We start from the raw sequence: 143342 nt of genomic DNA, 5'->3' as shown, positions 1-143342 counted from the left end.
TCAGAAAACCAACAGAAGCAATAGTAAGATTTTCCCCTAGAGAAAATTGATAAAAAAAAAAAGAAGAAGCTATAAAACAAACATAAAAACGGCAAGTTACAGCCAAAGATCGAATCTTGAAAGGTAAATAACGACTTATAACTGGGAATAAACCAGAAAAAACTAGTGTGTAATTGTGTAAATGTGTCAGACTGGATCATAAGCGATGAAAAAGACGAAGGCGGAGAGTCTTCAAAGCATACCTCAGAGCTGGGAAGAGATGGAAGAAAGAGAGTGGCACGATCAGGTAATGTACAGTGAAATCATTTTCTTAGGGAAAATATATTTTATTCTATTATTTGAGACAATAATATAATATAATATAACTCGTGTATTTGATACGAATTCGCTTGCTTTTTTCGCCACATTTTTTAAAACCATATTGATGCCCTGGATGTGGAAATCGAATTCAATTCATTCTTGCAATATTTCATACATTTTGAAGAAACGTATAGAATATATTTTCTCAATTTAATCACCATTGTTCCAAATTGAATTGATCAAATTGTAACAGTACAATAAAAGGAGAATAAATGTCATTTGACTGATTGTTTAGCCGTCTCACAATAGAAAAAAAATACAAGCATGCAACCTTCAAATTTGAAAATTTAAATGGGACACATACAGCTTGTTTGGAGGAGTTGTAAAAAGCTGATTTAAGATCCATTAACAACCATTATTGAACGGTAACAACTGTTTATTGAGCTGATCATTTTCACATATAAATAATGGCCACAGGTTGGGGGAAAAACAACCAAATCATCACCAAATTCCTGCAATTTCCGAGCATCAAAGTATGTTATATTTCAAACGAAAAATGTTGTGGGAATTATGATATTTCAGTGGCATCTTGACTTTATGTCATCTCAAAACTTTGCAAACAACCAAGTTCGAGGCAATCCAGCAGCTTTTGTGTTCGACTTTCTAGTTAAATCTCCCTCATTTTGGAAGATAATAATCAAGTAAGTGAATTTTGGTATTTATATTCTTTTTATGAGCTTATATATATATGTGTGTTTTAAAATAATGTTGTTCTTGAAAACTCAATCGTACACTGCTCGTTTCACGTCATTTGATTCGTATATATTTCGTTCCGCATGATTCCTCTATTATGCTATGAAGTTTTGAAAACGCATTGTCAGGATACAAATTAAAGTGGTAAGGAAATTTTCGGAACACGATATGATAAGACTTTGTTACGAATTCTATTTGTCTCATGTCTTGATTCATATTGCGATATGTTATATGAAATTTTATCTTTGAACTCATATTACATGTATATTTCGATATTCTTGTGTACGATTAGTCCTCACATACTAAGGGGGGGTGTATTCAATATAGGAGAATTATTGACTTTTAATGGATTTTGTAGATTTTAAAAGTTTAGATCTATTCAATTAAGACTTTTGTATACTCTATTGAAGTCTAGTGATATTCAAAATAGACTTTCATAGAGTTTTAAAAAGTCAAGTGGTATTCAATTTTGACTCTTTAAAACTCTATAAAAGTCTAGAGGTATTCAAATTTTCAACAGACTTTTAATAACTTCATGAAATTCATTAATATACAAACATTAAAGCCTAAAGTATAACTATAAATTGTCAAAAATTGTATTAGGTTCAACCCAAATATTTGGATTGATTTTTAAAACTTCTAACTCGTAAACAAGCTATTTATTTTTCCCTCTGTCGCTTCACATCACATCGTTTCTTATCTTCTCATCTATCTCTATCACTCTCTCAAATTTTTCAAAATGTGTCTATATATATAGTTTCATATTTCCTTTCAAATTTTTCATTTTTTGGCTGATTGTCCATTTAATAATTTTTTATTTTAATATCATAGAAATTTTGAATTCTAGAATTTATTTTGTGATTTTTAATTTATGGTTTATACAAATTAATGTAATATTCAATAATAACAAAAGATGACCCAAAAAAATACCGTTTAATTCTTAATAATTGAATAATCTCGCAAAAACCATGATTTTTTAAATTCTGTTTAGCATTTTCAATTAATATGTAAGTTATGATATTTTTATACAAAATTGTATCCACACAATGATAAATAATATTCTTTTCACATGTATATTATCAATTTAAAAACAAGGTTACATATTAATCAATTGATGTATTTTTAAAAATTTACAAACATGCGTACAACCCACATATGTACACATGTAAGTATTAAATTATTTTACTTTAAATAAGTAATTTTATTTATTAATATAAATGTAGGATCGAGTGCTTACCGCTTTACCAATAGCTATAACTAGTGGTAATGGTGCAACTCAAATCTTTTAAACCGCACAACACCACAAGCACCACGATTCGATCACTCTACCAAGCAGGGACACCCAACAATCTCCCTCCCAATAATTGCACTCCTTGCAATCAATGGGAATCGAACCCGTGACCTTGGCTCTGATACCAATTGTAGGATCGAGTGCTTACCGCTTTACCAATAGCTATAACTAGTGGTAATGGTGCAACTCAAATCTTTTAAACCGCACAGCACCACAAGCACCACGGTTCGATCACTCTACCAAGCAGGGACAATTATTGCACCCAACAATAAATATTGAAAAATTATTTCAAACTGAATATGTTATATATGTCAAATAATTATTAGTTCAAAGTAAAAAATAATATGGCATAATTAAGTACAAAATTTATAAAATCCTATAAAAAAATTTCACAAAAGTTTATAAAAATCTTACAAAAAAGTCTACATGAATCCACATAAATTTTTTTATAAATCTGCGAGATTCTATAAAAGTCAATAAAAATCTTGCAAAAAAGTCTACATGAATCAACATAAATCTGTTTATAAATCTGTGATATATTATAAAAGTCAATAAAAATCTATCAAATCCATAAAAGTCTATCTTTGAAAAATTCATTAAAAGTCATCAAAACTCTGGATTGAATACACCTCACTAAGTGTTTGTCCAAACACTCACCCCTTACTTCCCTCTCAGATAAGAGCGAGGAAAATGATGAACAACACATATGTTGGGGTTGGTGATCAAGTTCGAGACATGAAGTTCAAGCATCAATTTTAGTTTTATTTTCCTTTACGCTATCGCTTTTGATTTTGTGTTATGTACTGTAAATACAGTCATGGTTTATGTAAGAGTATGGCTTTTAGTTATTTTATGTACTACATGGCTTGTACTACATGACACTGGACGTTCCACGGGCCCTCATAAGGACCTAGATTGAGGTCCCTAGACCGAACTAAGAGAGCGACCAAAGTAGTCGTTGTTCGAGAAAAAAAGGCCGGGCAGCCGATTGATCGGGATGAAAGGTTGGACTCGGGGATTCAAATCTCGAATTTGTTAGCAATTATTAGCTACGACTGAGCCAGTGGGAGTTGGGGCCCACTGTATGGGCCACCATTCTTCACGATCATTTAACACATCGATCAAGGCACATATAGTCTAGGGCCGACTGTATGGGCTACCTTATCTGGAAATCATTAGCATAACTGCTAGCTCACGTCTAGCCTAGGGCCAACATGATAAGAGTAGAGACGAAGCATGGCCAGACATCTAATCGCATGAGCTTTCCTGACGCAACAGTTGAGGTCATCATTTTTTTTTTATAAATACTCTGGTTTGCTCGATCATTTTCATTCAGTTCATATCATAACTTGTGTGTACTTATGTAGGTTGGGTTTTCTCTTTTTCGTGAGCCCAATTGTAACTTAAACGTCGGAATGGTCATGTCGGAAAAATCTTCTGACGTCCAGTTCATGAGATTGTTGTTTATGCGTGTAGGAGTTCAACTTTAGGAGCTCGTTATTTGAAGCTTGGTCACAATCGTCTTGGTCATATCCGCGAAAAGGCGAAGGATCTCAGCTCGAGAACTCCGCGCTAACTCCACCGAGATTAGCCGAGCAACAATGGTATCATCCTCAACTTGGTATCTTGTTAATTTCTATGTGATAATCACAACTATTTCTTCTAAATTTAATGTACGAGTCATTGCATCACTTTCACAGGAATAATCTAATAAATGAATTGCACTCATTTTGTCTAACCCAAATCCTTTCATTTATTTAGATTTCACCCCAAAAAAAATTTTTTTGTTGAGGGGGAGATTGTTAAAATTAGATCTAGAATCCAAAATCCATCCTAAATTGAGTATTGATGTCACACCGGCTACAATTTATCGTTCATCAAGATCTTCTTGATTATTGTGTATATCTAAGACAAAAAGGCAATAGTGATTTGGCATATATGTTAAAAAACGGGAAATTGACTTTCAGTCTTCAGCCGTTGATTTTTTTTGTGTTCAGTCCTTGGGTACTTTTTTAGTACCACATTTTCATATGAAGTGTACCACATTTCCACATGAAGTGTATCACATTTTGTATGACATAGTACCACAATTTTGTGGGTAGAGAGTGAACCCAAAGAAATATTTTGATTGAAAATTTTTCACCAATTTCCCTTTAAAGAAATTCCACAATCAATTTTTTTTTTAAAAAAGTTCTTTTCTTAAAAAAAATGTAATGTTTGGTTACAAAACACATTTTTAAAAACTATTTTTTTAGAAATTGAAATTTATGGTTTTTTGGATTTGAAAAGCACTTTTAATTCTTTTTAAAATTTAAAACAAAAACATTTTTTCGCCTCTATCCAAACATAAAAAACGTTTTTGTTTTTGTCTTATTTAAATACTTTCTAAAATTATAATTTCTGCATTCAATCTCACTCGATATTGAGACTATTTGTACAAGTTTCAGGCTTGGGTACTAAGAAGTAGGCCTCAACAAACGGGCCCAAGTTCTGAATACTGCTATCTAAATTTTAAAATTAAATCTTTAAAAAAAATTAACATTTTATATTTTTAGCATATCACACACATTAAATTTTCATATTATAACCTGAATTACCCCTCATTAAAAGTACAAATTTCTCCTTATTTTCTTTAAGTAGGGTATGAACGAACTGAGCTCGAGTCAATATTTTTCAATTGAGTTCAAATCAATCATCTAATAAATTTATAATTTATTTTGAACTCGAGTATATAAATTCAAGGTAAAAACTCATATGAGACGGTCTTACGGGTCGTATTTTGTGCCATGAAAAATTATTAATTTTTATGCTAAGAGTGTTATTTTTTATTATGAATATCAGTAGAGTTGACATGTCTTACAGATAAAGATCCGTGAGACCATCTAACAAGAGACCTAATTTAAATTTAAATAAATAAAGATGTATCAAGGAGTTCCAATTCACACTAGAGTGAGTCTCATGTGAGACAGTCTCACGGATCTTAATCTGTGAGACAGGTCAACCTTACCCATATTCACAATAAAAAGTAATACTCCTAGCATAAAAAGTAATACTTTTTTATGGACGATCTAAATTATAGATCCGTCTCACAAATACGATCCGTGAGACCGTCTCACACAAGTTTTTGTCTTCACACTATAGTGGTTATCTCATGAATCCAGGCCACTTACTAGTAAAACTGCTCTGGCACTGTTCCGAAGCCTTGATTCTGAAGTTTTTGTAAAAAGTCTAACAAAAGGTTCAATAATATTCTTTGCATGAGAAAGTTGAAAAGAAAAGACAGTAATAATAAGTTAGCATCAAGTTGTGTTTTTTTTTATGTTGATCCAATTATTATTTTAAAGTATATACTTACATTACCATCGAGTCAGGATTAAATTATGATAATTTTGTTCGATAACATGCGAGTTGTTACGAAACAAATTTTGTGTAAATCACACTTGAATATAAATACATTGGAGCACAACATACTTGGAATTGGCTCTATAAATTTTGAGTCGAAGCTATTTTGATGTTTGAAAACAAATATGATATTTCTTTTCTGAAAAATTTATGATGACTAATTTCTGTAAAGTAAATAGGAATAAAATAGTAGCTTTAGCTAGTGGAGGAATAGAATATCGGACCCCATCCCATAGTGGGCGACATCGTACCTTAAACTCAAAGCTTCAAAATATTCACGAGGTTAATTAATTAAAATCATATGGTATGATGATACATTTTCGCCATCCCATGAACAAAATTGGTTGATTTCTAATGATCAAGAATCATGTATCCACCTACTAGTTGTCTTGCAAATGCAACATATAAATATATATAACGATAAAGATTAAAAAAATATCTACTCTTTGAACTGAAACAAATCAGAATTATCAATTTTCTACGATTTGTAAACGATAAAATATTTTCAGGCGTGGAAAAGTTAATGTTCAAGTTCAGCTTTATTTTGCATGAAATTTTGAAAACAAAATGATATTTAGAAAAAAAAAATGAAAAATTATATAGAATACGTACTGGAGGAGGAAATATATGGGTGCATATAGTAGAAAAGGGTAAAGAGTATGTCTCTTGTGAGACGGTCTCACGAATCTTTATATGTGAGACGGGTCAACTCTATCGATATTCACAATAAAAAGTAATATTCTTAGCATAAAAAATAATATTTTTTCATGGATGACCCAAATAAAAGATTTGTCTCATAAAATACGACCCGTGAGACCATCTCACACAAGTTTTTGCCTATGATAATAGGTATTCTTGGAAAGTTAATTATTTAAATAGGTTGTTAATATTGCATTAATGTCATTATCTGTATTTCATTCATGTATTAATAAAATGAAATGTATTTAAGTCAAATGTTTGTTTTAAAGAGTTCATGTCCTATCAAAGTAGTGTTTGCAAATGCTTAAAAAAAGTGATCATGAAAAGAAAAGAATTCTCAATCTTTTTTTAAAATATTTACAAATACTACCTAAATAGTAAATATATCCAAAGAGCAAATAACAGAACAAAATAATTTGATAAGCATTCATGGAGACAATGTAAACTGTAATTGTTAAAAGCAGTGAAGTACTTTTAGAAAAGCAGAAATTTTGGCTTCATTGGTAAGAAAGAATAAGTAGCCCCACAATTCAAACTTAATTATCAAATAACTAATGATGTTAGTGTTTGTATAGATACAATGCTCATGTATAATAACATCAATTATCTGCTATACTTGTCCAAAAATCAGAAATTTTATTGGTAACTAAGTTTTTTGATCCGAGATTTCTAGGAACAAACAAGCGTGTTAGAATAAAATTATCGTAATTTTTGGTGATAACAAATAGTTGTTGGTTGATAAGTGGATGATTTTTTAGTTGATGGATGTGCTGAACTAACTTGGTAAGTGATTGTAAGCCCTAAAATCATGTTGGAATGTTATACAGGGTTGTTGGAAGAACTTGTTGGATGCTATTTATCTTTTATCAGCTGCTATCATATCAAATTGGAAGAAATTCCAGCTGATCTATCTTAAGGCTTATCAAATTACTCTATCAAGCAGCCTTTATCTTTGATGATGAACTTCGAACAATATTTGAGGAAAAATACGTAGAATGCTTAAAGTTCAAAGGTTTTTTTTTCAGGATCATTTAATGACATTAATACCTGCTATTTATAGGAGAGGAATGGGTAGTTACCTCGATTCCCGCGTCACCTACTAAGTCGGTTTACCATACTAGCTTCTGATGACTTCTCGGACACTCCAAACCCAAGTTGCTCTGGCGGATTAGATTGCCTGTAATGATTACACTCGAGTGTGGCTCATTTATCGAGGTAGCGCTATTCTCGAGGTTGCCCAAGTGGGTATCCAACCGAGAACATTACCTGGACAGGTGAGAAGCACCCGGCCAACTCTATGAGGACCCGGGCTACTGGTAAAGGACTGCGGATGAAGCCATCACACCCGGGAAGGGAAAACTTACCCGGGCATTCACAAAACTACCCAGTACCCCGGTTTGTACACATGGGTTTCAGATGAACAAACCCATATCCTTATAGGGGTATCACCACCATACAACCTGCTGACTTTATCATCGGAGTGGCTACGTCGGAAACCCCTCCGGCGCCCATTCACGAGTTCTTTTCATTGTTTGCAGGTGTCGTTCAAGCCATTGTTTTCGCTCAAAATTCCCAAAACATTAAAAATTGTTGATTTGATCCGATTGGAGCTCCTTACCCGGCTCGCCCATTTAAAGAGGATCTCATCATTGGCGCCGTCTGTGGGAAATTGAGCTCAAGACGTAGATATGGTTTCCATTCAAAAATAAGCCCAACTCTGCTTGGCAAACATACAAGTCCGACCAGCTCGACACTCAGATCTTATATGTGGATTTTATATAGGCTCAAAGTTCAGCAGCTATCCCGGATTGAGGTGGAAGATCATTTGTTGTGCACTTAGCAGCATACAGCTATATTAGTCAACTAATATAGCTCAACCAGAGAAGTTTCACACTACCAAAAATGAATTCGGATTCAGTATTTCCAGGTTAGTGATTTGGTTTTTAATAAAACTAATACAGCAGGAGAAACAAAATCTATTAAGTCCGGGAGACACGAGGCCCCGGCACATTCTTATTAAGCCCGGGAGGTATGAGGCCCCGGCACATTCTTGAAATTCCAGGGCTCCGTACCCTGGCTCGGGGCTCCGTACCTCGACCATTCATGAAGGCCAGGACTCCGCACCCTGGTTATCTATTAAGTCCAGAGATCTGTACCCTGGCTCGGGGCTCCGTACCTCGACCATTCATGAAGGCCAAGTCTCCGCGCCTTGGTTATTTATAAGCCCAGGGTTCTCAAACCTGGCTCGGGGCTCCGTACCTCGACCATTCCCAAGTCCCGGGACATGCTCCCCGGCCCAAGGCTCCGTACCTTGGTTCTAAAAAGCCCAGGGCACTACACCCTGGCTCGGGGCCACACACCTCGACCATTCTCAAGTCCCGGGACATGCTCCCCGGCCCAAGGCTCCGTACCTTGGTTCTAAAAAGCCCAGGGCACTACACCCTGGCTCGGGGCCACACACCTCGACTATTCCCAAGTCTCGGGACATGCTCCCCGGCCCAAGGCTCCGTACCTTGGTTCTAAAAAGCCCAGGGCACTACACCCTGGCTCGGGGCCACACACCTCGACCATTCCCAAGTCCCGGGACATGCTCCCCGGCCCAAGACTCCGTACCTTGGTTCTAAAAAGCCCAAGGAGTTACACCCGGGCTCAAGACTCCGTATTTAGCAAGGTTCGCGTTCTTTAATTTCCTATCGAATATAAAATATTTGGTCCGCTAGAGATCAAGATATTGCGCAAGGAAAAGTGATTTTTATAGCCAAAGCCCGGGGGCAAGAATTACACAAGGAAGTATGGAAATCTAAAGAAACAATCTTAAACTAAAAATACTACAGCAGACTATTCCCCAGTCTTTTCAGGAGCCTTTTTAGTCTCCTTGTCTGCATCATCATCCTTGGGAAGGGAGTCAATGGCTCGATCTATGTCTGGAAAGCCCTCCTTGTCTGCCAGAATCAAGCTCTCCTCTTCAAATTGCTCCCGGCATTTCGCAAAGCCAACTTTGAAGTAGTTATACGATCTATCTTCAACAGCCGCTTGGAAATCCGAGGATTGGAGGAAGACAGTCTTCCATTCCTCATGAGTGAGCTGGAAAAGCTTGAGTTTATCTTCAGCAGCCACAACCCGGTGTTGTTGAAGAGTGGTTTCTTCTTCAAGAAATCGAGCTCGGGATTCCGGAAAAGCAATTTGCCTTTGAGAGGCTTCTTCTCAAGCAAAACTCTCATCTCGAGCACGTTGAGTTGAAGCCAATTGTTGATTGGCTCTTTCCAAAGAAGCAAGGAGCCCGGCAACTTTCTCCTCGTGCAGCTTCTCGGCCCTGGCGATCTCCCCTCGGAGCTGGTCATGAACTTCTTGAGACGCCCGAGCCTGTCTATTCGTCCTGGTGGCCACTGCCGCCACTTCCTCAAAGGCCGAGACCATCATTTGAGCCGCCTGGATAGAGACAAAAGTCAGGAAAAATAGGTCGGTATCAATATTAAGCTGTAAGACGAAGAGCTTACCGAGAGAAGCCGGTTTGATCCTTCCGAAAATCTGTTAGTGGCAGGGATGCTCTTCAAGAATATTGCTTCAGTGGGGCTGAGTATTTGCTTGAAGCGTTTAGCACCACTAACAGTAGCTCCCTCGAAAAAAATATTGTTGGAAGGGAGCTCGGAGGTTGAGGCCCCAGTAGTTTGGGGGGGCGGCCGGGGTTGTGCAGGTGGGGAAGTGCAGGGATCACCCTCAGATGGGCCTTACAGAACAACCAGCTCGGGCTCCGCCGTGGCTTTTCTTTTTCTTTGACTGAGAGGGGCGAGATCTTCAGCATCCTCTACAGTCTCAGCCATTGCCCGAGAAGTATCTTCCCGGTGAAGATCTTCCCCAGTAACTGCCACTCCTCGAGACACCTCCTCGGCAGCACGTTTCTTTTCTGCTTCGGTGGCTGCACGGCGCGCCGCAAGCTCCTGTTCCCGGGCGATTTTCTCAGCTGCTCGTCTTTTAGCAAAAGCTGCTTGCATCTCGGAATTGTCTGGACAAAAAGGAATAATGTTAAATAAATCAAGGAGGGAACAAGGAAGGAGGCGGCAGGAAAGAAGGGCGAATTACCGGGTTGAGAGCCCGAGCCTGCCACCTCATCAATAATGTGATCTTCGGGATCCTCAGCCCGGGGACTCAACCCATACACGGTCAGATTATCATCAGAAATTAGTGTGGAAGATGAGTATCTGCGCCCCTCCACCAAATCTTGGCTCACAATGAAGGGTTCTTCGAATTTGTAAGTGCCGGGGAGGGAAGGTTGTGTAGGCAGAGAGGAGAGAAAACCGGTCAAGCAGGGAAGATCTCCCGGGAGTCGAATAAAAAAGTATCTTCCTTTCCACCCTTTTTGAGAAGAGGGTATATCATCAAGGAAGCGAGTATTGTGCCGGGCAGTCAGGGAAAATGCATTGTCCCCGAAACGGCAAGAAAAGTAATAGTGAAGGATGAGGGGGTTAATAAGAAAATTGTTCATATTAAAGAGGACATAAGTGGCAGCCATTATTCTAAAAGAATTAGGGTGGAATTGGTTAACTGGTACGCCAAAAAATTTGGCAACTGCAATGTAAAAGGGGTGAATCGGAAACCTAAGACCATTCTTAATTTGGTCCCGGAAGAAAGTAGTATACCCTAGAGGGGGGTTTTTTGCCCTGTCAGAGGACTCGGGTATTAGGATAGAAAGATTGGAAGGAATGTTACCCAAGGTCCTAAGTTCCTCATCCGCTCCTGAGCGTAGGGTGCTACTCAAAGAGGAGAACCAGGGAATTCCCAGGGCCTCGGTGGGAGGAGGGCCCATGGCCCGAGCTTTACCCTTACCTTTCTTCTGGGCAAGAGCTCGGGAGTGACTAGGAAGGAGGGGTTTAGAGGAAGATGGTATGATTGGAGAGGCTACTGGTTTCTTAGCGGGTTGGGTGATAGAGCGACGGGGTGGGGGAGATTGAGAAGCATCGGAGCGTAACGCAGCAGATTCGTCGCTAGGCGAGCCTCGCGCGTTGGCCCTCGACGTGGAAGATGTAGAATTAGACATTTTGAAAGAAGAGTACTTACGAGTAAATAAGAGAGACAGTGGGGAGGTTGCCGGAGGAAAATGGTTGTACACGCCGGAGAAGTAGAAAAAACCAAGCGCAAGAGTTCCGCTGAAATTTGAATTCAATAGTGATTTTGGCAAAAGAGTATACCACTATTTATTTAGGGAGGGGCTTGATCTCTACCGTTGATTTGCATCTAAACGGGTGGTCGAGATAACCCTCGGGAATCGGATAGTACGTGAAGGGACACGCGCAATCATTAAAGTGTCAGGCCTACTGTTCCTCGGAATACGAAACGTTACTGACCGTTGGAATAGAGTAACACGTGTCATTATGATGTTGTGTGGATAGGCCGGGAGGTTTTGAATACCTCGGTGGGTTTGTTTCGTAGCTCGGGAAGCCTAAAGACCCGGGATGGTGATTTCTAGGACCGGGTAGTTCGATACCCCGGTATGTTGTTACAAATTCAAAGATTTGACTAGCTCGGGAGTATGTTCTAAGTGCAGGAGATACCAGATCCGGGGACCATATTTTCACCAAATATGTCACAAGTGTAATTTCAGTCTTAAAGATTGGGTTATCCTAATTTATGGTACGTCTGTTATTTCAGTTCGCATTAATTTGTACAGGATTTGTTTGCAACAGAATAACGAGGCAGGAAAAATCAATAAAACTTCCATTACATACGATAACGACGAAGAGTTATGGGATCCATTATATCAGATACAGAATCCTGCCACTCCGTTCTTTGTACTCGAGTAGGGGCGAGACGATTGCGGTAGGTATAGTCCAGGTCATAAACCTTGCCCCGCACGGCCATGACCTTCGCCCATATGCGTTGTTCAATTCTTCTCTTCAGCTCCTCCACATGAGGACGCATTTCCGGAGTCACCAGGACATGTGTACTGCTGCAGGCACTGGAGCCACTTGAGCTCGACATTTTGGATTAAGGTTCATTTTGCATCTGTATCCTCTTATTTATAGGCAAGCAAGGAAATCCAAGAGCCTCAGCCAGTCGAAGCGTCTCCTTTATTATTCAAATTCAAAAGTTGATCGAAACCATCGAATCTGGACAGGTGGACGATCAGGACGCCCCTCGTAAATTGCGCTGGGCAGACGAAAGGGTCTGACGGTTATCAAAACATCAAATCTGATGTACCTCGGAATACAAACGTTTTCGTTTGGCAGGAATTTAATAAATCGCATATCATTATGACACCACGTCAGCAGACCAGAGGATTCTTGGTCCTGGCTTATTCCTTTTCCCGGACTACAAATTCGGGACTCGGGCATATTGATTGATGGGGCGGGATTTCAAAAACTCAAGCATTTGGTTTTTAAGTCTGAGGAGTATTAGTCATGTTAACCTTCGTTATTTACTTATTGTTAATTTGGTTTTGACGTTCTACCAAATACATGCAATAACAAAGCGAAAAAGATATTTTTAAAAGAAGTGAGCAGAGAGTACATGAAGATGTTCTTTTTCAACAAACATCTTCCATTTGTGCAACCAGCCACTGAGATTCCCGGTAGCGGTCTTGCCAAAGCTATCTGACCCGGATATATCCTCCAGGATCTTCAGCTCCCTTTGTAGCATTAATGCGTAGACACCATGGTGAGTAAAGATGTCCACGTACTCCGCAACACCGAGGCGTCGGCGATATTTCCGCATAAGAGCCACGTTCTCAGGAGTAGGAACCCCCTCTACATACTGAGAGGATTCCAGCTTGTGTAATTTTTCCCAGAAGTGAAGTATTTTGTGAAAGACTTCGTCCTCCATAGTCGTTTTTCTTCTCTCTATTGCAGATGCCATGAGCTCTTCAGCCATATCCGGAACTTTCGAATTGCTTGAACCTGCCATTGCACTGATGAGACGGAAGAATAAGCAAGGTCATTATTTATAGGGAAGAGAATTAATCTCCGCCCTCGATTCAAATCTAATCGGACGATCATATGACGCCTAGGAAATCGTGCGTACAAGTGAAGAGACGTGTGCGGTTATCGAGGGAACAGACTCATCATTACCTTGGAAAGCGAGTAATTTTCAGTAAAATCCTCGTTAATGTATACGTAATGATGTGTTCGATCGATTCTCTCGAGAATAGTAATTATCAGATTTTGAGGAGTCGGGGGTATGAGATACAAGACGCTTAGAAAGTTCCCTCACTCGGTATTTATTCACACTTGCAATCCGGGAGAGAGCAGGAAAGATTGAATCGGGACAGCGAGTCAAGCTCTAGCCCGACTATTTTAGGGATGGGTGGTGATACCCCTATAAAGATATGGGTTTGTTCATCTGAAACCCATGTATACAAACTGGGGTACTGGTTAGTTTTGTGAATGCCCGGGTAAGTTTTCCCTTCCCGGGTGTGATGGCTTCATCCGCAGTCCTTTACCAGTAGCCCGGGTCCTCATAGAGTTGGCCGGGTGCTTCTCACCTCTCCAGGGAATGTTCTCGGTTGGATACCCACTTGGGCAACCTCGAGAATAGCGCTACCTCGATAAATGAGCCACACTCGAGTGTAATCATTACAGGCAATTTAATCCGCCAGAGCAACTTGGGTTTGGAGTGTCCGAGAAGTCATCAGAAGCTAGTATGGTAAACCGACTTAGTAGGTGACGCGGGAATCGAGGTAACTACCCATTCCTCTCCTATAAATAGCAGGTATTAATGTCATTAAATGATCCTGAAAAAAAAACCTTTGAACTTTAAGCATTCTACGTATTTTTCCTCAAATATTGTTCGAAGTTCATCATCATACAACCTGCTGACTTTATCATCGGAGTGGCTACGTCGGAAACCCCTCCGGCGCCCATTCACGAGTTCTTTTCATTGTTTGCAGGTGTCGTTCAAGCCATTGTCTTCGCTCAAAATTCCCAAAACATTAAAAATTGTTGATTTGATCCGATTGGAGCTCCTTACCCGGCTCGCCCATTTCAAGAGGATCTCATCAATCTTTATAACGTGTCAAACTGCATCTTCAACTCGCGTTATCAAGTTGTATCGATCAACAATAGACAAATACGGGTTTTACATCAGTTGAGCTATACTTAGAATTCAAACAAGGATGTTCTCCAAAAAAGACAAAGTCTATTGTAGTTTTCTCTCTCATCGAACACAATTTATTTGTCCTAGGCTGTCGAATTTAGCTAGCTTCCTAGAGCATTTATTGTCGCATTATAGATTTGGAAAGAAGACAAGGATACGTCACATTTTCTGCATGCATTCCAGCAGATAATACTATTGAAGACCCTATAAAAAATTTTAACATTGAAGATGTGTATTTAAGGGGAAAAATAATCTGAAATCACTACTGAACCACTGGATAACAATTTGAATCTTTGCATCTCTTTTGAAAATTAAGCATTCAAATTTCTAGACAGATAGATTGAATTTGTGTTGAGTTTTTAGGATTATCAGTGACTTGAGTTTGACTAGTTGAAGCGGATTTGTACAAACTATTTTATTAACCAAAATTTCTAGTGAAATACTTCTTGATAAATATGGAAGAAGAAGAGACGCAGAAAGATTGATTCAAACTTTTATGAACACACTCTTGTCTAGTTAATTTCTGCTGATTATTGCTTAAACCTAGCTGCTTCCGAATTTAGCTGTTAAATCTAGCTACCTCAGTAAAATTGTTCACTGAGTACAACAAGCTCTTTCCGCTCTTAGAAAACATTCTTTCTAGGTATCTGCTGCACACAGCTTGATTGAGAATTAAATTCAGTTGCTAACCAAGCTCAGCTCAAGTCGGTTGCTAACAAAGGTGAGCTACAATTGGGTAGACTACAATCGATGTTTGTGTAACCCTCACAATTCAGGTTTAAGTTAACCAAGGGAAATCTTCGTGAAATTTTAGAGTAAACTCATTTGTTCATTTAAAACCATATCTTAAGTATTCCTATTGATCAACTTAATTATTTTTTGAATAAACCAATTTCGGTTTAATTAGCACACTGAATCATGAGTTGGTCTCTTATGGAACTGTCTCACGGATCTTAATCTGTGAGACAGATCAACTCTAACAATATTCACAATAAAAAGTAATACTCTTAGCATAAAAAATAATATTTTTTCATGGATGACCCAAATTAGAGATCTGTCTCACAAAATACGACATGTGAAACTGTCTCACACAAATTTTTGCTTGAATTATTTTTAACGTTTAAGCAACATTGTATCGTAATTGCAAGGATAGAAACTAATTATGTATGCCATAACCTTTAGTTTCCATTAGGTACAGCATTATGATTTTGGCTCATAAATAACCTAATATTAATATAGTAATGTCTATGCTAGATTTTTTTGGTATTTTTCATGTAAGCAGATGTGTGAATCGTGTAGCACGTAGTCTCGCTCATTTTGTCTTCTCTGACCCTTCACTTTTGTGTTGGGTTGATACTTTGTACCCATCATGACTGATGGATGTAGCTTCTTTGGATTTATCTAATGATTAAGTCTTTTTCTCCTAAAAAAAAGTGTGATAGACTGTTAAGATCATCAATTTGACTAAACATATAATATTCCTGCACATATGAGAGGGAAAAAGCCCGATTTAGAACCCATATGTGAGAACTTGAATTTCCAGCAGTAGTTAGCATTTTGCAGCAGATGCAAAAGTTCAACAGAAGTTAGCAATTCCAGCAGTAACTTATATTTCAGAAGCTAGTATTTTTCCAGCAGATAGAATCCAGTAGCAGAAGAACAGTAGCACGAGATTCCAGCAGACAACTATTGATTCTGCTTATGACTTGTAACTAAAACATTTAACATGAGATAAAGGCTGTTAATGGCACATAATGACATATTATGGCCATTAATTGGGAGGCTAACAGTCAAAATTTTGCCTATAAATAACACCCTCAAATCACTGAATTGGTGTTACACAAATCTTGAGTTAACACTTGAAATTCGAGCTAGGAGAGTGTCTTTTTCGAGCAAGAAAATCCAGTAGCGAGAACAAACCAATCTTCAGATTTCAACCGAAAATCCCTAGAAAATTAAGGTAAGTGAGCTTATGTATAAAAATCTTGAAAACTGTTTGATGACTTTTGTTTTGAAGCAAAGTATATGTATTTTTGAATTCTGATATCTGATTTTTGAAACACTGAAACCCAGTGAACTAATGGTAGGAATATATATTTTGAACATTACTGAATTCTGATTACTGATTACTGGCCTCACCCCTCAGAAGAGAGAACATATAGGGGACTGATATCAGTTTAGCCATGAAATTCACAAGCGTGCTAAGTGTTTACTTGTTAAATTTCTGATTTCTGTTCTGAATACTGATTTCTGTTCCGAAAATAAGAGTTTTTGTATATTATTTGTATTACTGTTTCTGTTGAAAATGACTTACTGAGTGACAACCATATCACTCACCCACCATACCCATCTCAGATAAGAACGAGGAAGAATGGTTAGAATAAGAAGAACAACACCAGTTTTGAGGCTGATGAAGAAGACTGTTGTTGTTAAATTCTAAGTTATGTTTCCGCTGTATCTGTTAAGACATTGTTATGTCCGGTTTTACATTTTCGCTTTAAAGCATTAGTATTTTAGTTTGTATCAGACATTGAAATATTCAGTATTTATGAATAAAAAAACTGATTTCTGAATATTGTAATTCCGAGGCTTGTTGTTTTCGAATGTAAATTTGAGAGCAACGACGGTGTCAACCAACCCCGTCCCTGGGGCGTGACACCATCTATGCAAAACCAAAGGAAAAATTTTCTGAAGATAAAATTAAATATGAGAAATTGGGTACTGATATTTAATCTCTCTGACTAAAAAAATGAAATATTATAATATCTTACTCAAAGTCCAACTTTTTATCATATACGGATGAAGAATGAGTCGTAGACCAGTAAATAAATAAAATATCAAAAGTAAATATTTTATATGGCCTCGCACATAGATATAGATATTGTTAATAATATCGATATAATGTCCAAATATTAACATACGATTAAGAAAATTAAACTGGTGCACTTCTCCTGATGCTGTTTGCCCGAGTTGTTGCATGAACAGGCAAACTTTTTGAATAAAATTCGAAATCACAATTTGGCAATTCAAACAGATCCGAACTTGAATCAGTATCTCCACCATCATCACAATCACTGAATTTCCTGAACTCTTTTTCTTCCGATGTGTACTGATCATCAATCCAATCCATGCCAGACTTCTTGTTGTTAATCCAGGGGACATCTGTGCACTTTTTCTCGGAACGAAGCTCATTCTGCAAAGAGTTTGGCTTCAAATTCCCATCATCTTTACGCTTCTGACGCTCAAACAAATCCCTGAATCCGACTTCTTTGAAAGGTTTTGTGGGAGTGGCTAGCATAAGACCGGAACTCAAGAAAAAATTCCTGGATTTAGAATCGACATTTTTAGCTTTAGCATTGATCTGAAAATGGCAAACGCTGCGTCTTCTTTCCCTTCTTTCACCTGGGATTTCTTTTTCTTCAAAATATTTCGGGCCGACGGAGTGGGATTTGCGCTTCTTCGATCTCGTTTGATTGAACAGTGAATTCAAGAAACTAGCAAGCTTACCGCCTGGAGAACTTGGCTGCCTGTATTTCTTGTATTCCTTCGCTTTATGTGAATCTTTTGCTTGTTCTTGTGGAGTACTTATCTCGTGCTGCATTATCGAATCGAGGCTCATTCTTGCAGCCCTCTGAACTTGATGCTGCTTTCCTTCGTCGATGACTTCCTGCGAAAAATCTGCATCATTGTTGAAGTTCCCTGGAATTTGATCATCAACAACACAGGAGAAATACCGAGCTGCCTCGAACACGTCGAGCTCCCCGGAATCGTTCCTCCAGTTGAATGAGTACTTGTACATGTTATTAGGACTTGTGGCATACATGGTTTCAGATTTATTGGGAAAATTTTGGGATATATCTGTTGAATATGCAATAATATTTTAGTAGTTCGTTTTGCTTAAAGGGGTGTTTTGTTAGGCGATGTATATAAAGAAATGGGAAATGCCTGAAATGATTGACAATAATGGTCTTTTTTTTTTAAAAAAAAAATATCTCGATCTTGGGCTCTCTCGAGGCTTTTTTCGGTCCTGGGTTCCCTCTGGAACATTTTCCCTCACGGGCTTTCCCATGCGTCATTACTCATAGGATTTTCCACACCAGGATGGTGGGTGGTACCTCCTCAAGTCTCGAACCCATGACCTCCTGGCATAAGTACATAGTTCAAAGAGACTTGATACCAGAATTGCTTTGCAATGATCTATATGTCCAGGAGGTCTTGGGTTCGAATTCTGGGAAGGTAAAAGCTCTAGTGTTTGGGTTGGAGAAGTTCTATGAGTAATGACGCATAAGAAAGTCCGAGAGAAAAAAGAGCCCAGTAGGAACCCAAGATGGGACAAGGCCCCCAAGGGAGCCCAATATCGGGATAACCCAAAGAAAAAGAAAAAAAATCCTCCAAATTTCTATCAATTGCACTTTGATGATTCTATATTTGACTCTAGTTAGGATGTACCACATTAAAAATAAGATGAAAATTGTCCAAAAAAGAAAAACAAAGACATTTGACGAAGACTGAAATTTGACAATATAAAAGATCGAAATCGAAAAAAGACAAATAATATTTCTTCCTTGATGATTCTACCCAAAATAGTTCTCCTTCAGTCATGATTCACTCTTAATGATTATCCGAAAAATAATGACAAGAAGATGGGAATAAAAATGTTGAAGGGCTCCTGGATTTTCTCGGCGGAGCTCTTCTGTCATTCAAATCAGGGACTGTGTAAGGCTGAAGGCTGAAATAAAAAATGAATTGACAAAATATGGAGGTTAGGACTTTGACATTACCATGAAACACGGTCTACAGTTGAGCTAATACACCATCGCTAAATTGTAGGACGACAACAGTAAGACTAAGGTGTCTTATTGAAGATGTTGGGAGATAACGATGTAGATATCCTAAGTATACATATGAACGAATGTTTGTCGTTTTATCCAAATATATAGTTGGTGGTAACGGTCCAACCCCAATATTTTAAATTATACAACATCTGAGCATCATGGTTCGATCGGTCTCCTGAGATAATTATTGCAATCCAAAACCCTTCTCCCAAAATTATACTCATGATGTGTTCTGGACCTGTGAATTTGGCTATGATACAAATTGTTTGATCGAGTGTTTGTTGTTTTATTAAAATTGTAGAACAACTCAAACATCATGAATCGATCACTGTTCTAGAAAAAAAACAATTATTATACTTCAATATTATCATTAGTTTTCCTTGGATACTCATCATGTAATATGGAGAGGCTATTCTGGTGGGGGATCAACTTTTAATTGGTTGGAGATGCAAGTTTGAAAAATATGTGCAGGCTACATTGATCTTTTCCCATGAAAAGAATTAATTTGGTTTTGGTTGAGAAAACAATTTCAAATGGTTTTATTGGATATCATTTTGGCCTCTCTCTGCAGAATATGACCAAATCCAAATGGACAACTTGAAATTTCACTTTTTTGAATGGCAAAACGATATGGATAGAAATTTTAACTTAAAATTAAATTGTAAAATACTTGTCAAATATTATCCATAAGATATGATGTCATTTTTTTATAGTCTATTTAATCAACCAGATCAAGCGGCACAACGTCAGTAGCTTGACGCACGAGAATTTCTCAACAGATCACCCATCTCAGTACTACTATATTCATGCACGCTTAACCTAACATTCTCCTAAGAAGAAGGAGACTTAAACTCATCCGATACTTATTGTTAGGATTAAACACTTAGTACTAGGTCAAAAGCTACATTTATTAACCAACACAAAACTTTATGTCTTAGTATACCTACTTAGGTGTTAATAAATCAGGTTGTTAGGCCCATGAGTTCGGAGATGTACGTGTCTATTTGTTGATCTTGTTCATATCTTTTAGACATCGGTCTTATCTCCAACGAAGGCAATATTACACATTAAGATATACCATCATTTTACGGTCTGTATAGCTAACCAGATCAAGAGGCACAACGTTAGCAGCTTGACACAAGAGAACTTCCCAAGAGATCGTTCATCTCAGTATTATTCTCACTCGTATACGCCTAACCCAACAAATATATATTTGGCACAATGAAAAATAAAAATGTAGTATTATATTTTGGACTAATAGAGTATTAAGCATTCCTGAATGGACTCAGCTTTCAATTTTCCCCCAGGATTTCCACTGCAACCACAAAAGTTTCCCAACAAATTTCCGAAATTTTGTGGGGAAAAATTAAAATTCATCCACCCAAATTTGTCTATAAAAGTTTTTACAAGTAAACCAATTTTTTTAAGCATGCGTGTTAATATATGTGTGTGTACATACATACATGCATATTTCATCTTCAAAAAGTATTGGTAATTTTTTAAAAATCAAAATCAAAATCAAAATTTCTTATAAAATTTAGTAGCTTATGTGTAACTTATTGACGATTATATATATAAACCGATCAGATCTGCTGTCTGTTTATTGGGTACATATGAACTTAAAATTTTTATTCTATAATATACATTGCTTATGTATTTAATATTTATTAATCAAACTTATAAATCACTCATATTAATTTTTGTAACAGGACAATTATGGATAAGTGGCAATGGATCCAATCTTTCACCAGTCGGAGATGCTACGTCGGAAACACCTGTCGTCTATAATTAATCGATCAATGTTAACTTAATCTTCGACGAAGCCCCTTCGAATATCCAAATATCTACCAGTATAAATTTAACAGGCCAATATTTATGGATTGGTGCTCGTGAATGGGTCTTTTTCTCCTCCAAATCTAATCTATAACATGTCTGGTTGCTTTCTTTTACAACGCTCCAAGAATTTAAAGTAGTCCCTTTCGGCACTGTGTTTCTGAGTCCCACATCTCTTGCCTTGTAACGTCACAGCATTGATATTGAACACACACAGGATATTTCTTCTAGTCTAGTAGTATACATGTATTTTAAGTTTTGGAGATATTTTGACGTTCAAAAATATCTATTTCTTGGATAAGATATCTATCTGTAGGCTGATCAAGATTTCGGTTAAACCGAATTAACCGACCGAACCGAGCCAATTCAGAATTTCGGTTTGGTTATTCGGAATTTCGGTTTTCTAATTAAAAACAATTCGGTTATATCGGCTAATTCGATTCGGTTACAGTTTTCAAAATTTTGAAATCGGTTAACCGAATTAACCGATATAATAAATACTATTTTTTAATCAATTTTTATATATTTTTTAATTTTTAAAATCAATCTTAATTCTAATATATAGTCTCATTCTCACTTCTCTAACTGAATTTCTCGTTTTCATTTCTGTATTATCCACTCTTGACTTCATCCGCCGTCAAGAAAAAGTACATATATAATTAAAGTTATATCACAAATTTTTTTTTATAAATAAAATGGTTGACCGAATTAACCGATTTTAATTCGGTTTCGTTTTCATATTTTGTTTTTTTTAAAAAACTTCTATTGTGATTTGTGAAACTGGAAAAGAAGGAATCCCACCCCCAAAAAAAAGAAGACCAATTTAGATATGTGTTCGATTAAAGATACTTGTTTTGTCTATTCCAAGAAGAAAAAAAAAAGAAGATATTTGTTTGAGTATGAGGACCTAATATCTCAATTGGGTCAATATGGAGTGCCAGTGCCACCGAAAAAGGTACTGTCTCCGGACATAATCCAACACTGGTCATATTTGGATGGACATAGTGAGTTTTTCCGACCTAATCTCGATTTTTTTTTACTTTGATCAATTCATTATATCAAATGGAAAAAATAAATAGGTCTCTTGTGAGACGGTCTCACGAATCTTTATCTGTGAGACGAGTCAATCTTACCGATATTCACAATAAAAAGTAATACTATTAACATAAAAAGTAATATTTTTTCATAGATGATCCGTCTCACAAAATACAACTCGTGAAATCTTCTCACACAAATTTTTGCCATGATAAAATAACGTGCTCATTTATGATCGTTGATCTATCCTTGAAGTATTATTAAAGAAATTCCTCGAGGATAGGGTCGAAGTAATTGAAAATCATGTACCTGACATACAAAATTTCACTTAAATTTTCAAATAAAATTTTAATTGAACAAAAATAAAATATAAAAAAAATCAAATTGCACCTTTTCATCTAGACCTAATTGAGATTGGACAATGACCAACTTAATAAATACAAAATATCAAATTGTTACTTGTGTTTCCCGGAGGCGTGGCATGTTACATTCCAAACAGGGAGTGAAATAATATCATCTACATGCTTAAATTTGTCATGTCCTTTTCTGGATTATCTACCCAAGCCCTACCTTATCACAATAAAAGGGAATGGCTCGTCACTCAGTTTTCTAGAAAATAGAGGGATTATGGGACCAGTTTCTTGTTTTAGAATCAAAGAAAAAATAATTAGAACCTCCAAGCAATAAAAAATGGTAAATTTATATGTAATTGGAGTAAGTTTCATGTGTAACTGTCTCACAAATCTGTATCCATGAGACGATTCGATCCCAACATTGAAAAATAATACTTTTGCCAGAAAAATAATACTTTTCACTCACATGGACATATATTACATACATAGTAAAGACTTCTTTGGAGGTAATAGTGGGTTATTGCCCACTAGAAAATTCCTAGCTCAACTAGTTAGCGCAGTTATAGATTTAAACATGGTGTGCAATTTATAAGGTTTTTAAAAATCCATTAAAATTATAACTTGAAATCAAATACTAGAATTATGTTTAATGTTCTTTCCATTTGACGGATAAAACTGACTCTTCGAAGAGATTTTCAATCGCAAATTTATAAAATCTATTGTCAAGTAGCATCTTATGTCAAGTAGGTACGGATTCTATTATATATAACAATATCGGTTCCAATCCGCTATAATTTTATCTAGCTATCTCCGATTTCCAGTCATTTTCATTAAGATTATGAATTACTAAAATAGATGTACTAAATTAATAAAACGTAATATGTAATTAAATAAATTAAGTTGAAAATATTAAGTTATTAGATAAAGAATATGAACAAGTATATTAACCGATTTAAACCGAAGTTCGGAAGTATTTATCCTCGTTGAAAGGAATTAAATTCCTTGATATAGTTTCTTTTTTAATATCTCTAATGTTTTGTCTTTCTAGACTTGAGAATAATCTCTAATTTATGATGTGATCTCTTGTAGATTTGGTATTCGATATGAGAGTCATAATATCTTTAATATATTGAATCTTAATATCTTTAAGATATGAGATCCTTATTCTTTAAGGAGTTTTTTTCTAATAAAACTCTATGTGTGCTTTAATAGGAAAGCAGGGCGAAAAAGGATAGTGAGAGAGACGAAGGAGTTCGAAGAGTTTTTCGAGATCGAAGCCATCTCGTGCTATTGTTAACGTGTTGCTGGGAAGTGTTGACACCATATGAAGACAACACCTATTCACTGTGTTGATTAGTGTGTTGAATTTTTTAAGACCATTTACTTCTCAGTTGATGCATCCTATGTATTTTGGTTATACGGTTTGGTAGTGGTTTCGGATGCAATTTGTTACTCGCCTTTTAAGGGAGTTGTTTTATTCTTTCACTAGTATTGGTTTTTGTAAACTTACAAGTTTTCCTAGTGAATTATTTTTGCCCTGAGGCACCGCACAAGTATTTGATACTTGTGCATAATTTATATCTCGTCACTCGTATTATTATTATAATTCAAGTTGTGTGTTAACTTCTTAAACTGAAACTTCCGCTGCATGTTGTCGTGGGTGTTACAACATCTACGTACAACACCTACTTTCTGATACATACAGCAATCACCCTCATCACACTCACACTGTGGGAACAGAACTTTCAATTGGTATCAGAGCCTCCACTTGACGCTACTAAGTGAGATCCTGTTTTGTTTTGTTTTCACAGAAAAAATGAAAGCATCAACAAACACTGTTTTTAGACCTCCCGTGTTGGATGGTTCAAACTATGCTTTGTGGAAAGTAAAGATAAGGGTCTTTATAAAATCTATTGAAGAAAGAGCTTGGCTGCGTGTATTTGATGGTTGGAGCCCACCAAAGATCGAGGATGCTGATGGAGACTCTCGGCTCAAACCCAAAAGTACATGGACAATTGATGAAGTGCAAACTTCAAATTTTAATTCCAAGGCTCTCAATGCTATATTTTCATCAGTTGACACAAGGATGTTTAACCTAATCACCAATTGTGTCTGTGCTAAAGAAGCGTGGGATATACTTCAGACACATTGAGAAGGATCTGAGAGCGTGCGTAAAACTAGGCTAAGGATGGTGACATCAAAATTTGAAAGCTTGAGGATGGAGGACAAGGAGTCTATTCTTGAGTACGATAGCCGGTTGAGACAACTTTCTAATGAAGCTCACAGTCTTGGAGATCCCATGCCCAATAAAAGATTGGTGAACAGAGTCTTAAGATCTCTCCCCGAGAGATTTAATGTCAAAGTGTGTGCAATTGAAGAATCTAAAGACACTTCAAAAATCAATCTGAATGAATTAATGAGTTCTCTCAGAAACTTTGAGATGAACCTCGATTTACAAAGGAAGGATAAATGGAAAACAATAGCCCTTGAAGCCTCAGCCGAATCTTATGATGAAATCCTTCAAATATCAAAAGAGGTGGAAAAGTCTGATTTAGGTGAAGAATCGATCTCTCTGTTTACTAAGAAATTCGGTGATTACTTGAAGACCATGAAAGAGAAGAAGAAAAGTGGGCAGAAATCTGTGCTACCCAACATCACCACTTCTGCAAAAGCTCAAAAGTTTACTCCTATGGAAGGACAGTTTCGACCAAAAACCGAAGTGCAAATCCAATCAAATGTCAGAAACCTGGATTCAGTGCAATGTAGAGAGTGTTCGGGATATGGACACTATGCCAATGAGTGTGCCAATCGACTTAGGAAAAACAAAGGCATGACTGTCACCCTGAGTGATGAAGAGTCTGATGATGATCAAGGATCAAATGAATCTGAAAATCACACATCATTATCTGCTGTGATCAAGGAGAAAGGCTCAATGCAAATCAATCCTTTGGGTGTTGCCACAGGTGTTGCAATACCTAGCCGCAACACCTCTTCGAATTCAGTATGTCTTCATTCTACAACCCTTGCGGAGTCAAGTCAGTCTGAAACTCAAGAGGTAGATGATGATGAAGTCACTCTAGAAAGTGTGCAGACGATGTACGTAGAACTATATGAAGACTGGATCAAAAGAACTAAAGGAAATGCAATTCTCTCCAAAGAGAACGCTGAGCTAAAGTCACAAATATTACGACTTGAAGTAATCTTAAGAAAGAAAGATCTGGAATTATGCAAATTCAAAGAGGAACTTGGAGAAGCAACTCAGATTCTTGCCAAGATGAATTCAAGTTCATCCAAACTTGATTCACTTTTGATGATTGGACAGAATGACAAAGCTAGACTTGGTTATCCGAATAGTCTGTTCGAAATTGGAGAATCTTCCAATACTGAGAGAAAACCAACTGTTTTTGTCAAAGGAAGTGTTGAAACCTCGAATGCTACACACACTGAAAAAGGTGCTCCATCAAAAGGGCAAATATCTACCAAGAAGTCCAAATCCAGAAAACGCCACTTTATCTGCCACTATTGTTTTAGACCTGGTCATATCAAACCCTACTGCTTTAAACTGAGAGATGATTACAAGAGATGGGAATCTGAACAGGTGTTGCCACAGGTGTTGTATAACACCCGATGCAACACTGCCAACAAAAAACCGACGGTAAAAAGGGTTTGGATACCAAAGGCTAAGATTCAATGTTCCGTTATTTATACTTCATTAAAGACTAACATTGCAGGAATATGGTACTTTGACAGTGGCTGTTCACGCCACATGACAGGTTCTAAAGACCATTTGATTGACTATGTTGAACTAAGGAGTGGTCATGTGACGTATGGTGGAGGTGCTAAAGGAAGAATTGCTGGCAAAGGAACCTTGAATGTTGATGGACTGCCTAATCTACACAATGTGATTTATGTCGAAGGGCTTAACTCAAACTTAATAAGCATAAGTCAACTTTGTGATGACGGTTTGCATGTTAAATTTGATAAAGACAATTGTGATGTGTTTGATAATGCTAATACTCGTATTTTGACAGGAACAAGGTCTGCTGACAATTGCTATCAACTTGGAGAAAACTTAGTATGCAATCATTCTAAGGTGAGTGAATTAAACCTGTGACATCAAAAATTGGGACATGCAAACTTCAAGACATTAAAGAATCTTGGTAAGCACGATGCTGTGAGAGGTATGCCTAATTTATCCTCTGGAATTCCGTATGTTTGTGGTGCATGTCAAAAGGGTAAGCAAACACGTGTTCCCCATCAAGTGTTGCAACACTTTGGGACAACACGGTGTCTTGAACTCTAGCACATGGATCTTATGGGTCCAATGGAAGTGGAAAGCCTTGGAGGTAAGAAGTATTCATGTGTTTGTGTGGATGATTTCTCTCGCTTTACTTGGGTAAGATTTCTTAGAGAAAAATCCGATACATTTGATGTTTTTAAGAAATTACATGCTAAGATTACTAATCTACATAATCCGAGGGTTGGTAAGATAAGGACCGACCATGGTAAAGAATTTGAAAACTCACACTTTATATCATTTTGTGAAAAGAGAGGGATAACTCATGAATTTTCGGCCCCTAAGACTCCTCAACAAAATGGAATAGCCGAAAGGAAGAATATGACACTGCAAGAAATGGCTAGGGTCATGTTAAGTTCAAAGAATATTTCAAAGAGATTTTGGGCCGATTCCTTAAACACAGCATGTCATATTTCAAATCGTGTGTACTTAAGGAGTGGTTCTACTATGACATCCTATGAAATCATCATGGGAAAGAGGCCGAACCTTAAGTATTTTCATGTTTTTGGGTGTGTATGTTATGTTTTGAATGACTGAGACCATCTTGCAAAGTTTGACTCTAAAAGTGACAAATGTTTATTCCTTGGTTATTCATCTAATAGTCGTGCATATCGTGTGTATAATCTGAGAACAAAAACGACTATGGAATCTATTAACGTTGTTTTTGATGATCTTGCAAATCTAACGGGAAAAACAATCGAGGATGATATTGATGGGCTGCTGAACGAAAGTGAAACACTGCCTAACACAGATGTTGCACCCGGTGTTGTAACACCGGAGACAACACCTGCACTGGCAGAATCAAATGATGAACTAGGAAAGTATACTGAGAATGATGACGGTGTAACCAATGAAGAGATTGATATTCCCAGTAAGATTCAGAAAAATCACCCATCATCTCAGATCATTGGAGAAACTTTTGGAGGAATGCAAACTAGAAGAAAGGAGAAGGTAGACTATCGGAAAATGATGGGACTAGTATGCATGACTTCCGCATACTCTCAAGTAAGTCACTCTTGTTTTGTTTCACTCATTGAACCCAAAAATATAAATGAAGTCTTAAAAGATGAATTTTGGGTTGATGCAATGCATGAGGAACTTGAACAATTTGTTAGGAATGATGTGTGGGATTTGGTTCCCAGACCTAATAATGTGAATGTTATTGGAACCAAATAGATTTTTAAAAACAAAACTGATGAATCTGGAATTGTTGTGAGAAACAATGCAAGGCTAGTTGCTCAAGGGTATACTCAAATTGAAGGAATTGATTTTGATGAGACATTTGCACCTGTTGCCCGGATTGAATCGGTTAGTCTTTTACTTGCTATTGCTTGTCACATGGACATAAAATTATATCAAATGTATGTGAAAAGTGCCTTTTTGAATGACATCTTGAAAGAAGAAGCTTTTGTAAGCCAACCTAAATGATTTGAAGATCCACATCACCCGGACCATGTCTACAAGTTGAAGAAGGCACTTTATGGACTTAAACAAGCTCCAAGAGCATGGTATGGTAGGCTTACTGAATATCTACTTGACTTAGGCTTCAAACGAGGTGAGGTTGATAAAACTTTTTTAATTCAAAAATCGAAGCATGATATTCTTGTGTGTCAAATTTATGTGGATGACATCATTTTTGGTGCTTCTTCTCAAAAGCATGTTGATGAATTTGTTAAATGCATGTCTACCACATTTGAAATGAGCATGGTAGGAGAATTAAGTTTCTTTCTTGGATTGCAAATTAAACAAATGCATGATGGTATCTTTCTATGTCAATCCAAGTATGCCAAGAATTTGGTGAAAAAATTTTCTACCGAGAACACTAAACACATGAAAACACCAATGGGGTCGACTGAAAAATTGTCCAAAGACGATGTTGTGGCAGGTGTTGACAACACCCAGTATCGCAGCATCATAGGCAGTCTTCTTTACTTAAGTGCAATTCGTCCCGACATCATGTTTAGTGTATGTTTGTGTGCTAGGTACCAGGCTGATCCTAAAGTCACTCATTTAAAGGCTGTCAAAAGAATTTTGCGATATATATCTGGAACAGTTGACTTAGGTTTGTGGTACACCAAAGAAACAAACACCAATTTAGTGGGCTTTAGTGATGCTGACTGGGCTGGAAACTTAGATGATAGGAAAAGTACCACGGGTGAGTGTTTTTATCTTGGTAACAATTTGGTGTCATGGTATAGTAGAAAGCAAAATTGTGTGTCCTTGTCCACTGCTGAATCTGAGTATGTTGCAGCTGCTAGTTGCTGCTCACAACTTCTGTGGATGAATCAAATGATTAAAGATTATGGATTCAACAGTGACACTTTAATTGTATACTGCGACAATTCAAGTGCAATTGATATTTCAAAAAATCCAGTGCAACACTCTCGAATGAAACACATTGACATTAGACATCATTTTATTCGAGATTTGGTTGAAAATGGTATGATTCGAATGGAATTTGTTGTAACTGATAACTAACTGGCTGATATCTTTACAAAACCATTGGATCTTGAGAGATTTTCCAATCTTAGGAAGTCTCTCAGCTTGTGCACACAATGATCACTCACGGATGTTGCCCTCGATGTTACAACACCTGTGGACAACACTCAGCATGCATGTGCATTTTATTTTTAGGATGCTAGACATATTTCATACATCTTGTTTTGTGTGAAGCCTGTACAAGTGAAGGATACTGAATGGTGCGCTCTCAGTTGTGAATCAAACTTTCTATCAAAATTCTCTAAAGTATGGAGTGTGCTCAATCTAAGTCGTAAAGCTGTTGAGGATGTTCGTGTACTACATGATCTTATCCAATGTAGACAATGACCTAGAATATTCTTGAGCAATAAGGTGAAAAATAGAAAAGAAGAGAAGAATTTGAAAAAAAAAATGGAACAAAAACATTGTTTAGAAGAAAATGAAAAAAGCTACCTAGAGGAGTCCAATGAAGACCGTTCTTCTAGTGTGGGAGCTACCACTTCTAAGTCAAAATCCAGATGGAAAAAGCTACCTAGAGGAGTCCCATGAAGACCGTTCCTCTAGAGTGGGAGCTACCATGTCTGAAATAAAAATGTTCAAGAAAGTTTGAGTCCAACTTGTGAGTGTTGCCAAGAGGTGTTGTCAACACCTAACTACAGACTAATCACAGTTTGATCACATGCGTGAGTATTTCATTTTTTATCATATTTCAGGCATAAATTTAAGTCATTCATACTACTGCTTTGTGAATTCATCATGTCCAGTGGGCTACCATCTTTTAATTCATGAAATTCGAAAAATAACCTAACCAACTTAATTTTGAAATACCTTGATATCTAACGGTTAGTGGGGTTAATTCGAAGTGGCGTTTCATCCTGCCTGATCTTCCTGAAAGAATGATTACACTGGTTCAGAAAGTTACCGTTGGGTGAGAGTAAAAACTGATTTGGAAAGGGGCTGCAGTCACGGCTCGAAAGAATGTTACCGTTGGAGGGGCGTCCTTAAATAATTAGGAATAGATGATGAATAACTTTACTATTTAGTATTTTCCCGCACGTTCTAAAATTTCACCTGCTCTCACTATTCATTTTTTTCGGAAATTATCTTTGCCTTCGCGATTTCCTGTGTTCCTCGATCCACACTACCTTTTTTTGTTCTCTATTTCACAGATGGCTGGCTTCGATCCTCACGACATTAGGAGTGAAATGGCTGCAAGCATGGGTGAAAAATCACCTGACCCAACACCCACAGCTGCAACCAATGTTAAAAGGTTGGAAATTATGGGTGTACCAGAAGAACCAATCCCGCTGGAAATGATCGCTCCTGGTGAACCTGGGAACAAAATCAATGTCGAGGATCCCCCAAATTTTGAGGCCGTGAATAGAGCCTTTCCCCCTGCTCCTATGCGCCGAAGGTCAAAAAGACAAGCAGGGTTTGACCCTGACTTTGTCCCTACTAAGAAGCCAAGGGCATCCACCTTCTCAAATATTCTGGACCCTGATTTCTCATTTGGAGATGACTCCAATGATGATGATTTTGAGTTGGTGGCTCGCCCCAAACCAACTGCTGCTGCTAGGGAATCTGGTTCTACTTCTGGTAGTCAAAAGCCAAACTCCATCACGGATTCTCATGAAGCTGCAGAAGAACAATCTCCTGGTGAACCTGAAGATGATGAACAATCTTTGGCAGAGTTTCTTGCTCAGCTCAAAGAAGATAAGGCCGCCCGAAAACAAATGGCTAAGGAGGATGAACCTGACTCAGAAATGATGAAGGAATTCGAGCAAAACCGGCCTGGTGCCTCTGATGACTCCTCCTCATCGTCTGTATCTGACTTTGAATCTGAGGAACAAGGTGATGATGCATCTGAGGACATTGACTCTGAAGCTAGCGAGTCTTCTGAAGATGCTGCTGCTGACGCTGCTGTCGGTGTTGAGGTGGATGTTGACAACACCGAGCACAACACTGACTCTGCTGATTATGATCTCAGTAAGTCCTTCTCCCCGAAGTTTTATTCTGAAGAGGCCTTGGCATTATGGCCCCTTTTTATTCATCGTGAGTTGATTGAGGAGAAAAACATTGATTTTGATGCGTATGGGAAACATAATTTGATTGAGTTCTTGAAGAACCGAAGGCTGTTCTCCACTGTCACCACTGTACTGCCCTACTGCCGTCGAGCTGTGTTGGAAATTTATTGCAATCTTTTGAGGAGTGTGGGAGATAAGGACTCGGTGAAATATGGCAGAGTGTTCGTACGTGAGCGACTTTACAAATTCACACCGTCAGTGATCAATGCATTCTACGACACTCCCGATATTGAAGAGGTGGAAGAAGATCTTGACATACATGCTATAACCTTTGTACTTACTGGAGGTGTGATCCAAGTATTCCCTGATCATCCCAAGAAGTTGAGCGCTGCCAACCTCACCTCCTTCTTCTCTGTGCTACACAAAACTTCCATCTGGAACTGGACACCGACTACCAACTCGACTACGGTGACTCGATCTCAGGCCCTGGTGCTATTTTCTATTGGCACAGGCCGTGCCTTCAACTTGGGGAAGCTGGTGTTCCAGACAGTCTTGCAATATGCTGAAGGAGACTTCAAGCAAACCAAGCTTCCTTACCCTTCCCTCATTTATGGAATTATGGAATCTAAAGGATTCATCACGGATATAGATGAAGAACTCTGTCCTGTCGGAGGAACTCTGAAGATTTCTCCTGTCTATTTTAAGGGCAACAGAAAGATCGATCTGCCCTGGCTAAGTTCGAGTGTTGCTTCGGATGTTGGCCACACTGGTGCCACAACATCTGAGCCTCTGCCGGACACTTCTAGTCTTCCCCCTACACCTCCTGCTGGTTATGTTACGCTATCTCTCTCTTACATTCAAGCTCAGATTGCGTATGGTCGCCAACAGATTGCTAATGCCAAGAAGACCATTGAACATTATGAAAATCAAGTGGCAGATTATGAGCTTTTACTTGCTGCTAGCATCCATTCTGGACAAAAAAGGGGAGTAGATGATACAGCTGGAACCAGTGGAGCCAAAATAGATGATGCTAATAGCAGTAATGATGGATAAATGAGATTTTGAGTGTTTTTTTGTCTCTCTTGATGGTTCTAGTCCTTCTTACTTTAGTTGTCCTTTTATTTTCTCTAATCTTTGTTCCTCTTGATTAATGAAATGAACTGTTTCGGTGTTATGATCTGAATGTTGCAACATCTAACATACAACACCTGTGATATTTTTCATTAGGGGAAGGCTTAACAGCAGAATTCTGGGGGAGACAACTAAGTTGGCTGAGTCACTGATTTGCTAACTCAGGGGGAGTTGAGCTGTATAACCATGTTGGGGTGTTTTGTCCAGAAAGGCAAAAAGGGGGATATTGAAAATAATTAAATTCCTTGATATAGTTTCCTTTTTAATATCTCTAATGTTTTGCCTTTCTAGACTTGAGAATAATCTCTAATTTATGATGTGATCTCTTGTAGATTTGGTATTCGATATGAGAGTCATAATATCTTTAATATATGGAATCTTAATATCTTTAAGATATGAGATCCTTATTCTTTAAGGAGTTATTTTCTAATAAAACTCTATGTGTGCTTTAATAGGAAAATAGGGCGAAAAAGGATAGTGAGAGAGACGAAGGAGTTCGAAGAGTTTTTCGAGATCGAAGCCATCTCATGCTATTGTTAACGTGTTGCTGGGAAGTGTTGACACCATATGAAGACAACACCTATTCACTGTGTTGATTAGTGTGGAATTTTTGAAGACCATTTACTTCTCAGTTGATGAATCCTATGTATTTTGGTTATACGGTTTGTTAGTGATTTAGGATGCAATTTGTTACTCTCCTTTTAAGGGAGTTGTTTTATTCTTTCACTAGTATTGGTTTTTGTAAACTTACAAGTTTTCCTAGTGAATTATTTTTGCCCTGAGGCACCGCACAAGTATTTGATACTTGTGCATAATTTATATCTCGTCACTCGTATTATTATTATAATTCAAGTTGTGTGTTAACTTTTTAACTGAAACTTCCGCTGCATGTTGTCGTGGGTGTTACAACATCTACGTACAACACCTATTTTCTGATACATACAACAATCACCCTCATCACACTCACACTGTGAGAACAGAACTTTCACTCATAACCTAATATAATTAAATCACATGTATTTCTCACATATTAATGAAAATTGATTTAATATGTGATGAAAATTAATGGAAATTTCTGCTACAACTAGCTTTGTTTCTGAATTCGAGTAAGACATGACGTCGATTTAACATTCATATCACCACGGGCGGAACCATGTGTTGCTCCGCCCGGGCGATAGCCCGAGTGACTTTTTTTTTCCGATATTTTTTATATATAAAATTTTATCTTATTTTTTGGTAGTCCGGAGCTCCATTTGTCAATATTAGCTCAACTATGGTTTAGAAAAATCTAGTCCGTGTATAAATGAAAACCTGACTCCGTCACTGCATATAACTGACCCCTTACATCCATTCTTGATAAAAGTGAATGAAGTCGTAGAGCAGGAACAAACGAGTTAGGGGGATGTATCGGCCAAGACATTTTACTATACCACTGCTGCTGTTGGTTTGTTATTTCTACTACTGTATTTCATATTGACGGGAACATCTGAGAACATTTTCCGTCTTGAGTTTTTAACCTTGTAGAAACTTGATCAATAGAGCTTCATTTCCTACTTGTGTATGAGAGTGGGTCAGCAGTACCCTTATCTCAGTCCATCGCTTTTCTTATGAGTTCATAGCCAGCAAAATTCATGGCACCAAGTGGAGCAACCCAGAAGAACCGAGGAATGGCTCCTTTGAATAATCCAAGAGGCCCTTCATGACGTAAGATGGAGAACAACACGACGGAGAATGCTGCAGATCTGCCCTCAGAAGCAGTCATCATCCTCGTCTTTATTACATCAAAAGGAGTCGTCGACACAGCAGTAAACCCACCAGACAAAGCTCCAACAACAACTGTTTCCCATGGTTGTAGCTCCCGTCCAAGAAGCTTCTGAGCAGCCTGAAATAGTGCAAGGAATCATATTAATGCACTTTCTAAAACCACTTTTACCACTCGGATCAATTGAAACCATTTAAATGCCGCTTCTATAGGTGACATTTTATGGCCTAGTAGTACGGTCCTGCGTCGGTCTCAGTTTTTAATAAAGATATCCCAGAAGGAGACTAAACTCATCGGCATGCCGGGATTGATTTCCCAACCAGATAGGAAACCGAATCAAGGAACTGACTTTGAAACAGTTTAAAGAGCTCCCAATACTCTTTGAAAAGCTTCTAAAGTAAATAGGAGCTGCCATTAAAAGCGATCAGCTACAGAATATAAATTGGAAATAATGCAAACTACAAAGAGGGAAAGCTGTAGCTGTACCGTACCTTCTTGGATTCATCATAAATGCTTGAGCCGGCAACATAGAATGGAATCTCTCGGCATAAGGTCATCCCAGTTCCACGGAAAAAACCCCTGAGACCATTTTGCCGCCAAGTTCCGACAATAGCTTCTCCCACATTGTCATATAGACCAACTTGCAACCTTTGCTTCAACACTTCACATGGAATCCTCATTACTGTTCCAAGAAATGTGCTGCAGAATGATGACATAGATTGAACCTAAACACCATCCTCGTAATAAGAAACTGTCAACGTATGGTAGGAAATTCAATGTAAGAAGCAGTATTTACAAACTAATGTAATTTTTTATAAAAAATGTTTATAGCATTCTTAAAATAACTGTAGTTCACCGACCAACTTATGTAAAAATGACTCAACTAATAAGTAAGCTCTTCAAACCAAATTAAAAAAAATAAATAAGTTCATATAATTTCTTGGCATGACTAGAACTTAGCTAGCAATTCACGATGAAGGATATTCAACATAAATAGGATATTTAAATAAGTATGAAGTAAAATCTTGATCCCCATAAGGCGGCACACAGGTACAATGGCTTTGAGGGCACTATGTAATTTTCCCAACAAGCTAGAAAACATATTCAAAAGCATCTTTCTTAGCTAGATTCTGGAAATAAGCAAACGATCATATATACGATTAATGAAGACTATTTATATGGAGGAAAAGTATTAACACGCACATACATCACCAAAATTGTTACCTGTATTTCTGGAAGTGTCGGCGCAAATTTTATTAAAACACACTTGCTTGCTTCGCAGATTCCAGTTCGCAATCCATGGCTGCAATAAGTATTCATATCATCCAGAAAAGAGATTCTATCATTAACAGTAAAAGAGATGACAGATAGTCAAAATATACCTTGAAAATTGCCCTAAAATAGCTGGAATTGACCCCTTATATAATCCCTGGATTCCAAGTTGAGGAACCATCGATAAAATTTCTGAGAAGCTAAGGGTTGAAGCTTGGACCTGTGTCTGAGAAACCAATTGAGAGCAGTCAAATTGCCTCGTGAAAAATGAAATTACACTTACGAAAAAATTAAAATGCGCCTATTTTTCATGTTCGATAATTTAATCATTAGCTTTATCGAATTAATATCAATCTCTATACAATTACAACAAACCACCAAATGACGAACCAAAGTTGCAATCCCCCTTAAAGCGAGAGCACTAGATGCTTGAGTCATTTTATGGAACAATACATATTACAAATCATAAAAAACCTGATTGGGTCGAGAATCCTAGAGAAATCACTCTGCCAAAAGCAAACACAACAACAACTTTACTCTACTCCAAGGTTGTCTGTCCTTCAATATTTTAACATAACTCTGGAAGTTGAATCCGAGGGCAATTAACTTCAGAAAAAAGAAATTTCTGACCCCACGTTGAAGAAGCAGACAATCTATTATTTGCAATCAATTCCCAAAACATTTTGCCAAATCACGATCAAAATCAAGTTTATTAGGAATTCCAAGACTTTCATGGCAGTTATGTGCAGTTTGTGTATCTGTCAATGAGCCTTCGCATTTAATTTGAATACTGATCACAATTTTTTTCTAACGTTCATCAGTTTGATAAGAATTACAGGACTGAAGCTCATGCAACTATTAGAGGACCGAATCAATTTTTTCTCATAAACAATATATATCATATCTAGATTGGATTAATGTGCGATTTTACATTGCTAACACCTAATAACAAGAAAAAGACCAAACAGATTTGTACATACATTTATTATCAAATTTTCTAAAATTTACCTTAATCGTGTCAATGGGGTGCATTATAGCGGCAGATAATGAACAAGATATTCCTCCAGCCAACGCTGATTTAAAAACACTATCAGCAGGTATTTCCACATTCGGAGAAACAGCACCCACGTTAGCAGCTTCAGACAAAATCCTTCTGCATGCAATGTAGAATTCAGTGACGTTTACTAAATGCCACCAAAAGTTGGTAAAATGATACCAATTTATGCTGTGTCTCAGGTTAAGATTTTTGTACAACTTTTGTCTTAGACAAACATTTCATTCATACTCAGTTATTTTTCTCTTTTATTTAATCACTGTCCATGATTTCAAGTATAGATGACTTTTAGCAATGAACAATTTTAGTATTGAGTTCCAGTAAAGACAAGGGATGATGAACAAACCGAAAGTCATCTCACACAAGTTCAGTGTAGATGATCAAGCTAAAATTTATGCTTAGAAAATGCTATTCGATTCCAGTAAGCTAATTCTATTGGCTAAGTAGTTAGCAAAGAGAAATTTGATTTAGACACTGAACCAGCAAAAAGGCTAAACTATAAGGATGTTACCCCTCTCAACACAGTGTCATGATTATCAGACCAAATGAATTCAGCAGAGATAATTGACAGAGTACATATAGAAGCCAAATATCGTAACTTTTGATGTAAATTTATTGTTGCAATTACGTTCTAGGTACAAAAGCGAATAAGCAACTCTGTCTCACACATATTTGTGACGTTGCTCAAGTAATCTTGTGTGATTCATAGATTAGAGCAGATACTTTATCTTGAGCACTATCCATTGGTATTACCATCGAACCAGAAGTGTAGTGGACAATATTTGCTAGTTTTATTGACCAATCGAGTTCACTAAATCTGGAAGTGATTTAGACCTCAGAATTTAGTGCAGACAAAGACTAATTTGTGGATTCGTTCTAGTTGGAAGAAGAGAGGACGTAGAAAGATCACACCACTTTCGAATATCTTTAAAATCACTACCCTCTTTACCTTTTCATTTAAGATATTTGAGTTTAACATTCTGCATTCTGTACTTTCAAACGTAATTTTAAAACTTCTAATCAGTTCTCTGAAATTTATTTTGACTAATTCCACATAGTTTTAAATATAGTACTCATTCCAACTTCTCAGTGTTCAGTTTAATTTAAATATTTCAAGAACTAGAACTATTGTAGCTATACTTTGTGCATAGAAGGAGGAAGTAGAGGAAAATTCTTTTAAAATGTAACAAGTTCATGAAAACAGTATATTTAACCCCGCACTTTGCACTGTTTTCTTCTTTTTGCCGATCCTAACACTGTATCAAAGGCAAGTGTAATGGAACAGAGTCAAATGACAGATAACCTATTGTTACACTGAACACATAACAAATTGGCAATTATATCTACCCAATGTTCTCCCAAAATTATAATTCTTCCATTTCTAAGTTCGAAAATCTAATAATTGCTGACATCACAGTCAGACCAAGGGATAAAAATACACAAAATCAGGAAAACAAAAATTATTCAAACTACAACTTTCAGGAAAAAATCTATATCCAGCTATGAAATTCATAAATAAATGCCAGGTTAAAAAAAATACTTCCAAGTTCTATAAGTTTCATGACAATAATTTTATCCTGTTTAATTACTTGAGTGATGTAAACAGAAAAGAAGAGAGATTAAAAGGAAATGCTGCTAACAAGGAAACTCAAGATATGAGACTTCTCTTAAAATGTGCCAGTAAAAAACTGCACAACAAACTTCAAACTTATTGGAAATACATCTAAAAAATTCAAGTACCAACATAAATTCCAATGGCTCTCAAGTTTCCATCACAAATAACTTACATGCAACCTAAAACTAAGCGGGAATTTGATCTAACGTTAGCATTCACTGCATGTGTGGTAGAACAGGAAAGGAAATTGGTTTACCGTGAGTCTTTTTGAAGCCGTTTTGATGGCAGCAAGTAACTCCTTAAATGATACATAAATTCACTATCATGACTCTTAGGCAATCTATGCTTTCTGATAGCAACTTCAAGACATTGAAAAGAAACTTGCCCATCATCATGTCTGTCCAATTCCTGAAAAAGCTTCTTTCCTGCAGAAAGAAGATTTAACTTATATTTCCCAACTAAACTAATAAAGTACACAATATCGAGAAAGAAGTTAATCCGTTAATGAAGTATCCAACTTTAATGTGTAATGCGGTAATGTGCAGACATGGACCACGCTGAACCGGCAAATCCACACCTGATTTAAATGCAGTCTTTGTCGTGGTCATCGTGGCCGAACAAGCAGTGAACCAGCACCAAGGTAAACAAGCTAAGGATTTACACGTGTTCTATAAAAATGAGATGAGTCCTAGGACTTCGATTTTTGGAAGGCATGTAACATTGACAATGAGTCAGTCTTTGATAGAAGGCCAAGATTTATGACCAATTGATAGCATATCAGTTAACATTGTCAAGCAATTCCGATCAGATAAATTAGTATTGAAGTGGAAAACACACCTTCAGCCTCTGTATATCTGAAGAAAGCCTGGACTATTAACAGTTTCTTCTTGTCAGGATGATCTTCTTTCAACGATCTCCTTATGGAAGGCAGAAGTCTGGATAATTCTGTCGGTGATATGGTGGATAGAACTGGTTCGAAACCTTCTTTATTAGACAAAGGAACATCAAGTAACTCCTGATCCAACTTCTGAGTCGAATCGGCTTCACTGCCATTATGGTCAGCAGCACTATTAATCCCTTCATCCTTCGTGTCATTCACCGAAGGAACCAAAATAACACTCTGTGGCACACCTTTCAGTCGCCCAAACTTCAGGTTACTCGAAAATCCATTTATACAGACGCTCCTCTACCACCTGAAATACGCGAGAAGAAATGATCATTAACAGCTGCAGCAGAAGCTTCATAATCAGTGTTCTAAGAACCATTATCCTCAACCAAGACATCAGACGTTTGTAAATTGCAAATGGATCAGCTGGTCAAACACACACGCTATTAAGCATTCAAATGGAAAACATTTACCTTTAACCATCAATTTCTTCTCCCTAATTTCACTTTTCCTATCCTGGATTGGATTATGAGAGAAGCTAAAAAAACCGTCAATCAGAACTGACCATGCCATTTCAAAGTGCAGAACATTCCCATTCAAATTCCTGCCTACTTTCCAATCATTATTGCCTCCACACCTCTCTTTCAAAATCTCAACTCCGTCTGCACCAACACTAGCATTACTAAGTAAATCATTTCCACAATTTCTTGCAAACAGTCCAGTGAATATTTCCACGGGAAAGTTTGCATTTTTCTTTACATCACCATTAACCGCTACATGATGATCGATACTTGAACCGGCACTGCAGTGTCTCCTCACAAGCTCGATAGCAGTGTCATCGGCACAAATATTTAAACAGCCATTCCTGGGAACCCCAAAAACGCAATTCTCAAAATTCTTTGCTATCTTTCGAAAATTCGATTCTAGAGGCGAAACCACATTCTTGACTGCCTGAACACAATTCAAAAAGCGATCCAATCGTTCATTTCCAGACCCCTCCATCACTCAAAAGTCAAAACCTTGCTCAAATAACCAAGAATGCGAAATCGCAAAAGTACATAAACAAATCAGCTCGTTGTTAATTCCAACTCAGGACTCAGAAATCGATGAAGTCAGACGGTCATGCGTAAATCTTTACCGCGTATAATATAAACTAATGATCTACGTATTTGAAAAATTAATTAAAAATCAAATTTAATCTATTTTATTTATATATAAATTTAATTTTCATACTAAAAAACAAACACTAATTTGTTTCTATCAGCTCAATTTTAATATATAGTATAAGATTATTACTCTTTCGATAATAAAGATGATGAAAGTATTAAAACAATTTTTTCTTGTGTAGAATCAAATATTCAAGAAATTATTGACGAAAATAACACTGGGATGAAGATGAAATGATATAATGAGTGGAAAATTTTTGAAAAACTTTGTATTATTTATTTAGTTTTTTTAGATTTTATTAAAGGGGAAGTTGGTGAAAAATCTCCAATCTACCCACAAAATTGTGGTATTATGTAATAAAAAATGTGGTACACCTCATGTGGAAATGTGATAGACTTCATGTGGAAATGTAGTACTAAAAAAGTACTCAGGGACTGAACACAAAAAAATCGACGGCTGAGAACTGAAAGCCAATTTCTCGTTTATTAAACTCTAAGCACTCTTAATTTTTTATGTTAATGACATTGCACGTTGAGCTATTTGACTAAATATAATGGGTAACACACAAATTATCGAAGACAAAAATTTGTTTGAAACGGTCTCATAGGTCGTATTTTATAAGACATATCTCTTATTTCGGTCATTCATGAAAAAATATTATTTTTTATGCTAAAAATATTACTTTTTACTGTGAATATCGGTAGGATTGATCTATATCACATATAAAAATTTCTGAAACCATCTCAAGAGATCTACTCATTATAGAATATGTATATATATGTTGTTTTTTCTTATGTCTTTTTAAAAAAAACAAAAATCGATGGGTTAACTTAGTCTAACTCTCACAAGAGACTGACTACTCATTATGTAATATGTATATAAAGATTTCATTCACTGATTAAGACAATTACTGAATCTGCTCTAATTTTTTGACCCATCAAACTAAATAGTATCCAACTCTATTATTGATAATTAAAATAATACACATATCATTTTCAACGATTCCTTATTTCATGAAATGTGTCAAGAAAAATATAATATCAAATGACCAGACGAGATTCGTGCCAGCAATTAACTAATCAAGCTTCACTTATTAAAATTTTTGAGGTTTAGAATTTTATGATCTATTTCAAACTGTGGGGTTATTTGATTCATAGTTTATTATCTTTGTTTTTTTGGAATAATTTTAATTTTTTTTCGATGTGACGTTAATGTGACACCGTTGTAGTACTGATATGACGTTGACGTATGTATTACCACATGTGCATTCTTAATAGAAAAAGATTAAAATTATCAAAAATCAAAATATATAAAATAAAATTGAAATTTCATAATATAAGTGATGAAAATCGTTAAGTTACCAATATAGATGACAAAAAATGTAATTTTTTAAGGGAATAAACTATGACCATGGTCGATAAAAAAAAATATATCTAATAAGAATGTAATTCTAAAAAACAATTTTAATTGAGTAGGTCTCTTGTGAGATGGTCTCACGAATCTTTATCTGTCCTACCGATATTCACAATAAAAAGTAATATTTTTCATAGATGATACAAATAAGAGATCTGTCTCACTAAATACGACCCCGTGAAACCGTCCCACACAAATTTTTGTCATTTTAATTACAACAAAAAATAAAAATACATATAAGAATCAAAATAAACTCGCTTAGAGTTTAAGCTATATATATTTTTGTTTTTATTTATATAATGATTTATTTTACACTTTATTTAATTTTTCATAAAAAAAAAATTGGCTGGATGCCCACCCACACCCACGCTGAAAAAGTTGAGTGGGTGGGTAGCCTTGACATATCTCTTATATTCACGACCTTAGAGTTTAGAATAATCTTAACCAGAAAATCACGTTAACCACTTTGTCTCACCTCAGGATTTGTTTGGAAAAAAATGATTGTTACCCAAATGGAGAACTAATATTGAAATTATAGTTAGTCCACCAACAAAATTTTTTTAGGACACAACAAAAATCTGCAACACCTCTTGCCCATTTGCAGAAACTTCAGTAGCCTCGAGGCATCATGAACGGCTTGGCAGCAGCAGTCCCACAAGCTGGAGCTGGCGGCACGCGGGGCGGATGGATCACCTTTCCTTTTCTCATAGGTTCATTGATTCTTTCCTTTTTCTAGCACAGATTTAAAAGCATCAACTTTTCTTGTCAATGTTATTTTCACAGTTTGACATGAGTTAATGCTCGAGATCAAGAATTCTAACACATGTTGTCACTGCCAGTGTAGCAGTAACATGTAATGGAAGAGTTTACTCTGTACCTCGAGTTAGTGTATATAATACAATTTACTTTGTGGAACATATATCAAGTATTGATAAACGAACTGTCTTGATATAGGCAAGTTATTATATAACTCAACGAAATTTGCATCTTTAGAACGATCTGACCAGTTTTTTTTCGAAAAACAGCGACTTTGACAGGGCTAACACTGGCAGCGGGAGGCTGGGTGTCAAACCTTATAGTTTATCTGATACAAGAGTTCAACTTTAAGAGCATAAGTGCTGCGCAGATTTACAACTTTGTGAATGGCAGTATTACGATGTTTCCGATCGTCGGAGCAATAATTGCGGATTCCTTTGTTGGATGCTTCTCAGTCATCTGGTTTTCGTCTATTATATCTTTGCTGGTAAAATTACTGTTTTTTCCTGAATTTATTATGTTAAACTCGTTTAAACATTCTTTAAGATATTATTACTGTAATGCAGGGCATATTGTTAATACTTTTTACAGCAGCATTCAACCAACTGAGACCTCCAGCATGTGAAAATGGATCAAACCTTTGTAAACATCCTTCACAACTCCAACTGGCGGTCTTGTATCTTGCATTAGCCCTTTCATCTCTAGGCAATGCTGGCACACGTTTCACTATCGCCCCCATGGGAGCTGATCAATTCGACGCTCCAGAGAATCAGTCAGTGTTTTTCAACTGGTACATTATCACAATGTACATTGCCACAGTTGTGAGCTCCACCGCCATTGTGTTTGTCGAAGACAATGTTAGTTGGACACTAGGTTTTGGCCTTTGTGTTGGGGCTAACGTGATCGGTTTAGCTGTTTTCTTGTCTGGAAGACGGTTTTATCGTGTTGTTAATCCAAAAGGGAGCCCTTTTAAGAGTTTAGCTTGTGTTATCGTTGCGGCATTTAGAAAAAGAAGGATGCTTCTTTCAGAGAAAAGTGAAGATTATTACCATGGTTCGGATGAAGATGCCACAGAAACGTTTGCTAAGAATCCCACCAACTTTTTCAGGTTAGTTCACTGTTTTATTAAGGACTTGCTCTCTACAACTGACAAAAATGCACTCGGGAATGACAACAGCTGCACTCGTGACGGAAGGCTATACATAAGTGCAGTCGCAGCCATAACATGTTCTCGATTGGGGCTCACAGTCTAATGTTGATATATTGTTGAGAATAAAGCCAACGAAAAGTAGCGATTTGCAAAATAGATAACGTCGTATGTATGTCCTTAAGATTATCCATATCTAGTTATAGGTTGGATCAGAATGGGTGTCCTGCATACAAGTTAGTAAATGAAACATGATCGGAGTGAGCTGATGTGGACTTCTGCGTTTAAAAGGTGGGAAATACTCCACGCCACGTTCATTACACAGGAAACAATAGAATAGCTTATAAGGCTGGCATGCTCTCTCAAATAATATGGCGATACATCAGACGTTTGTCCCCTGTTCCCACTAAAGCCTGACATCTGCATCCAAATTCCAATCCTTATCATTAGTAGTTTCAATTAATAATAACAAAAACTTTCCAACTTTGCAGGTTCTTGAACAGGGCAGCGTTAGTAAACGAAGACGGATCCATCTCTAATCCATGGAAACAAACAACAGTACAACAAGTAGAAGATCTCAAGACCCTCGTTAAAATATTCCCATTATGGTCTACTGGTTTATTCCTGTGCACCCCATTAGCCATCCAACTGAGTTTAACCATCATCCAGGCCTTGACCATGGATCGTCACCTCGGATCTCGTTCCAAAATCCCAGCAGGAACAATGCCAGTCTTCATATTATTATCAACTTCCCTCACCATTCTCCTTTTAGACAGATTGATATTCCCACTCTGGAAGAAAATCACCACAAAACCACTCACACTTCTACAACGTGTCGGAACAGGGCATGCTTGTACTGTAATCAGCATGGCTGTTTCAGCAGTTGTTGAGTCTAGGCGACTAAAATTAGTACGATCCAACAATCTGCAAACCCAAGTCAATGCTATCGTTCCTATGTCAGTATTTTGGTTGGTGCCACCATTGGCTTTAGCCGGTATAGGAGAAGCATTTCATTTTCCAGGAAATGTTGCTTTGTATTATCAGGAATTTCCAGAATCATTGAAGAGTACTTCAACTGCAGCTATTGCTATGTTCATTGGCATTGCCTTCTATATTAGTAATGCCATTATCGATCTTATTCAAAGGACGACTGGATGGTTACCGGACGATATAAACCACGGGAGGCTTGATAATGTATACTGGTTCTGTTGTATAATGGGAGCTATGAATTTCGCCTTCTACCTCGTGTGCTCGTCCGTTTACAAGTACAAAAATGTTCAAAAAGACGAAAATCGCAGCAACAAAGTCGAGATGATTTAGCATAGGAATGTTTGGAAGGAGAAGTGGTAGATTTTAACTCCTTCAAGTGAGGTAATAAAGAATGACTTCCATGCATAGAACTCAAAGTTAACTTTATCGTATATATTTGATATCTGAGCTTTTGATTGAACTCAACAATGAATCATGTATCTTGACAAGTTTTATTCAATTTTGAAAGTCTTGAACATAAGGAAAAACCATTAATTTGAATTTTTCTTTACTTCAGGTTTTTTTGATCTTATTCCAAAAATTCCGATACCGAATGATTTCTATATGAAGTCAATATCAAGTACTATGTATGTATCTCACAAGTTAGCCATAGATGAGATCCTACCTGCACTACCCTCACTTCATTTCAATCGGTAAGATATTGTCAACATACAATTTCAAAAAAAAAAAAGTGGGTACTACATATACATGACCAAATCTTGGTCTTCCATTCTATCATGGGGGCAATGCCCACATGGGAGCTTGCTTTAGGACATATTTTCAAATTAGCTCACAAAAAAAAAAATTGATTAAAGTTAGGATAATATATAATGATCGGGTTGAGTTGGGTTCGAGTCAACTCAAGTTGACCCAAAATTTTTAATTTTTTTTAAAAAAATATAACTAATAAATATTGCCTATATTTTTATATATAGTATGTCTGAAAAAATATTTATTGTATATTTATATAAAAAATTTTGATAATTTAATATTTATTTTGAATATTTTTTTATTTTTTAAACAATTGTTTATTTGATTTAGTAAATATATTTTAATTTTCTACAATTAGACTTTCAAATTTAAATAATATATATGAGGGAGTTTAAATTAAAACATTATTCTTTTTTTGAATTTTCGTTAAAAAAAATTAAAAAAATTCAAAATCAGACTGATCGGATTGATTCGGGTTCGTGTTTGGGTTAAGAGTTTTCGAGTTGAGTTCAGGTTGAGTAATTTTTGAATAGTATTATTGCTCAATCCGACCCAACCCACCACACTTGAATTGACACCCATATATATGGCCTGCCTTTGAAATGGACGCTGTAACAAAAAAAGACCAGAATTATAGAAAATTCAAATTTGGGACCAATACAACATAAAATCGTAAGTTTGATTTGCGTTTTCATTTTAATTTAAAAATTACATTATCAAGAGGAGGGATTATTTTACACATGTCAAAATATATAAACAGCTAAATTTTTTTAAATATGAGAAAGCGAGATATTCCGTACGTCGCAGCTAATAATAATGATAAAATACAAATGCATTCGAATTCTTTGACAGCCGTTTCAAATTATTTGCAAGCAATTTATCTCCCATTAAATATCTAATTTAATAATCATCATAATTATAATTAACGATTCCCTCGATCCCATTTCCTCCAAATTCAAAATTTTACTGTGCATGGCCGTTTCTTGATTTCCCAAATTTTTTTTTATAAAATTTCGTTCAAACAAAAATTTCGTTCTTAAAAGATCAAATGGAATTTGGTGATCAAGAGAAGAAGAGAAAAAGCATTGGCTTCAGTCTCAGTGCCGCAGATGAGAAGATTAAGCTTATTGACATATTTTCAGATGATTATAGTGATTTTCTTGTTGCTACTCACTCGAGTAATTCTCGTCAAGGTTTGTTATTTTTTATTGTCGTGTATTTGAACTCGATCTTAAATTTTATGAAGCAAGAAGGATTCCGATTTCGAAAAATAAACAATTTTGCACGAAGAGATTTCGTTGAAATTTAAACTCTAGTTCGATATCCCAGATAATGTAGAAAAAGATTATGGACAATTGAGACTACCACCTTTGGGCGTGGAATCAAGCAGACCAAGTTTAGCCTGGGATGCTGCATTTTGCAATAGTTCAGGTGATGCATTATCTCATGTGCTAATGCATGCAACATCTACATACATTCATATATCTATGATATATATATTTGAAATATATTTTTTGTTTGTACATATTCTACTTTGTTGATCATCTATATATATAGGTTGTTCTTGATCAACATGAACTATCATCATAAATCAAGGATTCAAAATCAGGAATCGACATCGGTAGTAAGTTTTTGATCCATTAAGTTATGTACATTCATTTCTCTTCTGATAGACAAACGTACTTAGAATCTGTGTTGTCTGTAATAAGTTTTCATTCGGCAGCAACAAGAAAGTTGACTGTTCCTCTCCGGATAAATAAGGATCGAAAAATGTCCGAGCTGAATTTTTTCTGATGGAATGGCAAATTACTTTGAACTAAATATTTTGTTTTGTTTTGGAGCTAGCTGGGCTTCCACAATGTAGAAATATAGATGATTCACCATTTGTGGAACACTTGCTTTGGCACAATTGCTCAATTCTATGACAGTGAGAACTTGGAATATGCATGTTCTGAATTGTTGCATTGCATGTTTACTTGTAGTTTTAACTTTTTGACTGAAATTGATAAAAATTGTACAGTTTGCAACTATGTTGGCTAATTGATAATTTTTTAATACTTTGAAGAAAAGTAGCAGAAAAGAAGGCCCTGTATTTTCTCCAAACCCAGCCAAGGCATTATGCAGGTTGAGAAACAGTTTGAATATGAAGCCAAACAAAAAGGAGTTAGTGGGAAAAAATGATGCCAAAATGGAAAAAACACACACAACACCTAATTCTGGTAACTGAGGTTGAAGTTGAACATACATATATATACACATGATCTTGTATTTATTCTTTTGTCTAACGTATACTATATTACTTTGAATCTTTTTTCTGTTTTTTTTTTTTTATTTTTGGCAGCGAGATTTTCGTACTCAAGCCCTCGATCATGTCCTAGCCATTTGAAAAGAATGGCACAGGCAAGAAATAGTGAAATGTCTAGAATCTGGACTAGATGTTCAGAAAGAACCAAATTGGTACCAAATTCGCCGTCTCTCTCAACTGGTTTCCGTTCGAGAACAGGATATGATAAAGAGCCAATAATTATGGACTATAATGATGCCAAAGAAGCACCAAATTCTCTTCAAGAAACTCGGGACATATTCTTCTCTGCATCACAGTTCAGACCGTCTGGGATTCGTCCTCCATCCCCGAAATTTGGCTTTTTCGACGAGGTTAACATGCATATAGATACCATGTTTTCTTGTTTCTTACATTTCTTGGATTCTCTGCCTTGTAATTCGACTCTGGAGTGCAGAAAACATCTCTCATTTCTCTTGGAGAGCCAAAAACAAGAAGCAATACTCCTCGAAAAGTTGAAATGCAAGGAACTAGTCCATTCGATGCCAAAGCACGTGAGTTTCGCTGTTCGCGTACCGATACACCGGCAAGTTCAGCTTGTGAAAAGCTTAAGAGGAACATTAAAAGATCAAAGGCTGCTCATGTGAATCCGCGTAATGCGACCAACGTCAAAGAAACATGCTGCTCAATCAAGAAAAAAAATGAGGATTCTAGCCGGAAGCTTTCGAAATATGATCCATTTTTATCCCAAGAAAATGGGAAGAAGAAGGCGTGCACTGATTCTAGAGATCGACATGGAAAACTATGCAGATATTTCGAAGCCATTGATCTGAAGCAAGACAACCGACAACAATCATCACTCTCATCAAACAAAAATAGAACCCCACTTACAGAAAAAGCACCCTCCATTTGCGACTACTCCAATACAAATTTAATTTGGTTTGAAACAAAATGAAGAGTTGGTGTACTACACCATAAAAGATATGTCCTTTCTAGGAAACTGAAATTCATCTTGTTTCTGCTCAATTTGGTGGTTTTTCGACATATTTGATGCATCCAAGGATGTGTGCATAATTTTACTGGAAATTTGTGCGGTATCATGTTTTCTTAATTGAAATAATATTAATATGATGTTTGATTAGATGGGCTTAAATATTCATGTAGTTCAACCCGACATGATAAGTTACGAGCTGACCCGTCCCATTAGTCCGTTTTAATGATCTTAATTTTCATGTCAGCATTATCTGATATCATATCGATTTTCAGTGTGAAAAAGTGTAAAAATACAAAATAAGCCAAGTTAGAGTAAAATTAGATAACAAATTTTAATTGATACTACATATGGTGACTAAGTTACCTTTTTCCCAATAAATTCGTGTGATTTGTTAATTTTGAAACGAACAATTTGATTATGAAATTGGTAATTTTAGTAACTGTCGTGCTTGGAGTTAAGATTGCAGATTTAAAATTAATTTTAATATTGAAGATAAAAAAATAACAAAAAATATCAATGAAATTATATTTGACGTGGTCCTATTTACTATCATAATTAAGTTATTATATGATTATGCAAATCCATTTGAATTTAATCTTTTCACACGGAAAGTGTGATGTCAATTATTACTCGCGCCAGTATATATTAACACTTCATAAATGATACAAATTTTCAAATATTTGATATGTGATATCGAAAAATGTTGACTTCATATCGAAAAATGCTAATGTGACATTGTGTTCAGATGCACGCCTGTACTCTATTGAAAAAATAATAAAAATGAGAAAAATAAAAATTAATCGACCAAAATCGTGAATTTATATATCGATAAGTATACCAGGAATGAAATATGTAAAACTTACGATACTAAAATTGTTATTTTCCCTTCCCGGTCATTGGAAAATATTTTCACTCGTGTAAAAATAATTTCATTTTTCCTAATATTATTGGCAAGTTCATTTTTAATCGAGTAGATGTGCATGTATTTTTTGGCACGATTAACAAGTTTGCAAAAAAAAAAAAATTTGTATTGTCTTATAAATGTTATTTTAAGAGTTTTCAGAAACATAGGAACAGAATCCTTAAACTCAAAAGATGTTGCAATGTCAAACGGTATGCTAGTTTCCAATTTTAAAAAACGTGTTATTTTAAACGGCTGATTCAAATTTTACAAAATCAAATAATTTGTGATTGTATAAAATTTTAACTTAAACAAATGATTTAAATTTTTAAAAAGTAATATATTTATAATATGATAAAAAATTTGTTTCGGTCATTTATGTTATCGAATTTACTCTTACGTTCATTATCTTTATTTTTGTAATTTTAATTCGTTTTCAGCCTAACAATATACTTCCTTGTAAAAAGTCAAAAAATACAGAACAAATGACCATAATTGTTAAAAAAAAATAAAAGTAATGTGATTTAAACACAAAAATGGTAACATAGTTGACTAAAACAAAAAAGAAATAAATACAAAAGATGAAAAAAAAAAAATTCATACATTAAAATATTCAAATTGAGGGTATATATGATTACATAATTAACGTTACTCCGTAGAACATAAAGAATTAGTCCTAATGAAAACATGGACCAACGTGTTGGCATGGTGAAACATGTATGGAAATAAATATAATTACTCGTGAAAGGTTAAACTCGGATTTCAAGGATGATTTTATGTTATATCGAGAGAAGAATTCCCGATGAATTTTTTACACAAGATGTTTACATAAATATCTTAATTTAAAACAAAAATATGAAACTCATCGATACTTTTATTTTAAAAATAGATGTTTGCACAAATATCTTGTTCAAATACAATCGGAGGGCATATATTCCAACTCCGTAAATCTTGAAAAGCTAGACTCATCGTTAGAAGTGGTATATCGTACCGTCACGAATATTGTTTATCATACACCATAGTCCATACCGAAAATTATGGTATAAAAAATTTAGTTCCGATATCGTACCAAAATTTTTGGTACATATAACTAACATACCGATTATACCGAAATTGTACGATATGTCGATACTGTATTGTACCGAAATTTTCGATATACTAAAAAATTCGATATTTTTTCTATTCGATAATCTCAATATACTAAAAATTCCAGTATTTTTCTTCCCCTACTCATCGTACCCTCTCAAGAACTGTGAGCCTCATAATCCACCAGACAACAACGATCCCGCACCCTTCTTCTCCAATCACAAATCGACAGCACATCCTTAAAAAAACCACCTGGTTTTTCCAACATGGTTTCAGGTTTTTTTAATCCCACGGTTCTTCTGTATCAAAATGCTGAATTTGCCCCATCTATTAATGTAACCCATAAAGTTTTTCCACTGAACGGAGACAACACTTGCAAGAAAGAGTTGAGTGATGAAATAATGAAATCCTGATGCTTTTTTGAACCAAGAGGGAACTCACATTTTAAGCTACGGGGTTTCTCTTTTTAGGTAATTTTTGCTTCTGATAAGTGTGGTTTGTTCGGTTTTTCAAGAAAAAAAAATGGGGAGAGGGAAAGTGGAAATGAAGAGGATTGAGAACAAGATTAACAGGCAGGTGACATTCTCAAAGAGGAGAGGTGGTTTGTTGAAGAAGGCCAATGAGATCTCTGTGCTCTGTGATGCAGAGGTTGCTTTGATTGTTTTTTCCCATAAAGGGAAGCTGTTTGAGTATGCTACCGATTTTTGGTAATCATCAACTTCCCTTTTCTTTTGATTATTTTCTGAAAGTTTTATTTAACTGATTTCTAAAAAATTACCCTTTTTTTGGGTGTAAGATCTATGGCATAATTTTCTGTGGAATTATGAGCTAAAAAAATAGGTTTTCTTTCTTTGCTGCAGCTGATGATTCTTGGTAATAATTATCAGCTAACCCTTTTCTTAATTTCTGTGTCTTTTCTGAACTTCACTTAACTAATCAATACGTGAAAACTATTCAATTTTAGTATAAGATCTGTGGTTTTTTGCTGAAATAATGAACAGTAGAAGTAGGGTTTTATTTTTTCTGGTATTATTTTCATGTTTCATATATGTATTGCGTGGCGCTTCTAAAATCTTTTTAGTTTTCACACCTTCATTGAGTTTCGCCTATTTTATTAACGTTTATTTATTATCTTTTTAGTGGTTATGGTTGAAATTTATTAATGGCGATCGAAGTATACACCTAGGTTTTATGTTGTATTAATTATATATGCATCACTGTTCTTCCGAAGTAAAACATTATAACATATAATTTAAGCTATATATGTTCATGCTGAAAAAGGTAAAAACTCATTTGTTGTTTTAGTGTATTTTCACCTTTTTACAGCTAAATATTTAATTTGTATAATTTTATCTGACGTAGAGAGAATATTTGATCTTGTTTTTAAAAATATTCCATTGAGAATATTTGATCTTGTTTTAAAAAATATTCCATTTAAATGTGAAAACTTACAAACAAAAACTTGTGTGGGACAATCTCACGAGTCGTATTTTGTGAGACAGGTCTCTTATTTAGGTCATCCATAAAAAAATATTACTTTTTATGCTAAGAATATTACTTTTTATTATGAATATCGGTAAGGTTGACCCGTCTCACAGATAAAGATTCGTGAAACCGTCTCACAAGAAACATACTCAGACACACGTACTATCGATATGTGTATACGCACACTACACACTACGTTTTGACACGGTGTATTCATAGGTTGTTTTTTACAAAACACGAGCAGGAACCGTTTCCGACTCGGGTTCCATGGGTTAGGATGTTCCCACAATTAACCATAACCGGCTAGACCAGTTCTTAAAACCAGCTGTCCATCCTTTATGGTTTCGGTTTCGGTTCGATCTTTGATTTTAATTTTTTGAATTATTGATTAAAAAAATTAACCAAATTTAAACCTCCAAAATTTAAATACTAAAAGAATATTTCAAAAATTAAGATTTTGTACTTAACCATGAAAGATTTAATGGAACTTGAATTTGAAAATAAAATTGCTAATTAAAATTTAAGAGAACAAAAACTTAACTTCCCATCTTCTTGATAACCATCTAAATCTGAACTAAAAGAATGAACCATCGGTCCGACGACAGCGAGATGACTAAGTTAGAGAAACCGTTGAACCGGTTAACTGGTTTAATTTTTTGACCAAAGTCGCATTATGGTTAAATCGGATCCTAACAATCTCTAACCCTTGGTCATCTGTAGATTCTTTGTTGGAAATAGCAACTAGTACGTACCAAGCTTGGAACAAAAAAGTTTGTCATTTTCTGGTTTCAGAAGAAGAAATGGATTATTACCCAGTTTGTGTCTGGAATTTGGGGGTATCCTAAGAGAATCCTCGGAACTAAAAAACGTCAGAACGACAATGGTTTCTTGATTAGAAGGGAATCATATCGATTGGACCGTAATCGGTCAACTCTACCGATATTCTTATGAATGACTCAAATAAGAGATCTGTCTCACAACAGATCTTTAGCTAATTTATCCTTGAAGAAAGATCGTTTCAAAAAGGTTAATTTTGTTGGAGTTTTAACAAAATTAAATTTATAAATCATGTGATTGAATTTATATAACATGTCAGGAATTCATGTCGAATTATCAAAAATTATAAATAGCAGTAAAAGTGCACCAAAATCCATTGATTAATCTAACGTTGTAGTTATGGATTTTCTGAGATAACAGAGAATCGACCATGATATTCTTGTCTTGGATGAGAGAAAGAGAGATCTAACATACATGTAGTACTGTATATATTTTTTGTCATTCTCTGTGCTTCATAGACCATAACCTTATATGATCTTAGCAATATCCGAATCATTATAAAAGACTTAATTGAACTGAGTTTCTACACATAAGATAGATCATTTCAATTTATTTAATACTTTGAAAACAAATAATTAATTAGATCACTGTATTAGATCTTTTGTTAGATAACTTGTCCATGTACGGTTAACTAATAATTAATATGTTATCTAACATATGTTAATATGTTAGATAACTTGTCCATGTGCATTTAACTAAATAACTTGACCTCGTTTTACATCAAATCTAAAATAAAAAGGAATATGTTACAACATGTGTCTATTCGGCCATTGTTTTTATAATTCTGCCAATAATTAATAGAGGGGCGATTTTTTTTTTTTTTTTTTTTGGTGTTGCATTGCAGCATGGACAAAATCCTTGAGAGGTACGAAAGATATTCGTTTGCAGAAAGACAATTACAAGTTGCAAATGAACCTGAGTCTCCAGTAAGTGCGTGCTGAAATGAATGTACAGCAGTAGCTTGTCTAATGGTTTTCTTTGTATTCTAATTTCATGCATGCATATATATATATATATGCATAGCTTCTAGAAAATAATGGTAACGCCGTTGCGTTCTTCTTCTGTACGTAGGCCGATTGGAGCGTAGAATACAACAGACTCAAGGCTAGAATTGAGCTCTTAGAAAGAAATCACAGGTAATTAATAGATAGAGTTGAACAGAAGATTTCAATATTAGTATATACAAAAAGAAGATATCGATGCACGATGCATTGCTTGTTGCCTTATGATTTTCATTTGCAGGAACTATATGGGAGAAGATATTGATTCCATGAACCAGAAAGATCTCCAGAACTTGGAGCAACAGCTGGACACCGCGCTTAAGAGCATTCGGAATAGAAAAGTATGATTCGTTTATTATTATCTTCGTTACATCTTATGCTCTGATATTTCGATACTCGACATGTCCGCTCTGAATACATCTCTTTAATTTACCAAAGAATCACCCTCACTTTTTAAATTATTTAAAAAAAAATTTGAACTATCAAACCTTATAAGATTTTTAAGTTTCCAAAATGAATGGAAGTACTTAATGAATCTATAAACTAACTTCTGGAGAGAGTTTTCCAACGAGATATGAATTGCATTATATTTCCCTTACAGAATCAACTCTTGTACGATTCAATATCTGAACTGCAGCGAAAGGTTAGTCATTTCATTTAAGCAGCAAAAACTTACAAAGTTAATCCTGGGGATGTAACCTGTTAGGGTTTTTTGTTTAATGACTCAATCGTTAATCATTAATAATAAAAAAATATTAATTTTCTCGTTAATGAAAGTACACTTTTATTATAGAAAAAGGATATATATAAATTAAATGATGAGGCAGGAACAAATTAAATGATAATTTCATTACAAGTATAAAGATAGTGAAATATATATGTTAGTCATGAAAAATGAAACTTTCACACTCTGAGAAAAGATTATAGTAGTAGTATGTCGTTGCGTAGTTCGACTAACGATGAAAAATGTGCAAGTTAATATGTTTAATCCGAATATAAGATCTTCTTGAATCGAGATTTCAAATGTTTGGACAGGAGAAAGCAATACAAGAGCAAAATAGCATGCTCGCAAAGAAGGTAATTAACTAACTGGAATTTTTTACTTACCCTTCATTTATTAAGATTGAAATTTAACCCTAATTCAACCTCAAAAACCAGCTCAATGATAAGATTTTCCAAGTCTATATATATAATTTTTAAAGACTTAATTCAGTCGATGTAGGACATTCAATATTATTCTTGCGAATAATCATGTTGATATTACTTGTTACGAGAACCCTTTAAATTTAAAAAATTTATTGTTTCGTGAATCCAAACAGATCAAAGAAAAGGAGAAGGAAAACGAGCAGCAGCCACCACGGGAGCTGCAAAATCAGATCCCTAATTTTGCATCAATGCCACCTCCATTCGTGATGGCTCCTCAACTTCCTCGTTTAAACATAGGGTAACTATATATAAATATATGTCTCTTCTCCCATCTACAATTTTACCTAAAACAAATCACAATTTGGCATAAATCATCTCTCCATCCGTTGTGGGAGAGACAAAGCACGACAAGAAATTCTGCATATAACAACACACATACGAGAACAGATTCTGTGAAAAACCGTTGTCGTATGTTTTTTAACAATGGTTTTAGCGAAAACCTGCAATTTAGCAAGACATCCAGACAATTATTTAGCAATATTAGTTAACGCCAAATTCTTGAATGTCATCCGTAATATATATACTAAGCTAGGAATCATTAGAGTTTGTATATATAGATCAAATAAACTAGGAAAATTATAAATTTAAATTCGTCGAGTATGTTATTCTCAACTTACTGTTAATTAGTTTCAGAAAGAAAAAAAAAACCCGGATTCGTTACAAGAATTCAAGATTGCACGATATCGGGATATGTCCACCAAATTTTTATTTATTGATCAGGTGAAAATATAATTTGTATACTCGTCAAGTATGTACGTACCTGAGATGTGATTACTTATAATTATAATTTAGCTTTTAAAATGTACGTACCTTTTATGGCATTGTAGTGATATGTACGAGACAGAAGATGCAGAAGCTAGAAGGAATGAGCTTGATCTCACACTTGATTCACTCTATTCCTGTCATCTTGGATGCTTCGCTGCCTGAAAACGACTCCGCTTCCACCGCGTTGGATCGCAGTGTGTGTCTATATATATATATACACACATATATATATATATATATGTTCCAAGTTGTTCTTCTTCTTCTTTTTGATTTCTGGGGGTCTATTTGAGTGTGTAATATTTGGTAACATCCTATGTACGCAGCTGCATGAGAAATTCACGAGTGTCTTTATGATGTCTGCATTGAAATCAAATGTTTCGGCAAGACTAATATGTGTGTGGTTTCTTGTGTAAATAATAATATAACTTTTCAAATTATAATTGTATTTTAATGGAAAATTATATAAACTTGTTTCACTAAAATAAAACAAGAAAGACTTTTATTTTTTTCCTATGAAATTCATTCTACAGTTTCGTTATAAAAATCCCACATAATTATTAATGTTATCTTTGTTTTCATGTTTAGAAAGCAATTTCCTAATTTTTAAAACAAAAAGAACTATTCTTTTATTTAGTTTTTCCTTTTTCCCCTAAAAACCCATTTTCAAACTTCTCAAGAGAGAAAAATGAAACACCTTATGTTTTTTATGATAATTATCTAATGAACTCCAATTTTAGGTGTTTTAGTCATATAACTTGATAATGTTTGGTTTTCATCTAATAACTCGATTTTTTTTGTTCTGGTACTTTTTTCTATCATAATTCATCAATTCATATAATATTATTTATTTGATAATAATATTCTCATACATAACTCTTGTTCAATAATAAACACATATCACATTCATTAAAATAAATATAAAAATAAATAAAGGGGAAATTAATAAAACAAAATATGCCTAATATTACTAAATCACATAAAAAAACTTGTACTTTCCCTTTATCTTTGATTAGATAGATTTTAATTGTATATTATAGGTTTTATTCTCATTATAAGAGTTATGTAAGATATATATAATCAATGTCAAATAAGCTATACAACCCTTGGGGTGAGAAAATGACCAAAATAATCCAAGTTATTAGATGAAAAACCAAATATTGACAATTTATTGGATTAAATTTTAAAAAAAACATGACAACTTACAACACTAAAATTGTAATTTTCTCTTGATTTTAATATTAATAGTTGTTGGTTGAAAGAAAAAAACAATTTATTTTTCATTGTATAATGAACAATTAACATTGTATATATTTGGTTAATTCAATAATACAATGAAAATATATTTCAATTAATTTACTTATTTAAAAATAGATTCGATTAATCTCACAAAAAATATAGTTTTAAATTTATCTAATATATTGGTTAAGAGTCTTGGGATAAAATATAATAAAATTCGACTGTATGGGTATTTTGGATCGTTCTCCAAAAGCCACAAAATTAGAATCAGACATAAGGACCCAGGCCCATTTAGAAAGCCCGCAAATAAAGCTAATTGAGTCATCGTCTTCTACAGAGTGCCCAAAGCCATAGTTGACTGGAATTCAGCGAGCTTCGATTTCTGCTAAAACCCTCGTTTTCATAATTTTTTTCCATCCAATTTGATTTGATTTTCATCACATTTGAACTTAAAAGGGATATTACGATCCCGGAAATCGACAAAAATGGCGAAATAATTCAGCTCAGGGAGGGCGAAGAAGAAGAAAAACAAGAGCAGCTGGCTTGTTTTAAAATCATTAGCGAAGAGAAGCAAAGTTCAGAAAGATAACCCGTTTGAGAGCATATGGTCGCGTCGAAAATTCAATATATCGGGGAAAAAACGAAAGGATGAGGAACGACGGCGCGTTGGGCTCTCTCGTTCTCTCTCCGTGCTAAAGGTTTCGTTTTTGTTGTTTTTGTAATTCATTTATGTCTTTCATGCTTTCCATTAGCATATATTTGTGTTTGGAGTGTGTGGTTGTGTTCTGTGCTGATTTATCTGAGTTGCTAATGCTCGTGTGTGCGCATGTTTTCTCTTGGATAATGTCATCATCTTCTGTTAAGATTGAAATTTGGACCTAACTCAATTGCTCAAGGGAGAGGATTGTCCAAGTCCATATATATAATTCCGACGATATTTATCCGATCGATGTGGGACGATTAACACAACTCTCTCACACTTAGGAATGAACATCTGGAGCGTGGAGTTTATAAATGACCCAATTATGAACAGAACGAGTGGCCTAATTATAGGCGGTCTAACACGTAACGGTAGAACCCAGACTCTGATAAGATTGAAACTTGGACCTAACTCAACCTCAAAAGCTAGCTTAAGGAGGATTATCCAAGCTCATATATACAACTCCAAAGTTATTTATCCAACCGTTGTGAGACGATTAACATGCCGATGAAAAAGTTTAATCGTTTCCTTGAAATTTATTTTCTTGATTTTTCATGAAATATAGTTCATTAAATGAAACCCTGATATGCTAGGAAGTAGGAAGAGCGTCGGAAGAGGATGGCTGGTGCCGACAGGCGACAACCCCAGTGATGAAGATAGAGATACTTCTGAGGATGATGAAGAATCTGCTAAGCGACCGAAACATTTATCTGGGGATGATCTTGGTGATTCCTTCTCTCGTAGTGTCAAATCAAAGCCTAAAGTAGGCTGGATTGATGAGGTTCCAAGAAAAGAAAATACTAGAGATCTTGAGAGGGAAGATGGCACGAGTTCTTGGGAATCTGAAGATGACGATGAGGGAAGCGAAGAAGGACAACAGTCATGACAAAGATGAGGAGTCTCAATCTCTCAAAGACTGGGAAAAAAGTGATGATGAAAATATCGACATTAATTTTGAGGATGATGAAGAAGAAGCATCAGAAGATTATGATAACGAGGAAGAAGATGAAGAAGCAGGAAAAGATGGTAGTGTCAAACTGGTGGATATCGTAGACCAGAAGAAGTCTTCAGAAAGCAAAGGCAAACAAAACATTGGCAACTGTTGCTGCAGAGAATCGAAAGAAAATGCAAGTATGAATTTAATATATTTGGATTGTCTGTGTTTTTGTGGTTGACAAGTGAAGTAATATTATTGATATATGATTTTAAATTTTCGTTTTTTCGTGGATATCTGGCTACTGATTTATCGGCCTGTCATTTATTATTTTTATTCCTTACATATGCCTCAATCTTCATCCATGACAGGGAAAAGTTGTTGATCTTCTCTGAAGACACTCTTTCTGTGGAGGTTATGGTCCATGATTTTCCCATGCTCCGATTTCCGTCATGCGGTTGTGATCCCAGCAATCTTGTTGATGTCTGAATACCTCATGCGGTGTCGAATAATCTCTGGCCGGGATGTTGCAATTGGATCCTTCTTATGCTCTATGTTACTTTCTGTGAGTATACCTATTGGAGTTTGTTTTCCCCTTGTTTGATTTACGTCGATATGCTGTATTAGATCTGTATCATTTGAAGAATCGCAGTCGCGGCATACAAGTAACTTTTCAATTGCGCTATCGGTCTTGCTGCTGTGGGTTGGATACCAGTTCCTTTACATGAAAACTATTTCATATTCCAGACTTCTCCTAGCTTTCTCTTCCTAATCATGACTATATACTTGGAATAACTGTTTTGCAGATCAGCAGACAATCCCAAAAGCTCTGCCCCGAGGCAATTTTGTTCATTGAAACTATATATGCCAATGACAGCGATCTTAATAATAAACATGTATGTCAAGATTCACAGGTTTGCTTTCAGTAATTTCTGTCATTAACCTATGGAACAATTTGTAGAACGGTTGCCGACTCGCAATTTGTGTTCTTGGGCGAAGAAATCACTGTTTGATAATATTGTTACAACACAGTTGTGTCGTCTCATGGAAGTGAAAGCACTAAAACCATTTCTCCGACTGCAAGTTCGTGGTGAAGAGATCAATTCCTTGGACTTCATGTCAATGGACTCGCGTGCTGATTCCCCGTCTTTTACTTCGGATATTTTCAGGTCGTTAAATTCTTCATGACTCTACATACGTGTATGATCTGCATATTTCATGAACCAAGCTCCAATTTTATTTCAGCTCTATTTATCATTGTTAACTAATATCAGAAGAATGAAATATTAAAATGATGGCTCCACTTTTATGCAAGGGTTTTGGTGACACTTTTACATTCATCGTAGCATATCCAACCTACGATGTTCTTGTCTGGAAGCTGTTCTCTATATGATAATGAAGTCCATTTACACGCAGGGTCAGCGTACTTTTTTCGAGTATAGCAACTCTGAAAGGTTTGTCAGCTAATCCGAAGGATTCAAACCCTTCCCGGAGATATTTTCACCAGTCTCCCAATTATTACTTCAACTGGCAGAACAAGATCACATCCCAGATGCATTGAAGGTTGAAATCAAAGAAGCCATCAAACACATAAAAAACAAATCTCAAGAAACCTACTTGCTACGACATCCTCTACGTTGGAAAAGCAGAAGATCGTCAAAACAGAAGTTCCGAAGTTTGAAGAAAAGTATATCTTTATATCTGACCTCATTTTCTCTCTGCCACAAAATATAGAGAATGATAGCCATCGATTAAAATGTTTATGGTTCTTGATATTTCACGTGCAGCTTTGTGAAAGGAAGAGATTACAAACCAGATCGTGAGCGAGCTGAGAGGAAAAACTGAAGAAACGCTTAAAACAGGAAGCTAAAGGTGCTGCACGTGAAATGCGCAAGTATAATCACTTATTGTTGGATGCGAAGGAGAAGAACAAGCCCGGATGGATAATACCTTGGAGGGTTCATTCTTCTGATAATCACTTATTGTTGTCATGTAATAATCACTGATTGTTGTCATGTAAGTTGTACGTGTTTGTTAGAAATAAAATTAATCAGCATTCGTATTTTAAATAGTTCATAGCATTAAAATAAAGACTGAATTTACTAACAGTTGAAACATCACACAAAACTCATACAACTTAACATCAAACTAAAATAATCAACCAGGAACGAAATACTTGAAATAGTACCGAATATTATCATCCATGCAGAAATCAAACATAAGATATTGCATGCAACTTCAGTTATCATTAGCGAAGACGGCGAAAATGATCAGCGGGATCACGCTCAAAATCGTCCCTAAAAATCCTGTAATCCCTCCCTGGCGCTTTCATCGTCTTCCTCTCCGGCTCGAGAAGTTTGGACAAACCCCAGGCAGCCAAGGATAAGGCTGCCAATGCTGCTATGTTCTTTATCAACTCATCCCTCTTTTCTTCTGTTTTCTGGCATGTCGAAGCATCTTCGCGGCTTTCGGAGGCACCCATTGTTTGTGTAATTCTGCTGAACAGATTCTTGAGTCCTATTTGAGGATAAAACTGAGGATGGAACTTGGAAGGGTTTATTAATTATATAGGCGCAGATCTGATGATTCTTTTGAAACTTGGAGCAATTTCCACTGAGTGGTATTAAGTAGATTGGAATGTAAAGAGTCGGAGATAAGTTGAAAAGACCTGGCAAAGTATTGATTTCATTGTTTTATAATTTGAGGAATTTCTGGCCTAATTTCTACCTAAGAACTTCCGTTAATTCAAAGGAGTAAGTCTCATGTGAGACCGTCTCACGGATTTTAATCCGTGAGACGGGTCAACCCTACCCATATTCACAATATAAAGTAATACTCTTAGCATAAAAAGTAATACTTTTTCATGGATGACCCAAATAAGAGATCTGTCTCACACATACGACCCGTGAGCCCGTCTCACACAAGTTTTTGCCAATTCGAAGTTATTCAATGTAATATTAAAGGTATTCACTATTATTCACATTTTACATTACTTATATTATATAAGCAGGTATTACGGGTTCGGGCCGTGAAAGGTTTTATATTATACAATTTTCAATGAGATGTGATTTTCGGAAGACTGGATTTGGAACGTAAAGAATCGGGAGAGAACTTGAAAGGACTTGGGGGACCTCGGGATTGGACATTTGTTTTCCAGTAATGTTAATGAATTTTAATTTTCAGAATTTATTTCGACTTTTAATATTTTTTTAATGCGAATCTGGGTTGCGAGCGTACCCATACGCAGTGAAAGTTAAACTAATGATCGATAAATCTGTATTAAGTTACTATTCAACAACAACAAAATTCAAAAATATCTTATTAAAAATAATGTTTTTATACTCCTTGGATTTATGTGTGTTTTTTATGATGAAATTCGATACAAAATATTGAAAATTTTGTACGATTATATGATATTTGAATAGCATGTGTGACAATAATATATGATTTTTAGTACCCAAATATGTATAATAATTATTGGTATTAATGACACTTCTTTTCTCAAATGAAAATCGATGCAAAACATTGAAACTATATAAAGTACTAATATATGATATTCAAGTATCATATGTTTCTGATCTAATACTAATGTATGATTTATAATACTCAAACATATATAACAAGTATTAATATTAATAAATTATTTTTTCGGATGAAAATCATCATAAAACTTTATAAATGTGGTACTAATATACTATATTTCAGTATCAATTCTTTCAGATATAGTACTAATATGTTATTTGAGTACTCAAAGAAGTATAACAAATATTGATATTAATATGATATCTTTTGTATCAGATATGAAACAATTATTACTTAAATATAATATAGTAATATCAGATTTTTAATGTTTTTTATCAAATTTTGTACGAGAAAACACGTGTGGCTTTATAAAGTGAAAAAATAGGTTTTGTGTGATCAGAGACGACATAAATTTTTTTTATCGGACAAAAACTGAACACAAACTAATGTTTGGATTTAGAGATTTAAACGCAAATCTCCCTTAATATATATAATGTGGTACAATGTAGAAGTAAACTAGTAAAGTAACGTTGACTTTTATTCTCCACACTTTGATGTCGACACAATATCGTATCATTAAAAGAAATTAGTTAAAATTAAGATTTAAGTTTTGATTAAATAATTATTTATGTTATTTTAAATTTTATATTCTCACAATAATTAAATTAACTTGAGTTGCAAAAAGATGTACTGCTTTTTTTTCTTTACGTACTCTCATGTTTAATAGTAGCAGCTGTCGGCACACGCATCAACGTAATTACAAACATTTTCTGAATGCCTAGACATTCCTGGAGTGGCGCACAATTAATGACGGAGTCAGGATTATTAATCTATCCACGTTATGATTTTAAACTATGAAATTTTTTAATTTTTTAAATTGAGTCGCCCGAACTAATATCAAATTATCTAAAATTAATATATATAAAAAATTTAAAAAAATTATGTCACCCGTGTTTTATATATATGGCTCCCAAAACCTATGTATCATGGTATAACTCAAACATAAATAATCTAAACAAAAATATCAAAATTATACATCTAATAAGTGGTGTCGCTTCAGCGGCGCTCAAGTCTCAACACGCTGAATACACAAAATATAATAATAATAATAATAATAATAATAATAATAAATATATCGAATAATAACCAAGGGAGTTGAGGATGTCACGAATTAGGAAGTTTCTAAGCAATTTTCCATGTTTGCTCAAGTATATCCAAATGTGATCAGGCAATGCAATCCACCAACGAAAGCACGAAGTAATCAAATATTTAAATATTAATTAAATTATGATTCACCGGTCGTTTAAAATTTAAGCTATGTTTGGTGCGTAGGATAAAATAACTAATTGGATTGATGTCAAAAACTCAAGGTGAGGATATGTGAGAGCCCATTTCCCCTCAAAGCCCAAATGTAAACACCCAAGCCCAGCCCATTTGTTTTATTAATTAATTAAATAATATAAAATCATGTGCAGAAAGTAAAAGAAAGAATCAGAAAGCTCCCGTAACTTCTGTCCGTGAAAGTCAAACGATTTTTCCGCCTTTGACCGCCCGTAACTCCACCGTCAGTCATCGATTTTCGAAAGTAAGCATAGTTTTGGAATCTTCTCGACGAGGGCTACGTTTTGGTACCCATATTGAAAGGTTTCTCGACCCTGTTCGAAAACCCGTATCCCTTTTCTCCGTCGAATTGCCGCCCGTACGTCGCCGGAATTCGGAAATTGACTGAGGGTTTTTGTTCCCTATGTCATAAGCTTCGTTTTGGTAGATATATTGAGGTACAAATCAGGATTCCCGCAAGGTTGTGTATTTTTGCTGGGTTAAATTTGGTACCAATATTGATAATTGTTATGTTATTGATTGTAGGTACGAGAATTGAGCCGATTTGAGGTATCTATCAGATTTTCGGAATTTATTTGGGATTAATTTCGAAAATTCAGAAATATATAATCGGATTTTCGAATTTTAGTGTTCAATAATTAGGTGTTTCGATACTGTAGAATAGGTCATGCCGAAATTTCTGTAGGCCCAAAATGGAAAATTTTTAATCGCTTTCGCTATTTACGTTAATAAATCCTGGTTGTTTGATCATTAAACGTTAATTAGGAGCACGGGCCCCCACAGTTGGTATCAGAGCGTAACTGGGATATGCTCGAATTAGAGTCTAGGGCACTTGAGTCTAGACACAAATAACATGATTGTGCATGTGTTTGACTATTTGCTCTTATTTGAATTATTTGGTGTGATTTCTTTGAATTTGCCTGACGATTAGCTGATTAGGCATGATATGTAGTTTAGAAATTGCCCATTAATTTCTTTTACCTGTTATCTGCCTGTGTATTTAATCCTCGTGTCTTGTAGAATGGCACCTGGAGGAAGAGGTAGAAAAGGGAAGGAAATAGCGCAAGAATCTGAGGCACAAAATGTTCGAGGACTTGCTGATATCATTAGAGGTAGACGTGGTCGACCTCGAGGACAAGTCGCTCAAAACATTGAAGAAGAAGTGTACCAAGAACCTCCTCGACCTGAAAGACCTGGAGCTAGACAGGCAGTGATTGAGCAAGAAGTGGAACAGCTGACACAGAAAGTTGGAGGAATGCAGTTAATAATTTCGCAGTTCCAAGAATTACGTCCTCCAAAATTCTTTGGCAACGAGAGCGGAGAAAAAGCAGCAGGCTGGCTGAAAAGCATAAATCATCTATTTAATTTGATGGTGTATTCCCAAGATATTAAATTGAAGCTTGCCATCTACCAACTGAAAGACCGAGCACAACTCTGGTGGGAAGCCACAGAGGAAGCAATGAAGGACTCTGGTGAAATTATTACTTGGGATGCATTTCGTGCTCACTTTACCCAAGAATATGCACCACCGTCATATTATGCTGCTAAAGAAGAAGAGTTCAATCAGTTGGTGCAGGGAAACAAATCAGTGGTGGAATATGCTTCACAGTTTTCTGCTCTTTTGCCCTATGTTCCACATGTTGCTAGGAATGATCAGGCTAAACTATCACGTTTTCTGCATGGGTTGCAACGGACTGTTCATACTTTGGTAATGACTGGATCGTCTAATACGTATATTCAAGCAGTGGAAAAGGCGAGGAAAATTGAAGCAAGTTTGCTCAGAGGAGACCCACAGCCAGGTCCATCATCTGGTTCTCAGGGATCTGGTAGTAGTATGTCAATGCCAGTGGATTTACCTCCATATCAGCCTGTACAGTCATACCAACAACCCAAACAGCAGAGGTACAAGGTAAAAGGAAAGCAATTCAAGAAGAAGTCTCAATCCAGCTCTTCCAGTTCAGGAAGTGCACGAGGAGGAGGTTCGGTTGGGTCGTCTAGCACTGTGCATTGTGACCGATGTGGTGGTCGACATTTTAGTTCCCAATGTGTAGGAGTACAGGGATCTTGTTACGTTTGTGGTCAAGTTGGGCATTTTGCCAGAGTATGCCCTAATGCACAAAGACAGCAATTTCAGCCACAACAGTCTGGACAAGTTCCCCGTGGACCAGTCTTTAGACCATATGCTCCTACCCAGTCATTTCAGCAATCCGGTTATCCACCTCCTAGAGGTCCTATTCAGCAACCATTTCCAGGGCCGCAGCAAGCTCAAGTCCATGCTTTGACTCAGGACCAGGCCCAGGATGCACCAGGCGGAGTTATTGCAGGTATTTGCTATGTTTTCGATTATCCTGCACGTATATTGATAGACACTGGAGCATCTCATTCATTTTTATCTGCTGCATTTGTTGATGAGCATGAGATTGCTACTATTCCGTTGTTGGATACTGTGTCTGTGGCTACTCCTGCCGGTGTATACTTGATGTCTCGTGAGATAGTCATAAATTGTGTGATTAGATTTGAGGATAATATTATGATAACTAATCTAATCAAGTTAGACATGTCTGATTTCGATTGTATCCTCGGTATGGATATATTGACGAATTATCGAGCTACTGTGGACTGTTTCCATGGAATTGTCAGATTTAGACCGTATTATGGCAGCAAATGGAATTTTTATGGTTATGATTCACAGTCTCGAATTCCATTAGTATCTGCAATGGAAATGTTCAGATTGTTGTCAATCGGCAACGAAGGATTTTTGATCTATGCTCTTGATGCAACACGGGAAGAACAATTGAAAGTTTCAGACATTCCCGTTGTCAAGGATTTTCCTGATGTATTTCCTAATGAGATTCCGGGTTTTCCGCCTCAAAGGGAAATAGATCTTAGCATTGAATTGATGCCAGGGACAAATCCTATATCTAGAGCACCATATCGTTTAGCTCCGACAGAGTTGAAAGAACTCAAAGAACAACTTCAGGATTTACTGGAGAAAGGCTATATCAGACCAAGTATGTCGCCTTGGGGAGCTCCAGTATTGTTCGTAAAGAAGAAAGACGGAACGATGAGAATGTGCGTCGATTATCGGCAGTTGAACCGGGCTACTGTGAAGAATAAGTATCCTCTGGCGCGTATTGACGACTTGTTTGATCAGTTGCAGGGTACTTCTGTGTATTCCAAGATTGACCTTCGTTCCGGCTATCATCAGCTTAGAGTCCGAGAAGAAGATGTTCCTAAGACAGCATTTCGGACACGTTATGGACACTACGAATTCTTAGTTGTGCCTTTCGGTTTGACTAATGCACCCGCAGTGTTTATGGATTTAATGAACCGTGTATTCCGAGAATTCATCGATAAATTCGTTATCGTTTTTATTGATGATATCTTGATTTATTCCAAGTCAAAGAAAGAGCACGAAAAACATTTGACACTAGTTCTCCAAACACTTAGAGAAGCGCAGTTGTATGCCAAATTTTCTAAGTGTGAGTTCTGGTTGGACAGAGTTTTATTTTTGGGCCATGTTATATCAGCACAAGGAGTATCTGTTGATCCTAGTAAAGTCGAAGCTGTTATTAATTGGCCTAAACCAACCAATGTGTCTGAAATTCGAAGCTTTTTGGGATTAGCTGGGTATTATAGGCGTTTCATTGAAGGATTTTCTAGAATAGCTAGGCCTATGACCCAGTTGACACAGAAAGATCGACGTTTTGTGTGGATTGCAGAATGTGAGTCTAGTTTCCGGACTTTGAAAGAAAAGTTGACCACATCTCCCGTGCTAGCCTTGCCTTCAGGCTCAGGTGGATTTGTTGTTTGTACAGATGCTTCTCTAAATGGACTGGGTTGTGTTTTGATGCAAAATGGGCGAGTGATTGCATATGCATCTCGTCAGTTGAAGCCACATGAGACTCGATATCCAGTTCATGATTTGGAGTTAGCTGCCATTGTGTTTGCATTGAAGATATGGCGTCATTATCTGTACGGAGAACAGTTTGTGATTTATTCTAATCACAAGAGTCTGAAGTATCTTTTCACACAGTCTGACTTGAATATGAGACAGCGTTGATGGTTGGAATTGCTTAAAGACTTTGATTGTGAGATTCAGTACCAGCCAGGACGAATGAATCAAGTTGCAGATGCTTTGAGCAGAAAGGTTCAGCCTAAAATGTTGACATCTTTGACTATTTCAAAAGTTCATGAGCATTTGGGAACTTCAGGATGGACTTATCAGTCTAAGGGCGACTACTTTATAGTTTCATCTATTCAAGTTGAACCACAGATTGTTTCTAAAATCAAAGCAGCACAGAGAACTGATCCGCATGTTCATAGATTGAAAGAATTGACTCAGACAGGTCAATCAGACAAGTTCAGTGTTGCTTCAGATGGATGTCTGCGCTATAATGGTAGACTTGTGGTTCCGAATTTGATAGATTTGAAAGAATCTATACTTCGTGAAGCTCATTGTAGTCGGCACAGTGTTCATCCTGGAATCAGAAAGATGTATCATACCTTGAAATCTCATTACTGGTGGGAAGGTATGAAGAAAGACATTTCTGACTTTGTGGCTAGATGTTTGACGTGCCAACAGGTTAAAGCTGAGAGAATGAGACCTGGTGGTATGTTACATAGTCTTGAAGTGCCACAGTGGAATTGGGAGCATATTGCTATGGATTTTGTGACACACCTACCTCTTTCTAATCGTGGTTGTGATGCGATTTGGGTGATTGTGGATAGATTATCTAAATCAGCCCATTTTATTCCTTATGATCGTACTTGTACTTATAAGAAAATGGCGAAAATGTACATCGATCATGTGGTGAGATTGCATGGTGTGCCTGTAACCATAGTATCAGATCGTGATCCCAGGTTTGCTTCGAAGTTTTGGGGTAGATTGCAATCAGCATTGGGTTCAAAGTTGGCGATGAGTACTGCATATCACCCACAGACAGATGGTCAGTCTGAAAGGACCATTCAGACACTCGAGGACATGTTGCGAGCAGTCGTGATGGATTTCAGGGGTGGTTGGCAGGAATCATTGTCACTTGTTGAATTCTCTTACAATAACAGCTTCCAAGCAACCATCGGAATGGCACCATTTGAAGCCTTGTACGGTAGAAAATGTAGATCTCCGATATGCTGGGAAGATGTAGGAGAAAGACAGATGTCAATGCCAGAATTTATTCAAGAAATGAAAGACAAGGTTGAAATGATCAGGAAAAGAATGAAAGCAGCTCAAGATCGTCAAGCCAGCTATGCTAATAAAAGGCGTAGGCCTTTAGAATTTCAGGTTGGCGATCAGGTTTTCTTGAAAGTATCACCGTTTCGTGGTACTATGAGATTTGGGCGCAAAGGGAAGCTAGCTCCGCGTTATATTGGTCCATATGCGATTGTTGAGAGGATTGGCACGTTGGCTTATCGTTTGGACTTGCCGCAGAGTTTGTCTGCGATACATGATGTGTTTCATGTATCTATGTTACGAAAGTATGAGCCAGATCCTTCTCATGTCTTGAGGACTGATGAGGTGGAGTTGGATAGTTCCCTTAGCTATGTTGAGCATCCAGTGCAAATTCTTGATCGCAAAGTGAAGCAACTGAGGAATAAGACGATTCCATTGGTTATGGTGCAGTGGAGTAGACATGGGAGAGAAGAAGCTACATGGGAATTAGAGGCTAAGATGCGTCAGGAATGGCCTCATTTGTTTGAAAATGTAATAAATTATTCCATGTATTCTGATTTCCCTATGTACTATCAGTGGTAAATGTTTATAAATCACTTTTGTATAAATGTTGTGTATGCTAGATTTCGAGGACGAAATCTTTTATTAGTAGGGGAGAATGTGAGAGCCCATTTCCCCTCAAAGCCCAAATGTAAACACCCAAGCCCAGCCCATTTGTTTTATTAATTAATTAAATAATATAAAATCATGTGCAGAAAGTAAAAGAAAGAATCAGAAAGCTCCCGTAACTTCTGTCCGTGAAAGTCAAACGATTTTTCCGCCTTTGACCGCCCGTAACTCCACCGTCGGTCATCGATTTTCGAAAGTAAGCATAGTTTTGGAATCTTCTCGACGAGGGCTACGTTTTGGTACCCATATTGAAAGGTTTCTCGACCCTGTTCGAAAACCCGTATCCCTTTTCTCCGTCGAATTGCCGCCCGTACGTCGCCGGAATTCGGAAATTGACTGAGGGTTTTTGTTCCCTATGTCATAAGCTTCGTTTTGGTAGATATATTGAGGTACAAATCAGGATTCCCGCAAGGTTGTGTATTTTTGCTGGGTTAAATTTGGTACCAATATTGATAATTGTTCTGTTATTGATTGTAGGTACGATAATTGAGCCGATTTGAGGTATCTATCAGATTTTCGGAATTTATTTGGGATTAATTTCGAAAATTCAGAAATATATAATCGGATTTTCGAATTTTAGTGTTCAATAATTAGGTGTTTCGATACTGTAGAATAGGTCATGCCGAAATTTCTGTAGGCCCAAAATGGAAAATTTTTAATCGCTTTCGCTGTTTACGTTAATAAATCCTGGTTGTTTGGTTATTAAACGTTAATTAGGAGCACGGGCCCCCACAGGATATATAATGTGTTGTGATAAATCATGTTTTGTGGTAAGATTTTAATGAGTATGATAAATTTTACAATTTTTGTTGTTGAGACAAAAATACACTAAACTAGCATTGATGACAATTTGGTATATAAAATGATATTTGTGTGTTTTCAAAATCATGTGTTCTGTTAATAAATAAATATTTTATAAAATTTTAAATTATAGATTATGTATTTATCTGATAATTTATTTTTCAATAAAAATGAATATGATTTTGCGTTTTATCTCATTTTTAATTTTTATTTCTAATTATTTTTTTCTCTATTTTTAAAATTTTAAATTATTTATGTGATGTGCAAATAAAAAAATATATAAACCATCAAAGAATATTAATTTTTGATTTCCTAAAACCTGAGCCGAGAGCATATCTAAAATTGTAGATCTCTCATGTTGAGTCTTTTGTGAGTAAAATGATAATTTATGCTATATTTTAGGAATTGGATTGTCAATCCCACCAAAACAATATGATGCATTTTCAATCAAATATGTTTTTTTTTATCATGAACTTCTTGATTAGTTGGGCCCATAAAAAATGAGACAAACGTAAGTTTAACAATCTATCATTTATTATAACCCACACCAAACATACCTTTAATCGATAATTTTCAGACAGTTAAAATATAATATGGTCCTATGGTATTTGTAAATCTTACTATAATAATAATAATAATTGTTATCATAGTAAACAATAAGGTTGAGTTGTGAAATTATTTGACGGCCGCCAAACCCATAAACAAATATAAAGGTAAAAGGTTGGTTAGGTCATGCTTCAATTCCAATATTGTTCAATCACTAATCACAATTAAACCATCCAAAGTACATGATTCCATTAGATACTTAATATTGATTTTCTCTTGGAAATTTAGATATTTAATTTTTTTAATTGAGAAATAGTACTTCTTCAATTTTTGAACATTCTAGTATGCTTAGAGATTGTTTGACGTGCTTGATAAGAGATTATTGATATATTAAATAATCCAAATTCGATTCTAAAATTAATCTAAAACATACAAGCATGCATCAACTTTTTAAATCAATTACATTACATGAAGGAATTGTTCTGTACAAATGATTCGAGGTTGGATTATGGACAAGAGTGTCAGCCTCAAATTTACAGTCTAACATGTTATTCAAAACAACAAACACACACACACACATGTGTATATAAACTCAACTGTGTATGTCATCTTTCAAGCATAGGACCTAACCAAACCGAAGTTACAGAGAGATCTTGATTTGAAAAGACCACCAAACAAGAATCTGGTGGGAGATTCCTGAGGGGATGGATTTGACTCATCGGGGCACCCTTTAACTCTAACTTTAGTTTGCCCTATCGTTTTCCGGATGGAATCTATGATCTTGGGGTCGACCGGGTACCCCGACGTGCAACGAACATAGAACGAGTTGATTGCTTTGCCTGCTCTTGTTGTCACTTCTGCTCGAGTTACTGATAAGCTATTCTCACGGAGAATACGGGTTACATCGGCCAATAGGCCGACTCTATCTGTCGTGCGTAGTTCTAGCTTCAATCCCTTGTGATGAACAGAACACAAAACGGGTTAAATTAATGCAAGAAAACATAGTTGTTTCCTATGAAGCGATATGATAAGAAAACATGCGAACTTGTGGAAGATAGTATGGGTTAAAATGTGAACTCTAAACAAGAATCAAACAGAATGTGATGGCATATGTAATCCAAAATTTCTTCAATAACTTGATAGTGTCGACTAGCCTTTATAGCAGTGAAACGATAAGCTGCAATATACGAATTAAAGCAACTGCCGAAAAGTTCAGCAAAAACATTATCTGTTCTTACTTCAGATACTCTTCTTTGTATTGCTGCTTCAAGACACTGAATCACCCTTTGCCTTTCGGCATCCGATTTCACCGGGGATCCATCTATATGCCTTATGCAATATTCCTTCAAATGCGAGAAACAAAAACATTTTTCAGACATTGTAAAACCATTTGTGGGTAGTGGGTGCCAATCGTATGGGTCATAAATAGTATACCTGATGAGCTTCGGTTCCCATGGCCTCGACATTTCCATGGAAAACCACATATTGCATATCTGTCAGAGTAAACACTATATCAAAAAGAAGCTTCGGCCTATCCTTGCACTGGATTGTCACCACAGAGTAGTCTTTATCGTGCCAGTTTACGACATTAACTTGCGGGATTTCTTTATCGTTCAGCGAATAATCATCGCGCATCTGTTCGTAATCTCTGTCATCGAACAGCATTTGGTGAAGCCTTCTAGCCGTGTGAGTGACACCATTGGATACCACAGTTATAGCTTTCCTATAGCTGTTACCACCCTTTAGCAAAGGACATAAACGGCGCTTAACCATGGTTAGCCTGTCGGGATCTGTTACCGCACCCCCCGTTTTTTCGTCTGTTACATGCATAACGGCGGCTGCACGAGAGTTATGCGTCCACACCTCGGCATTAACCACGTTACATTTGAGTTGGGTGAGAATTGCACTAACTTCAGAAAGTAGCCCTGGTCTATCACTTCCTATTAACTCGATGGACGTATGTTCCACCCCTGTTTTCATGTCGACTGATGTTCTTCTAGATGTCGCGAAGCAGGAATCGGAGCCGAGTGACTGAAACAACATGAATAGTCCATATGGATTGGTAAAAGTACACAAAGGAAGTTTCGAAAATTTCAACACAAATTTAACCTTTTCAATATAATTTAGAGTCCCTTCATCAGTTATCTTGTGTCCATCTTGGTCAGTGACATTGAAAACTGAAAGGGGGGTAAAACTGCTCAAGATTACATCTCAACGCCATCCAGGAAACGTAAATTAAGTTTTCGATATCAAATAAACAAAATATTGTTACCATCCATGAACCATCCACCATCGGAGCATATATAAGCTTTGGTTATAGTAAGATTGAGATCAGTAAGAACTTGTACGACTTCAAGAAGAATTCTATATTTGTTAGCACTATCCACCTTCATTAAAAGATAAAAATTAGCAGAAAATCTCTTATAAAACCAGCATGAAAGGCCAAAAAAGGATCAAACAGATGCATACCTGAATGATAGTTGCGTTTGTGCAGGATTCGTTATCGATCACAACTCTGGCAAGAGGTGAGGAGAGTGATATTAAGTGTTAAAACATAGGAAAAGGAGGAACTGAACTAAGCTAACTCATACGAAATTGAATAGCAGAGAGATAATACATTGGAGGGTTCATTCTCCTGATAAACTTCTCATATTCATCGTCCATGTTTCGAGTATTCACTCGCCGAATAGTCTGGGAAAATAATCAAACTTTAGATACAGCAAGATTGGATTTGTCTCCAAGAACATGCCAAAAAATGATTGAACAATGATTCTGAAATGTCAAGGCATAGCCCATCAAACGCATGATTGCCCAAAAAACGGATCTTTAGAGCACACAACTCACACACATGTAGGTGTGAAAAACCGATCAATCGCAGGCTAGACACAACTAAATCAAGAAAACACAGTTCAACCTCCGCCTCAAAATTCCGACAAAACCAGAAACCCACCACCGAATACAAGGACCCAAAAAAGAGATTAAAATAAACAGCTTAACTAATACAGTGACGAGAAGTTTACAAAATAAAATTACAAGAACAATAAAATATCGGGGAACATGAAGTCGCAAGAAACAGAACAAGGAACAACGTAGAACTCAATTAAAACAACACAAATCAAGAAAATTCAAAGTAAATAAATCAAAGATAGGAAACTAAAGAGCCTAAAAAGAGACCAAATAAAGAGCAGGGGATCGCAATAAATAGACAGATAAAAATGAAGCATACCCTTTAGAATTCTTGAGGATTCTTGATTCTCTAAAACAACACGACCTTGAAGTAAACTAAACAGAATGAAAAATCAAGCCTCAATACATGTGACTCTGGCTCCCGCAAATATAACACAGAACATAAACATAAACAGAGTGTGAATCAAGAAAGTGGAAATCTATGGACACCGCGATGCTTTCTCAGATTATACGAAATAGGCTCTCACTTTCACATCTAGTATGCGTGGATATGCGTGTGTTGTGTGTATGTATTTATAGTAGGTTGGTGTCGGGTAAATTCTGATTTCAGCGTCTCATGGAAATTTCAGGCCCGAGTCTCTACGCATACATTTACCATGAAAAAACCACAAAACCCAAGAAGGTGGAGGGGCATTTGTACAATGATAACCTTTCGCAATAAAACCACACGTGCTTCAAGGGTAAAATGAAAGCATACATTTGTAATGTAAGAGGTTAGTAATAAATTTTTTAGAAGGCTTGTGGGGTTGGTTCCTAAAAGGGCTTAATCTAATTTAGTGGCCAAGTGGTGGATTCCCATAATTAAATAATAATCAAATTTATCTATATTATTATATAAAGAATCTTACACTAGAGGACATCATATTTTATTTTCAAATTACCTTTACACCAAATTTTTTTTCTTAAAATTGCAACAACTTATCTTCAATATTACCCCTCTCAAATTGCATTATGACCCCTCACTAATTTCTATCAATTATTATTAAACTTAACATGAAATTAAGTATTTAATAAAATAAAGGCAACAACTTGCGTGAGACGGTCGCACGGGTCGTATTTGTGAGACGGCTTTCTTATTTGGGTAATTCATGAAAAAATATTACTTTTTATGTTAAGGGTACTACTTTTTATTGTGAATATCCGTATGGTTGATCCGTCTCATAGATTAAGATGCTTGATACGATCTCACATGAGACACGCTCTAAAATTAAAAAAATCTTATATAAATTATAATTATGATTTTACATAGAAAAGGTGTGTGTCATACCTCCATCAATTTTCACAATTGAAAATAAAAAATAAATTAATAAAGTAAAATATTATGATATAATTCGATTATTTCAGTTTAACCGAAATTTTCAATTTCTTCGCCTTAAATAAAATATAAGTATGAGTATTGAACTTTTAAATGTAAATTTACATCACATGATTGATGATACCTTTCACACGAGAATTGACAAAAGAAAATTCTTTGAACCTTTGATACTCTAAAATCATCAACCCTAATTATTGACCAGCCGCCACTAGTCAACCTGGGACAATAAATTTGAGATGGATATGTAATATAATTATTGCTTGTAAATTGGTCTGAATTTGTGGAATGTAAATTAATTTAGTACGTGTAATAGACTAAGTCATTTCTTCCAATATTCGATACACGTCCTACATCTTTTATCACTATTTTTTTTTTTAAAAAAATATCTATTAGATAAGATTAACAATCTGTGTTCCGTGCTATATTATTATCCATATATATTTTTATCATATAATTTGAATGCAAAAACATTACGTCGTTGATTATATATATTTATGAATAGGTATCTTGTGAGACGATCTTATGAATCTATATCTGTTATCTATATTTGAAGTCAACAGTAATATTTTTGAATGGATAAGGTCAGGTAGGAAACATATCTCACAAAATTGACCCGTGAGATTATCTCATATGAATTTTTGTGTTATATATAATATTTATGTATGTATACGGTGAGTTGAAACTTTGTTGGAGTGCAATAATTATTCATACCAAGAGAGCGATCGAAATGTAATATTTGAGTTGTTGTACGATTAAGATTATCACCGATTATAATTTTTGATAAAGCGTCTTAGTCTAAGAAACTATATAATTATTGATGAATTATTTAATTTAAAGCCTGATAACACGATCCTTGCATTTTCGTGCTATACGATGAAATGCTTAAATTTATTGGAATAAAGGTGTTGGACAAATATGTACGTGGGCGTAGTTTAAAAGTATTTATAAAATGGGACATCAAATTAGCGAAGGCACGATACCGAAGTCATGGAAAATTGTCTACGCCCACCCTAAAAACATAGGTTTTTGTCGATTGGTCTCTTAATTTTATAAAATTGTATCCTCGTCATCCGAAATTGATGACATGAAATTCACATCTCCATTTTCAATCGTTATTCATTCGCCCTTTATAATTTATTATTCCTACGAAATATTTTTTAAAATAATAACTAAAGAAGATGGATTTAGTATATAAAAATTCATATATAATAATAATAATTCTCTTTTATAAAATAATGTCTTTTTGTTCTCAAGCTTTCCCACATAAATTTTGATACATTCACGGTACTATAGATAATATATATTAACATACAACATTAGCTTTAGTGTAACATCAAACTAATCATGTATATACCAGGACAAAATTTACAAGATTATTATACCTGAACTCCGATTTAATTTACATCACTATTATTAGAAAGCTGGGGATGACAATGAGATGGGTCTGAGGATGGTCTGACCAAACTCAAGACCCGTCTTGCTTCACTTTAGACTTGTCTCGTAAACCCGACAGATTCGATTTGGGTTGGACTTGTTGGACTCCTCAAAATTATTTATATTTTATTAAATACAATTATTTAAAAAATTCTAACTTTATATTAATAATATTTTAAAAATATTACAATTTAAAATATACCAAATTGTATTCAATTAATAAGAAAAAAAATTATAATTATATATTTTCATAAAACATAGTATAATAGAATAAAATTATTTCTATATTAAATATTATAAAATAAAACTATATATGCGCGTGTGTGTGCGCGCCTATAATGACAGGCAGGTTCGAGACGAGTCTACTTAAATCCGAAATTCGTCCAGACCCACTGTGAACCCGCTTCCTCGGGTATAATCTGTTCAGAATGAGACGAGTTTAATACAAGGCCGGATTCATTTTCATCTTTACTTCTGATTCAATACCTAGTTAGACTGCTCAATAAACAACCAAATTGTTACTATAATGTTATGCATCGTTCGGCCAATTCCGTGGCACACTTTCTTGCTCGTAGAGCCTTCAATTGTTCTTCTAATTTACTGTGGCAAGAGGAAAATATTCCATCTTGGCTTTCTAGTATTGTAACTCGGGATTTGCCGATTTGATATTATGAATGTCTATTTTTTTCAAAAAAAAAAAAAAAAATATTTTTATTACATAAAAATTTTAATTTCGATATGCATAAAAATTCACTTTCTCATACATGACACTGCCCACTTGTTTGAAGTATCGGGCTTAGCTATATCGGACTTAGCTATCGCACTTTATTAGATATCAACATTGAGAATCAGCAGCCGGCGGTGGGGCTCAAACAATCTCATGCCATAATTTTGCCGGCTCTTCCGATTGTCTGAGAGTCAGGTGTCGGTCAACCACGATGACGAGCCCTCCAATTATGTTAGGACCACCACAACCATCCACGTGCATTATAGCACATAATTATAGTACTCAACAAGTATGCCCTTATTCACAACTATATTTCCATAGATTTCACATACGATAATGCACAATCTCCAGCAAAATCAAGTTCAACACCCGATATTCGATCTATCGTCGGTTTATCAGCTCTTCAACTGAGTCCGCAAGCTAACAAAATCATATGATAGAGCCAAACCAGGATGATGCATGAACATGATAATGCAAGGCCAAAAATGAATAGGAAAGAGAAACGAATTTGATGGTCAAAATGTGCTGATAGTAGTTTCATGGAAAAATGATTCCCATCCTTCATACTAGATGACAAAGAAATATGCCAATGTCACCAACCAAACTACAAACAAACAAATTGACGGCAAAACCATTATATTTCGATTAATGTCAAGTACCCAAAATCCATTAGATTACTGCCATCAAATTCTGTCATCACTATCCCAGCAGTTTGTTGCAACATAAGAAAGTAATAATATGTAATACACACAAGTACTTCCGAAAGTTAGTGGATGTCCAGTTGGCTGGTGGCCGTAGGCATCTTTTAGTCGTAAGGAACAAAACGCGACTCAAGGGGATCCAGCGGACAATTGCAGCCTTTCAAAGTATTAGCACATCGATATTTTGTTGTTTATTTCCCAGTGAGATAAACAGGTGGGTAAGAAAATTTTTGAAGAAATGATGATCCTCGGTAAGCCATCAATCTAAATTAGGCACCCCCAACAAAGAAAAGGTAGCGTCTTCAGGGTCGCAGAGCGGAATATACTCCGAACCTCTCACATGAACACTAAAGCAAGCTGTAGAATTGGCAAGTATGAGAGAGGAAGAATTGGAATATTCTTTAACATGATAAAAATAAAAAATAAAAACCGAAAATATAGGGTTAGATTTAAAAAGCATCATAACATAAAAGGTCCTTTTTCTATTACTCATAATTGCACGTAGACAGCAACAACTAATCTAGAACACAGTTTAAAAAATCTATTGCTTGTTTCTTTAACTGAATTTTTTAGTGTCAAACAAAGCTATAAAAGAAAAATAACTTCGTCAAAGGTCTGAAATTTGATATAGGAAACTGTTTCGTTAATAATTTTATTGCCCCTGATCAGAAAATTACCCATTCAAGGTAACCATAGATATCTTCTCAGATATGCTTTTAACAACAGTGACATATAGCAACTAGCCAAACTCTATTGAGAAATGAATGAGCAACACAAAACTAAGGATGAGTGATTGGCAAAGCATTTCGTTTATTTCACAAGCTTCTTTAAGTAAATACTCTCGGGAGCAATGTGTGGATTTTAGTGGCTATCACCAAACAAAACAACCATATATATACATACATATATATATATATATACACACACACACACATATATATAAAAGGTAGTCAAGATAATACCATTTTCAACTTTCATCACACTTTGAAGCATGATATCCATCTTTGTTCTCATGTCCAATGATTCAGCCATTTTTGGGGCAATAAGTGTGAGCTCTCTATAGATTTCACGGACAAACATACAGATTTTTTTCGCAAAATCCAGTTCACCATCGGATATTCGACCAATCGCTAGCCTCATCAACTCCCCGGTCAAGTCCGCAACCTAAACATGAACAATAAAAAATTGGCATTAGTGACATAGTTGTGAATTAATTGCAGCATTGCATATGATCTAGGTTTGAAAGGTACTCACAATTTGAACTTAACATGGCAGCTAAAACTCATCATACTGACAACTGAGCTTAACATGGCAGCTACTTCTCATCATACTGTTGTTTACTATGTTGTATGTCTAAACAAAATCTTCTAAATAAAAATAATTTCAGAAAATTACCCCCAATAAATAATCAAGTACATTAATCTTTAGAGGCTCTACGGACGGATCGCTTAGTGACATTAAGGAGGCATTGATTTCATTCAGATCTAAAAGACCACCAGTCTTGCAAAAAGTACAGAATGTTGCAGCTTCAACATATTCTTGAACCTTTAAATCAAAGTAAATCATGAGTAAGTTTGTCAATAATCTTCCAGTATTGCAAGATAAGAAGACATCATACACATACCCCAGGAGAATAAGCATGTCTAAGCTTCCAAAAATCTGTTCCTTGGAGCTCTTTTACCAGACGAGATATATATTGATTCACAACCATAGCTAAATCTTTTTCTGCCTGTTCTAATACTTCATCTTTGTTGTGTTTACTAATTCTGCCAGTGGAAGGGTTCATCGGATTTTCCGATTAAATGGTAGAAGTAACCTTTTTTCACTGGAAAAAGGAATTTTGTATGCAACATTTACGAGAAAATCTAATGCAAAATGAAAAAAACTTTCGTTTACCTATGCACCTGGAAAATGACCTTTTTGCTATTCATTGTTATATCACGACTAGCCTTCACCACTCTTTCTCGCTTGTCATTCTGAAAATCAGCAGCCAGTGCGTCCATGTGCATGAAAAAAATTGCCACAAAAACGTAGACGACGACTTGAAATATTTGTGCAAATTTTTAGAGAAACCATGCATCGACTTTAAATAGCATAAGTTGCTGCTTCTTGCTTAAAGTCATATAACAAACTTCACTAACTTGAAGCAAGTTTCTAGCATTAATCATATTCCAATTAAACCAGGGACTGTTATAATACATGATAAAATATCTCAAAGACAGTAGAAAAGGAACAATTAAAGGTCTGGAACAATCCCCCGAATTATTTATGCATAGTCACACCGAAAAATTAACCTTGAAATGCAATTTTAAAATATTTGGTTAGAACCACTGACAAGCGTAGAGGATGTCATGATCCTGCATCAATCTTGGGCAGCTAGTTTGACATCCTACCAAGGACGGCGTCACACATCCACTACCTCCCAGTTGCAATAGAACCTTACGTAGGTGTCAATACCGACATTTGCAGCACCACAAAGTGTGGTTGCCGTCCCTTAAATGAAAATAAAGGTGTAATTTACATGCAAGCTAAGTCCATCAGTATACATTAAATCAATGCCCTTCTATTAATTTCCATGCAAGCTAAGTGCATTATGATCCAGGTGAATTGACATTCAAAATCAACTTGCAATCAGAAATTTATATCTGGAGACCGAACTGCAGTAGAACATTCCAAATCAAGAGTCATGTCATTCTTCCGAGACAGCAACAAAAAGGTTATGTGAATCTAAATTACAAGAAACCCGAAAACTACTCGATGCGCTGCACACAAAATTCAACCACGACAGAGATATCACTAGGATTCCACGAAACGTTTCTATCACAACATACCACAGAAAACTTACAAGGTCGTTGAGGTAACTAGTTGTTTGCACAATATTTGGTGTTGCGGGCGTGCCAGGTGCGAAAGTGCACCGATTTGTGTAAAAACGATAAAAATCTAACTTCTAAAATCAAACGACAGTGAATTCTAAATTTGATCGTTGGTTCTAATCTCCTAAAACATATGCGATGCCAAAATTAAGAAAACTATTGGAAAGTGACGGAAATAAACCCCTGACATGATTTTGCATTTACAAAACTGTAGGAATTCATCAAAGACATGAAAAATATAATAATTTGTTGCTGAAATCTAAAATGAGAAGACGTAAATTGCTAGAAAACGTAAAAGAAAGTGCTTGAAGCAGAGAGATTTTTTTTTTTGTAGAATTTTGTCAGTAGTTGTGTGTGTTGTCTGTGTAGCCTTTCTTCTGCCGATCTCTTTTCTCCCCCTGGCTGTGCGTTCCACTCCACTCCCCCATGATCCATGTTCACGCTTTCTACGCCACGATCTTAACCTCCCACGTTCTTCTCTCCTTTAGCGCTCTTGACCAGATTTTGAATCGATTAAATCCATCCGTCACACTTAACGGGCCTATACAATTTAATTGGGCTTGTGATTAATGTGGGCTTCATGATTAATTATTTTTAGCCCAAACAATTGCCCCCCGCAAGCATTGGCCCGTGGGCCAAAATGCTTGTAAGGATCCAAGTTTAATTTGTCTATGCGGCCCGCGAGCACTTCTTAAAATGATTTTGTAGTGTCTGGGGCCTAGCCCAATTCTTGGTAGGCTTCTCACTATCGACTTTCCCCTCCCAGCTTCAAATCCAATTCAGATTCAAATCCAAAGCAGAAATTTTCGGCCCTCTTTCCTCTTCACGCGTTCCCGCTCTTCGCTCCCCTCTGCCATCGGGAGATCACCGCCCTTAAGCACTTCGATTTTTCTGTGCCGGCGTTCTGTCCGATTGCTCCGCTGCGGCGTTTCTCAGTCGCGTTCTTGCGCTCTGAAGCCCTCCCCGCTCGTTCTCCACTGCTCCCCGCTTGAATCGCGCCCACTCCCCGTTCTTCTCTTCCTCGCTCGATTTCTTTTCACGGGTAGTGAGGAAGCGCTTTGTTACTCGAAATCTGTTCGTCTCGCTTCCGCCGTCATCTCCCTTCTCACTGCGGCTTCTGAAGATTTCCCGATGGCTCAGGAACCATCTCAGGCGCGCCCAACTGAATCGAACACCGCGGAATCTCTGCTTCGTCGTTCGTTGCATTCGCCGGCTCCGCTTCTGGCCCCAATCTGTTCCTTGTTGTCTCTGAATCGTCGATGGGCTCTCAAATAGGCACCGGCAGGTTTCCCTTGGCGAAGGCGAGCGCCCCTCTCGGCTCGGGTGATCACTCGGCGGCTGCTATATCCACTTTAGCTCCTCCTCTGGACGCCTCTGCCCGTCCTTCGCAACCCATGCCCACGTCGTCCTTGCCAGTTGCCGCACTGGCTTCCGTGGATTTCTCGGGGCAGCCGATGTCACTAGCTACGGCCGTGGGTATCTTTTTATTCCCTCTTCTTGAATTGTTATTTAGTGTTTTTCGGCTCCTAGAAATTTGTTGATTCGCCTTGCTTGAACTGAAATTTCTTTTTCCGCTTTGTATGGCTTCGTCGTGTGAATTCCAGTGCCAGGGCCTTGTTTTGTTTGTTGGGCACATTTGTAGGAACTTTACTGTCATTTCCCCCATTTTCGATTTAGTTCTCTGCCTTACTGCATCCACCTTTATTGGTTTTCTCTTGTACATCTCGATATGTCTATTTCCAGCAGGTAGCATGGATTGGCCATGAGTTGGCCTCGGTTTTCCGGTGTATTTGACACCTACGCCTTAGTGTCATTTGAGGATTTTTGCAACACAGGTACTTCTCAACTCTAATGTGCCCTTACGTGCTCTTACGTGTTGCATCCACTCAAGACAACTCCCTTGACCTTTACATTATGCATTGCACTTCAGTCGGATCCCTTTCCCGCATACACGTATATTCATTTGCACTTCAGTCGGACCCCTTTCCCGCATACACGTATTTGCACTTCAGTTGGACCCCTTTCCCACATACACGTATTTGCACTTCACTTGGACCCCTTTCCCGCATACACGTTTACTTTTTGTTCTTGCATGCGGTGATTCCGCTTCATATTTGTTGACTGCTGGTTTGGTGACGGTGGATTTGTACGGGGTGTTATGTATTGGAAGGAGTTCACATTCGTTCTTAATCAACTTAACACAACTCACTTCAATAGCTTCAAATCAAAACCATAGGTTGACTTAAAACTCCCCACTCAAGATTATTCTCTCCCTTGATCCATTATCCATACACAATGAATCCAATATGATGAAAGTGGCCTACTGGCCGACTTTTATTAATCATTCGTTTTTTGAATCATAACAAATATTTACATCAGTGGCCATACAGCCTACTTCAAATAAAATTCTTACAACATGAAGCTAAAAACAGTATAAAAATGGCTGAGTAGCCTATTTCTATACTAAAATTAACTTCTGGGTCTCTTGTGGCTTGCATAGCGTCCTTGTTCTTTTCTGTTCTTCCTTTATTCCCCGTTATTCCGCTTGGCAAGCTCAACTCCCCGCTCGGTGTGTTTCTTGCCTGCCATATTCCAAGTGGCCTGAAAGCCTACTTCATGGTCTGTCACTGCACATGCAAGCGACCGATTTATATAATGACAGAATGGAACATTAGAAATATGGGCCGAATGAATAATAAGTGGCCGCAAGGCCAACTCCCTAGTGAAACAAAGTGCCTCCAAAATAATGAAGTCTCATTTTCTCTAAACAATCTTATTGTTTGAAACATAAACAACGGATACCTCAGTGGCCCTAAGGCCTACGTCATATTACGTACTGAAATAAGAAACTAAAAATATACGAAAGTGGCCCCGAAGGCCAACTCCCCACTGAATATCAGTCTTTTAGTTTTCTTTATTCGCTCACTTTTCTACTTCTTCCCTCATACTTGGAAAATACGGCTTGAGATACTTGCCGTTTATGCATCTTTTGTGTGGATGGCCATCTATGCTTGATAGCCAATATGCATTTCCGTCTAACACCTTATGTACCTTGAATGGTCCCTCCCAGTTGGGAGACCATTTACCCAGCTCTCTATCCTTTGTTCCTAGTGGTAGTATGGTCTTCCACACTATCTCTCCTTCATGGAAACTTTTCTTGTTAACTCTTTTGTTGTAGATTCTTGCCACTTTCTGTTTCTGTAACAGCAAAGCATTGTACGCTTGGATTCTCAACTCATCTAGTTCTTCTAGCTCCATGATCATTGCTTCATTATAATGCTCGAGGGAAAGTTCATTTTGCTTTGCCACTCGCATTGATGGCACCATAATCTCCAATGGGAGCACTGCATCATGGCCAAAGGTAAGGGAAAAAGGGCTCACTCCAGTGGCAGTCCTCTTGGATGTCCTGTATGCCCACAAAGTTTCTGATAATAGCCTTGGCCAATCCCTAGGATTCTCTTCCATCATCTTTTGTAGAATCTTTATCAACACTTTATTTGACGCTTCGGCTTGCCCGTTAGACTGTGGGTAATGAGGGGATGAGTTTATCAATTTAATTCCATAGTCTTCTGCAAACTCCCTCATATCTGAGCCTGTGAACATAGTTCCCTGATCTGTGGTCAATGACTCTGGAATTCCAAATCTATGAATAATATTCTCTTTCACAAAGTTAATAACATCCCCTTGCTCCGCTTTCTTCAAGGGCACTGCTTCTACCCATTTGGTGAAAAAATCTGTAGCCACAAGGATGAACGAGTGGCCTTTAGATGATGAAGGGTAGATTTTCCCTATTAAGTCCATGGCCCAGCCTTTGAATGGCCATGGTTTGACAACGCTGTGAAGTTCATCCGCTGGAATTCTTTGGATGTTCCCATGTTTCTGACATGGCTGGCATCCCCTAGCATACTTGATGCAATCTTTCAGGATGGATGGCCAATAGTAGCCATACCTCCTTATCAACCATCTCATCTTTATTCCAGATTGATGCGCTCCACACACTCCCTCATGAACTTGCTTCATGATCTCCAAAGCCTCTGGGAAGCCTATGCATCTGAGAAGCAGACCATCTAACCCTTTCCTGTACAAATCACCCTCCACTAAAACGTAATTAAGAGCTCTCATCTTTAAACCATGTGGAATATCTTTCCCGGTTGATTCTAATACCATTTTCATGTCATCCCTCCAATCCCCAGCTAAATTTACATCCAAGTTGAGCGTGTCTACCTGAATCCCTCTTTGCTGAATTGAAGGGTGGTTTTTCTTCTGAATCAACACTAGTCTGTGAGTGAGTTCTGGAGACATCTTCAATCCCGAAGCAACCTGTGCCAACTCGTCTGCCTCCCAATTTTCTTGTCTTGGGACGTGGACTAATGACACTTCCTCGAAATCATCTAGAAGTTGGGATGCGGCGGTATAGTAAGGTGCCAAGGACAAACTTGTGCATTTGAACTCCCCTGACAGCTGTTTGAGTACCAGCTGAGAATCCCCTGATATCAATAATTCTCTTGCCCCTAGATCTTTCAGAATTTCCAATCCAATGACCAGTGCTTCGTATTCTGCTTGATTGTTGGTGCATGGGAAATCCAAATTGAAGGATAGAGCGGTTTTCACACCTCTTGGGGAGGTGATCACAATACCAGCTCCAGCTGCTGTTTCTGTGCTTGATCCATCGAACTTCAACTCCCAGGGTTGGACTCCAACTCCACAAACTGGAAACCCAACCTGTTCTCCAATAAACTCATCAAGTGAAGGGTGATCAGCTAAAAAATCGGCGATAGCTTGGCCTTTTACTGATTTTTGGGGATAATATGTCAATGTAAACTCGGCCAACGCTAAAGACCATTTGCCAATTCTCCCAGAGAGGATGGGTCTATTAAGCATGTATTTAATCAAATCGGTTTTAGCCACCACAAACACTCTTGATTGAATCAAATAATGTCTTAACTTAGTACATGCATAATACAGCGTTAAGCATAGCTTTTCAATCACAGAGTATTTTACCTCTACTGGAGTAAGGAATCTACTCAAATAATAGATGGCTTGTTCATTTCCTTCATGATTATTTTGAACTAGTAGACACCCAATTGATTCATGAGCAGCAGAGATGTATAATTTAAGGGGCATTCCATACCTGGGGGGCATAAGCACAGGTGGATTAGATAAATATCTCTTGATCACATCAAAAGCCCTCTGATGCGACTCTTCCCATTTGAACTCCCCGCTGTCTTTGAGCTTCAACAGCTGTGAAAACTCCTTTGTCTTCCCTGCAAGGTTAGAAATAAAACGCCTCAAGTAATTCACTTGCCCAAGGAAGCGTTGCAACTCTTTCTTGTTCCTAGGTGGATTTGCTTCCATAATAGCTTTGGCTTTGTTCTTATCCACTTCAACTCCCCTCTGGTGCACAAGAAATCCCAGAAAGTTTCCTGCCTTCACGCCAAATGCACATTTCAATGGATTTAACTTTAATTCATGTTGCCTCATTCTTTGGAAACTTTTCCTCAAGTGCTCAATGTGATCAGTAGCTTGTTTGGACTTTACAACGATATCATCTATATATACTTCAATATGATGTCCTATCATGTCATGAAAGATGGAGTTCATGGCTCTTTGATACGTGGCTCCCGCGTTCTTTAGCCCGAATGGCATAACAAGCCATTCAAACGTACCAACAGCTCCCGGGCATCTGAATGCTGTTTTGTGAGTGTCAGTCTCGGCTATTTTGATTTGGTTGTAGCCCGAGAATCCGTCCATGAAAGACAACAACTCATGTTTAGCCACTGAATCAATTAACATATCAGGTATCGGCATCACATATACATCTTTGGGAGTTGCACAGTTCAAGTCTCGGAAGTCGATGCATATTCTGACCTTGCCATTCTTCTTCATTACTGGCACAATGTTTGAAAGCCACTCGGTATATCGGATTGGCTTTATAAACTTGGCCTTCAACAATTTCTCAACTTCCTCTTTCACTTTCAATTCAACTTCTTTTGACATGCGACGAGATGACTGTTGAAATGGTTTGAAACCTTCTTTGAGTGGAAGTCGATGTTCGACCAATTTTCGGTCCAACCCTGGCATGTCATCATAACCCCATGCAAAACAATCTTTGTATTCCTTCAACATGCTGATCAAGTCTTGCTTCAACTGCTCTTCCAGTAACTTACTCACATATACAACTTTTGGATTCTCAAGCTCCCCCAAGTTAATCTCTTCCAATGGGTCTTGAACTTCATGTTGGCCATCTTCCAGTTGAGATGGCGCCATCAACAACTCATCGACTTGGAGCTCATCATTTTCGTATTCTTCTTCTTGGACCACTTCAGTTCCATAAGTGTCCCATGCTTCCTCTTCCTTTAGTTTTTCCAGTACTTGCTGCACATGTGCCTTCCATATAGAGGTTGCAGCTACCTCCTTTCCTCGTTGGTTCGAATCAATCATCAATCTCCTCAATCAGTGGCTGAATTATCGGCCTCGATGGCACGATAACGGTAGGTTTGAGGATTCTTTCCAACACCGAGCTTGGAGTTGGTGTTTGCATGTACAGTGGATTTTCTTTCTTGCTATTGCTACGGATTTTGATGGGCCCAAAATCCCCATTATAATATCTGGCTTCTACTGCACTTGCACTTGTTTGGAACGGTTGTCCATCCGCTTCTACGACCTCCACGTCATCCCCCTTCCAAAATAACAACAGTTGGTGCATTGAGGATGGTATGCACTGGTTTGCATGGATCCAATCTCTGCCTAACAACGCTTGGAAGTTGGCGGAGGAGTTTACCACGAAGAATGCACATAAAGATGACATACTCCCCACAGTAACATCGGCGGGGAGTACCCCAATGGTCTTGGTAGTTTCCCCTGTAAATGCAGCAACCGAAACTTCTGAAGGGATCAAGTCTTCTTCATTTTTGCCTAGATTTTTCAACATTCTTACTGGGAGAACGTTCACTGCTGAGCCATTGTCAATCAACACTCTAGACACTGGCTTCCCATTCAAGTGGGCTTTGATGTACAACGGCCTTATGTGCTTGGTCATGGCCGGTGTAGGCTTTTCAAGTATCACCTGCTGAGGCTTGTTTCGGTGATCCTCCTTGATAATCACTTTTGAACTCCCTTCGGGGAGTTTAATTGCCTGATCTTCTTTTTGCGACGATTCATGGGGTATCAACTCCCCGTTCCCTTCTTCTACCATTTTAAATATCTCGGGTAGTATCACCACTCCAGTGGCACAATCCACAGTGATGTGAAATTCCCCAACGCGAAAATTAATTGATTTCCTTGCTTGATCATCCTCTTCGCTTAATAAATCATCATCGTCTTCAACAAACTTGTCCTCAGTAGCCGATCTTCCAAACTTAGATTTACTCCCCACTGGCTCATTGGAGACTGGAACATCAGTTTTGGATTCATTCTTCAGCTTAGCGAACTCCTCTCTTCTTGCAATAGCTCTTTCTCTCAACAGTCGTCTCTTTTGTGTCCTAGTCGGTGGCCTAGGGAACTTTTTGTGTTGGGCCACTCTCCAAGACTCACTGAACTCCCCTCTGGCTGGAAGAACGTATCTTGGCTTTATTCCACTGTTCTCAATCATTTTTCCTTTTGTGATTTCGTATGAACGCCGTTCTCTGCCGTGATCAGCTGATACTTTTCTGGTTTCCACCCTCCTTGACTCAAATTCACATGAATTTCTCCTGTTTGAATACCTTTGGTGATGACTGTGAGATGACTCCCCTCTGAACCATTGCTTCTCCATCACTGGTCTTTCAAGAAAATGTTGATCCCTCGGCCTAAAGGCCGCGGATTCACCAACACTTCTAGGGAAACGCTGTTGGGCTATTGGCATTCCATCGACACTGTGCCTTTCATGAGCTTCAAACAATTGACCCTTTGGAATCCAGTATTTCTTGATCACTCGGTCTTTCACTGCAAAAGATAGCCTTCTCTTCTCATTGAGAAGATCTCTCAAATCTGTCATATTCACATTAACCAAAGCAACGGGGGGAAAAGGATCGTCATCCACCGCCATAGACTCTTGTTTGTTAGGGAACTTCACAACTCCCTTGTTAATTCTGTCCTGCAAGATATTCTTGAACGCCCAACAAGACTTCGTAGCATGATTGTAAGAGTTGTGGTACTTACAATACTCTCTTCCCTTCAGCTCTTCTGTAGGTGGCATCTTATGATCAGGCGGGAATGTGATGAATTTTTCCTTTACCAAGAAATCGAAGATTTCCTCGGTCTTTGACGTGTCAAAAGTATAGTGCATGTCTTTGGGGAGTTGGGAGCTATTATTCTTTTCAGGTTCTGCTGGCTTCTTTTTTAGCAGGGGAACGGTGCAAGAACCAGCTGACCGAATCTCCGCCAATGCCACATCTTCCACCTCTTGATAATACGACCCCATAGCAGTTTTCTTCTTGTACGACTCTTCCCTCAAAAGCTCTTCGTATTCAGCCACTTTGGCGGCTAGCTCAAAGAAATCCCTGAACTCCATTCCCTGGAATTTCTTCCTTAATTCAAAATCTAGCCCCTTTTGTGCCATCTTCACGAACTCAGTCTCGGGTAGGAACACCTTGCACCTATTCTTCATCTTCTTGAACCTGTCTATGAAATATTCCACAGACTCTCCTTTCTTTTGAGTGACTCTGGATAAGTCGGCAATGCACACTTCAGGCTCTGTTCTATAGAATTGAATGTGAAATTGTCTTTCCATTTCTTGCCAACTCATCACTGAATTTCTGGGGAGCGAGGCATACCAAGCGAATGCAGTTCCAGTGAGGGAATTTGGGAATAGCCGCAACTTTAGATTGTTGAAGTTCTCCAAGTTGGCTAATTCCCCGCACTGGATGGTGAATCTGGCTATGTGTTCCATGCTGGACTGGCCATCCTCCCCGGAGAATAAACTGAACTCATGCACTCTATAACCCCTTGGGTACGGGTTATTCACGTCAATGTAGTCTGGATATGGTTTGTGGAACTCTGGGCGGCCAATCTGTTTCAAGGCCGGCCCATATAACTCTTGAACAGCTTCTCTCACCATTTCTGGATCAATCCCGTGCAAATTCCGAGCGGGGAGTTGGTGATGGTAATTTGCCCCCCGAGCTTGAAACCCTGCATTTAAACCAAAATTACCCCCTGGGAAGCCTCCATCTCCTCCTGGATAATCCATGTGCGATATGTCATCATAAGCTCCCGGTTGGTACAGAGGATTGGTCACGCTGAACACTTGAGCAACTGGTTGCTTCGAGCTCCCCACTCCATGAGTACGTGGATATGGCTGAGCTCTCCCTCCTAAGGTTTCTTCTCTCTTGTGAGGTGGTGTGTACCTTCTTTCGGGCTGATTTGGGAGAGTACACTCTGGGCGGCGGGGATCGCCAGCCCTTGAGTCTCCAACTCCCTGATCGGATTCATGAACTTGGTTGCTTCCCTGGTCAGCCTCTTTGCCAGTAGTATTTTGCTCTCCTCGAAGGGACTTACTCGGCTTACACAAAATGGATTTCAAACAGTCAGCCATCGCCTTAGATAATGCCAGTGAGATTTCCTCAATCTTTGTATCAGTCAGTTCTCCAATCACCCTGTTTGAGACTTGGTCATTAGTAGTAGAAATCTGTAGATCCATTTCTTCAACCTGTGGTTCAACAACGTGTTGTTCTGGCTGAGGCGCTTGAGTTCCCTCTTGATTCGCCAGAGACTCCCCACCCTCCTGATTCACGTTTTCCTTTCTTCTTGGCGGCATAGTGATGGTCCCACCGGGCGTGCCAAAAATATGTTTGCACAATATTTGGTGTTGCGGGCGTGCCAGGTGCGAAAGTGCACCGATTTGTGTAAAAACGATAAAAATCTAACTTCTAAAATCAAACGACAGTGAATTCTAAATTTGATCGTTGGTTCTAATCTCCTAAAACATATGCGATGCCAAAATTAAGAAAACTATTGGAAAGTGACGGAAATAAACCCCTGACATGATTTTGCATTTACAAAACTGTAGGAATTCATCAAAGACATGAAAAATATAATAATTTGTTGCTGAAATCTAAAATGAGAAGACGTAAATTGCTAGAAAACGTAAAAGAAAGTGCTTGAAGCAGAGAGATTTTTTTTTTTGTAGAATTTTGTCAGTAGTTGTGTGTGTTGTCTGTGTAGCCTTTCTTCTGCCGATCTCTTTTCTCCCCCTGGCTGTGCGTTCCACTCCACTCCCCCATGATCCATGTTCACGCTTTCTACGCCACGATCTTAACCTCCCACGTTCTTCTCTCCTTTAGCGCTCTTGACCAGATTTTGAATCGATTAAATCCATCCGTCACACTTAACGGGCCTATACAATTTAATTGGGCTTGTGATTAATGTGGGCTTCATGATTAATTATTTTTAGCCCAAACACTAGTATATCCGGAAAAAGCTTCTTTCAATGGATTAGGTTCAGTGTCAGCAGCGCTTAAGGCAGCAGTTGCTATATGCCTCGGACCTCTCGGTCTCTTGGCTACAGCACCTTGCAGTGCAGTCCCTGCAACTGTTCGATGAAATGCATCAACAAATCAAAACCAAAACCAAAATCAAAATCAAAATGTGTTACAGTAAAAGATTGAATGGGTAGAATTTACATGGAGGAATTCTGTGAGGTTTACTGGACGACATGAGAGGCAGCTTGGTAGCCCAGGACTTGTACATCTGTTATCCCAAACCAACACCGTGCGCTCTGCATAGTCGTCCTGCATTTTTTATTTTGTAACTAAATAATTAAATATTTATTAATAAGTACTTTTAGAATATAAGAATAACCAAAGTTGCTGTGGTGTAGTGGTTATCACGTCAGTCTTACACACTGAAGGTCCCCAGTTCGATCCTGGGCAGCAACACTCTTTGTTTTTCTATCAGCTGACTTGGGCCCGAACTGGGTTTTCGGATCAAAGCCCAAATAGGCTAATTACCCACTAATTTTTTTGGGCTGTTTATATTCAACTCTAACTTTTTTTTTCCCAATAGAGAGAGATCAAATTCTCTACGAGTTAATCTCAAAATTTTTTATTTATTTATCAAAATATCAGAATCAACCTCGACTGATCAGGATTAATATGTTATCAGTTTTTGGATTTGTATTAAATCGATCAGAATTTGAGGTTAAGAAACACAGAAAAACTAATCTTTTTAATTGAATAATCTCGTTTTTTAAGAGTTTGCAAACACTCCCTTTGTCGATGGCAAGAACGGCGATGCGTAACTTTTCTGACACTATTACTCCATCTCTTTACGCAATATTACCGACCAACGGTAATATTTCAACTAACTTTATGGTGCACATACACACATTATCTTGGAACATATGGAAATTTCACTATTCGTTGATACGAACTAATTAAACAACCATATAATGTTGATTCGTTTGAGCTCGTTTAATGATGCTCGTTAAGATAAACAAACCAAACTCAAGCTTTACAGTATTCGGCTCGTTAGCTCGTGATCATGTTCGTTGTTAAGTTCATAAGTAATCATTTAAATGAAAAAATAATAGTTTTGATATTTGATTTATTAATTTTGCATATTATTTATGAAATATATTAAAAAATCTATTAAATTTATTTATTATAATAAATTTACAGATTTTAATGAGAATAATGTATTTTTCTTTAAATATATAATTTACTTTTTAATTAATTTAATGAAAATTTAAATATATAATTCATATTTATTAAGCTTGTTTAGGCTCGATAAAGGCTTGAATAAGCTCGTAAGCCATGCATATATTCGTTAAATCAAGCTCGAGCTCGGCTCGATTATAAGCGAACCAAGCTCAAACATTCAAGAGTTCGGCTCGGCTCGACTCGATTACATCCCTATAAATACTCTATAGACAAATAGTGAAATAATCACTATTTCCAGCATCTGATCACTTCTTAGACTACTTGTTCAAGTAAACATAAAACTAAGTACTTTAAAATTAATGAACAAACTTTATTCTAATCCGTACACTGAAAAACAGTCTCGTCTAAGAATCACGTTTTTTAGAGGTTACAGTTACGTCCTTAATCTAAACCGTTGTGTAATCAATCTTGCTAGTACTTCATAGAAATTTGATCAACCCCAAACCCTAAAAAAGTATGAATGCTTAATCGACTTTTAAGAGATCATACAAGGGTACCAAATTTCAATAGCATAGGAATTAGTCTGTGTTTAAGGTTCATTTTTATTGATTGTACGTTACAAGAGTCTACGCAGTATTGGTAAGGAAAAATTTGAATATAACAAACATATTATATTTGATTTCTGAAATATTATTTATGCTTTTTACTGCGTAGAAATATTTTAAAATGGTATCTAAAAAAAGTAATTTTGTTTGAGAAAATTTAAAAAATAATGAAAATATTATATTTTGTCCAATGACAGATACTATTTAAGTTTTTTCCATGGCAGAAATTTTTTGAAATGGTATAATTTTTTTTGCCTATGCCATTATATTATTGTGTAGTAAAAACATCTGAAAACATTAAAAATATTATATTTTGCGTACTAAAAAATATTATATAAGTTTTTGTCCGTCTGATTCTGAAATCTTGGTTACTCTCCTCTGTGTGTGAGCTTTAAATTTATGAATTGACATACATTTTTGTGAATATCTTGATTGCATGAGTCCTTGCGGTTGTTGAGTTTCATTCATAGCATAGCACTTATTGTTCACTCGACCAACCTTTCAATAAATAATGCTCATAGTCACCCCCACGCATGTGTGTGTATAGTCGATACTTCCGGTACGTTATGAATAGTGGTGGAGTCAGAAATATGGTTCTACCCTGGTTAGAATTTTAAACTTTAGAATATTTTAATAGTTTAAATTGATCTACCAGAGCTAATATCATATTATTCCAAAATTTACATATAAATTTTTTCAAAAAAAATTGGGCCACCGGGCTTTGCATGTGGCATCGCCACTGCTATGAATAAACATAAAGAGTCAATGCAGTAGTTTGCAAACTACGCTGATCAGGTAAACTACACTAACAAGCTCTAATAACTGAATGGATCTTTTTAGGATTTTAATTTTGTTCTAAAATATTTTGGAGAATATGTGATTTTTTTTAACAAATTATATTGTTGTCCATTTTTCTTCTTCATAAATGCATTTGAAGTCGATCTAGCTAACTTTGTGGCTCTTTTTCATTTGTTTTTATGAGTCAATTATCTCATTATATAGTTTATTATTTGATCCATATAATCAATAGTTCAGTTCAAGTATCACGCGTCGATTAATTTGTTAGCTAAGACAACTATTACGCTTCGAAATTTGTGTTCAAGCCTATGGCTATATTGGCTAGGGACAAGAAGAAAACTCCAACTTTGAGAAGAAAAACCATTGCCAAAATTTCCACATGAAATGCCGGATAAAGCATGAATTAGAACAAGAACCGTAGTTTGAGATGGACATTTTTATAATTAGCTCGATGGATTAAAATAATATTAATTAATATTTCGGATATCAAACAACAAAAATAATATACAAATCCAAACATTTTGCCGACCATGTCCCTTTCGTTGTATGATTTTTTGGGATTTCAATTTGTCCAAAAATGGTCGAGTTTTGGGCACAAAACAAAAACGAGAGCACGAAATTGTCACTTTGCTCAAATCTTGTCCATTTGTCATAACTCAGGTTTGTGTTCTTATTTATTGGCTTCTTATGCTTTGGAGACAAAGGCTGCTTTTTCCTGTTAAAACCTTTTAATATGGATTGCACTTTTTTCCTCTCGATTTTGACCTTTTTGTTGACTCGAATATTTATTTTCTTTTCTTCCTATTTTTTTTTAAAAATTGAGTAGATCTCTTGTGAGAAGATCTCACGAATCTTTATCTGTGAGATGGGTCAATCCTATCGATATTCACAATAAAAAGTAATATTTCTCATGGATGACCTAAATAAGATATCTGTATCACAAAATACGACTCGTGCGACCGTTTCACACAAATTTTTCCTTAAAAATTTCGATCTTGGGAGGGATTCTCATGAGTCTTGAGTAAAAAAAATTCAAAAACTTTAGAAATTTTTTTTTTTTTTTGGATGTGATTTCTGGTTAATTTGTAGAAGCCAGATTAGTGATCCGACTAAAGGTGATTCTAAAATTTATGAAATAATCTACATTTTTAAAAATATATTAATTTTAAAAAAAAATTTATTTAAATATATGAACTCTTGAAAAAACATTCTTTTGATATGTGAATGGTTAAAAAAGTTTAAATTAGTAATTTTTGTACCAAATTTGCGGGATTTAAATATTTTGATTTTTCACTCCGAATTAAACTAAAATACGTCGTAATTAATATTTTTTCAAATTAATAACATGTCAATATTTCGTATATATGATAAATATGGGACCTGTATGTAATCAGGTATTTAATTAATTTGCTGACCTCACGTCGGCATCGGCTACGAGTAACTGTCCGAATGGGACAACTGAGAAAGGCGGGCCCAATCCCCAGCGCACAATAGCACATTGTACACGTGGGGACCATATTATTATTCAGTTTAAGTGGGGCCCATCTCTGTCCCAACCTGTTTTCTGACAGATTTTTTTTTATTATTTATATCCTAGGATAGGGTTTTTGTACACCGTTACTTTGACTATTCAAAAATGTATCCTATAATATAATTTACCAGTTGATTTTATATAAAATTTTAATGGTTCCAATTATGTAATATAAAATGTGTTAGGTATGAATTAATAAAATTTATGTTACAATTTAACTTGAGTTATGTGATTTATTATGAATTTAATCAAATATAAAATCGTTCAAAATTTTTTGTTGTTATGTCTAATGTTCTAACACAAAAACTTATGTAATGTATGTCGATTTTGTGAGACAAATTTATGATCAGACTCAACTCATTAAAAATTTATTTTTTGTTAAAAAAATATTATTTTTAAAAATAGAGAAATTCCTAGAAGTCAAATGCATGATCATTGTTATGATCACAGATCCCAATCACAGAACCAAGTATATATTATAGGAAATTATATCAGTTGAATTAGCTGTACAACTCGATCTTTGAAAATCTTACAACATTCCAATTGCATTTTAATTTGATTCATATATGACATAAACATTCGTACATAGAGCGGAGTTGATTATTGCATTAAATACACAATAATCATCGTTATATTTTAAAATTAGTCAAATTGACAACTTCATTTCATTAATTTTTTAACATTTATGAAATATTCGGAAGGAAGATTGCTTTATTTTAAATTTCTAAATATACTAATTAAATCTTGTGTTGTAATTAATACTATGTAATAATCCAATTTTTGTTGGTATAAGTGGAAGTGTTTATATGGGGGTGAATAAACACGTCATGATTCTTATTCTTTGTTTAAGAATCCAGATTCGACGACTGTCCCCACACGTATTCTAGAACACTTCACAAGGGCCATCCATCTCAGAATTATCTCAAGTCAAGCACATTTAACTTTAAAGTTCTTACGTGATGAGGTCCCGAAAAGAATATGCATATTCTTGTTATGAGTAGTACTTATCGAATCTTTTAAGCACTCATCAATTGCACAGTCCCATACCTGAACAGTTTTGGAATATCGATGGGTCGGGTTGTTAGGTCTATAAGTCCGGAGATGTACATGTCTATCTGTTGGTGATTTCTTTTATCCATTAGAGATCGGTTTTACCAATTCTCTACCGTCGGCTCGGTCTCTAGCAGAGACCGTATGACCCGTTAAGATCTGGAGTCACTCTTTTACAACTCACATATGCAATAGATCAAGTGATGCAACATCAGAAGCTTGACACACGAGAACTTCCCAGAATGTCGCCCTTCTCCGTACTAATTTTACTCACGCACAATTAACCCAACATTTTCTCCTCCAATAAGTATATAAATTTGCTTATTGCGAGACTTAAACTTATAACATCGCTCTAATACTAATTGTTAGGATCGATGGCTTCACTATGCCTAAATCCACAGTTGTTAGTCAAAAGGCAATTTTATTTACTTATATTTGTGGCCGCGCAGAGTGCATTTACTTGGGTACTAATGAGTTGGATTGTTAGGCTTATGAGTTTGGGAAGGTGCATGTCTATTTGTTGGTGCTGTCTCATATCCCTTAGAGTTCAGTCTTACCTTCTCTCTGCCATCGTTCTTATTTTTGGCAGAAAAAATATTACTCGGTAAAATCTGATGGCACCTTTACGGCACATCTAGTCAAACCATATCAAGCCGCGCAATGTAAGAAATTTAATTAACGAGAACTTCTGAGAAGGTCATCTATTTCAATGATACCCTCACTCATACAGGCTTAACGCAACAATATTTTTCGGAAATCCATTCCAGCTGAAAAATCATGACTATATCGAGAATCGTTAAAAATATTTACTAAAACAACTAATTTAATTTAAATAAATATTATTTAATATTTAAATAATGACTCATGAGATATATGAACTTTTAAATTTTTTGACTTTATATAACTTTTAGGCAAAAACTTGTGTGAGACGGTCTTACATATCCTATTTTGTGAGACAGATCATTTATTTGGATCATCCATGAAAAAATATTAATTTTTATGCTAAAAGCATTACTTTTTATTGTGAAAATCTGTAAGGTTGACCCGTCTCACAGATAAAAATTCTTGAGACCGTCTCACAGGAGACATACTCTGACTTTTAGGAGAAGCCACAAACACTCGATACATTTTTAATTTATTAAAGAGCTTGCTCCCATCTATATGTGACATTGATAAACAGGGACGGATCCAGGAATAAGAGTTGGGGTGGGCTTGAACTCAATATGATAAGTTATATATTATTAAAAAAAAAGTACATCATATCGTTCAACGAAGTTGTGCCTTACGTGATTTTAAAACATAAAATTCATCAATAATAGAATTTACATCAATATGTTTAGCTAAATCTCGTTCAATATAGAGTGTCAAACAATCGGCAAGAAAGTCATCCTCCATTTTATTGCGAAGTTCCGTCTTCACATGCTTCATTGCTGAAAAAGCCCGTTCAATAGTGGCAGTAGACACAGATAATGTCAAAACAAGATGAATCAATCTAGTCAACATAACATAAACACTTGACCGTCCACTCTCGGTCAATTGCTGACACAACTCAACAAGTGTAGAAACCTTTAAATTCTGCATCACATCGAGTTTATAAATGTATCAATTCATACTTCAAAACAACAATTTCTTGATCTGTGAAATCTCCAGGATAAAACTTCTTCGCAAGCTTGCAAATATCATCACTGTTAAATGAGTCAAATGAATTTTTAGGATCTAAAGCTATACTAAGAGAAAGAAGTTTCACCGATTACTCATTGAACCGAGTATTTAACTCCATCAAAATGAAATCTATTGCTGCATTAAAAACATCAAAGTGGTAATGATGTTCTATTGAATAAACCGTCGCTAATTAAAACCGCCGATCCACTTTTTTTTTATTTTTTAATAATTTAGCGACGGTTTTAGCAATAACCGTCGCTAATATTTGCGACGGTTTTTGATAAAACTGTCGCCGATCCCCATCGGCGACAGGTTTACTAAAACCGTCGCAAAAGTAGCGACGGTTTTCACAAAACCGTCGCTAAAACCGTCGCTAAATAAAAAAAAATGGGCTGGGCTACAGCCCAGTACAGCCCTAGCGTAGATCCGTCTCTGTTGATAAAGATAAATAATATTTTTAGTAAGATGTCAACAAGCAGCTTGTATTCCCTATACTCAATCACTTGACCGTACCGTTACGAAATCTAATAATTCACTTTTTTAAAAAATAAACAAATATTTATTTTACCCAACAAATCAGTTGATACTTATACTGGATTTTTTAATTAAAAGAATATAAATTGAATGTCAATAATATAGAATTTCTACGGAGTTTATTTTTCTTGAGAAAGTAACAGATTGTGGTAAATAAATATATTAATCAATAAGTTGACCGAATAACATTGAAAACGCCAATTAAATTGAATTTGGAATAAAAGGCCGTAATTAATTACTAAAGGAATTTTTATGTTATGAAATACCCATATTTTCAACCTATGAAAACACCAATAAAAGTTGGAAAATTGTAAAAATTACCGATAAGTGAAGGTAGCACAACTATACATATATAATTATATATAATCGGAGACCAAATACAGCTAGCATGGAATACTTAATGCCAAAATATATTCAGATTTAAGAATTCCTCATTTAGCTTTGAAATGTGATTAGAAACAGCCAGAGATCGTGTGGGAGATTGCATGACTAATTAGGTATTTTTTTTAATTGTTATGGATGGACATAAATAATATTACGAAGACAAAAATTTGTGTGAGACGGTTTCACGAGTCTTATTTCATGATACTGATCTCTTAGTTGAGTCATCCATGAAAAATTATTAATTTTTATTCTAAGAGTATTATTTTTTATTGTGAATATCGGTAGAGTTGACTCGTCTCACATATAAAGATTCGTGATACCATCTCACAAAAGATCTACTCTACTGTGAAAACCCAGAGGCTTGTAGTTTCTTACAACATACTTAACAATGATAAAATTAAAGAACTGGTCGATTTTTTTTTATGACAACCAATTCCAAAGTCAGACTTTCCCCACAATTAACATATTTGTCCGGTTGGACATGCAAGTGATGACTACTATTATTTAATATAATTTTTTATTACAGTTTTTACGTGTTTTCAAAATACTTTTTACGGAACACTTATTTTTTAGTTTTATTTTATGACCGACTTCATATATTTTTAATACAATAATTATTATTTTCGAGATTAAATATACCCCTAACTGATTTATTAATAAAAATATTAATAAAAAATATATAGCACTTGTCTAATATTTTTTTCCAATCATTTCAATATTCTAAACCAGTTTGTTTTTATGTATTTCTCTTTAACTAGACAAATGTTAGATAGAGACAATCACCTTGTTAGTCGATCATTTAACGATGATATGATAATAATATTTTATATCAAGCATTTGAACATTTTATAACATGAAAAACTAACTTGCATTGTGGTTAAGGGGGTAAACGAACCGAATCAAATATAATATTAGTAAAAATTTAATGTTCAAATTCGGTTCGAATTAAGTATATTCGAGTTTGAGCTCGATTTAAAGATCGATTTTTTTAAAAAAATATAGCTCGAGTTCGACTTAAAATGAATTTCAAGTTCACACTCGGCTCGAAACGTAAGTTATTCGAACTATTGTTCAGATATTAACGTTCGATATTGAAGGTGCGAAATCAACGTTCGAAAGATTCAAAATGCATACATATTTAATATTTAATAGATAACAATATTATATTAAAATTATTAAAGCTTGTTAACTACCCGTAAACTATCGAACAAAATACTTTTGGCTCGAGTCGGCTCGAAATAAGTTCGAACATGTTCCAGTTCGACTCAAGTTCGAATACAAATCAAATATTTATCGAAACGACTCAAAAAACTCACAAACCGACTCGATTCGTTTACAACCCTAATTGTGACTCATTACAATTGTCGCTATATTGATAAATACTTGATTCTACAATTAATATTATTGCTAATGCTATATGTTTGAGGCTCATGACAAGCATATCAACTTTAGTATTGAGGTTTGAGTAGGTCTCATGTGAGACCGTCTCACGGATCTTAATCCGTGAGACGGGTCAACCCTACCCATATTCACAATAAAAAGTAATACTCTTAGCATAAAAAGTAATACTTTTTCATGGATGACCCAAATAAAAGATCCGTCTCACAAATATGACCCGTGAGACCGTCTCACACAAGTTTTTGCCTTGAGGTTTTGTGTTTATATCGAATCTGAGATCTCGTCTTAAATTAAGACTCTGAATGCCGACCAAAAGGACCACGTGGAAAAGAAAAATTGATTAAATAAGATAAAAAACCCAAACTTTTTTTCCCAAACAAAACATAGCCAAACTTACTTATTCAATATGGTAACATAACATAACATTTTAGTATGAAAACCTCCCGACATTTAATGCCGATTTAAACCGACACCACACTGCTCCATTTATTACCCGGATGTACATACAGGATTCTGTATCTACACCTAGAGAGAATACGAAGGAGGTGTTGACTATTATCACTGGATCGCTGTCTATGCACACAAAACATGTATTATACAGCGCAAATCCATTTCACTAATCTCTCCATCCTCTCTCTCTCTGCGTAGGGAGAGTGTATCTAATATATCTCTTTATCGGGGAGCAAATCAAACGGCGTGATGATGTGTCGTTTAGGAGGCTGAGGTTTCGCTTGATACGTGAAAATTCTTTGTTTACAGAGCTGAATCGCAGCTAAGGTTTGTATTTGTTTGTTTATGCATATTTAAATTTAATTGTGATATGTTTTTGTGGATTCTTGATGTTTAGATCTCCGTCTGGTAGTCACTCGTTCGTGATACAATTTTGAACTGATCTTTCTTTTTTTTCTGATTTTTCATTCGGGATTTTCTTAAGCTGATCAACTTCTGAAGCGTTGAAGTGAATTTTTTTTCAGAATTCTGTGAAATCGTAAAGGGGTTTCGTCTGGTTTTTTTTTTATTTATGTGATCGAACAGGTAATTCAGGCACTTCTATTTTGGGCTCTTTTTTTTATCCACTTGTGTGTGTGGAAATATATGAGTTTTGCTTCTGAATTTGATTTTCTGGGTTTTCTTTTTTTCATGGGCGGTGTGTTTTTGCATTTTAAAATTTTGGGGATTTGATAGAATAAAATCTGTCAGACTTCAAGGATTTGGGCAAATAATTTACGTTATTCTCTTTGTAACTTGTAAGTGAGATTATGGAATGGTTAAAACTTAAAAGATTATAAAAGTTATATAAAATTAGAGTCTAGCTTAGATCTGGGAGGTAGAGGACAAATGATGTGGGGATTGGGGTTTTGACTTTGAACGAAAAAAAGTTAAAAATGTGAGTATATGTATTCTTTTAGCTGCTGGGATGTTTGAAGAATGGGTGACTTTTTCTTGTCCTCTTCTTTTACTTTAGACTAAGGGTAGATTCCAAATAATAACAGGTGTATTTGTCAAGGAAGTTAAAAGAGAAAAAAGGATAATTTCTTATTCTTTATTTATCTTAAAAGTTTCGAACATTATTTTTAGGATATCAAATTACATGTAAAAATTTTAAACTGCACTTTTACTGTTTTCCATATTTATATGGATCTTTAAACTTACCCCTTGTAGTCAAGAATCAGTACTGATAGAATCATGGGGCCTTTGTTATGCATGCTTACTTATCTTTATCTTTTGATTTTACTCAATCGGGGCTTACCATTTCCTCAAGGTATTGGCATTCGGTAGAATGTATTTCGTTCTCGATCTCTCTTTTTCCCCCTTTCGATGTAACCTGAGACTGACTCTGCTCTATCTGTTGTTTCCTCTTCGTGGCTTGCTATTATTTGCGGCAAATTGTTTTTCCTTTATGTTTAATCACCAATGATATGTTGTTATTACATTATGTTTTATGACTTTATTTTTTTGTTGTTTTTCATCCGCTCTAACTTTGCCAACATTCTGACTGGCAGATTGTTTTGAGTAGTATGTGCCTGCCTAGTGGATGCTTGCTTCACAATCACTGAGAGTTCTCCAAACAATGCCAAGTGAAATGAAGCTTGAAACTTGGTAGCGCCCGTTTTTAAAATTTTAAATCTCGATTATTTTCGCATGCTATTTTTCTAGCTACACGAGTACATTTATGCCTTTCCAGACTTCTGAATGGGTGAGAAGTGATATGCAATGCAGATTTTAAGCGTTTGTTTTGCATCCTCTTTGTTTCTAAGCTTTTTCTAAACCATTTAAATGCAATGGCAGTGTCTTTGATGCAGAAGAGCAAAACATGAAGGAAAATCGGAATACAACATTTTATGATTCTAAAAGTTTTGGGAAGGAAGCAGATTCCCTGCCCTTTGAAGGTAAAGAAGTATGGCAAGTAAATGGTTCTAAAAGGAAAAATGATCCTATTGCATTTGAGGTAAATGGTGGAGGCAAGCATTGGAATATAAATGCTGTTGATGATCTTTCACACAATTGTGAACTTGGAAGGTTAGATTCTCTTAGAAAGTCTTCTGCAGCAAATGACGAAGAAAAGTTGCAGAGCAGCCCCGCTCTTAAATTATCCAATGTTGATAGGAAAAGTGAATCAAGCGATTTTAACTCACCACAAATGACTAGTTCAGACTTGATTGAGAAAGATTTGGAATTTTTTACTGACAAAAACGTCTTGGAATGTGAATCACCCGAGTTGACTGTACGCAACAAAGAGATTAATTTTCACGTCGTGAAGGACATATGCATTGATGAAAGGATGCCTGCAAAGGACAAAATTTTGTTCGAAAGTTGTAAAGATGATCAACCTGGCGCAGAGGGAGACGTCAACAATGTGTTTGTTATATCAAATGGATTAGAGGCGGTATCTTTAGGAAATACCAGTAGCGTTGGTGAGACTGAAAGTGGAAAAATTGGAGTGAGCTATGACGAATTACTTGCTCAATGCAGGTCGAAATCGCCCTCAGGAAACTTTTCTGCTGATGACAGTGCTAAAAATTGTGAAATAGAGGACTCAACACAGCTAGGTGAAACAAACTGTGTTGGTAGCGATAATAAAAAGGAATCTTATGTCGATAGTGAACTTCCCATTCAAGAGTTTGGTACGCGAAGTTTCCTTCGTTCTTTTCTCAAATCTTTGGATGATGAGGGGAATAAAGCTGTGGAACAGCATGATGAAGTATGTGCCATACCTTTGCACTGGTTCTGCATTTACATATTTTATTAGTTTGATATACAGCTCTGAAATCTGAAATCTGAAATCTTTGTTTTAGACAATTAGATTGCAACTATTTGTAATTTTACTCGTAACGTTTTACCATAGCATGCAGCATTCTGTTTTGGACCCGATCAATTGACTCACGATAATGCTAACATGCTCATGCAATTTACTTGCAGTTTTTTTCGGGAGAAGAAGATTCTAAGATTCCAGAATCGGCAGTAGAGGCAGAATCAGGAGCAGGAGCAGGAGCAGGAGCAGGAGCAGGAGCAAAGGAAGATATTGAATCAAACACTGAATTGTACGACAGTAAGATAGGAGGAAGCATTACCTTCGATTTCAAATCCCCTGAACAAGTGGTCTCGGACATCACACGTGAGCAAATTGAAAACTTAAAGGAACAGTTAACTGAATCAGGGAATGTGCATACTCATAGAGATGGAAATGCTGACAATATATTGGATGGTTCGTTAGCTCAGTGTGCTAGTATTAATGACAAAGCCGCTAGAGATGCGCAAGAACAAGCCATTGATGATAAGAATGAAGATTCCGATAGGTCCTCTGAAGTTGTCCTAGTTCAGCACGTCAGCAGTAAGGATGTGAAAAACAAAATGACTCATGATGGCCAAGGTATAGAGCAACATTCTATCAAGCATGAGCGCAAGAATTCCGATGAGGTTTCAGTCATCAGCCAACTTCGACATGACGAGGGAGAATCAAGCTTCACTTCTGCTGGTGGTCTTATTACTTTTTCAGGGCCAATAGCATTTTCTGGGAGCCTCTCCCTTCGATCTGATGGCAGTGCTGCCAGTGGCCGATCATTTGCTTTCCCAATGTAAAATTCTTCTCGAGATCTCTGCAGTTCCTCCTCTGTTGACATTTTTGCTTATGTTGGTTTATTTGTTTCACTTACAGATTACAATCTGAATGGAATAGCAGTCCTGTAAGAATGGCGAAAGCCGATAGGAGACATTTTCGGAAACACAAAGGTTGGAGATCAGGCCTTCTTTGCTGTAGATTCTAGAGGTCTTCTTTTCATATTAGGTTATTAGGGTGCAGTTATACAACGGGGATCTTTTAAAAGATATGAGCGTTGTAATTATACATGTCGATATTTCTCGGGCTCGGTTTGCTTGAATGCTATTTCTTGAATTCATGATGTGATCTGAACTTGTGAGCTTGGAGCTGTTTCTTATGTCTAATTTTGTTATTCTTTTCAATCATCACATTGTTTGATGTCAATTTCCAAGAGAGAGCTTGTAAATTTTGTGCAGCATCAACAAGATTAGTTTTATTTGGTTCTTTGGTTTGGAAATCTAATGAAGTATTACTGGTATATTCTGATTGTCTGTGCGTGGTTTGTAATTTCATACAAAATATTTATGATAAAGGGAGTTATGTACATCATAGTTAATAGTGACATGCACATTTTTTATTAGGAATAATGCAAGTTGTTGATCAGAAATGACATTTTGAGATAAAAGAAAAAACTTGTGTGAGACGGTCTCACAGATCATATTTTGTGAGATAGATATCTTATTTGGGTCATTCATAAAAAAATATTATTTTTTATGCTAAGACTCCGTTTGGTACGTGTAATAGGATAAGTAAATGATTAATAATTAGAGTGATTAAAAAATGAGATATATGGATTAATAGTATGGTGTGATAAAAAACATGTTGTTTGGTATGATTTTAAAATGATGGATTAATTTTGTAAATTTTATTGTAATGACCAAAATGCTCCAAATACTAATTAAATATATATTCTTAAAATAATTGGATAGATAACTAAATATTTATAATTATAATTTACATTTATTAAAATTAATTTAAGTAATTAAAAAAATAAATTAGAATTGAAAAAATATTTATTTTCATAAAAAAATTAATTAACAAGATTAAAAATTTATAATAATTTAATTTAAGATAGATTTGCATTACAATTTATTTTTTTTAAAATGATTAAAATAATTAAAATATATGAAATTAATTTATAAAAAAATATAATAAAAATTTAAATATTATATTAATTATTAAATTTTCACTAAATTTAATTTTCATATTATATTGAAGAAAATAATTTAAGGGTATTATGGTCAATATACAATCTTATCATGATCACTATTCAAAAATTATTAATTATCACCCCCTTTGAAGAGTGATATTTAATCACACAAATAACATTAATAGCGTGGACTTTCAATCATAATCAAGGACCTATAGAATAATAAAAAAACGAACCAAACGCGAGATAAGAGAATGATTATTAAATAATCACTCCCTTATCATAACTACCAAACATAGCCATAGAGTATTACTTTTTATTGTGAATATCGATGTGATTGATTCGTATCACAGATAAAGATTCGTGAGATCGTGTCACAAGAGACATTGAATAATTACTATATTTAAAAATTGGTATTTATATTTAAATTGAACAACAAGTACAGCTATCAACTGTCCTACCAACCCTACTTTTCCTATCTCAGGTTGATTGACAAATGTAGCTACTTGTAGATTTCAATGGAATATCACTATCCCACATGCAACTTTTTTATTATATACGCCATTTGATGCAATATTATTATATAATTTATGTTTGGAAAACAAATTCTCATGTGAACTTAGACTTGCATCCTTTGACTAGAAACAACATACGAACATAGTTCCCCTTAGCTTACAACGAAGACTTTCCTAATAGTAAATTTCTTAGGTTACGTTTGGTTGCTTTGATGTCAATACCATCAAATGTTTAGTTGCAATTTTAGGTATCAATTAATTATCTTATTATTTATCCTAAATATATTAAAATATTTTAATACAAAATTAAAATATTATCTTTTATATCTTTATTTATGAGTGAGTCTCTTTGAGACGGTCTCACGAATCTTTATCTATGAGACTGGTCAACCTTGTCGATATTCACAATAAAAAGTAATACTCTTATCATAAAAAATAATAATATTTTTTTATGGATTACCCAAATAAGATATCCGTTTTACAAAATACGACACGTGGGACCGTCTCACACAAATTTTTGCCTTATTTATTTATTTATTTATTTTTAGTAATTATTGAAAAGGATATTAATATAATTTTATCATTTTTATCTCAAATTTAAGCAATCAAAATAAAAAAATTATTGATCCAATACTATTCAACATCCTACTCATATATTTTTTAAAAATATAATATTATTTATCTATATAATCTCATCAAAACCTAATCAATCCAACTAAACATACCCTAACCAAAATTTTCTCGAAAATATAAAGTTTACCATCATAATATAATATAAATATACAAATAAGCACCAGTTCCCATCGGGCACACAAAGTCAATTCAAAGTTTTGATGATTCCTAAAAAGTGTAGTATAAAAATAAGGGTTTTTTGTGTACTTATTTTGGGACTCTGAATTTTGTGTTTTGTGTATGTTCTCTTGCATTTCTTACTAAAGATACCACTACTTCCAATATATATATATATATATATATATATATATATATATATATATATATATATATATATATATATATAAAAGATTGTAAGCTAGCTAGCTTCCATTGCCTTATATAAGCTTTCGTCTAAGAAAAACTTTATCATAGGGAACTATGGAATTGTTAAGCCTTTTGGCTGCATTTTGTTTCATGCTTGTGCACTGCGCCTCCGATGAAGTACATCTGCACAAAGTTCTTTACCAAAATGGTGCCGAGTACAGTACAGCTTCTTCACTGCCAAGAAAACTAAAACTCAGTGAAGATGCGGTACTGGTTAAAGGATTTGCTGACAAAAATGTTTTCCCAAACAACAAGAACTTGAAGACTGAAGCTTCTTCGGGTAAGGAAAAAATCTTCTTATTTTTTCATCAAGTTTACCATTTCCCGGCCTAGTTGGATATCATTTGGCGTAAAATCCTTAGTCGTTAGAAATGTAAGAGGGTTAGGGTTTATTGTTCATATGTATCCCTTCGTGCACATCAGATATGGTTTCAGTGGCACCTCATTTCCCATCAACCATAACCTTCTTAGAAAGCCTGAGATGCGTTTAGTCGGGTTTTTTCCATCCATCTCCTCAATGTTTAATGTTTTTGACACTTACCTAGCATCCTATCATTTTTGCTCTCGATCATTAAATATAGCGAAGGTAAATGCAAAAAATCCCGCGTTTAGTCACATTTTTTTCGAAAATTTTGGATTCATACGTACATCAGTCGATGTACTTGAAGTCTATATCACCTTATTAATTTTGGCATAATGTTTAATACATTCATTTCATTTTTTAGATTCTCGTAAAATTGTATATTGCGTGACATTTATTTAGGTAACAATCTCACTCCACGCAAGAGACAAGAAAATGCGATGCATGCAAAAGAGAAAGGTGAATGGAGAGAAGAGTCCAAGGAATCAGAATATTTTACGATGGATTATCCTTGGGTTAGAAAACGACGGCCCATTCATAACAAGCAAGTTCCATTTGTCCCATAAAACATGGGTTTTTTGTTCTGCTATACATATACAACTCTATGTAACCAATTTTGTGACAGATATAGTTAAATATTGTATGATTAATAGGGCATGAAATGAGGAATTTTGTCCGCCTTTTAATTAGCTATAGAATGTGGCCGACAGTGCTTATCCGGCAAGAGCCTGAATTTTGTTACATTGGCCTAATTTCGTTGTTTTTCGTTTGTTCCCAATTGTGAAATCATATGATAGCACGAAAATAACAGAAAGTGTGTAATAAAAAAAAACATGCCGTAAATTTGCACTTTTGACCAATTATATATGTGTATGTATCTTGGAAGAAGTTAGGCAAGGATGGCAAATCCCTAATTAAGAATGTATAGATTTTGATCCTCCGTTGTGCCTGAAAACACATCACCTGATTATGTGTACTTTTACACGATCAGTTTATCATTTGATGGACCTCACACGTTAGATAAAATTGAAAAATTGTCATAGAAAACGAGATAATCAACTGATCATTTCGTGTAAAAAGTGCACATCACCGAATACTATGTTAGGATTCAAATCCAAAAATATATATAGAAAGACAAATCTGCCAACTCTCTGTCGTTTATCATGTTGGTGTTCCACAAGATCTGAGGTGTCCATAATGGTCACTTTATCCTATCATGTCAAATTATACATGCATCATCACATAATAATTTATTATTCAACCCAGCTTAACCAAGGGAAAAAAATCTCACAATTGATTGTTACGTGTTGGTTTTATTGGTGTGGTTGTTTTTTAAACATCTTGAATTAGAATGGAATGTTACTGGAATTGTTGCATGGAAATATTTCCCTTGGAATTGTCGCACAGAAATATTTCTCATAAACACGGGACGAGTACAAAACATTAGACTAAAATCACACTATTTCAGAAAACATATCGACATTCTTGGAAGTTTTTCATGTGATCAGACTGAGGGAAGTTGCGGCGACTTTGTATTATTCTCCAACGTTGAACTGTTGATTACACAAGTTTACTTCTTAGAACAATAGAGAGGGAACATACCTTAATTTACCAGCACACCAGATAAATTGTACTCTAAAGTGTAGTAGTTTAATTTACTTTTAAAGTGCTTTGAGGATGACTTTGACACCATTTTTTGGCGTAAGAATAAACATTTCTGCAGGTTGGTGGACGTAGTTAGGAGAGATAACGAACTTGAATCGCTGTAGGATCATTGAGAGCGCGATCTTGGCTTCATTGGTTGTGAAGTTTAATCCTACACAAGTTCGAGGCCCCATACCAAATGGCAAAAAGGCCGCAGAGTTGTTTTTGGTAGCTTTAGCAACGCCTTCGGCGAATCTCTCTGGCTTGAAAAGTTCAGCATCTTCTCCCCAGATTAGAGGATTCTGGTGCAGTGCTAAAATTGGGATGAAAATGTTAATATTACGAGGAAGAATCAGATTCCCTAGTTTAACTTTCTTTGAAGCTTTTCTTGTCAGTGTAAGCGCTGGAGGATAAAGCCGGAGGCATTCGTTTATGATCAGGTTCATCTGCAAGAAAAATAAAAATTTTCAAAGAAAACATCAAGAATTGTTATGATCCCACATTTCGGAGATCTAATACACTAGTTGTTTGGATTTAGGCTCTAGCTGTAATCAGATTACCGTTCTTAATCTTGCAATGCCATCCGAATTCGGTGTGTGGAAACCAAGAGTCTCCTTCACCTCTTCTCTTGCCTTTTCTTGCCAGTCTTCATGTATCGCGAGAAGCAGGATGCACCAAGCAAGAAGACTCGTGGTAGTAAGATGTCCAGCACCGTATATTACCTTGATCTCATCGATCATCTGTTCGGTTGTGATTCGTTTCTTTACATCGGATTCATGCCTGATTTTCACAAGTTGGCCTAAATAATCACTTCCAAAATCTCCCAATTCCGAATTTGGTGAACTTTCCCTCTTCTTTACCAGCTCCATGATAGAACCCTTTATCCTTTTTTCGAGATTCTCTGCTTCAACTTCATCATCAGATTTAAAAACCAGGCTGAAAAATTTAGCAAACTAACTGTTAGAGGAAAAACCCACTAATAATTTGATTAGTATGAGACTATTTCTTAGCTCTGAGCAAAAACCTGATGCCTGGGAATCTGATTTTATTTACATTTCTGACAGTGGTCGAAGTTAATTCGGCCACCATTTCAAATATATTCTTCCCTTCCAAGTAACTACTCCCAAACGCTGTTCTTGATATCACTTCAGCAGTCAGCAGTCCAAATTCCTTGAACACATCAATCTCCTTCCCATCGTAATTTTTCCAGTTTTCAAGCATCATGGAAACACTTGAACTCATCTGCGGAACCATCCTCTGAACATAGAACACAACTTCAGATTTCGTTGATATTCGATAGTACTGTCATGCACTAAACTAATGAGGTAGTACAAGCTAGATCTCATGAAATGAGTTTTGAAAATGATTAATAGAAAATGTGAACGCTCTTATAAAGTCTTTCACTCCACCCGGCAAAATATGATATTATGGAGAAATAAGCAAGACTTACTTTTAGACTTTCTGAATGAAAAGTGTGGTTTGCTAGTTTCCTTATCCTCTCCCATTTTTCACCTTCATTAGTAATTAGTGCCTCCCCTAGCAATCTTTTTGCATATCCTTCCATGTCCATTTTTGGAAAAAAGCCTTCTCTATTCATCAATATCTCTTTAACAAGCTCCGGTTCACTGACGAACAACTGGCCTTGCGAACCATGCCAGTTTAGAAAATTCATCCCTTTCACCAATAAACATTGCTGAGCAATCATGAGAGACAGACAAAAAAACAACACAAAAGTTCGAAAACATGACCTTACCATATGTTTTTATCCATGTATAGACATGAGGCTGAGTTCTTCGAAATATATCATGTGTTATGTCTGAAGACGTCGCTTCCATGGATCGGTGTAAGATGTCGGATACTTCCTTGGTACTTCCATGGGGAAAACTATAAGATGGACCTCTGATTCCCTGTGAAGCCATGAATGCTTGTAGCTGAATTGGATTCCACCATACTCTGCGGAGGAATCTAACAACTTTCAAAAGAAAGAACAAGCAAAGAACACTCGAAAGAACGAGCACAAAAATTTCGACTGGAGCCATTTTCCACAAACAGCAAAGTTACTAGATGATTTATTTTTATATCAGCCAGAATTTTGTGAAAACAGAAACAAAGATACTAGTCCAATCCTCTCTTTGGCTTTACTTTTATTTATCGTCTAGTTCAGAAACTCTTTCAGTGTCTGAGGAAACATTATGAACTTTTTAAACTAATGCAGATTAGCATACTTTTCGATCTTGGTATTGGTCGCTGTTTTGGTGACAAATGCCCTGATATTAAATAAAAGAGTGGGTATCATGTGAGACCGATGTACAAAGATTCAGAATGATTTCATGGTTTGAATTGTATTTCATCTTTGAAAACTACAGATTACCATCTCTCACTAAAAAAGTTCAAGTGCCTCACAAATCTTCCCTTGTTTAATAGATTATGGATCAAACGATGATAAAGAACAATAAAGGGTGACATCATTTGAAAAAACCATTTCAAATAAAAATTTCAGTAGTTCTTCCTCTACGATGAAGCCACGAGCCTCCTCACGATATATTTAACAAATTAATCACCCCTTTCATCCTTGCTTTAGGCCTTCCATTTTCTGTGGACCACTAGATTTCATTGCATAATATTGGACTGTGACAGCTTTGAATGGATGGAAGAAGCCAAAACATGACAAATTAATTTATTACAAATGTACAATTATTTCTGTTTTATATAAGTTTATCCTTAAGCTTGATCCATGAGGGAGATATATGTGACAACAAGAGTAATCGAGAAAATGTGATGACTACTTTTGTATAGATAATTACCCTAATTGCAAGACCTGTCAACCCTTTTTGGATTGTTCAAGAAAGTTTGGTCGAACCCGATTCGGGTACGATGCCTGATAAAATCTCAAGGAATATATATGGTTCCCAAGAATTCTACCTCATGTTCATTCATAGGCAAACCTGTACGGTAAGAAATTTCTGCCAACTTTCTGAATTGGCTTGATCTTCAAAGCTTGGCTGGTGGAGACTGAACCGGAGTTTGTTAAAACCGAACTAAGTCATGATTTCGGCAACTTTCACAATAGATTATTCGAACTGTTTCAATAGAATTTCTTAGTGTTTGCACAAAAAAAGAGCCGAAATCAATAAGGCCCAAGCCCAGAAATTTGAGGATAATATGAAGATTGTTGGTCTTACTTGCGATAATTTGAGATAATAAAACCCGAAAATAAAGAATAAACTGGACACCGAGATTTATGTGAAAAACCCCTAAAAATTATTAGGGCAAAAACCACGAGCAAGATGAAAAGAATTCCACTATAATATTTCGTGGTTTACAACTCACTTACTGTGTTTTCAAAGAGAACACGCACTCTCCTAATACAGGAGAACAAACAGTTCACAAATATTATAGAACTAAGCACTCAAATGCTATAAAATGAGAGAAAACTCGAAGAATGAAGGGGGAGATATATTTACAGAGCCCCTTGTCCGTGTGAATACGCGTTAAAAAACGCGTTATTTCCGTCTGAACATTTCTCGTCAAATATGTCAACTTTGCCAACCCAGTTATTCAGCAAAATTAATCACCACAGAAAATGCATTTAATGCATTTCTTATTTGCCGACATTTCTCACACTTAGAGATTTGATTGAGAATCAAATACATTTCCACACATCCTTTCAATCTTTTCATTCCTTCTTACATTTCTGCTAGACCACTTGAGGATTTACATCACTCAAACTTATCAGTGTTCACTGGCTTGGTCAGAAAATCAGCTATGTTATTCTTTGTATGGATCTTCTGCATATCCACGCTTCCTTCCTCTACTACTTCTCATACAAAGTGAAATTGGACTACAATGTGTTTAGTCCTGGAATGAAAGACTGGATTCCTTGCGATGTGCAAGACACTTTGACTGTCACAAAACAAAGGAACATTATCTTTTTTGTGTCCGATTTCCTCCAATAACCTTTTAATCTATATTGCCTCCTTGCAAGCTTGTGTAGCTGCCATGTATTTTGCCTCCATCGTAGATAACGCACAACTGTTTGCATTTTTGAAACCCAGCTAACAGCTTCCCCTGCAAGTGTAAACACATAACCAGTAGTAGATTTCTTTTTATCAGGATCACCAGCATAATCTGAATCGACATAGCCCCTGAGTGTAAAATCTGATCCTCCGTAACATAATGCAGCATTCGAGGTACCCTTAATGTTTCTAGGGAACCTCTTAACAGTGCTTCAATGATCTCGTCTAGGATTCATCATATACCGACTAACTGCTTCCACTGCTTGAGCAATATCCGATCTTGTACAGATCATGACGAACATCAAACTTCCCACTGCTGATGCATATGATACTCGAGACATCTCCATCTTCTCTGCTTCATTTCTAGGACACACCTCAGAGGATAACTTGAAGTTAATAGGATGAGGGGTCAATATTGGCATATTATCTTGCATGTTGAAGCGTTACATGACTTTCTTCAAATAATTTTTCTGGGAAAACCAAATATTTATGTTACTTCTATATCGATTAACTTGCATTCCTAGAATCTTATTTTCTGGTCCCAAGTCCTTCATATCAAATTTCCTAGCCAACTGTGCCTTCAATCCTTGGACCTGATATTTGTTGAGGCCTGCTACCAACATGTCGTCCACATACAACAACAAAATAATATAATCATCACCAAACCTCTTGAAATACGTATAAGGGTCTGCACTCAGTCTGTTGTATCCAAGGCTCATGATATAGGAATCAAATCTCTTGTACCAACACCTCGGTGCCTGTATGAAACCATACAGAGATTTTTTCAACCTACAAACCAAGTTCTCTTTGCCTTTTTCCGCAAAATCTTCTGGCTGGAGCATATAGATTTCTTCTTCAAGATCTCTATGAAGAAATATCGTTTTCACATCTAGTCGTTCTAGATGTAGGTCAAACACCGCACATAATTCCAGCACCACTCTGAATGTTGTAAGCAGAACCACAAGAGAAAATATCTCATTGAAGTCAATGTCTTCTTTCTGAGCATACCCTTTTACCACACATCTAGCACGATACCGCTCAACTTGGTTATTGCCATCACGCTTGTGTTGGAGATTTAATAAAATAAATCTAGAAATCATGTGATTAGATCCATATATCACAACACGCCTGATATTCATGTCGAATTATCAGAAAATATAAATAACAGTAAACACATACCAGAATCCATTGATTGATCTAGCGTCAGAGTTATGGATCTTCCAAAACAACAGAGAATTGACCACCTTATTCTTGCCTTTGATGGGAGAAGGAGAGAGATCTCGAATACATGTGACGTATGTATTCTATGTTATATTCTCTGTGCCTTGGGGACCATAACCTTATATAGCCTTAGCAGTCTTCAACCCATCATAGAAGACCTAATTAGGCTGGGTTTCTACACATAAGGTGGATCATACCAATTTATTTAATACTTTGGAAACCCATAATTAATTAGATCACTTTATTGGGTTCTTTATTAGATAGCTTGTCCATTTACAATTAATTAAATTATGTGAGCCCACAAAATAATTCCAACAATCTCCCACTTGGGTCATATAAGTTATCCGGATATTGTACATGCAAAATGATGTGAATCTGGCCGGGCATGGCATTCAAAGGATGGCTAAGGAAGCTGAAAGAGGCACTACAAGGAGTGATGATCAAGGAAGAAGGGCTCGTGACGCATGGGAGAATGTTTGGATATCAACACATTATTCAAGCATCATTTTTGTCGACCGAGACTACACGGACCCATGCACGGACCTGTACACGGGGTCCGTGTCCATCACAATCGAGAATGAAGAAAACCGAGCCTACACGGACCCATGCACGGACCTGTACACGGGGTCCGTGTCCTTTGTTTGCTGGAGAGTATTTTGCCCGAGTATACACGGACCCGTACCCGGAGGCATACACGGGATCCGTGTCCCATACGTTTTGGCGAGAAGATTTTTCCTAGTTTAGAGTTTTAATTATTTTGGCAAGTAGATTTGATATCTTTTGATTTTGAGACAATATATACTCGAAAATTTCATCATTGTAAACACATTGATTATTATTCATCTTTTATGATATTTTATCATTGAGAATTCTCTCAACACAAGCCTAAGTTTCGTTATAACTTTTGCGTTGTATCAAATCAAACTTATCAAAAGATTTATCTTTTGTGCCGTTTGTCGATCGACTTTCACGAGGGTTGCCAAGGACGGGTTCTTTGGAGGTTCTCGTGATCTAGAGGCGATTATCACACCTATAAATTACTTGTTTCAAAGATCGGGACAAAATCAGAGATCTCGCGGTCGGGATCGCATCACAAAAACTGGATTGAGCTCTTGCTATCTAAACCAAAATATTCCTTAACAATCTGGTCTATCGATTATACCAATATCGAACCAAAGAAGTCATCGCTACATTTAAAATCACTAGACCCATCAATGATCACAATATTAGCATAATCAATAACATAGATCAAGTATGGATGTGTAGCATGGAAATACATAAATGTGATCCCAGAATAAAACCTGTTTTCCCAACTGATCCTCCTAATGACTCAAAGAGTCCAATAACAGACTTTCAACCAAATGCTAAACCGCTATGAAAGACATCACTTTATTTCAGAGTAATTCAAATAAACCTTAGTCTGTACAGAAACTTAAATCATGTCAAATGAGTGAATGCTCAAACCGAATACAAACTCCCACTGTACATGCATATTAACTATATGGACAACACCAATGTGTGTCACATGCCCAAAAAATCTTGGGTGGCCAACCCATGACAAACGCATCCGCAATTATATAGTTTGCAATAACATGCTCAATTGACACATAACCACTCTGAATTATTTCCTTCTAACTAGAAACTTCATGTCAATATCTTTTGACTTTGACAAGTTTCAGTTGTTCTTTAAATATAACATAGCGGCTTTATTATCACAATTGATCCTCAATGGTTTCTCATACCAATGATCATTACCGGTGATAAAATTCCGCAACTTTATTCGGAGTCCAAATATCCAACTGTTTCCAAATGTCAGATTTCCGATGTGTGAGCATAAAATATTTTATGTACCGCATAACCCGATTAATAATCCAATGTCGGGTTTCTTAAATATCTGCCCAACATTCTAATGAAGCTCACAATATCTAAACAATATTCTCTATAAATCCGAATGAGATTACCACATGATAAAATTTATACCACCACATATGTACACATAAACATCAATATATTATTCTCAATGTTGACTTTTCAATTTACTCACTCCCACTAAAGTCAACATACGAAATTAATTTGCATTTAATTTCAAAATTTCATGCATGCATAATGTCAATGTCATTTGAAATATTGATGTTCAATTTATCAAGCTTATCAATCAAAGAACTCATGCCAAACATATTTGAATTTCGAAAAATTGAAAATACCACATGGATAAAGGAAAAACTTGATTTGTCTAAACATGAAACTAAAATCAAATTTCGTTTTTCAAATTCAAATATCACAAAATAAAAAAACTTAGTTCCTAAATAAAACTATTGAAAAAAACACCAACAGTTTTATTTTCCATAAGATGTATCTTTCACCATTAGTTGGCAACCGGCTCCTTAGGCAACTCTTTCTTTGCATGCCAATTGGCGTATTTGGGACAATCCTTATTCACATGCCCATCAGTCATTTTGTAAAAGAAACAAGTGATCACTTTATCTTGTTTCTGTTGCTCCATATGATGTGAAGTCACAGAGTTTCTTTCCTTATTGCTCCATTTTCTTTTCATATTGATGCAATTTCCTTGATAGTTAGATGCCAAGTGAGCACTCAATCATATCTTGTTTCAATCTCTCCTCCTCCTGAACGCACTGCGCAATAAGCTCATTCAAAGTCCACTTTTCCTTTTGGGTATTATAACTTATTTTGAATTGATTAAATTACGCAGGCAGAGAGATCAAGACTAAATACACGACTATGTCTTCCGACAATTTCAACTTGAATGCTTTTAGTCGAGTCACAAGATTTGACATTTCCATTATGTACTCCTTTATGTTCCCTTTCTCTTTGTACCGCATTGAGACAAGTTTATTCAGAATAGTACTCGTCTCGACCTTTTCGTTTGCAGCGAAACGATCTGCTATTTGAGTAAGGAACTTTTTGGCATCATTTTCTTCAAGAATTGCACCCTTATAGTATTTGGAATGAAATGTTTCATAATCATCACACTCATGCGATTTGATCGCTCCCACTTTTCCAAAGAACCCTTTTGATCAGCAGTTCCTGAACTGGTCAAAAGTGCGGGGCGATCTTCCCTTAGCGCATAGTCCAAATCCATGCAAACGAGAACTATCATAACATGCTCTTTCCATCTCTTGAAGTTTGAGCCATTAAGTACTGGAATATTGTTCAGATTGACAGATATAGAAGATACTATAACAAAATAGAACAAAAAAAAAAACTCACAATATAGTACATGCATATATTTAAATTAAATAAATTACAAAATATAAGCATGCTGGTGGTGGGCCCATAAAAAAAAATTACCTAGCAAAATATTGATATTTAGTCTTTGAACAAAAATAACAATTTGTAGGTGATACACTAAAACATCATGGTTATTACTAAAACATCATGGTTATTAAATATTGATAATAAATCCGGCCAACAATATGCCTTTCTTTGGACCGACAGTTGCATGCATGGATAAATCCAAAATTATCACATATTTAGTAACACATTTTGTGCTAAAATTTGGCCAGAAAATGAGCTTCCTTTGGGCCGATCATTTTCCGCATAAATTTAACACAATTTAATATCATATAATGTGTCTACAATTAGCCGTCGGAAATTGGTCGGAAAACGTCCGATTTGCCCTGAATCCGGCGGCCTATCCATAATTCTAAAAATTCGAATTTTCGATTTTCGATTTTTTTTTTTAATTCGAAAATTAATCTGAATTTTGGATGTAAAATTCGAAAAAACTAGATCCAAAGAACATGAATTTATTCAAATCCAAAATTCATAAAATTTTAAGAAAAAATCATATCTGAATCAAAAAAAATTTATAGACTAGAAAATCGTCTCAAATCTGAGAATAAAACATTTTTTTTGTTTCGATCAATCAATAATTTTTTTTTTCATAATTTAACATGAACGTGGCTCTGATACCACTTGTTGGAGATTTAATAAAATAAATCTAGAAATCATGTGATTAGATCCATATATCACGACACGCCAGATATTCATGTCGAATTATCAGAAAATATAAATAACAGTAAACACATACCAGAATCCATTGATTGATCTAGCGTCAGAGTTATGGATCTTCCAAGACAACAGAGAATTGACCACCTTATTCTTGCCTTTGATGGGAGAAGGAGAGAGATCTCGAATACGTGTGACATATGTATTCTATGTTATATTCTCTGTGCCTTGGGGACTATAATCTTATATAGCCTTAGCAGTCTTCAACCCATCATAGAAGACCTAATTGGGCTGGGTTTCTACACATAAGGTGGACCATACCAATTTATTTAATACTTTGGAAACCCATAATTAGTTAGATCACTTTATTGGGTCTTTTATTAGATAGCTTGTCCATGTATAATTAATTAAATTATGTGAGCCCACAAAATAATTCCAACAGATTGATCTTATAGACCTATCTGTTTCCAATGGCTTTCCTCCCTCGTGGTAGTGTAACAAGATCCCAAGTTTTATTCTTGTCCAATACCTCCAATTCTTCTTGCATTGCTATCATCCACAAGGATACATCTGAGCTTTGAGTAGCCTCATGGAAACTCGATGGCTCACCATCATCTGATAATAGACAATATGCAATGTTACTTTCAGTGACATAATCTGAAAGCCAACCTGGTGGTCTTCTGTCTCGAGTTGACTGCCTCACATTGGAAACTTCAGACTCAACATGTTCTTGTTCTTCGTGCTCTAGTACTGCTTCACAAGAAACTTGGCCTTCGTCCATTTTATTTTCCACTTGAAATTAGTAGTTTCTGAATTTGGTGTGCCTTTGTCTCTTTTTACGTTATCTTTCTCGAAGATAACATCCTTGTTGATGACAAGCTTGTAGACTCCAGGATCCCACAAGTGAAACCCCTTTACTCCATCAGCATAACCCAAAAAGATACATTTTCTGTATTTCGAATCCAACTTCAATATTTCTTGCTCATTGTACAGAATGTATACAGGACTTCCAAATGTATGCAAATGAGAATAATCTGTCGGCTTCCTGGTCCACATCTCCATCAGAGTCTTCAGATCAATCGCCACTGAAGGAGAACGATAGATAATATAACAAGTGGTTTTGACTGACTCCGCCAAAAATAATTTGTCTAGACCTGCAGTCCTCAACATAGCTCTTGTTCTGTCCAACAAGGTTCTATTCATCCGCTCCACCACTCCATTCTGTTGAGGTGTGTAAGCTGTCGTGAATTGCCTATTGATGCCTTCATGTTGACAATATGCGTCAAATTCGTCACTGATATATTCTCCTCCATTGTCAGTCCTCAGACACTTGATTTTCTTTTCAGAATCAAGTTCAACCCGCGCATTGAAATCTTTGAAGATCTGGAAAACATCTGATTTCTTCTTGATTGCATACACCCAACATCTCCTAGAGAGATCATCAATGAACGAGACAAAGTATCTTGCTCCTCCTAGGGATACAACCGGTGCTTGCCAAACATCCGAATAAATCAGTTCTAATATGCTTTTGCTCCTGACAGTAGAAGTTTCAAACTTTAATCTGTGTTGTTTACTGGTAACACAGTGCTCACAAAAAGGTAGTGACACTTTTGTGAGTCCCGGCAGCAGCTTCCGTTCTGAGAGAATTTTCAACCCTCGTTCTGACATATGCTCGAGCTTTCTATGCCATAACACTGTTAATTCTTCTCCTGAACCAATTGATGCAACAACTAGTTCCGCCTCTTTGTGTGTTTCTCCCAAAAGTACATACAGATTTGCAGCAACGTTTTCCGCCTTCATAACCACAAGCGCACCCTTCAATATTTTTATGATTCCATTCTCGATACTGGTTTTACATCCGATATCATCCAATTGCCCCAAGGACAAAATATTTTTAGTTAGTTCCTTCACATGTCGTACCTCCTGTATGGTCCGAATGTTGCCATCAAACATTTTAATTTGGATAGTATCGACCCCAACGATTTCCAAGGCATGATCATTTATCATGAATACAGATCCTCCTGAGACTGCTTCATAATGATCAAACCATTGTCTCCGAGATGTCATGTGCCACGTCGCTCTTGAATCCATAATCCATGTGTCACAAAATTTGTGTCTGCCTTCTGCAACTGTTATTGCTTCGCTGAATAATATTTAACCAATGCCTGAAGTACTGGCCACATTTCCTTGAGAACTTTTGTCGATACACGTACACTCTTTCTTGTAGTACCCTTTACCGCCACATTTAAAGCTGTAAATATTTTTCTTCTTACATCTTGACTTTGATCGACATCGCATTTGGCTCCTACTAGAGTCACGGTCCATAAATCTTCTTCTTATCATCGGCAAAGCCTCTGCCTGCTTCGATGTTACCAACCTATCTTCCTTATTTTTGCGCCAGTTTCTTCTCCAAGAACCGCAGTTAAGAAATCATCGAATCTTAGAAAGCCCATAAGAATATTGTTGGTAATGTTGATGATAAGTTGATCATATGAATCTGGTAGACTTTGAAGTAGAAGCCCCACACGTTCATTTTCCCCTATTTTATGTCCTATGGAAGTGAGTTGGGCAAATAGAGTATTTAGTATATTGATATGGTCGGTCATCGATGAGGATTCCACCATCCGAAGAGTATAAAGCCTTCTCTTTAGAAAAATCATGTTGTATAGCGACTTGATCTCGTACATCTTTGTCAGAGTATCCCAGATAACTTTTGTTGTTTTTATCTCAGAGATACTCGACAAAACTTCGTCTGCGATAACCAAGTGTAAATTGGCAACATCGTTATCATTCATCTCATTCCACTTTCCATCGTCCGTAATTTCCACCGGTCTATCTCCAATAGCCGCCAAGCAATTCTCCTTTCTTAAAACTGCTTGTATCTTTATTTTCCACAGCATAAAATTGCTTCCGTTGAACTTTGTTATTTCGTACCTTCCCGCCATTATGTCTACAACAATTTTACTGGACTGGACAAAATAATCCCGTCTTAAATAAAAAATCTCCAAAAGTTCATTTTTGATGTGAAGATCAGTCTAGGCTGCAACCACAGAGCAAACTCAGAATTTTAAGAAATTTTAAACCAAGGCTCTGATACCACTTGTTGGTCCCACTTGCGGTAATTTGAGATAATAAAACACGAAAATAAAGAATAAACTGGAATCCGAGATTTACGTGGAAAACCCCTAAAAATTATTAAGGTAAAAACCACGGGCAAGATGAAAAGAATTCCACTATAATATTTTGTGGTGTACAACTCACTCACTGTGTTTCCAAAGAGAACACACACTCTCTTAATACATGAGAACAAACGTCTCACAAATATTATAGAACTAAGCACTCAAATGCTATATGATGAGAGAGTACTCGAAGAATGGATAATTTCAGAATGAAGGGGGAGCTCTATTTATAGAGACTCTTGTCCGTGCGAATATGCGTTAAAAAACGTGTTATTTTCGTCTGAACATTTCTTGTCAAATATGTCAACTTTGCCAACCCATTTATTCAGCAAAATTAATCACCACATGAAATGCATTAAATGCATTTCCTATTTGCCGACAAAGATTATAAGAAGTCCATCAATGAATTTAAGTGGTATGAATAAGTCATGCAGCGTGTGGATAATGGACGAGATTGTGGAAAAGATCAATAACGGTGATGAGAGTGGGAGAACTGTCCCAGAAGTTTGAAGACAAAGGAAGAATCGGTAGAAACACAACATGCAACTCAATTTATCACTCAATAAATTGTTCCAAGAGCAAATCTGCATATTTTCATATTTCAAGCATCCTTATTTTCTAGGATTTTCATTCCAGTTTCCACTATTTTTTTCATCGATGTTTGTATATTTTATGTTTCCGAATTTCTACAGATTTTTGTATATGCAGAATCATGTTGAAAATTTATTTCTTAAATTTTAGCGTTATTTTCATCATATTCTTTTATTTTGGTGCATATTAGTTTAGGCGAGTAGAGCTAATGATCGAATTTATTAATCATGTTGGAAGTTTGTTTCTTATATTTTAGTGTCATTTCCATCATATTCGTTTATTTTGGTCTATATTAGTTTAGGAGATTATAACTAACGATTGAATTAAGAATTAACGTTGTTTGAATATTTAGAAATTAATTTTTTGTTATTTTTCATTCAAGTTGGTGTTTTTAGCACCTGGAATGCCCGCATCACCAAAAAAATTATGCAAACACTTAGCTCCTGCTAAGACTTTAAAAATGGTTGAAAACCGCTTCTACGAGCTATGAAAAACAGATTTTGAAATCCTCTCTCTTTTTTCATGTATGTATTATTTTTAAAATTTTGAAATTCTTCTTAAATATCGTGCTCAAATTGAATCATTTTGAAATTCCATCACACCATATAATTCGTACAATAAAATATTTAGTTTTACTCTTGAATGGCTTTGAGTATGACTTTCACACCATTTTGGGCGCATAATAAGAATTTTAACAGGTTGTTGGATGTAGTTTGGAGAAATAACAAACTTTAATCGCTGCATAATCATTGAAAGAGCAATCTTGTCATTGGTTATGAAGTTTAATCCTACACAAGTTCGAGGCCCCATACCAAATGGAAAAAGGCTGCAGCGTTGTTCTTGGTAGCTTTAGCAATGCCTTCCACAAATCTCTCTAGTTTGAAAAGATGAACACTCTCTCCTCATATTTGAGGGTTGTGGTGCAGTGCTAAAATTGAGATGAAAATGTTGATATTCTGAGGAAAAATCAGATTCCATAGTTAAACTTATTTTGAAGCTTTTCTTGTGACGAAATGAGCTGGAGGATAAAGCCCGAGGCATTCGTTTATGATCAGGTTCATCTGCACAAAAAATAAAAATTATCAAACAAAACATCAAAAACTTCTACAATCCCGAAATGCCACAACATTTAACCGGACAGTGGCAAAAATAAGTTTGGGAGACATTCGAGTGTGATGCACTAGTTCTTTTGGTTTAGGCAGACTATAATTATAATCAAATTATCGTTCTTAATCTTGCAATGCCAACTGAGTTTGGAGTATGGAACCTAAGATTGCATTTGGATTGATAGATTTCAAATATATTCAAATGTATTTTTTTAGTTTTATAGAAGAAAGACTATATAAACTTCAAATACACATCTTGCATGTTTAAGTAGTGTTTCACGTAATTGGAATGAATTTCAAGTTCACCAAATAATGAAGACGTTTGAAATATATTTTACTTTGTGTAACTGTTGAACTTTGATGTGAGCATCTTGTAGAAAATTATATGTGTTAGCAAATAATGAAAAATGAGGCACAAAAAATATACGCGGTCGGGCAATTTTTCTACGTCCACGGGATTCTTTGGATAAATTTTACAAGAGAACTTTCAATCACTCAATATTTTTCCTCTCTCAACTCTATACAAAGAAACTCTCAATTTTTCTCAAGAAACTCTCTAAATTGCTTATTATGTGTCTCACCTTGAGATGGTCTTTGAGGCCAATAATGAAGCCTATTTATATGTAAATTTGAGATGAAACAAATGGCTAAAAATCTTCCACGTCCTTCAACAATCAAACCACCATATTTATTAGCCAACTATCAACCACCATTGTTATGTTAACTAACAACCACTATTATTAACTATGCAAACTAATAAATAAATCTCTACATTGGCGTAGACTAATAATATTCATAGTGTTTGATTTGATGTTCTCATTCATGTTTCTCATCTTCTATATACTTTAAATTAAGTCCAAGCTATGCTTGAACTTGGCGGCTGGAAGTGGCTTAGTCATCATGTTTTCTGGATTATCTGTTGTAGGTATTTTATCTATTGTAATTGTTTTTGAGAAACCAAATCTCTTATGAATTGCATTCTGATATTGATATGTTTCGTCTTTTCATAATACATATGATTTTTCGTCAAATGGATTGCACTCTGGCTATCACAGTGGACTATTATTTTAACTAGTGGTATACCAAGCTCACCCAGTAGTCCTTTAAGCCAAATGATCTCTTTCACAGCTTCTATTGCAGCGATGTACTCTGCCTCGTTGGTTGACAAAGCAACAATAGTTTGCAAGGTTGCTTTCCAACTGATAGTACATCTGCATAGTGTGAACACATACCCAATTAACGATCTCTTCTAACAAGATCTCCAGAAAAATCTTCGTCTGCAAATCCAATGATGCATATATCATTGTCATTAGAATTTCCGTAAGTCAAACCAACATCAACAGTTCCTCTCAAGTATCGCATAACCCATCTGACTGCCTGCCAATATACTTTCTAGGATTTGCCATGTACCTGCTTAGAACACTGACAGCTTGAGAAATATCTGGTCTAGTACATACCATGGCATACATGAGGCTCCCAACTTCATTTGCATAATGGATACGAGACATTTGCTCCACATCTTCCTTAGTGTTGGGTGACAATGCTGCTGAGAGTTTAAAATGAGCTGCTAATGGAGTTGTCACAGGCTTCGTATCTTGCATGCCAAAACGTTCAAGTACTTTTTCAATATACTTCTTTTGTGAAAGAAACATTGTGCCTGCTTTTCTATCTCGGTAGATCTCCATTCCCAATATTTTCTTAGTAGCTCCCAAATCGTTCCTCTCAAATTATGTACTTAACTGTGCATTCAGCCTTTCAATTTATGATATGTGTTTGCAAGAAATCAAAATATCATCAACATATAATAGTAGATAGATGAATAATCATCCTCGAGTTTTTTCATGTACACACAACTATCATACTCGTTCTTTGAGCAATGATTTGCATGCATAAAAGTATTAAATCGTTTGTATTGTTATCTTGGAGGCTGTTTCAAGTCATACAAAGATTTCTTCAACAGATATACATGATTTTCTTTGCTTGGAACCTCAAATCTTTTTGGTTGTTTCATGTAGATTCGTTCTTCCAGTTCACCAAATAGAAAAGTTGTTTTGACATCTAGTTACTCAAGTTCCAAGTCAAAATGAAAAACGATTGGAAGAAATGTACGGATTGAGTTGTGTTTTACCACCAGATAGAATACAACTCTTGTTCTGGATCACATAGTACGGATTGAGTTGTGTTTTACCACCAGAGAGAATACAACTCTTGTTCTGGATCACATAGTTGATCCTCCCCGTTCTCCATAATACATTCTATATGTGGTTCATGAGGTTCTGCTTTGCAAGAAGTTTGAGTCATTCTCTTGTTCATTGTAGTCAGTCCATTTTTTCAATGTAAAACATTTTGCCACAAGTCTTGCTTTGAATCTTGCATCTTCTACACCAGGAATTCTTTTTTTCTTTTGGAGATGATTTTACTTCCAACAACTTTTTGATTCTTCAATTTTTAAATAATCTTCCAAGTATGATTTTTGTCAAGTGATTCAATCTCCTCGGTCACTGCCTTAATCCATTCAGGAGGATCCTTGCTAGCAATTGCCCCTTGGTATGTTTGTGGTTCATCAAGAGTAATGCTTGCAGCAATACTTGGTGCATAAGAGACTAGATCGGCATAACAACTATATCTTTGAGGAGTTTTCACATTTTTTCTCTTTCTCTCGTCTCTAGCCAATTGATAATCCTGCAAAGGATCATATTCCTCAATTGTTTGTGGTATATGTTTTATTTATCTTTTGAGTATTATGTTATAGACTCCACCTCAAGCTCCACATTCTTCGAGATATCTATATTTTCAAATTGATGCTCTTATATGAAAATATTTTGGTGTCATAATTTGTTTTTTTTTGGCTTCAATGCGGAATTAACCTTATTTTATTTAGTTCCAAAAAATATTATCATTAATTTATATGCAAAAAAATCAATTTATGTTAAAAGTAAAAATTTAGGGTAAAAAAGTAAAAATCTCAAACTCATAAAATATATTAAACTACACACTTTGTAAAATTTTGTCAACTTAATTATGTTTTTCTTCACAAATTGAGAGAATTGCTTTGGGAATAATCCAAGAATAAATACATTATTACATATAGCATCACACATTGATTTTCAACTAAAACTCTTATTTTCAACACTCTCCTTGTGATGATGATCATGATACAATGATTGTCTTCATTACATGTTTTTATACTGCTTCGTTAACACCCTTATTAGGAAAAACTCAATGGGATAAAAATTATAGAAAGGGAAAATGAGTGCAGTCATTTAACTCCCTATCATGTTAACACGAACGATTCTTCACAAATTTCATAGATTGCACGTCATGATATTATATATGCTTTCTGAATTTTTTCGTAGGAAGTGTCTTTGTTAAGAAATCTGATGAGTTTTCACTTGACTGAATGTGGAGAATATCAATTTCTTTATTCTTCTCAGGCTCTTGGGTGAATACGAAGAACTTAGGAGTAATATGTTTAGTTCCGTCGCTTTTTATGTATCATTATTTCATTTGAGTAATGTATACAACATTATCTTCATATAGTGTCACAGACTTCTTGTCGAATGATAATCCGCATAAGATTTGGATACGTTCGATCAATGATTTTAGCCACACGCATTCACGACTTACTTAATGTAATGCAATAATCTCGGCGTGATTTGATGAAGTTGTTACGAGTGTTTGTTTTTGTAAACGACAAGAAATTGCAGTGCGTCCACGAGTAAATACATATCCGGTTTGGGAACGTGCCTTGTGTGGATCAGATAAATACTTAGCATCAGTATCTATGCTTTGATTGATATATTTTTAATACAAAAGTCCCAAGTCCGTCGTTCTTCGTAGATAACATAATATATGTTTAATTCCGTTCAAGTGTCTCTTTATTGGATATGAGCTAAATTTTGTCAATAAATTTATAGCAAAAGATATATCATATCTTGTACAATTTGCAAGATACATAAGCGCATCAATAGCACTTAGATATGATACTTCTGAACCAAGAATAACTTCATCATCTTTACATGAATGGAATGGACTTAAATGATTTGATTTATCTATTTTAAAACGTTTAAGGATCTTTTCTGTATAATTCGACTGATAGAACAAATATTTCACATATTTTTCGTTCAATTTGCAAACCCAGACAATATTTTGTATTTCCAAAGTCATTGATTTAAAATTCTTCCCTACACAACTTATTGAATTTTCTTATTCCTTATTCGTTCCAATAACGTTTACATCGTCAACATATACAACAATAATTATGTACCCGGATGTTTTTTCTTAATGAAAACACAACATATTGAATTGTTCAAATGTCACTTTTTCATTAAGTATTCATTTAACCGATTATACCACATTCGACCGAAATATTCTCTGGACTTTGAACTTTGTGCGACATCTTAAATCCTTCAAAAAATTTCATATGTACATATATTATTATCGAATAATCCATATAAATAAACTGTTACAACTTACATTACACACATTTTTTTTTTATTTTCAAATAATGTAAAACTAATTAAATACCTAATTACATCTACTGGAGAATAAGTTTTTTCAATCGCATAGGCTTGTGTAGTGTTAATAAACAGAGATACAGAGAGAGGAAGCACGGAGCAAGACAGGGTTTCTGGTAGCTTTGATTAGCCGTTGAACCTTCTGGTCGCTTGATATCCGAGCGTTGGTTGTTCGGAATTTCCGTGCATTTTGTTTTTATGTACGGTTTTCTCCGGTGAGCGGGAAAACTGGGAAACAGTCTCAAGATTTGTTCAGATCTGTTGTTCTAGTGAGTTGATTTTCCCATTTCATGGTATAATTTGTTTTTTCGTGGTTTTTTTGTTGTTGTGTAATGGTATCATTTTGTTCTGCATCGGAAAGTTTCTTGATGGTATTAAGTTTTTAGTTGTTGTTAAGATGTGAGTGAGGCGAGTGTATTTAATGATAATGAGTGATGTGTGGAGTGTGAAGTTGATTCTTTTTCTTAATCAGTCGATTTCGTGGTTATTGCGTGTATCAGCTGATTTGCGTTTTTGTTAGAAAGAATTTATTGTTGCCTCGCATTTATTTTCGTATGATGTTAAATAGTTGAGCAGTTGGTGTTTCCTTGCTCAATAAGGTGTTTAGAATTTATTTTCTTGGAAAAGGTGATTCAAGAAATCTATGTATTCAATGTTTATATTTTGTTGTTCTTGTGATTATATCGTGGGATTTTTTCTGGAATTGAGCTCAGGTTTTGGCGAATCAGCTGTTTGCAACAAATCTTGAATGATTCTTGATGCCTTTTTCTCTCTCTTTTGAGTGCGTTTTTCTTTGAATGTACTTTCCTCTATTTTAGTTTATTTGATTTTCTTGTTACTCCATTCGAGATTGTGGTCAAACGCTTGATTGTGATTGCAGAATTTGTGAAGGGTGGCAGCTCAGATCTTGGCAAATGGCAATGGATCCATGATTGTTTCTTATGCAAAATTTTTTCCGGTTACTTTTTTAATATTTCGATACCATTGAGAGAGGGAGCTCTGTTCCTGTCAACATCTTGGTTGCCGGCTTTGAGAAGAATCATTTTCAGTTTTGCTGTCCTTTTATGTCTCTTAATTTGGATAGCCCTGTTAAGACTCAGATGGCTGTTACTTTTTTCACAAATCCACTTGGTAGTGGGGATTATAACGGATCCAATAGGATGGAAAGGAAACCAACCGGAAGGAGACGTGTTTTTGTGCAGACAGAAGCAGGTTGTGTGCTAGGTATGGAGTTGGACCGGAGCGACAATGCTCATACACTGAAGAGGAGGTTACAGGTTGCCATAAATTTTCCCATTGAGGAGAGTTCCTTGACTTTTGGCGATAAGGTGCTGAAGAATGATCTGAGTTCCATTCGTAATGATTCCGCTCTCCTGCTGACAAGGAATTTACTCCACCGAAGCTCTTCAACTCCATGTTTGTCACCCACTGGTAGCAACGTCCAACAGAGAGATCAGAGTGGGCCAATAGAGATATTGGGGCATTCGAAGCGTTTTGCCAAGACAAAACAACTTGTTAAGAAAATCATCAAGGCAATCAACAATGGAGTTGATCCAGTCCCTGTTCATAGTGGGCTTGGAGGAGCTTATTATTTCAGAAACAGCAGAGGTGAGAGTGTTGCCATTGTGAAGCCCACAGACGAGGAACCATTCGCGCCTAACAATCCAAAAGGCTTTGTTGGCAAAGTTCTAGGTCAACCTGGCTTAAAACGCTCAGTTAGGGTTGGGGAAACAGGGTTCAGAGAAGTGGCTGCTTATCTTCTCGATCACGATCATTTTGCTAATGTTCCACCCACGGCGCTGGTCAAGATAACTCACTCCATCTTCAATGTGAATGATGGTGTGAATGGAAACAAGCCTCAAAACAAGAATCTTGTCAGCAAGATTGCATCCTTCCAACAGTTCATTCCACACGATTATGATGCTAGTGACCATGGAACCTCAAGTTTCCCCATTTCTGCTGTGCATCGAATTGGCATTTTAGACATTAGGATTCTTAACACAGATAGGCATGCAGGTAATCTGTTAGTTAGGAAGCTTGATGACGATGAAAGATTCGGTCAAGTGGAATTGATTCCCATTGATCACGGCCTCAGTTTGCCAGAGAGTTTGGAAGATCCGTATTTCGAGTGGATTCATTGGCCTCAGGCATCAATCCCGTTCTCTGACTATGAACTTGAGTACATAAAAGATCTTGACCCTGTTCGTGACTCAGAGATGTTGCGGAATGAACTCCCTATGATTCGAAAAGCTTGTTTGCGTGTCTTATTCCTTTGTACAATTTTTCTCAAGGAAGCTGCTGCAAATGGGCTGTGTCTTGCTGAGATCGGGGAGATGATGAGTAGGGAGTTCCGCACTAGTGAGGAGGAACCTAGTGAGCTTGAGGTTATGTGCATCGAGGCTAGAAGGCTCATCTCCGAGGAGATATCATCTTCCAGAGATAAAACAGATTTTGACCAGTTTCAATTTGACTTAGATTGCGAAGATGGTGGATATGAGTTCACCCAAAAATTGGGTTCTGAAAACTTTGTGGCAGGAAACCCATTCCATTTTGGATTTGGAAGCTTTAATTTACGTGCTCCACTTTCTAAGCTGGAAGAAAGTATCGAGGAGGAAAATGAAGGAGAAGACGAGGAGCAGAGTTTCATCAATGCTCCACTCCTATCGAATAATCCAAGTATTTCGAAGCTGTCCATGTCTCTGAAAAATATTAGCTTAGTCAATAAGAACCAGAAGTTCCCAAAATTACCAGGATCAAAGCCCGATTACAGCTATTCTCTGAGTTCATTGTCTTGCCACAGAAGTGCAAACGAGCAGCTTCCAGCAAGCGTGAATTTTGTGAAGCTAGCCGACATGACTGATGAAGAATGGGGACTGTTCTTGGAGAAATTCCAGGAGTTGCTTCACCCTGCATTTGCCCAGAAGAAGCCCGTCACCCTCTATCAGCATCAGAGACAAAGGCTGGGCACTTCTTGCCGGTTTTGAGAGTAAGATACAAATTCCATAATATAGACGTGTTATTACAGTTTGAATGCGAGTTTAGGGCAATGAAAGCGATGGTGTAAATATTTCTCCGACGACGCTGCTGCGTGAAAGGCCTCTCTGGAGTTGGTTTTTTCCCCACCGGTTTTTTGGAGTTCTAACTTTTCTTAATTTCACTCGTCGAACTTCCGTCAGATAAATATTTTGTAGAACTTAAATCTTTGAGAGGAAATCTATGTTGTAAATATCATAGATATCCGGTTTGAATGTGATCCTTACATGTTCGTGCTCTTTGCGTATTATTTTCAACTGTTTTTGCCTTTTTACAAACTATTATTACTGTATATATGTATATATACGTATGTGTATATTTTTAAAATTTTACTTTAGGTCAGTTGGTTGCATGTGGAGTATTTGTTTTGGCGTTGGTTAAAAGTTGTTGAGCTTTTAGACAAGGACGAACGGTAATAAAGCCAAGTAGGATAAAGTGTTGAATATGTCATGCGACTTCATCGTAATATAAGTGTCTGTACTAAACATATGAAGCCAAAGGTATTTGCATTAGCTGTGGGTAGTCATCTTCATGCATCAAATCCAATATTTTTCATCCTTTCAAAAAACAGTCTAATATTTTCCACCTTTTTTTTTATTATCATTTTTCATCTTGAATGAAATATCCAGTCATCGTCAAATTGGTAATTGATACGTGATATTTGAATAATATTGAAAAACAACGACCTGTTTCAAGGTTCATCTGTCTTTTTTTATATATTTAAGCATAGTTTGGTACATGAGATAAAGGAGAGATTGTTACATAATATTCTTTATTCCATGTTTGGTACCTTTTTAAAAAACTCATGACAATATCATGAGGCCTTGATAAATAATTTTTTAGAAGGATAAATTCTCCTTTCTATTAAGAGTGATAATTTTAATTTAATAATAAAATACACTGCAAATAACTTGATTACCCTCAATTTATAAATGATTTTATAAATCTAGTATGTAAAAATTAAAATCAAATAAATATTTTATTTATTTTATATATTATATAATATGACAATTATAAAAATGAATTCGAGATAATTATATAAATAATTTTTATAAATCTCAATAAAATTATTAATATCACTCGATTAACCTTAAAAATTGATATTTGACTCGACTCGCAAAATCAAATACTCAATTATCATATTATATAACATATAAAATTAGGTAAAAATAAATAAATCATGCAAGCACTATCGACGTATGAACAGATAAAAAATATGAACTCAAACAATAACTTTGAAATTATAAAATTTGTTATGATAAAGTTAATTTTGTCATTAAAATTTAATATATAAATTTAATCAATCTTGTTAAAATCATACCAAACATTACATATAATATCATACATCTTATTTATTATTAACTTATTCTTATATTATATATCATATGTACCAAACTATGCCTTACATGATTATAACTGTTGGACAAGTCAGACAATCAATTTAACATGTCATTCGGAAAAATATTTTAAATTTTAAATAAAATTATATGCAAAATTTGAAGGCACATAGATTTAATTAAAGTTACTGTAATCTTAAGAGCTTGTGTGTTTCTACTTTCGTGGGGACTTATGATACAAAAGTAAAATAAAAACATGATTCATTTACCATTGAAGATTGAGTAAGTCTATGAGACGGTCTCACGAATCTTTATCTGTGACACAGGTCAACTCTACCGATATTTACAATAAAAAATAATACTGTTAGCATAAAAAATAATAGTTTTTTCATGGATGACCCAAATAAGAGATCTGTCTCACAAAATACGACCCGTGATACCGTCTCACACAAGTTTTTGCCTTAAGATTTTATCATCAATTAATTGAATTTTTTTACGACACATCTTTGAAGTTAAAAATATCAACCACAATATTTACATTGAAGATTTTATCACCATAACCTTTTCAATTAAAAATTTCAGAAAATATCAACGCTAACTTGAAAGAATTCATTCCAGAGAAGTATTTTTTTTATATAAAAAAAAATACTAGAAAGATCAAATTATTACCATTCACCGGAGAATTAAAACAATTTTGTATACTATCATTCTTCGGAAAAGATAATCAAATAAACTAAAAGCTTGAAATTAACTAAATAAAATAACTGAAATAGAACAGGAAAAGTAAATATATAGTAGGATTGATGAAAAGGCGGGTTTTTATTAAAAATAATTTAATTTTTAAAATTAATTTCAAAAATACTTTAAAAAAAAAAACGTTTACAAAACTACCTCAATCCGCGCTTACGAAGCGCAGACGCTGTAAACATGGAGCAGCGTCCGTGCTTACGAAGCACGGATGGTGCTTGCGACAGAATTTAGCGACGGACTATATATAGACCCGTCGCTAAAATTGAATCAGCGACGGTTCTAAAACACCGTCGCTAAATATGAATCGGCGACGGTTACCTTTGCGACGGATAAAACCGTCGCTAAGTTTAGAGTTCGAAATTTCTTACGTTGCACGCTAATAATATTATTAACAGCACTGCGAAAAACCATTTTTGTTGTAGTGAAGAGATTGAAAAAAAAAAAAAACAAAAATTAATCCCGAAATAAGTTTTTTCAGGAACTTCTACTATTCAACCTGGTTTTTTCAGTGAGTCGGGGATGATTGTCTAGGCTGATATATTGAATACAAAATCTCGCGATATAACAATAAAATCTTATGATATAATAGTAAAATCTCGTGATATAATAATTATAAATATCGTTCTAACAATATATTGGTGGTACATTTAATATTATTCATAAAAAAATAGACTATAATTTATAATTCAGCAGGATTTTCACACTCCGTCTTTGTCGAAAATCCTGCTGCCTAAACAAACCATAGTCAGTCATCTCTGACTCACTGAAAAAACCAGGTTGAATAGTAGAAGTTAAGGGTGGGAAAAAATACCGAAATACCGAAATATCGTGTCGAAAAAAATACCGAACTTACCGAAAAATCGGGATACCGAAAATTTCGGATTTTCGTTATCGGTATCGGTACGAAATATTTTTTTTCCGTATTTCGGTATATACTGAAATACCGAAAATAATTTTTTATTATTATTATTTTTTAAATTTAAGTTCGGTATACCGAAAAAATGTCTGTATAGCGAAAATTTTTTCGGTATACCGGCATTTTTTCGGTATTTTGACAAAATTTTCGGTGTCGGTACGGTACCGGTATGAACTTTTTTCATACTGAAAATTCAATATACCGCAGTATCGGTATCGGAATGGAAAAATTCTATACCGATATTTTCGGTACAGTATACGGTACCGTAGTACGGTATACCCCGTACCGTACCAACCCCTAGTAAAAGTATCTGAAAAAACTTATTTCGTGATTAATTTTTGTCTGTTTTTTTTCAATATCTTCACTACAACAAAAATGGTTTTTCGCAGTGCGCACATTGCATGCTGGCTGTAAGGTCAATGAGCGACGGTTTTGAAACCGTCGCTACACTGAGCGACGGTTTGTAAACCGTCGCAAAGGCAACCGTCGCCGATTCATATTTAGCGACGGTGTTTTAGAACCGTCGCTGATTCAATTTTAGCGACGGGTCTATATATAGTCCGTCGCTAAATTCCGTCGCAAGCACCATCCGTGCTTCGTAAGCACGGACGCTGCTCCACGTTTGCAGCGTCCGCGCTTACGAAGCAAGGACGCTGCGCCACGTGAGCAGCGTCCGCGCTTCGTAAGCGCGGATTGAGGTAGTTTTGCAAACATTTTTTTTTTAAAGTATTTTTGAAATTAATTTTAAAAATTAAATTATTTTTAATAAAAACCCTGAAAAGGCATATTAGTTTTTAAAAAATATGGACTAATTAAGTGCGGGTAATTTTGAAAAAAAAAAAGCTCTTGATTTCAGTTGGCACACCCAAGATTCAAGTTAATATCTTCAAAAAAAAAAAGATTCAAGTTAATACCTTCAAAATTTTAAGATTTTCCCATGGTTGAATCCAAGAAATTTGACAAATAAATCATATTATATAGTCGATCAATTTTTTTTTTATTTTTAAAAAAACTATTGCGAAATTTGAATTTTTCTTTTAGTATTTGAGTACCAACCCTTTCTCTTTTTTCAAATTATCAGAAATAATCTTCATATATTTTTTTAAAAGGCAAAATATATTACAACTTGTAGGACCGAGTCCTTATCGTTTTATCAAAAGATATAGCTGGTAGTAATGGTGCAACTCAAATCTTATAAACCACACAACAGCTCAAGCACCATGATTCGATCGATCTATCAAGCATGAACAATTTTAATTTCACACTCAAGTAAAAGTGATAACCATCTCAAATCTCTACGCTTCGAATTTATCATAATTTTTACACATGCAACATGCGTGATTCCACCGTTAGTATAATAATAACAACATTAGAATCAAAATAATCCAAGATTTTTCATAAACCATTTGGAAATATTATTGTAATCTGTTTTTTTTTTTTAAAATCTTAAATACGCCAAATAAGGTCCGAAACAAAACTCAACGAACAAATCGATGCTGGCGCAGAAAATGAGATAATAATGTAAAGTTTGGTCGAAGTCTCCATCGCATGCTGTCCATTCTTAAGGAAAACGAAACCTCTCAATCAATCACTTGTAAAAAAAATAAAGAAACATCGCACAAATAGAAAGGGGGCATGCGTGAATCTGGGACCAATTTTATTTCACATATAATAATTCAAAAAAGAGGAATTATTTCCTAATTTTAAAAAGTACATAAAAGATTTATATTGTATGTGTAATATATATTTTTAATCGTATATTAGAGTGAGTTTATTATATGTAGTTTGGATGGCAACGAACGTGGCAGTCTAATCAACTCGATGATCCTTCATATTCTGATAAAATTTATGGTTTCATGCGAAGTGTGGTTTGCAATTTATGTTACAACAAAGAATAACAAATGAAAACATGTGCATTTGTGGGGCTTGGAGGTCTCATCTGGTTTAATTATTGTATTGGTGATGACTAGGAATTGACTCAACTTGGTTGTTCTATATATTTTGTGGAGACATAGTTATTGGTGTTTGGATCAAGAACTTATCAGTAAACCAAAAATTATACCGGTTAAGCGTAACTTTATTTTTTTTATACTTGTGGTAGTGCAGAGTGCACCTAATTGTGTGCTAACGGGTCAGACTGTTAGTCCCATGAGTTTGGGAGACGCGTGTCTATCTGCTGGTACTATCTCGTATCCCTAAGAGATCGATATTACCTTTTCTCTACCGCTGATCATGTCCCAAGTAGAGACAATATTACCCATTAAGATCTGACGTCACTCTTTTATGGTCCATATAGCCAACTAGATCAAACAGCGCAACGTCAGCAGTTTGACCCACGAGAACTTCCCCGGAGGTCACACATCTCTGTATTACTCCCACTCATTATACTTAAATCAATATTCTCCCCTCAAGAAGTATAAAGGCTTGAACTCATGTCCTCACTTTGATACTAATTTTTAGGATCAAATGCTTACCACTAGGCCAAAAGATATAAATGTTAGCGAATGAGCAAGTTTATTTCATTATACTTGTGGGAGCGCTAAGTTTATCCCAAGCAGATACATTATTACCGTTAAGATATGATGTCACTCTTTTACTGCCTACTTAGTCAACCAGATCAAGCAACACAATGTCAAAATACATTGGACTCTCAAGATAATACAGGGATCTAATGACATAAAAGAATTTTGAAATGTCATTATGAAATTCAATGAATTGTATAAAAACATTTCTGTATGTTGGGAATGGGCAATTATCAATTTAGGTTATCATGATCATTGATCATGTAATGAGAAGATTGTTTATTCGAGATTGTTGGGAATCAATAATTGTGAATTTGATAATCGGATTGATGTACAATTTAATTATATTTACATACTATTATTATAAAATTTATTTTTTTAAATACGATAAATACTTGATCTTATAATTGGAGTTAAAACAAAAATTATGAGTTCTGATAAGCACGAATTATATAGCATTTTAGGGATTTTATTTTGTCGTATTCGTGCTTATCTGGCATTGTTATTACGAGTTTTGCGCTAAATTTGTGTTATTATTACCATTTGCAGGTTTGACCAAAAGATGTTAAAAAGCCAAAGAAAAGAAAGAAGAGTCAAACATCGCAATGACATGTCAGAAAAACCCGGAATAATAGGAGAAGATCACAATGAGAACACTCGGACCTATACACGGACCCCGGGTAAGGGTCCGTGTCCTAAAATCCCATGGAAGAATATTCACGAGAAGACACGGACCCCAACCCGGAGGCCTACACGGGGTCCGTACCCAACATCATCCAAGAATGAAAAGTTGCGCAAAGACACGGACCTGAATCCGGATCCCTACACGGGGTCCGTGTCCGATGACTCCCGGGAAAATAAATTAATCGAACTCACACGGACCCCAATCCGGATGCATACACGGGGTCCGTGTACATGATTTTGAGATCAGATTTCGCGAAGATTTGCTCGTGATTTTGGGGAAGGAATAAAAGGAAAACAGACCAAACAATTGGGGGTTGTTCAGAATTGAAGGGAGCCGACTTTTAGAGGAGAAAAAAGGCGCGACTTTGGACTCGGGAAGACGGCGAAGACTTGGGAGAAACGAGAGAAAAAGACAGCGCAATTTACACGCAAGATCCGCGCACCATCATTGAGATTTCTCTTCTCTTTTATTTTCTTATTTTTATACATGAATTCAAACAATAAATTTGATTTTAGTTTTGAATTTATGGAGTAGTTTTTCTTGTGATCGGGACCACGATAGGGACAAACGACTGATTTGGTTTATTCGTTGGATCATTTAATTCATCAGTTATTTCATGTTATTGATTAATGTTTGCGTAATTTTTGTGCTTTTGATTTGGCCAATTAATTGCATGTTTGTTGTTCGATCTTGATTCGAAAGGGAATAGATTGAAATTAGCTTCAAAAATATTAATCAACACACGGTTAAACCGACTAGAAATAGTATTCGGTTTCAGTGTGCGATTTTAGGCGACAGATGTAATTCTATCATTGATGCATGCGTTTTTGTTTAATTAAATTCAATTAGAAATAATTGGACTGTTAAATGAAAATATGATTATAAATTCTAGAAATAGATTTATAATTAAATTAGAGGATTACATCGTGACTACGAATAATTGCTAGTCGAATAATTCCAGTGCTTGAATTTAATCAAAGTTTGTTACCGTTGTGTGTTCCCGGTCATTCTATTTAAATTTGAAAAATCCCACGTTCCAAGCTTCTCTGATATTTGATTTAGTCATTAAATTAGCATAAATTGGTTTAAAAATTCACTTAGTTGAAATAATAATCAAATCGCTCGTTATTGTTTGCCTAGATTAAATAAAATAATCGAATCTTAGTAATTAAATAATAGTCTCTGTGGGATCGATACTTGGACTGTTCGTCCATCTACTATAACTTGACCTAGTCCGCTTGCTAGAATTAATCCCAACCGAATTCGTCGGTCAAGTTTTTGGCGCCGTTTCCGAGGACTATTTATTTGATATTAGGATAAATTATTCATTTGAGACTAGGCTTTTATTCTTAGTTTTAAATATTTCATTCTTTCTTTAGCATTTTAATTAGATTAACTTTGTTTCAGCTTTTCATACTCTGTTGGAGCTTAAATCTTGCACTTTAATTTTTTATTTCAGGGGTTAGTTCGTGTTATATGAACCGTGCTCAAGACGTCAGGAATCTAGTGCCACTTGATCTTGAGATTGAAAGCACTCTCCGCAGTATCCGCAGAGCTCGAAGGAACAACGACTTGACCCTGGAGTTTGAATCTGAAACAGAATCTGAAATAGACCGTAAACCAGAGGTTGAGGAAATGGCCGGAGAAGAGGATAATCGGACGCTGATGGAACTTCATCGACCCGCATTCGGAGATTATGGGTCTAGTATTGTGCGTCCCACAATACAGGCTAATACATTTGAGCTTAAACCGGGCATCATCTAGATGATCCAACTTCAAGTCAAATTTGGAGGATCACCTTCTGAAGACCCTAATGCACATCTGGAGAACTTTCTGTCAATCTATGACACAATCAAGTGCAATGGGGTGAGTACTGATGCCATTCGACTCAGATTATTTCCATTCTCCCTACAAGGAGAGGCTATGGAGTGGCTTCGAGACCTTCCAGCTGGTTCTATCACGACATGAGATGGATTGGTCGAGTTCTTCATGCACAGGTATTTTCCCCCAACCAAGATTACACAGTTGAGAAATGAAATCACATCATTTAGACAGAGAGATGGGGAATCACTGAATTCAGCATGGGCGAGATTCAAGAAGATGTTGAGGATGTGCCCGAGACATGGCTTTTCAATAGGCCAACAGGTTGAGACATTCTATTATGGGGTAGATCCTTCTGTGAGATCTATGCTCGATGCGGCTGCAAACAGGAGCTTATATCGAAAACGCCGACTGCAGCACTGGAAATCATATCGAATATGGCCGAAAGCAATGTAGGTTGGCAAGATAACCGGAGGGAAAAGAAGGTAGGATTCCTTGAGATGGATGCTCTGACAGCAATTACAGCGAAACTTGATGGATTGACGCATCAGATGGCACAGTTACAAGCACAGAAGTCAACACCAGTCAAGTCAGTGAATCAGATTCAAGGAAGTGCTGAATTGGTTGGTGGCTCATCTAGTGACATGCCATTCATGCCAGATATGTCCTGTGAGGGAAGACAATGCTTCGGGGGAGACTCAGTAAATTATGTGGGAAACCAAGGCCGACAACAGTACAATCCATACAGTTTTTCATATAACCCGGGCTGGAGGAATCATCCGAATTTTGGATGGAAGCAACTTGAAACTTCTGTTGAGCAACTACAGTTTAATCCTCCACAACATCCTACACAGCAAAGACCTCCTCAACAACCATGATGCCATGATGCCATGATGCAAAGAGTGGAGACGCAACTAGGGCAGTTAGCGACACAAATGGCTACAAGAGCTCCGGGTACACTACCAAGTGACACGGAAAAGAATCCAAAAGATGTCAATGCAGTCACGGTTACGCCCCCCATAAAGCAGGAGGTGATCGATGTTGAAGGAGATGTGAAGGAGAAGGAATTATCCAAGCAAGGGTCAAATGCCGCAAGGGAGAAAGGTAAGTCTCTGAACTCGAACTCGAATATTGATATTAAATCACTCCCATTTCCCCAACGAGCAAAGCAACTGCAATTGGATATTAAATTTTCAAAATTTCTTGAGATTTTCAAAAAGTTGCATATAAATATCCCATTTGCAGAAGCTTTAGCTCAAATGCCCTCATATGCCAAATTTCTTAAAGAAATTTTATCAAACAAGAGGAAATTGGTTGACTTTGAGACAGTTAAGCTTTCGGAGGAATGTTCTGCGATTTTACAAAATAAACTCCCTCCGAAGCTTAAGGATCCAGGTAGTTTTTCTATCCCTTGCACTATTGGAACTTCAAATTTTAATAAAGCTTTGTGTGACTTAGGTGCTAGCATTAACTTAATGCCATACTCTTGTTTTGAGAAGTTAGAGATAGGTGAGGTGAAACCAACTACAATTTCCCTACAGTTAGCTGATAGATCAATTAAATATCCTAGGGGAGTTGTAGAGGATGTGTTGGTGAAAGTTGATAAGTTTATCAACCCGGTGGACTTCGTTGTGCTAGACATGGAGGAGGATCGGGAGATCCCTCTTATTTTAGAGAGACCATTCTTAGCCACCGGGAAAGCTTTGATAGATGTGCAAAAGGGCGAATTAGTCTTGAGGTTCAATGGAGAGAGTGTCATCTTCAATGTTTTTCAATCCATCAAATATTCTAATGATACTTCTGATTGTTTTCGAATTGATGCTACTGATGAGTTTGTCGAGTGTGATTTACAGGGACTGATAGGTGAGGACCCTTTGGAGGTTTGCTTAACTCATTCGTCTCCACAAGAATTGGGAAATCAAGAGCTTGATGAATGTATCTCCTATTTGGAGGCAGGCAGACCACTGTCAAAAATGGTAAACTCTAGGATTGGGGAGCTTGGGCATGTCCCACGACCTTTAAAATCATCCATCGAAGAAGCACCGATCCTAGAGATGAAACATCTTCCCTCGCACTTAAAATATTTGTTTTTACTTGATAATGATAAACTTCCAGTGATTGTTTCATCTACTTTGACAGGTAAGGAGGAAGAAAAGTTGTTGCGAGTGCTGAGGGAGAATATCAAAGCCATCGGCTGGAGCATCGCAGACATTAAGGGGATCAGCTCTTCTATGTGTATGCACAAGATTTTGATGGAGGCCGACCACAAGACGTCTACTCAACCCCAAAGGCGTCTAAACCCAGCCATGCAAGAGGTGGTGAAGAAAGAGGTGATTAAGCTACTGGACGCAGGTATTATCTACCCGATTTCTGATAGTAGGTGGGTCAGTCCAGTACATGTTGTTCCAAAGAAAGGTGGGATCACTGTTGTTAAAAATGATAATAATGAATTGATTCCCACGAGAACTGTTACAATGTGGTGGGTTTGCATCGATTATAGAAAACTTAACGACGCCACCCGTAAAGATCATTTCCCCCTCCCGTTTATTGATCAAATGTTGGAAAGGCTAGATGGCCATTCTTTTTATTGTTTTCTGGATGGTTATTCTGATTATATGCAAATTTCCATTGACACTGAAGATCAGGAGAAAACCACTTTTACTTGTCTTTATGGGACATTTGCCATTCGGTCTATGTAATGCACCAACGACCTTCCAACGATGTATGATGGCAATTTTTCATGACATGATTGAGGAGGAAAAATGTCATTTTATGGTGAGAGAAGGAATAGTGTTGGGGCATAAAATTTCTGAAAATGGGATTGAGGTTGATAAGGCAAAAATCGAAGTGATTGAGAAACTCCCAGCCCCAACCAACATTAGAGGAGTGCGTAGTTTTCTTGGACATGCGGGATTCTACAGACGCTTTATAAAAGACTTTTCTAGCATTGCCAAGCCTATGACTAATTTACTGATAAAAGATGTGCCTTTTAATTTTTCTGCTGAGTGTGTGCAGGCATTTCAGATCTTAAAGGAGAAATTAATCACAGCACCTGTGATGATAGCACCTGACTGGGGGTCGCCATTTGAGGTGATGTGTGATGCAAGCGACACGGCGCTAGGGGCAGTGTTGGGACAAAAGAGAGAAAAGTGCATTCATGTCATCTACTACGCTAGCATGACACTGTCAGCTGCCCAATTGAACTATGCCACTACAGAAAAAGAGCTCCTTGCCGTGGTGTTTGCGTTGGATAAGTTTAGATCATACTTGATAGGGAGTAAAGTCGTCGTGCACACCGACCATTCGGCTTTAAAATATTTGATGTCCAAGAAAGATGCAAAACCAAGAATAATTCGCTGGATTCTTCTGTTGCAGGAATTTGACTTGGGAATAATCGATAGGAAAGGCACGGAGAATCAAGTTGCAGATCATCTTTCGCGATTGGAAAGTCCAGTTCAAGGTAATGACTTTATTCGAGATGATTTCCCGGATGAACAACTCTTTGAAATCGACAGCTTACCATGGTATGCCGACTTTGTTAATTATCTATCAAGTAAGTTCATTCCTCCCCATTTTACATATCAGCAAAAGAAAAAGTTTTTCTCAGATTTAAAATACTATTTGTGGGAGGACACTTATTTGTTTAGAATATGTGCAGACGGTATAATTCGTAGATGCATTCCCCAAGAAGAGGTAATTGAAATTTTGTTTCATTGTCATGCTGGTCCAGCTGGAGGCCATTTTGGGACAACTAGAACTGCGTCCAAAGTCCTCCAGTCTTGTTTTTATTGGCCTACTTTGTTTAAGGATGCGCATGAATATGTCACAAAATGTCCAGATTGTCAGCGAACAGGTAATATCTCTAGGAGACATGAATTACCTCTCAATAACATTCTTGTATGTGAATTATTTGATGTGTGGGGTATCGATTTCATGGGTCCGTTCCCGGTCTCTTTTGGGAACAAGTATATTTTGGTAGCAGTTGATTATGTGTCTAAGTGGGTGGAGGCACTTGCATGCAAAACTAATGACTCTAAGGTGGTTATTAAATTTGTAAAGAAAAATATTTTTTCACGTTTTGGAACACCTAGAGCCATTATTAGCGATGGGGGTACTCATTTTTGCAATCGTCAATTCGACAGTCTGTTGGCAAAGTATGAGGTCCGACATAAGGTGGCTACACCTTACCATCCTCAGACTAGTGGCCAAGTCGAGGTATCAAATCGAGAGATTAAGCGCATTCTTGAGAATACTGTCGGTGCTTCAAGGAAAGAATGGGCTAGCAAACTTGACGATGCACTTTGGGCTTATCGCACTGCTTTTAAAACCCCCATTGGCATGTCTCCTTTTAAATTGTTGTATGGGAAATCATGCCACCTCTCGCTTGAACTTGAGCACAAGGCTTATTGGGCTACTAAATTTTTAAATTTTGATGCTAAATCCACAGGTGACAACAGAGTGTCTCAGCTAAATGAACTGGACGAGTTTAGGTTGGATGCCTACGAGAA

The 143342-nt window shown here is 36.1% G+C and overlaps 13 protein-coding genes, 1 non-coding gene and 1 pseudogene across 18 annotated transcripts; 10 read left to right on the top strand and 5 right to left on the bottom strand.

Moving 5' to 3' along the window:
* Window positions 1–17287: 17287 nt before the first annotated feature.
* On the bottom strand, window positions 17288–18446 carry LOC140829684 (protein BIG GRAIN 1-like E). Its single transcript, XM_073192990.1, has one exon. The coding sequence runs from the start codon at window positions 18351–18353 to the stop codon at window positions 17463–17465; it is 891 nt and encodes a 296-aa protein (XP_073049091.1). The 5' UTR covers window positions 18354–18446; the 3' UTR covers window positions 17288–17462.
* A 6328-nt stretch (window positions 18447–24774) lies between these two features.
* LOC140829596 (uncharacterized) lies at window positions 24775–26700 on the top strand. Its single transcript, XM_073192910.1, has one exon. It carries the CDS (start codon window positions 24775–24777, stop codon window positions 26698–26700), a length of 1926 nt encoding a protein of 641 aa, XP_073049011.1.
* Window positions 26701–28725: 2025 nt separating this feature from the next.
* LOC140829595 (secreted RxLR effector protein 161-like) lies at window positions 28726–29361 on the top strand. Its single transcript, XM_073192909.1, has one exon. It carries the CDS (start codon window positions 28726–28728, stop codon window positions 29359–29361), a length of 636 nt encoding a protein of 211 aa, XP_073049010.1.
* A 4455-nt stretch (window positions 29362–33816) lies between these two features.
* LOC140830580 (uncharacterized) lies at window positions 33817–40233 on the bottom strand. Its single transcript, XM_073193970.1, has 8 exons — window positions 39579–40233; window positions 39057–39412; window positions 38476–38644; window positions 36559–36703; window positions 35661–35776; window positions 35503–35581; window positions 34770–35003; window positions 33817–34398 (listed from the first exon to the last, which is right to left on the bottom strand). Exons 3-8 carry the CDS (start codon window positions 38529–38531, stop codon window positions 34105–34107), a joined length of 924 nt encoding a protein of 307 aa, XP_073050071.1. The 5' UTR covers window positions 38532–38644; window positions 39057–39412; window positions 39579–40233; the 3' UTR covers window positions 33817–34104.
* Window positions 40234–42110: 1877 nt separating this feature from the next.
* On the top strand, window positions 42111–45066 carry LOC140830579 (protein NRT1/ PTR FAMILY 2.7-like). 2 transcript variants are annotated; one of them, XM_073193968.1, is made up of 4 exons: window positions 42111–42395; window positions 42711–42928; window positions 43008–43549; window positions 44080–45066. In XM_073193968.1, exons 1-4 carry the CDS (start codon window positions 42314–42316, stop codon window positions 44906–44908), a joined length of 1671 nt encoding a protein of 556 aa, XP_073050069.1. In that variant the 5' UTR covers window positions 42111–42313; the 3' UTR covers window positions 44909–45066. The 2 variants fall into 2 exon arrangements, with proteins under 2 accessions (XP_073050069.1, XP_073050070.1); XM_073193969.1 differs by lacking the exon at window positions 42111–42395 and adding an exon at window positions 42403–42538.
* Window positions 45067–47674: 2608 nt separating this feature from the next.
* On the top strand, window positions 47675–48644 carry LOC140829683 (uncharacterized). Its single transcript, XM_073192989.1, has 2 exons — window positions 47675–47983; window positions 48067–48644. Exons 1-2 carry the CDS (start codon window positions 47720–47722, stop codon window positions 48562–48564), a joined length of 762 nt encoding a protein of 253 aa, XP_073049090.1. The 5' UTR covers window positions 47675–47719; the 3' UTR covers window positions 48565–48644.
* Window positions 48645–50898: 2254 nt separating this feature from the next.
* Window positions 50899–56305, top strand: LOC140829682 (agamous-like MADS-box protein AP1). Its single transcript, XM_073192988.1, has 8 exons — window positions 50899–51297; window positions 53757–53838; window positions 53984–54048; window positions 54155–54254; window positions 54515–54556; window positions 54949–54990; window positions 55233–55357; window positions 55947–56305. The coding sequence occupies exons 1-8, from the start codon at window positions 51113–51115 to the stop codon at window positions 56044–56046; spliced, it is 741 nt and encodes a 246-aa protein (XP_073049089.1). The 5' UTR covers window positions 50899–51112; the 3' UTR covers window positions 56047–56305.
* A 2107-nt stretch (window positions 56306–58412) lies between these two features.
* Window positions 58413–61462, top strand: LOC140829594 (uncharacterized; annotated as a pseudogene).
* Window positions 61463–64638: 3176 nt separating this feature from the next.
* LOC140829593 (uncharacterized) lies at window positions 64639–69372 on the top strand. The gene is made up of 6 exons (XM_073192908.1): window positions 64639–66098; window positions 66258–66689; window positions 67119–67342; window positions 67967–68414; window positions 68481–68651; window positions 68739–69372. The coding sequence occupies exons 1-6, from the start codon at window positions 64639–64641 to the stop codon at window positions 69370–69372; spliced, it is 3369 nt and encodes a 1122-aa protein (XP_073049009.1).
* Window positions 69373–71244: 1872 nt separating this feature from the next.
* LOC140830578 (ACT domain-containing protein ACR4-like) lies at window positions 71245–74267 on the bottom strand. Its single transcript, XM_073193967.1, has 8 exons — window positions 74033–74267; window positions 73424–73497; window positions 73276–73321; window positions 73079–73193; window positions 72916–72983; window positions 72241–72837; window positions 72045–72149; window positions 71245–71760 (listed from the first exon to the last, which is right to left on the bottom strand). The coding sequence occupies exons 2-8, from the start codon at window positions 73468–73470 to the stop codon at window positions 71419–71421; spliced, it is 1320 nt and encodes a 439-aa protein (XP_073050068.1). The 5' UTR covers window positions 73471–73497; window positions 74033–74267; the 3' UTR covers window positions 71245–71418.
* A 3823-nt stretch (window positions 74268–78090) lies between these two features.
* LOC140830577 (uncharacterized) lies at window positions 78091–91546 on the bottom strand. The gene is made up of 8 exons (XM_073193966.1): window positions 91422–91546; window positions 91206–91330; window positions 80796–80816; window positions 79847–79926; window positions 79575–79716; window positions 79346–79495; window positions 78913–79114; window positions 78091–78307 (listed from the first exon to the last, which is right to left on the bottom strand). Exons 1-8 carry the CDS (start codon window positions 91486–91488, stop codon window positions 78210–78212), a joined length of 885 nt encoding a protein of 294 aa, XP_073050067.1. The 5' UTR covers window positions 91489–91546; the 3' UTR covers window positions 78091–78209.
* Window positions 91547–91603: 57 nt separating this feature from the next.
* TRNAV-UAC (transfer RNA valine (anticodon UAC)) lies at window positions 91604–91676 on the top strand. Its single transcript has one exon. It is a non-coding gene; the product is annotated as a tRNA-Val (tRNA).
* Window positions 91677–100854: 9178 nt separating this feature from the next.
* On the top strand, window positions 100855–104904 carry LOC140830576 (uncharacterized). Of its 3 annotated transcripts, XM_073193964.1 has the most exons (6): window positions 100855–101138; window positions 101336–101396; window positions 102365–102461; window positions 102651–103563; window positions 103782–104437; window positions 104518–104904. In XM_073193964.1, the coding sequence occupies exons 3-6, from the start codon at window positions 102397–102399 to the stop codon at window positions 104624–104626; spliced, it is 1743 nt and encodes a 580-aa protein (XP_073050065.1). In that variant the 5' UTR covers window positions 100855–101138; window positions 101336–101396; window positions 102365–102396; the 3' UTR covers window positions 104627–104904. The 3 variants fall into 3 exon arrangements, with proteins under 3 accessions (XP_073050065.1, XP_073050064.1, XP_073050066.1); XM_073193963.1 differs by lacking the exon at window positions 101336–101396; XM_073193965.1 differs by lacking the exons at window positions 100855–101138; window positions 101336–101396 and having other exon boundaries at window positions 102424–102558.
* Window positions 104905–108935: 4031 nt separating this feature from the next.
* Window positions 108936–111384, bottom strand: LOC140829681 (cytochrome P450 CYP749A22-like). Its single transcript, XM_073192987.1, has 5 exons — window positions 110922–111384; window positions 110619–110842; window positions 110193–110425; window positions 109729–110104; window positions 108936–109614 (listed from the first exon to the last, which is right to left on the bottom strand). Exons 1-5 carry the CDS (start codon window positions 111205–111207, stop codon window positions 109186–109188), a joined length of 1548 nt encoding a protein of 515 aa, XP_073049088.1. The 5' UTR covers window positions 111208–111384; the 3' UTR covers window positions 108936–109185.
* A 16411-nt stretch (window positions 111385–127795) lies between these two features.
* LOC140830575 (phosphatidylinositol 4-kinase gamma 5-like) lies at window positions 127796–131055 on the top strand. Of its 2 annotated transcripts, XM_073193961.1 has the most exons (3): window positions 127796–128039; window positions 128484–128551; window positions 128651–131055. In XM_073193961.1, exon 3 carries the CDS (start codon window positions 128835–128837, stop codon window positions 130752–130754), a length of 1920 nt encoding a protein of 639 aa, XP_073050062.1. In that variant the 5' UTR covers window positions 127796–128039; window positions 128484–128551; window positions 128651–128834; the 3' UTR covers window positions 130755–131055. The 2 variants fall into 2 exon arrangements, with proteins under 2 accessions (XP_073050062.1, XP_073050061.1); XM_073193960.1 differs by lacking the exon at window positions 128484–128551.
* The last annotated feature ends 12287 nt before the right edge of the window (window positions 131056–143342 follow it).

Source organism: Primulina eburnea, chromosome 4 (genome assembly GCF_022965805.1).
Source record: "Primulina eburnea isolate SZY01 chromosome 4, ASM2296580v1, whole genome shotgun sequence".
Taxonomy (NCBI): domain Eukaryota; kingdom Viridiplantae; phylum Streptophyta; class Magnoliopsida; order Lamiales; family Gesneriaceae; genus Primulina; species Primulina eburnea.
The sequence above is the reverse complement of the archived record's forward strand: the minus strand, read 5'-3'. Positions and strand labels throughout refer to the sequence as shown.

Excerpts from the sequence above, each read along its gene's own strand:
- LOC140829593 (XM_073192908.1), top strand. The coding sequence starts at position 64,639 with ATGGCACCTGGAGGAAGAGGTAGAAAAGGGAAGGAAATAGCGCAAGAA. Across the intron at positions 68,415-68,480 it reads TATAAGAAAATGGCGAAAAT|GTTTGCTTCGAAGTTTTGGG; the intron begins GTACATCGATCA and ends TCGTGATCCCAG. Across the intron at positions 68,652-68,738 it reads GGTGGTTGGCAGGAATCATT|ATCTCCGATATGCTGGGAAG; the intron begins GTCACTTGTTGA and ends TAGAAAATGTAG.
- LOC140830580 (XM_073193970.1), bottom strand. The coding sequence starts at position 38,531 with ATGTATCATTTAAGGAGTTACTTGCTGCCATCAAAACGGCTTCAAAAA. Across the intron at positions 36,704-38,475 it reads CGGCTTCAAAAAGACTCACG|AAGGATTTTGTCTGAAGCTG; the intron begins GTAAACCAATTT and ends CATTGCATGCAG. Across the intron at positions 35,582-35,660 it reads ATTTTAGGGCAATTTTCAAG|CCATGGATTGCGAACTGGAA; the intron begins GTATATTTTGAC and ends TACTTATTGCAG.
- LOC140830579 (XM_073193968.1), top strand. The coding sequence starts at position 42,314 with ATGAACGGCTTGGCAGCAGCAGTCCCACAAGCTGGAGCTGGCGGCACG. Across the intron at positions 42,396-42,710 it reads CACCTTTCCTTTTCTCATAG|CGACTTTGACAGGGCTAACA; the intron begins GTTCATTGATTC and ends TTCGAAAAACAG. Across the intron at positions 42,929-43,007 it reads CGTCTATTATATCTTTGCTG|GGCATATTGTTAATACTTTT; the intron begins GTAAAATTACTG and ends ACTGTAATGCAG.
- LOC140829596 (XM_073192910.1), top strand. The coding sequence starts at position 24,775 with ATGGTGACATCAAAATTTGAAAGCTTGAGGATGGAGGACAAGGAGTCT.
- LOC140829595 (XM_073192909.1), top strand. The coding sequence starts at position 28,726 with ATGGGGTCGACTGAAAAATTGTCCAAAGACGATGTTGTGGCAGGTGTT.
- LOC140829681 (XM_073192987.1), bottom strand. The coding sequence starts at position 111,207 with ATGGCTCCAGTCGAAATTTTTGTGCTCGTTCTTTCGAGTGTTCTTTGC. Across the intron at positions 110,426-110,618 it reads TTCATTCAGAAAGTCTAAAA|AGGATGGTTCCGCAGATGAG; the intron begins GTAAGTCTTGCT and ends TTCTATGTTCAG. Across the intron at positions 110,105-110,192 it reads ATCAGATTCCCAGGCATCAG|CCTGGTTTTTAAATCTGATG; the intron begins GTTTTTGCTCAG and ends TAAATTTTTCAG.
- LOC140829684 (XM_073192990.1), bottom strand. The coding sequence starts at position 18,353 with ATGTATGCCACAAGTCCTAATAACATGTACAAGTACTCATTCAACTGG.
- LOC140830576 (XM_073193963.1), top strand. The coding sequence starts at position 102,397 with ATGCTTGCTTCACAATCACTGAGAGTTCTCCAAACAATGCCAAGTGAA. Across the intron at positions 102,462-102,650 it reads GAAATGAAGCTTGAAACTTG|TGTCTTTGATGCAGAAGAGC; the intron begins GTAGCGCCCGTT and ends ATGCAATGGCAG. Across the intron at positions 104,438-104,517 it reads CGATCATTTGCTTTCCCAAT|ATTACAATCTGAATGGAATA; the intron begins GTAAAATTCTTC and ends TTTCACTTACAG.
- LOC140829682 (XM_073192988.1), top strand. The coding sequence starts at position 51,113 with ATGGGGAGAGGGAAAGTGGAAATGAAGAGGATTGAGAACAAGATTAAC. Across the intron at positions 54,991-55,232 it reads ATAGCATGCTCGCAAAGAAG|ATCAAAGAAAAGGAGAAGGA; the intron begins GTAATTAACTAA and ends GAATCCAAACAG. Across the intron at positions 55,358-55,946 it reads CTTCCTCGTTTAAACATAGG|TGATATGTACGAGACAGAAG; the intron begins GTAACTATATAT and ends ATGGCATTGTAG.
- LOC140830577 (XM_073193966.1), bottom strand. The coding sequence starts at position 91,488 with ATGTACAAGTCCTGGGCTACCAAGCTGCCTCTCATGTCGTCCAGTAAA. Across the intron at positions 91,331-91,421 it reads ACCTCACAGAATTCCTCCAT|TTGCAGGGACTGCACTGCAA; the intron begins GTAAATTCTACC and ends TTCATCGAACAG. Across the intron at positions 79,115-79,345 it reads TACTTGATTATTTATTGGGG|GTTGCGGACTTGACCGGGGA; the intron begins GTAATTTTCTGA and ends GTTCATGTTTAG.
- LOC140830578 (XM_073193967.1), bottom strand. The coding sequence starts at position 73,470 with ATGGACGATGAATATGAGAAGTTTATCAGGAGAATGAACCCTCCAAT. Across the intron at positions 73,322-73,423 it reads AGGAGAATGAACCCTCCAAT|AGTTGTGATCGATAACGAAT; the intron begins GTATTATCTCTC and ends ACCTCTTGCCAG. Across the intron at positions 72,838-72,915 it reads CTCTAAATTATATTGAAAAG|TCACTCGGCTCCGATTCCTG; the intron begins GTTAAATTTGTG and ends ATGTTGTTTCAG.
- LOC140829683 (XM_073192989.1), top strand. The coding sequence starts at position 47,720 with ATGGCACAGGCAAGAAATAGTGAAATGTCTAGAATCTGGACTAGATGT. Across the intron at positions 47,984-48,066 it reads AATTTGGCTTTTTCGACGAG|AAAACATCTCTCATTTCTCT; the intron begins GTTAACATGCAT and ends TCTGGAGTGCAG.
- LOC140830575 (XM_073193960.1), top strand. The coding sequence starts at position 128,835 with ATGTCTCTTAATTTGGATAGCCCTGTTAAGACTCAGATGGCTGTTACT.